Genomic DNA, 115,116 nt, shown 5'->3' on the forward strand with positions numbered 1-115,116 from the left:
AGGGGTGGGGCAGGCAAGTGGGGGCAGACTTCATCTGTTTTGTGGGCAGGGAAGGGTGTCTGTATCTTACTCTGGTGTAACAAGGAGCCAGAAAGGGATTGAGCAGGGTGGGGTGCATGATCTGAGCACTAGGGAAGAGACTTGGGGGCAGAGGTGGGAGCAAGAGACTGTTGGGAGGATCTAGGATGTCCTGGAGAGATGATGCTTAGATAAAACTAACACATTTTAAAGGCTGGACAGACAGAGCTGAAGGAAGAGGAGATGTGGATGCAAGGGAGGAAAGCAGGCATGGGGAGCCCTCTTCCCTCACACACCACTGCTTGGCCAGACTGCAGGCAGAATAAAGGATAGGGATAGCCTGCCACTGCATGGACTCTGGTTTTTCTCCCATTGGCCAAAAATGCAGCATGAAGAGTGATGTGGGGGAAAATGAATTTAAAAGGTGTCATATTCTAAAGCATTTTGAGTAATAAAGGAAGTTTCTTCCAAATGGATACGGGAAATAAATGATTTCCCCCAAACTGTCCCCTCTCAGCCCAGCCCTCATCCATGAAACAGAGGCAGCCTGCTTCTGCTGAACAGCCCACTTGAACAGTGGAGTTTGAACCCAAAGATGGAGGAAGAACCTCAGAGCATGGAAGACAAGGGACTCAGCCTGGGCATGGTAAGGAGGGCTTCCTGAAAGAGAGGGTGCATAAGACAGGCTTTGAAGAAGGGGTTTTTGGGTGGAAAAACAAGGGGACAGCAGTTTCAGGCAGAGAACATGCTGGTGGATGCCGGAGCATCCAAAAAGGAGAGTGCGGGAGAGTCTCACTCAAGATATGCTCACAAATGAGCCTACATTCACCGGAAAGCTCATTAGAGGCATTAAGAGCTCACCACAAACTATCATGAAGACAGAACCAGAACCAAATGTTTTCTTTGTTTATGAAAGGCAACATTGCTCTTATGCACCTGGTGGAATGTACAAGTCATGTTTATTTGGGGGCAATCTCTCAGTATTTAAAATGGCCAGGCCGGGTGTGGTGGCTCACACCTGTAGTCCCAGCACTTCGGGAGGCCGAGGCGGGTGGATCATGAGGTCAGGAGATCGAGACCATCCTGGCTGACACAGTGAAACCCCGTTTCTACTAAAATACAAAAAATTAGCCAGGTGTGGTGGTGGGTGCCTGTAGTCCCAGCTACTCAGGAGGCTGAGGCAGGAGAATGACGTGAACTCAGGAGGCGGAGCTTGCAGTGAGCAGAGATCGCACCACTGCACTCCAGCCTGGGCGACAGAGCGAGACTCCATCCTGAAAAAATAAAATAAAATAGCAATACCTCTGACCCAGTGATTCCTGTTTGGGATGTTTTTTATATACACAGTTTTACCTCCACATACATATAACAACATGAGGACCAAAATATTATGGCAGTGCTGTTTAAGAACAGAAGATGGAAACAAATTGGCTGTCAATACAGAAGGGACTGAGTAAAGGTTGGGATGTGAATTCAAGGGACACTATGCAGCCACTCAAATGAAGATGGTACATCTGGACATTTTCCATGACACAAGACCCCACATAGATCATTAAGAGAAGCAAAGATGGTAAACAACCATCTCTCCAAGGAGGTATGAATCCAGCAGCTGGCAGAAATGGGTTAGAGGAAGTCATCATCACTCTATGCAACTCTAAATCATGTTCCTGCATTGCTACTCAAAATACTCAATCTAAGTCAAGGCCTTGGTCTGGCAAGCACTAGCTAAGTGGGCTCTCTGTCCTTCCTGCAGAGACCTCTGAGCAGCAGCTGCCAGGTGTCCTCCACAGGGGTCAGCCTCTGACCTGGGAAACCCTGAGAAGCCTTACCTTTCAACTCAGCACACAGGAAATCAAGAGGAGTACATCCTGTTTCCAAGCTTTCTCCTGTCCTGGATCCAGAAGCCCCAAGTCCCCTGAATGGCATAGGCCCCAGGGCCAGCCAGGCAGCTATTAGCAAGGGAAAGATGAGTGGGTGCCAGACAGGCCAAAGCCGTATACATCCCCACAGAGGCAGTGGCAATAATCCCAGTGAGAGAGGAGCAAGAGAAAAGGAGGGACAACTACACACAGACTTAAGAGATGCAAAGGGAGTGAATCAATAGCAACCTTAGAAAAAAAGGTCTTCAACCATGGGCTAGCCCCACTCTCTCAAGGGCATGCAGTCATCTGAGGATCCAGGCCCAAGAGCTTTAAGAGATATATTATTTTCTTGAAATGTAAAGTGAAAAGTTGGCATTAAAAAAGGGATGTTGAGGCCACAATGGGGTGCTCTGAAGGTAGAGTGGGCACAGTGGCAGTTATCCTTAACTGCTCCTTTTCTAGCCCCTGCACTTGCCAAAAAACACATTTCTCCTGAGACAGTCGTGTTCAAGCAATGACAATGTAGGAAGAAAGCAAAGATGGCAGTGTAGATCCCAAGTCCATGTAGGAGACACCTGGGACAAGCTTCAGTGTCCCTCCCTCTGTCCATCCACCTGCCCAGCCATCCATTTATGCATCTATTGCTCTTAGACCTAGGGTATCATGTTACTCAAACAGCATGCTGTGAAACGCCGCTCTGCATCCTCTCTGTTCTGGGCCATGAGAGAGGGCTCCACTTCTGCCCCTGCACCTCAGCCCCAGGGTCAGTTGTATATTTGTAGCACCTCAAGGAGAAGGAGGTGGGAAGTTTCACATTTCCTTCGGATGGACCAGTAATAAATCTTTAAGGAAAAGGACACACATCAGAACACCCTCTCCCTCTCTTTCTTCCTCTCCCTCATCCCTCAGAGCCCAGCTGCCATGTAAAAGAATCCAGGCTCTCCTGCTGGACAGGCCATGTGGTACAGAACTAAAGCACAAATTGACTGCCAGCCCTGTGAGGAAACTTTCTTAAAAGTGACCCTCCTTTTAAATCCTTCAGATGATGCAGCCCCAGCCAACATCTAACAGCAACCTCATAAGATGTTCTGAACAAGAACCACCAACTAAGCTGCTCTTGAGTCCCTGACCCCCTAGAAACTGCCATAATACATTTGGCTGTTTTAAGCTACTGTTTTGGGACAGTTTGTCACACAGCAGTAGACTACAGTACATACTATAAATCCAGAGTCACTTTGCATTTGGGCACAAGTCTTTCTTCTTGTTGCCCAGCTGCTATGTTTGCACTTGTCCGTTCAGTCCTCAGTCCTGACTTGACTTAGACCCACATGAACAGCAACACAATGCCAATTCTAGCTCAAATAAGACATTTAGCACAGTCTTCAAAATACTCATCCTAAGCTCCAGGCTTATGAATGGCCAAGACATTATTATCTCTTTGCTTTTAATTTCTGCAGGGCTCAGTTTCATTCTATCACAAAATGATGATATATGCAGGAGGCAGATAAGAGAGGGTCCCCAGAGAATCTTCAGCCCACCCTACAAGTGTTTATATCAGATGCTTTTGTGCAGATGAGAGAACCTGCCCAGGGTCTTATCTGCGCATGCTCTCAATGGGTTGGGGGCCCCCCTGTGCACTGGGAGAATGGGGTGGAGGCACGGGAAATGCATGCCTTGTGCAGTGGGGAGGAGCCTGGCCTCTTCAGCTCGCATGCGATGACCTGGAATTCAGTCTGTGAGGCGCGACCCTGTTGGCAGGACCTTGTTTTATTTTTGCCAAGAGCTTTCTTTTAATAAATCTCCTCACCTTTCAACATGTCCACTTGCCTAATTTTTTCCTGGTAATGGGACAAGAACCCAGGTTTTAGCTGAGCTAAGGAGTAAAAATCCTGCATAATTTTGGTGGCCCATACAGGGCCACGAGGAAAGGTGAGCAAATGCAGACCAAAATATCTTTTTCCCTTTTGTTTTTCAACCTATTTGTCCTCAGACTTCTTCTGAAGGTAAAGGAATCAGGCCCCCACCCTTGCCATTCCCAGGGGTCAAGAATGTCAGCCTCGTCCAACCCAGAATTTCTACGGCATTTTCCTTCATTGTTTGGGACAGATGGGTGAGCGGCATCTCCCCACCCGTCTCCCCTCCCAGCTGGGGCTGGGGTGCACGGCTCCAAGGCTGCCTGTGGCAACCTGGCCAGCATTCCCCACCAGAGTCCATGGTGTCTCCCCCTCTCACGGCTGAGGAGTCCAGCTCCGTTCAAGCCCGAGGGAAGAAACAGCAGTAAGTTTCCCTCCCTGTTGGAGGAAACTATTTGCATAATAAGAGATTCTTTCCCAAGGCATCTTTCCAACCCTGCACTTTAAGTGTTTTTTCTTTTCTCCACCAGATCAAGAGTTAACTTTTAAGTGAGAGGGTTTTTTTCCCCCACTTTTAGAAAGTGTTTTACTAAGCCAGGACCCTAGCTATCACTGTTTATATTCCCTGTAAAATTTTAATTATGAAAAAGGATTTGTGGGCCAAGTGCGGTGACTCATGCTTGTAATCCCTGCACTTTGGGAGGCTGAGGTGGATGGATCACCTGAGGTCAGGAGTTCAAGACCAGCCTGGCCAATACGATGAAACCCTGCCTCTACTAAAAATATAAAAAATTAGCTGGGCATGGTGGCGTGCACCTGTAATCCCAGCTACTCAGCAGGCTGAGGCAGGAAAATCACTTGAACCCAGAAGGGAGAGGTTGCAGTGAGCCGAGACTGCACCACTGCACTCCAGCCTGGGCAACAAGAGTAAAAAACTCCATCAAAAACAAAAAAGAAAAAAAGAAAGAGAAAGAGAGAGAGAGGGAGGGAGGGAGGAAGGAAAGGAGGGAGGGAAGAAAGAGAGAGAGAGAGAGAGAGAGAGAGAGAGAGAGAGAGAAAGAAAGAAAGAAAGAAAGAAAGAAAGAAAGAAAGAAAGAAAGAAAGAAAGAAAGAAGAAAGAAAGAAAGAAAAAGAAAGAAAGAAAGAAAGAAAGAAAGAAAGAGAGAGAAAGAAAGAGAGAGAAAGAGAAAGAAAAAAGAAAGAAAGAAAGAAAGAAAGAAAGAAAGAAAGAAAGAAAGAAAGAAAGAAAGAAAGAAAGAAAGAAAGGAGAGAAAGAAAGAAAAGGAAGGAAGGAAGGAAAAAGGAAGGAAGGAAGGAAGGAAGGAAGGAAGGAAGGAAGGAAGGAAGGAAGAAAAGAAGATAGATTTGTGAGTTGGTCTTAAGCTACAGCCAATCTGGTGTGCTCTGCATGTCTTTCTGTATGGTCAGTAGCAAACTTTGCTGTAGGCTTCATCTTGTTTTACCTCCTTGGGAGCATGACCTGTAACCTCATGGCAGTGCTTTGGTTTAGCCTCCACCATTTTACAATGGTGGCCCGGGTAATCCTGGCTTAGGGAATGAGTTCTTTCTGGTTTGATATCTGCATGACCTTTGTCATTTGTTGATTCCTTTCCCCTCCACAAACTGCCTTGGATTTTCCTTTCTCTGAGCCTTTAGAAAAGTTTGAAAGCCAGAAATATTGGCCACTTGGCATGGCTAAAGTTGGGTAATGAGATTAAAAAGGATTTTATTAAGTGCACTCAGCTTAATTAAAAGTGGATATCCAAGTTATAGGTATATTTAAAAGGCCTTTGTTTTTCTCTTCTTGGATCTTGTTTTTGCTGGAAAGAGGTTTTTCTCAGTCAACTGAATTATTTTTCTCCATTTTGCCTTGCCACTCTTAATGCACACATGAGAGAGGAGAGACCTCTAATTTCCTTATGGAGCCCCAGGAATTAGACGCAGATGGATCCCTCTCAAAATCTATTTTTGTCTTCCAGCTATGCTTGTTTATGAGACCCTGGAAACTGCATGTTTTCCTAGTCTTGCTCTTAAAGGGCTCCACCCAGAGGCCAATAATCCAATTAGGAGATTGGCAAATGAAAAACATTATAGCTACTGAATCTTCTTCTGCCTGTCTGTATAGTTATATATGTGTTGTGTGTGTGACATCTATCAAAAAAAGAGCTCTAATTAATTGACTTAAGGAAGGATAAGCACTTGGATCAAATATTTTTTAAAGGGAAGATAAAAGTTGTGACTCATCTTTTAGCTCATGTGACTTTAATTTATGGCTTTTCCATAAATTGAGCATTGAAATAAAAGCCCTATCTATCTAGCAAATTTTGCTATCTTGCAAAATTTGTAAAGGATTATAAAAAAAGTTTTGCTTCTTAAAAAATGTCTGAGTCATCATTTTGGAGAAATAAATAACTTATGGAAATCTGTAATTCTATTTCACAACATCAACTCTTTTAAACCTCTAACATATTTGACAGGCTTCCTAAAATCAAACTTCTGTTTCAAAAATTGTCTTTCCTGATCCCTGGCCTTTGGATGCTACAGAGGGCCCCTGGAGCACCCAGAAGAGAGGTAAACAGGATTACCTGACATGGTTAGATACATGGGATTGCCAAAATGATCTTTAATCTTCTTCAGGTTATATTTTAGGGAATAATATTAATATATGTTCCAAAATTGTATGGGATTTCTAAAATTCTAATGTCTGAGTATGTGCTATCAATCACAGTTAAGGTTGTTAAGTCATTATAAACTACAGAGATAACCAAGTGTATCTGTCAATCGTGTTTCTGACTGTAACTATCCTGGACATTTCGTTACTCATAGACGATTGTTGTCTTGTCTTGATCCTCTTCAAAGGATGGTTTATAATCAGCTGCAGAACTTTGCCAGGTGCTCTCAAATGCAGGTTTCTGATAACTTTGGAGATTGTGACATTAGAATAAAGGAAAAACGTACAGGACTCATGAAGAGCTGAACTGTTCACAAATATCAAGTAAAACAAGAGTTAACTGAAAGGACGGAACTAATAGAAAACTGAAGTAATCTTTTTTACTTTTGCTTGGAAAATTGCTGATCCTTGTTTTCAGAGTCAAGGAAACATTTTGGGCTATTTATGGCCTTTAATAACTGAGTAAGGTATACTCCTGTGAACAACATTTGGAGCATATTTGTCTCTCTCTCTGCCTGGCTTCTCTGGGATTTGAAAACTAGTTGTAAGTATTCTTAACTTATGGCAATATAGCTGTTTGCAGCAGTGCAGTAAGAATCCATTTTCTTTTGCAACAATACACAATTGGAGAAACTGGTTGTTTTACCAAGGCTTTGACTGAAGGGTATGCTTCCCTTTAAGGAGTCAAGCTCAATTTGCAGAGCCAGTAAAAGTCCCTTGGGAAAACTGGCCTCATACCTGGTCTACACAGTCCCCATAAAGGATTTCTAACCTGCAGTGAGTAAAGAATGTCACTTTCTAACTGGCGCAGGAACCCCATGCTATTGGGACCTCAAGAAGATAGGAGTTTACCCAGCTCACAGGTATTTGAGGGTAAAAACCCATGCCGGGGCTCAGCTTTAGAAAGTCCTATCTGAGATTCCTTGTGAAACAGAGTTCCATCAAAGCCAATCTAAAAGGCCCATGTAAAAATAATTATGCTTGCTGCTCTTTATGCAAATAATCAGGCCAAGTATGGCCGGGCGCGGTGGCTCAAGCCTGTAATCCTAGCACTTTGGGAGGCCGAGGCCGGTGGATCACTTGAGGCCAGGAGATCGAGACCATCCTGGCTAACACAGTGAAACCCCGTCTCTACTAAAAAATACAAAAAACTAGCCGGGCGAGGTGGCGGGTGCCTGTAGTCCCAGCTACTCGGGAGGCTGAGGCAGGAGAATGGCATGAACCTGGGAGGCAGAGCTTGCAGTGAGCCGAGATCCAGCCACTGCACTCCAGCCTGGGCGACAGAGCAAGACTCCGTCTCAAAAAATAATAATAATAATAATAATAATCAGGCCAAGTATAAGACTAAAGGCTATTTTGCAAACAACTCAATCCCATCATGATTTAACAAAAATGAGGACTGGAGAGAGAAACATTATCTTTCAAAACTTATCATACATTTGTCATTAAATTCTAGACTCATTTGTTGTTTTTAAGTTTTTGCCTACATTTTAGACTAACCCTGCTTATTCCTGTGAACCAACCAGCGATCTCCAACTGTGGCTCAGAAGGAACAAAAGGGGCTGGGTAATGTAAAAATCTGAATCAATAATTAATTCTGAGCAATTATCCTGCAAATCCTGCCAGGTGATGGGAATAAATATCCCATCACCTGGAGGTTTCCTTTTTGTGAAAGTAAGACCAAAGGAGCTAACCAAGGCCAAGCCCCATGCACCCAAATCTTAGCAATCTTAACTATATCCACCAGTTATCAGGGCATGTCACAGGACATCCTTTTCTCTCCCTTGTTGGAGGAGGACTCAATTCCACAGCTTCATCTTACCATTTGGCCTATGACAAGGAGTCCATGCAACCTCCTCGAGACACATTTTTGTCCCAAACTCAATTCCAAGCTTCAGGTCAAAGCCCTAGGAAAGAAAATTGGATCTGAGGGACCCAGAGGCAGACGACAATGGAAGTTAAAAGGCACAGCACAGGTGAGTGATTCCTGCAGGTTAAGCCAAGCCTCCCGTTTCATGGATAGAGGTCATGCTAGTATCCATGGCATAAGCGAGTTCTAGGCAATTCGGAGGCTACTGATAGCAGGAGAAATAGGACGTACATGGGTGAGAGCAGATACTCCCCCCTCTAGGCCCCCCTGGTAACATGGGTGAAAGTTGATTTGACACCCATGGGTGGCACCCTGTTGTGGTCACTGGGACCCAGGGATATGAGGAGGGAAGAAAGAAGGTTGCCTCACTTTCTCTCACTCACATGCCCCAGGTATTTTCTAGGAAGAGAAGGGAACCTGGGATGCCTCAACTCCCTGTTTCTAGATGGGTAGCCATCCATCTTCAACTGTACCCCTTTCAAATGCATCCTGACCCCCAGAACTCCTTTGAAAAATAAAAAAGCCTTCTTTTTTTCCTCTCTCCTCCTGTCCTGTCTTCATAAGTAATTGTGTCTCTGTACAATAGGACACTGCCCTCAGATGCATCCTCCAAACTGGGAAAAGTTAGTTTCCCAAACCTTAAACTGGTTGGCTTAGGATTGAACTCAGGGGAAGGAATCCCAGAAGCGCAACATGCTGGCAAAAGGGTCAAGGTTTTTTTTTTTTTACCCGTTGGGTTTTTGGCCTCCCTCTCCTTCTACAAACTGGCAAAAGGCCTCAGGATTTTTGAATTGTCCTTAACCACCCATGATTTCATTTTGATACATGTTTTCTAATAACCTAGTTTGTCTCCTCTCGCCTTCAGGCCATCAAACTCCAATTGGTCATGCAACGGGAGCCTCAGACGATAGCCCCTTCTGCTGGGAACCCTTAAATAGGCCTCTGAGGGAGTTCTGACTGCCGTTTCCCCAAAACAGTGCCCCTGTCAATAGGAAGCAATTAAGACTTCGTCCAAGGCCGGGCGCGGTGGCTCAAGTCTGTAATCCCAGCACTTTGGGAGGCCGAGACGGGCAGATCACGAGGTCAGGAGATCGAGACCATCCTGGCGAACACGGTGAAACCCCGTCTCTACTAAAAAGTACAAAAAAACTAGCCAGGCGAGGTAGTGGGCGCCTGTAGTCCCAGCTACTCGGGAGGCTGAGGCAGGAGAATGGCGTAAACCTGGGAGGCAGAGCTTGCATGAGCTGAGATCCAGCCACTGCACTCCAGCCTGGGTGACAGAGCGAGACTCCGTCTCAAAAAAAAAAAAAAAAGACTTCATCCTTATTCTTATCTTTATTCTAATGCCAATTAGATGTACTTCTTTAGAGGGGGAATGACAGATGCAGAAGACAGATGAGGGAAGTTGTCCAGGGCTTTGTCTGCGCATGCCCACAACAGAGTGGGGGCCCACCTGCATACTGGGAGGATGTGGTTGAGCCATGGGAAGTTAGAGCCTTATGCAGGGAGAGGAGCCTCATCTCTAGTTCACATGTGGTGAACTGGAATTCAGTCTGTGTGGTAGGAGCCTGTTGGCAGGACCTCTTTTTTTGCTGAGAGCTTTTTTTTAGTTAATTCTGCTTTCCTCACCTTTCAACATGTTCACGTGCCTAACTTTTTCCTGGTTGTGGGACAAGACTCCCAGGTTTTCGCTGAGCTGAGGAGGAGAAATCCTGTATCAATGACACATGGACTGCGTGAATACTACGTGGAGTGTAGACATGTGAACAATGGAAAAATCCCACCTAAGCAGGAGATGCACTTTCCAAACCATTACCTACTTCACTTTTCAGTATTTTATTAAATATTGTAATTATGGTTGTGCTGTTAGCAGAAAAACCAAACTCTCTAAAATTAAATTTTAAAGAGATATTCTGAACCAACATGGCTGATGATGGCCCACGGAAACACAGTCTCATGAGGCCTGAGAAAGTGTGCCTGACGTGTTGGGTTATGGGTTTTTTGTGTGTGTTTTCTTTGAGATGGAGTCTCTCTCTGTCGCCTAGGCTGGAGTGCAATCACATGATCTCAGCTCACTGCAACCTCTGCCTCCCAGGTTCCAGCAATTCCCCTGCCTCAGCCTCCCGAGTAGCCGGGATTACAGGCATGCACCACCACACCCAGCTAATTTTTGTATTTTTAGTAGAGATGGGGTTTCACCATGTTGGTCAGGCTGGTCTCGAACTCCTGACCTCAGGTGATCTGTTCACCTTGGCCTCCCAAACTGCTGGGATTACAGGCCCGAACCACCGTCCCTAGCCTATGGTTCGGTTTTATACGTTTCAGGGGGTCAAGCGTTATAGGCAAAGACATAAATCAATACATGGAAGGTATACATTGGTTCAGCCCAAAAATGAATGTGAAAGGAAAATAAATCTTGGGGCCCCAAAACCCAAGTTAAAGGGAAAATTCAAGCCGGGAACTGCTTAGGTTAAAGCTGCCTCCCATTCTATTCTGCCGAGACCAGCTCAGTCTGGGAGACCCTAACCCAGTGGCGCTAGAAGAATTAAAGACACACACACATTAATACAGAGGTGTGAAGTGGGAAATCAAGGGTCTCACAGCCTTCAGAGCTAAGAACCTCGAACAGAGATGAGATTTACTCATGTATTTATTAACAGCAAGCCAGTGATTGGCATTGTTTCTATAGATTATAGATTAAAAGTATTCCTTATGGGAAATAAAGGGATGGGCTGAAATAAAGGGATGGGCTGGGCTAGTTATCTGCAGCAGGAGCATGTCCTTAAGGCACAGATCGCTCATGCTATTGTTTGTGGTTTAAGAACGCCTTTAAGCGGTTTTCCGCCCTGGGTGGGCCAGGTGTTCCTTACCCTCATTCCGGTAAACCCACAACCTTCTGGTGTGGGCGTCATGGCCATCACGAACATGTCACAGTGTTGCAGAGATTTTGTTTATTGCCAGTTTTAGGGCGAGTTTATGGCCAGAATTTGGGGGCCTATTCCCAACACTATTCAAAGTCATCCCTCTGCTCACGGAGAGAGACGCGTATCTGATTGCTTCCTTTGGAAAGGCTCACCAGAAACTCAAAAGAATGTAACCATTTGTCTACCTATAACCTGTAAGCCCCCTCCCCACCTTTGCTTCAAGTTGTCCTGCCTTTCTGGACCAAACCAATGTTCATCTTACACATATTGTTTGATGTCTCATGTCTCCCTGAAATGTTTAAAATCAAGCTGTGGTCCAACCACCTTGGACACGTCAGGACCCTGAGGCTGTGTTACGCGCAGGTGTCCTTAACCTTGGCAAAATAAACTTTCTAAAATGACTGAGACCTGTCTCAGATATTTGGGGTCACAGGCAGAATATTGTGAATGGGGGGCTTAGAGGCTGTAGGTAGATTCAGAGATTATTTCATTTGCAATCGGTTAAAGGAATAAAGCTTTGTATAAAACTTTGGAGCAGGCAGAAAAGAATGTTTAACATCAGGAAGTCTTTGAACCAATACACTGGGTCAGTGTGACCTACGAGGTGTGTGGCTTCACCCTTGTCTGGCATGAGCTTAGGTCCTGTTTATACTTTGTCAGTTTTGGGGGACTGTTTTGAGACAGGGTCTTGCTCTGTCACCCAGGCTGCGGTGCAGTGGCGCGATTATGGCTCGCTGCATCCTGGAACTCCTGGGCTCAAGGGCTTTTTGTGCCAGGAGAGAAATATGTTTTTCAGGTTTTTCTTGGATCCCCTTGGCCAAGAGGAGGTCCATTCAGTCGGTGGGGGGCTTCCAATATTCTTTTTAGTTTACAGGGCAGTTCTACACATTTTTGTATTAAGGGAAAATCCAGAGAAAAAAATAAAAAAATAATAATTTAGCACTTAGATCCTTATGTTCATAGAATTTTTAAACTCTAATTTCAATTAACACATCTATTTTTTGTTGCAGGGAAGTGTGATGAGCAACAAAAGACTTTCTGGAATAGAAACACCTCTTTTACGACGGTGAGGAAGCGGACCCTCTGTGTCTTTGGAAAACCAGATCACGTTCCACGGTATTCTCCGGCCTTTGGTCCTTTTACTCTCCCTGGCCCTTGCGGAAGTCAGGCTTAGCAGCGTCTGAGTCCACTGAGCCCTGTGCTGCCACCTCTGTTAGACCCCGCAGGGCATCAGCAGCTCTCAGGGGGCCCCAGCCCAGGCCTGAGTTGGCCTCTCAGAGGCCACCAGCTGCGTTCACCAGGCGGGCGCCAAGGCTGGGAAGCACTGCTCCAGGGCAGAGCCTCTCAAAGGCTTTCCCAGACCAGCCCCAGGGCTATCACCTGGGAATGCATTCGAAATGCAAATTCTCAGGCCCCGCCCAGCCCTTCAGAGTCAGCAGGCAGGGCTGGGGCCAGCCTTGTCTTAACAAGCCTCGGAGTGGCTCTGATTCTCTCTATGGACTGGGAACCAGTGCTGGGGCTTCAGGGAGAAACTCAGCCACGCTGAGACTAGCACCGTAACGCATTTGGGAAGTGGGGGCAGTGGATGAGGAGGGGCAGTGGCAGGCAGGGGAATGAAGCCCGGGTTGACGAGAAAGAGTGAAATTTGAGTAACTGCAAGGAAAGGCCAAGAATCCCACCGTCAGTTCACGGCCTTAGACGTGGCCCACAGGCAGTGAGGGGGAGACCTCTCAGGCTTCACATGGGGTCAGAGACCAGGACCCTGGAAGCAAAGGTTGGGAGCAAGGAAGCAGCGTGACCGCTCACATCCCACCTGGAGGCCTCAGTGGGCCCAGGGCGCCGGCACAGAGCAGGTGAACAGAAATCCTTTCGGGAGCTTCCGCTGCAAGCACTACGGTTGCCCAGGCAGGCCAGGGGAGACCTGGACTCGGCTTCTTTCCAGACCTCGCAGTATTTCTGTGCCCTCACCTGGCCGTGAGCTGCAGGTTGAGAGAAAGGCCAGAACTGGGGCAAGGGAGCCCAAGGAGAAGGCCGGATCCCCTCACGGGGGTGGCCCTGAATTCCTTCGCCGGGCAGAGCGTCACTGGGGGTCTCCAGACAATGGTCACGGGCTTTGATGAAGGGGCCCCAGAGAGTATGTCTGTTCACCAGCTCCGTGCCGACCGAGGCCTCCAGGTGGGGTGTGAGGAGTGGTGCTGTTTCCTTACTGCTAACCTTCGATTCCAGGGTCCTGGTCCCTGACACCCTCTGAAGCCTGCAAGGTCTCCACCTTCCTTCCTGTAGGCCACTTCCAAGGCTGTGAACTGACTGCGGAATTCTTGGCCTTTCCTTGCAGTTACTCAAATGTCACTCCTCCTGGGCTGGTCCAGGAGACCTCAGCTTGGGGCAGGACCTGTGGCCCCTCCAGCAGCATGCACTGTGCCCATCTGCCACTGGTGAGGAGCTTCCAGGAGAAACACAGCCACCCAAGGGCAGCACCCACACAGCTGGCTCCTCTGCACCGATGCCAGCACCCCACAGCGCCAGTCACCCACCCCATGCGCTGGCCTCCCCGCACCGATGCCAGCACCCCACAGCGCCAGTCACCCACCCCATGCGCTGGCCTCCCTGCACTGATGCCAGCACCCCACAACGCCAGTCACCCACCCTACGCGGCTGGCCTCCCCGCACCGGTGCCAGCACCCCACAATGCCAGTCACCCATCCTATGCGGCTGGCCTCCCCGCACCGGTGCCAGCACCCCGCCACGCCAGTCACCCACCCTACGCGGCTGGCCTCCCTGTATTGGTGCCAGCACCCTGCAACGCCAGTCACCCACCCTATGTGGCTGGCCTCCCGCACCGGTGCCAGCACCCCGCAACGCCAGTCACCCATCCTACGCGGCTGGCCTCCCCGCACCGGTGCCAGCACCCCACAACACCAGTCACCCATCCTACGCGGCTAGCCTCCCCGCACCGGTGCCAGCACCCCGCAACGCCAGTCACCCATCCTACGCGGCTGGCCTCCCGCACCGGTGCCAGCACCCCGCAACGCCAGTCACCCATCCTACGCGGCTGGCCTCCCCGCACCTGTGCCAGCACCCCGCCACGCCAGTCACCCACCCTATGCGGCTGGCCTCCCCGCACCGGTGCCAGCACCCCGCCACGCCAGTCACTCACCCTACACGGCTGGCCTCCCTGTATTGGTGCCAGCACCCTGCAACGCCAGTCACCCACCCTATGTGGCTGGCCTCCCCGTACTGGTGCCAGCACCCCACCACGCCAGTCACCCACCCCACGTGGCTGGCCTCCCTGCACTGATGCCAGCACCCCACAACACCAGTCACCCACCCCACGCGGCTGGCCTCCCCGTACTGGTGCCAGAACCCTGCAACGCCAGTCACCCACCCCATGCGCTGGCCTCCCCGTACTGGTGCCAGCACCCCACAACGCCAGTCACCCAGAGTCCACTTGCCCCGGGAATGAAACCATCCTCAGGCTGGGCGCTGTGTCCTCGGTGGTGGTGTCTAGGGATGGGGCACACAGCCCAGTCTCTGCCCAGGGGTCGGAAGCCCTTGGACAAGTCCCGGCTACTCCCTGCCCTGGCAGGCTGAGCGGATGCCCGTGCGCTGAGCCAACCAACCAACAAACGTCCCTGCTGTGTGTGCTGTGTGTGTGCCGTGTGAGTGCCGGGGCGGACGGCCTGCTTGCTATGGATGTGGGGCTCCCTGCAACCCCACGAGGCCTCGCAGCAGCCTGGCTGTGTCCCTGCACCTCTGTGTGTTGGCAGAGGTCAACAACACCTGACCCCTCCATGCTGGCCCCCTGCCTCTCCATTCCCGCTTCCTCCCGTGAATGTGCTGTGCCCTAAAGTCATGCTTCCTCCACAGGCTGCAATCCATCTGCCCAGGTGATGACGGTCACCCAGACACTGTTGCTTACAGAGTCGCACACACATCACTAGCTGGTTTCTTGTTCCAATAACACTGGTATTTTTTAAAAGCAAATTTAATTCCTTGATCCACTGTGGTTGGGTGGAGTTTTGTAAAAGGTAGAATTAAATGCCAGGTGTGTGTCAGATAACTGAACCAAGCTCACAAGGCACAGGTCAGTGAGTGACAATTGTCAGAGGCAGGCAGAGACCGTGATGGGCTCGGCTCTTACACAGAACATTCCCCAAGGGAGCAAAGCCTGGCAGGAGGCCTCCCTTGGAATCCACTGGAAACTTCAGATGCCAGTTACAGGGGAGCATCAAAACGGAGAATGCCGCATTTATGCCCAGGCCCTCGCCCGCAGCAACCTAACCCCTTCCAGAGGCTCTGCTGGCTGGGGCTTGCACCTCTTCCCTGCGGCCGCTGGAGCTCCCGTGCCTGCTCCTGCACCCCGCAGGGTGAACCTTCAAAGGCCCGGTGCCGGGCTCCCTGTGCTGCCGAGAACGAAACCCGCCCTTGGCGGATGAATCCCCTCCACCAGCTCTGGGGTCACAGCGTGGCTAAAACACCAGGCCGGGCTCTGCAGAACGGTGTCTCAGGGGCACAGCCTCTTCACACCCACGGTACCTCCCAGGAGGAGCACAGGCTTCTGGGCGTGCTCTGTCCCTGGGACCCTCAGCTCACAGGCCAGGAGGTGGGACCCCAGTGACTGTGGCAACGGCCGCACGCTCCCCACGTCCCAGGCAACTGCTATGGAAAGAGGTGATTCCCAAAAGGAAATGGGGGAGGGGGCGCCACCCAAATCAGGGAGAATGGGTGCTGTGGCTGAATACACAAGCGTGTCCCCGCAGCATCTCACAGGCCCCACATCCAGAACAGGGCCCCACATCCATTGCTCCAAACCTGTTCCCGGCCCCTCGGTCCTCCCCGTGGCTCCAGCCACCCCCTGCCCAGTGTCCCACTGGCAAGCCATAGTCCTCCCTTTCTCCCTCTGTCCCCTCCCAGCCATTGGCCCATCCTGTGGATTCCACTCCGAATCCATCTCAGATTAATCAGCACATCCTGTGGACTCCACTCCGAATCCATCTTGAGTGCACCTGCTGTCTCCGTCTCCATAGCGCCCCCTGGCGCCCCTGCCCCACTTCAGCCTCTGGCCTCCCAGCCACCTCCCCCCCTCAACCTGACTCACCAGCGAGAGGGACCCTTTGAGGACCCAGGTCCCAGCGTGTGGCTCCTCAACCTCCTCCAGCCTCTCCTTGCAGGAGGGATAAGCTCCAAACCCCCAGGCTGCCCGATGGAGGCCAGGGCACCAGATCTCTCCCCAGCAGCTCCGCCCGGGAGGCCTCTGCAGGAGGCCCCGACCCGCTGGCTCCTGGACCCCTCGCCCTCTGCTCAGCCCAGCCTTTGCCTGTGAAGCTCCCAGAGCGACCCTTTACAGCCACTGCCGATAGGAAGCCCCCTCCCACCCGCCCAGGGCTTTTTGGGTTCACGGTGTGCGCCCGGAGCCGCTCCTCACCGCCTCGAGCACTGGACGTTCCCTTCGTCCATTTTCACTTGTGTGTCGTCCGTCTCCCCAAATCCACGAGGCCCACAGTTGCCGAGTGTTTTCTCCATTGTTATCCCAGCACCAAGCACAATGCCGGGCACCTGATGGGTAGTAAATAAGTGTAGAGAGACAGAGAAGGAGAGAGGGAGAGACAGAGGAAGGAGGAAGAGAGGGAGGGAGAAACAGAGGAAGGAGGAAGAGAGGGAGGGAGAAACAGAGGAAGGAGGAAGAGAGGGAGGGAGAGAGGAAGGGAGGGAGGGAGGGACGAAGGGAAGGAGCGGGGAAGGAAACGGGAATTTTTAAACTTCTAACATTTAACAATTTGTTGACAACTTATTGCATAAAGATGTGATTTTGGCAACAGGAGCCAGGAAATGCTCAGCGCTTCTTCACCTGCTGAGCCTCTGCCATTGCACATGGCCTCGCTGCCCGGGGCCGACAAGCTGTGTGTGCACACAAGAGTGCATGTGTGTATGTCCATGAACGCGTGTGAGCGTGTGCATGTGCGCTGTGTGCACGTGTACGTGCATGTGAGTGTATGTGCATGTGTGTGAGTGTAGCTGTCTAACCAGCAAGAGCAATAGCCTCATTCGATTCCAAGGCTGTGTGAGTCACCTCCTGCCACAGGTAATTAAAACTGGGGAAAGGCCCATGGCTTTGAATAAGGCAGATAGAATCTAGCCAGATAAAGGAAATGATTGCATCTCCAGGTGGCTGAAGGGGAGGAAGCTGGACTCAGTCCGAGTGTGACTCCAGGTTTTCAAGTGTAAAACATGAGGAGATGTCAGTCGGGTGCCACTGCTAATGAGGCAGCCCGCAACTGGTCTCGACGTGCGTCTGTGCCTGTAAAAGATGAAAGTGCGGCACCCTGAGAGAAATCACACATCTTCGCCGTCCATGCTGCTCAGAGCCCCAGCTACCTGTTCTGCGCGTCTGTGGCTGGGCCGTGTGTTCGTAGTAGAATCCACTGTCAAAGCACCTACCCTCAGGGGCTCCTAGGGGAGGGCCGGTTCGGTCCAGCAGCATGGGAGAGATGGTGCTGATGAAGAGGACAACACAGGGCTGTTTGCAGGGCACCTGCCACCTGCCAGGCTGTGTCCACAAGCACAGCAGCTGCTCCCACATGGCAGAGCTCATGCCACAGTTCCAGGACGGTCTGATGCCAGAGCCCCAGCTCTCCGCCAGCCCCAGGCCACTGTGCAAGGCCCTCAGTGAAGAGGGGGCCGTGGCTCTGGCTGCAGGATGCACGGGCTCAGGATCAGTTTCAGTCAATCCTTGATTTCTCATCATTGCAGCTTCTCAGAGGAGTCAGTTCACAACGAGCAGAACAGCTTCCTGGAGAACCCTCCACACAGGAGGGAACCATGGAAAGCGTGTCTACATACGGCTCTGATATGAGAAACTAAGCTCTGGACTTAGTGCAGTAGCCCATAAACCAGAGAGGTGATGTGAAGAGACCCACCTGAGTGTGCGGCAGCGCCCAGGCCGTCGGTGCCCTCCTCATGCTGAAGACCTTTCCAGAGCTCAAGAAACATTTCTAAAATCTCGTGAATACCATCAAAGAGGTAACAAGCCAGTGAGCACTCCTGGGCCAAGACCCAAGAGAGGACAGAAAGCTAAGAGATGGGCCCAGGGTTTGGAACCGCTTTGCTCTGGAGGCATTTGACACCTGCAGGAGGCAGCTAAGCAGCTGAGCTGAGTTGCCCATGACCTGGAGAACAGGAACTGGGGTCTGCCCAACAAAAGTGGGTGCCCCAGGCTGGGCACGGTGGCTCACGCCTGTAATCCCAGCACTTTGGGAGGCCGAGGTGGGCAGATCACGAGGTCAGGAGATCGAGACCATCCTGGCTAACATGGTGAAACCCCGTCTCTACTAAATATACAAAAAATTAGCCGGGCGTGGTAGCGGGTTCCTGTAGTCCCAGCTACTCGGGAGGCTGAGGCCTGAGAATGGTGTGAACCAAGGAGGCGGAGCTTGCAGTGAGCTGAGATTACGCCAGTGGACTCCAGCCTGGGTGACAGAGCGAGACTCCGTCTCAAAAAAAAAAGGGGGGTGCCCTGGGAAGCACCTCTGCCTCATGCTAGGACCCAGAAGGGTTGCACTCTAGGACCAGGGTGAGCAGAATACAAGTCAGCCCTTGCACAGCCTGCAGCCTGGCTTCTACGCATTCAGGCCAGGAAAACATCAAGCCCAGAAGTGATGTTAAGGCAATCTCCAAATAGTGATGCCAGGCACCTAGCAGAAGCAATTTTTAAAATCCTATCTGGAAGAAAATAACACTATCTCAGGCCTCAAACTATTTTTTATGAGTAAGTTTTCAGATAAAATGCCCAGAATATAAAGATGACCAAACGTACAAGGATACACAACCACGTGAACAAAAGCCAAAACAACAGAAAATAGACCCTCAAAGACTCCAGCCTGGATACAGATGGAAACATCTGGGCAAGCTTGGAAATTCTGGCAGGAAACTAGAAATTACGAAAAGTGGAATCTGCGTGTTTGAAACACGACAAACTGCCACAAACTTAGAGGCTTAAAATAACATAATTTATTCTCATACAGTTCTGGAGGTCAGAAGATCAAAATGAGTCTCCCTGGACTATTCCAACATATTTTTAACTCCAATCCCAGAAGGAAAGGGGAGAGAAAATGGGGAGAAAGGAACATTTGAACAGATACTAGCTGGCAGTTTTCCAAAACTGATAAAATGCATCAATCTGCAGATGTGAGAGACCAAGAGAAATCCAAGCTGGATAGATACAAAGAAACACACAGCTAGTCTCATCATCGTGAAACTACAGAACACTAAAGTCAAAGCATTAAAGCAGCTGAAGAAAACTGCAGATTTCCTTCTGAGGAGCCACAGGAAGCCGCACAGTGGCCGTGGAAGCCGGGAGACAGTGAGGTGGCATTTCCGGTCCTCTCCCAACCTACAATCCCCCACCATGCAGATGCGACCTCCATTATTTGTACGGCAGCTGGGTTGGTAAAATACAAACTTCAGTATCCTGCCACCTGGGGGCGCCACTCATTCTCCAAACATTTATAGGGGGACTGTTCTGTGTAATGGGTTAAATGTCCTCTGGGTGACAGAGCAAGGCTCTGTCTCAAAAAAAAAAAAAAAAAATACCATCTTGACCCTCTTTGTAATAATTTGAGATCCTTTGAGATCACCCCCCAGTAAAAATTCAAATTATGTGTTAATTTGCAAAATTTATTTAAGGACTGGGCACAATGGCTCACGCCTGTCATCCCAGCACTTTGGGAGGCTGGTGCAGGAGGACTGCTTCAGCCCAAGAGCTTGAGACCAGCCTGGGCAACATAGCAAGACCCCATCTCTACAAAAAATAGAAAAATTGGCCAGGTGTGGTGGTGCATGCCTGTAGTCCCAGCTATTTGGGAGGCTGAGAAGGGAGGACTGCCTGAGCCTGGGAGACTGAGGCTGAGGTGAGTCATGATTATGCCACCACACTCCAGCCTGGACAAGAGAGTGAGAACTTGTCTCTCACACACACACGCGCACACACACACAATTTAAGAATGAACAGAACTGGAGTGATGGAGAAGAGGGAGGGTACTCCTACTGAAGTTCAGGAATGTGGGAAGGTTCTAGAAGGCCAATGGCTAGAGCACCAAAGCATGCTGGAGGAGCAGGGAGGTATGGACACCAGGCATGACCCAGAGAGCCCCAGATCTGCTTTGCAGGGCCGCCAGACCCCACATCGAACCCTGTGGACAAACATTTCTCCTGAGAGTCACCTGCCGCAGTTTGCCACAGTTATTACAGTTACCACGGGACTGAACGAAGGAGGACAAACGCAGAAATGAAAACTTAAAAGAAACTGTTTTAAAGAAGGGTTCCGCCGGGCGCGGTGGCTCACGCCTGTAATCCCAGCACTTTGGGAGGCCGAGGCGGGCGGATCACAAGGTCAGGAGATCGAGACCACGGTGAAACCCCGTCTCTACTAAAAATACAAAAAATTAGCCGGGCGCGGTTGTGGGCGCCTGTAGTCCCAGCTACTCGGGAGGCTGAGGCAGGAGAATGGCGTGAACCCGGGAGGTGGAGCTTGCAGTGAGCCGAGATTGCGCCACTGCACTCCAGCCTGGGCGACAGAGCGAGACTCCGTCTCAAAAAAAAAAAAAAAAAAAAGAAGGGTTCCGAGGAAGAAGAGGGTTCCTTGCTTCTAGTGAGCAAGGGCCGCCGCCCTGAGCTTCTACAGCCCTTCGTGTGCATTAGGTAGAAAGGGCAGGGAGGAGGGGGTAACAACTGGCCAGCTGCTCGATTAATCACAGGTTCACATTATTGCTCACAGGCTTCAGATGTGCCTCATCACAACAAACACTGGGCTTGAGGCGTGACTGCCCTCAGCATTCCTTCGGGTCACAGACGCAGGTTGTCAGTTTGCCAACATTCTGCATTTATGAGAACAGTTTGCTGTTTACTCACACAGCCTCACTGGTATACTGAGTTGATCACGACCCTCGTGCTTTCGGCCTGCAACACTTGTCTAGCCTTAGCATGCGATGGGGCCTCTGCTTCCCTGCTCCCCTTAACAGCTGTCCAGCCATCTGAAGGACACAGCCAAGAATATGAACAATGACAGTGTCTGCAATGGTTTTCATGGTAGCAAAGACCTGACTGCCACAGGGAAGACTGATGGGGCCTCTGAGGTGGCTCTGAAGCAGGGGGCCACTCAGAAACCTGAATGCCAACAGGAGGGAATGTGTGTAGAGGCTGAGAAAGGCTGTGAGTCTGGGCTCAGGAGACATGCAAGGCTGAATGCCGCCTGTGCCCTGTAGCTGGTCACTATTGTCCATCTGGGCCCCATCTCGGCCCCGGGACACCACAGGCAGGCAGGATGAAAAGGCGCCCACCTGCTTCTGACCAGGCCCCTACCTCCCGCCGCCACCTCTGCCACTCCCAGCATCCTGGTACAGAGCACTGTGCCAGGTATTAAAATAGAACATGTGTCCAAAGACAGGGCACAAGACCAGGGCACCAAGAAGCAATTATCATCAGTGCTGATCCAGACTATGGATATATTTTAGTTCCAGCTTTTTGCTAACCTTCCTTTTCTGATTTTTCCAAAATGATCATAAATTGATTTTTCATTGAAAATTAAAAGGTTTTTTTCAGTGTTTTGTCTATTTAAGGAGAGGCCACTGCTACAGTCCAGGTGAGAGAGAACAACCTAGAATGCAGGTGGGGTAGTTTTGAGAATTACCAGGACACGAGGCCATGTGTTCAGGCAGGGCCTGACAGAGAAGACGTGGGGACCCCGGGACCTGAAGGGGCAGCTGGGGGTGGTGACTGGAACTCCAGCCACAATGACCGGACCACTCAGACAGTTTGGGACAGGGATGGTAGAGAGGGCGTGCACTGACGTTTTCGAGGAAACCATGAGGAGACTGTGGAGGGAGGCGAGTGCTGGAAAGCAGAGGCCCAGGTGGAATCCCACAGGGCCCAGGTGGAAGAGGCCACTGAGGAGGGGCTCCCAAGGGCGAGACTGCACAGTAGAGAGCTGGGGGGTGGGGATGGAGGGTCACGAGAGGTGTGGAGGCGGAACCCCAAAGTCCCTGAATGCTGAAAACCAGCACAAGGCTGGGTGGAAAAGAACTCACTAGACTGGTTGGTAATGAGTGTGAGAAGCAAACTTACCTCAAGCCCTAAGGTTTGGGGACCATTTGCTTCTGCAGCATAAGCCAGGCCCACTCTGACTAACAGAAACACGTCCCCATCCGGGACCCCACAAAACCATACGCAGGCCACAGGTTATTTGCCACATGAGTGGCCAGAGCAGCCCCATGTGGTCCACAAACCCCCAGGGCCAGTTCCTGAGGCCCAGATGGTCCTGCAGCCAGAGGGTACCACCTCCCTGGCCTGCGGGGGCTCCCCCCAATGCCACCCACTCAGCCCTCAGGGGTTGGTGGAAGAGGCCAGCCAGTGTCCAAGGCAAAGCCCTCAGGCTGCACTCTCTGCCAGTGCGGAGCTCCAGGCACAAGTGACACCCTCAGCCACCAAGGCCCACCTGGGGTGTGAGCCGGCACCCACCAGCGACCTCCTCTATCACCTGCAGGTGGATACACCAGCAGCAGCCTGATGTGGGGGCTGCAGGGACCCCAGCTCCCCCTGCAGGGACGCTCACCTGGAAGCCAAGGCGGGCAAATCAGATGATTCAAGTGGCTAATTTATTTATGACAAACAAGCTAAATGTAGGTTAATTACTTTGTAATCATTGTCTGGAGGGTACATGGTAATACCAGAGGCGGTCCACACACACTGAGTGCAGGCAAGTGCGCGCTGTCTCATGGGCCTGCCGCCAGTCACCCGGGGCAACACAGGCTGGAGGTATCTGCCCCGCGGCAGGTGCCCCAGGCGTGGGACGAGCCCAGGCGGAGGAACATCAGGCGTCACCTGTCCGGGGCTTGCACGCTGATGCCCTGGGCATTCGTGGTGCACACATGTGTGCATGCAGAGCCTGTCTGCCCTCAGGTCCTGCAGCCCCTCCTCCTCCCCGGAGCTGTGTGCCTTTGTGGTCCCTCATAAATGTGGGGCCCACTGTGATACCTGGGGCGGCCCCTCCTCACTGTCACCAGCTGGCCCCTGGGCTTCCTCTGCAGCCTCCTCCTTCCTGGACTCCATCCTTTCCCACACAACAGCACAAGTGAACGTTCCCGAAGGTCAGTCTGGATCCCGGGCTGCAGGGCCCACCAGAGCCGTGCCACGCCTCCCTCACATCCCATCCCCAGGCCCAGTCCCACCAGGCCAGCTCAGGAGCCCCTGCCTCTCCCTAAGCTCCAAAGCTCCACCCTAATTCTAGAACGAGCTACTGCCCTGAGCCCTCCCCACCCTGACCTGGCTCCCTATGCTGAGGCTTCGGCCTTCCCTGAGCCCACTGAGGTTGAAGCCCCGCCTCGGGGCCACCCCCTCCAATCAGCCGGCCACTTTGGCTGACAGTGGCTGGTAGGCTTCTCCAGCTCCCACAGCCATGGAAGCGAGGGACTGATCCACCCCTACAGAGGGCTCCGGTCGGGCACATAGCAAACCCTGCTATGCCCTCCTGCCGGCACTCTGTGATCCGCAACCCAGAAAGAGCCTGGAGCTGAGCGGCCCCTGCTGCCCTGTGGCCCCTCTTCTCCCCTGTGGATACCAGGCCAGCGGTGTTGCCAGATGACCATGCCCCGCCCAGGGGGACTTGCCCTCATGGGAACTTGCCCTCATGGTAGCGGATGGTGTCCTTGCACAGAGCCCACTGACATCCCCCAGTGGCCAGCTCAGGGCACCGACACTGATGGGCAGCGGCCTCTCCGAGATGGGGCTTCTGGCCTTTCCTGCTTGTTTGGATGGGCCTTAGCCAAGGTCTGTCGGAATCTCCAAACCCGGCCTCCAAACACCAAGTATGGGCTTTGACGCCCGATGACCAAAGCCAAAATGAACATCATGTAAGCTCTAAACGCTCTTTAAAGGGTGGCGAGCAGGCGTCGAACAAAACTGAATTTATGTTTGCGTCCCCTCCCTGGAGGTGCGCAGCCCTCACTCTCTCCCTGCAGCAGACTTCAGGAGAAAACGCAGATTTGGCTGCGCCCACTCCTGCCCCCAGAGTGCCCCCAGCGAGAACGGTCGGCCTGAGCAGTCGGGCAGAGTTGTGCCTGCAAAAGGCAGACCACAGATTTTTTTTTTTTTTTTGAGACGGAGTCTCGCTCTGTCCCCCAAGCTGGAGTGCAGTGGCGCGATCTCGGCTCACTGCAAGCTCTGCCTCCCGGGTTCACGCCATTCTCCTGCCTCAGCCTCCTGAGTAGCTGGGACTACAGGCGCCCGCCACCGCACCCGGCTAATTTCTTCTATTTTTAGTAGAGACGGGGTTTCACCGTGGTCTCGATCTCCTGACCTTGTGATCCGCCCGCCTCGGCCTCCCAAAGTGCTGGGATTACAGGCGTGAGCCACCACGCCTGGCCAGCAGACCACAGATTTTACCAACATTCCCATCACTACTTCATGATTTTCAAATTTAAAAAGTGACACATATTGGCTCTAACAAGGGAATCAATACAAAATAAAGGTGTGAATTCCCTCAAGGTTCTGCCACTGACTAGGATGGGGGCTAGTCCTGGACGAGCACGTCTGTCCTAAACAGTCAAACACTGGACGGAACGCACAGGCACCTGTCGACGGGCGCGGGTGGGTGAAGGCTGTGATCCGGGTGGAAGGGCACGCTGCAGGTGCCACAGCTCCCTTCCCAGGGCAATTTCTTCCAAGGCACAGAGGCTAGACTCCAGGCAGAGCCTGGCAGGGCCACTGAGCCTAGGAGCTGGAGACAGGAGCAGGAGTGCACAGAGGCAGGGCCTAAATTCCATGGGGCCCCAAGGCCTCAGCTGGGTGCTGCTATATTTGCCCAGAGGGAGCACATGGCAACCGACAGAAAAGCTGCCTTGGGCTGAGGGGGGAGCAGACAAGAAGTGGAGGGTGCTGGGGACATGGGGCCGGGCCAGCATGGAAAGAGCCCCCAAGTCCCTCTGAGATCCCCTGGGCATCTAGCCGAGAAACTAGAAAGGCCACAACCAAGAAGTGAGGAGGACGCCCTCAAGTAAGGTCTACCTAGACCCTGGCCACGCCTAAAGGCGAGCCCTGGCAGGAGCCACAGGAAAGACGGAGGCTGGACGTGGAGACCCGCTCAGGTTCAGAGACTTGGGAGGCCCCTGTGACATTTCTCAGACCCCACCCAACAAAGCATAAAACCAAACTCAGACCAATTCAGGTGGACCCACCAGTTCTCCAGAGCCAAGAGGACCAAGAACAACAGTTCTCTTCTGGAGAAGGGGAGAGTCCAGGGCGTCTTCTAGGAACGGTTACATCGCTTTTCTCTCCATGCTCATCACTGCCTTGTTCTGAGGTGACTCCAGCTGTGCTGAGCTGCATGGAGCAGGGGAGACCTTCTCAGAACATTCCAGATTCCAGCTGGAGATGGTGGGGAAGGGGCCCTGGAGTTCCTGGGAAGAGGGCTGGGCAGGGCCTCTCACTCAGGCACGGACCAAGGAAAGTTCTCGGCTCCCCAAAGCTGCACACACAGAGAAAAGGCCCACGCCCCACAGAAAAGCTCCCAAGAGCTCTGCCGCCACCACCAGAGAGTCTGGAAACATACCATTCAAAATACTCACATAAAATCACTCAACATACAGTGAATTTAAAAATTACAATTCCCAAGAAAAAGATGATCAACAGATGCCAACCCCAAGACCCGGCCGAGGCTGCAACCTTCAGACCAGGCTCTGAGGCAGTTCCGGTAGCATCCTCCGGAGGCGAAGGTAGGCACACCTGGGCTGCGTGAGAAGACAGGCGTTCTCAACAGAGAAACGGAGAGCAGGAAACAAACCTACCCAAAGACTGTAGAACTGAAAAATACAACATACGAAATACAAATTTTACCCCATGGGCGCATAGCAGAATGGAGATGGCGGAAGAGTCAGTGACCCTGAAGATGGATGAAAAGAAATGGCGCATTCTTGAAGGGGTGGCCTACCCCTCCACACCTGTGGGCGTTTCTCGTTAGGTGGAACGAGAGACTTAAGAAATGAGACACAGAGACAAAGTACAGAGAAAGAAAAACTGGGCCCAGGGGACCGGCGCTCAGCATACAGAGGACCCACGCCGGCACCGGTCTCTGAGTTCCCTTAGTATTTATTGATAATTATCTTTACCATCTTAAAGATAAGGGAGTGGCAGGACAATAGGATCATTATAGGGAGAAAGTCAGCAGTAAGACATATGGATAAAGATCTCTGTGACATGAATAAGTTTAAAGGAAAATGCTGTGCCTTGATACGCATATGCAAACATCTCCATTAACCCTTTAGCAGCATTGCGCCAGCAAGTCCCACCTTTTGCCGTAAGGCGGTTTTCTCCTAGGTTTTCTCCTATCTCAGTAAACAGAGCATACAATCGGGTCTCACACCGAGATGTTCCATTGCCCAGCGACAGGCAGGAGACAGATGCTTTTCTCTATCTCAACTGCCAACATCCGCCAAAAGGCCTTCTTTTCTCTTGTACTAGTCCTCCTCAGCACAGACCCTTCACGGGTGTCGGGCTGGGGGATGATCAGGTTCTTCCCTTCCCACGAGGCCCTATTTCAGACTATCACATGGGGAGAAACCTTTGACAATACCTAGCTTTCCTAGGCAGAGGTCCCTGCGACCTTTGGCCGTGTATGTGTCCCTGGGTACTTGAGATTAAGAGAATGGTGATGACCTTTAACCAGCAAGCTGCCTTCAGGCACTTGTTTAACAAAGCACATCCTGTACAGCCCAAAATCCATTAAACCTTGAGTCACCACAGCACACATGCCTCTTGCAAGGACAAGGTTGGGGGTAGGGTCACAGATTAACAGCATCTCAAATACAGAAAAAAATGGAGTCTCTTATGTCTACTTCTTTCTATATAGACACAGTAACAGGCTGATCTCTCTTTCTTTTCCCCACACATTCTGAAGAACAGAGAGCAAAGGGTGTGAGTGTGTCGTGTGAGTGGCTGTGTGTCCGGGCATGTGTGGGCGTGGCACTGTGTGGGTGCGCAGGTGTGGGGGTCTGGCACGTGATGGTGGTGCAGGGGCGTGGCCAGGTAGCTCCCTGGTCCACTTCCCACCTCACTGTCCTCCAGCACATGGTGTTCAGCATGTCAAGGGCTCTACCCTCCTCTGCTTCCCTGTCACCACCCACATCGTTGTCCACGGCAAACCCTGGCCCTGGGTTCCCAAACAGGAACAGCCCAATGGAAGGTTAGGCTGACTCGGTCCAACTGAGTTCTGGGTTTGGGTCCCTGTTGGGGGGGCCCATTGGCCAGCACCCCAGCCTCTGCCCGCTGGAGGCCAAGAGCACACCGCCCCTCACTGTGACAACCAGAAAGGTCTGCAGATGGAACCCAGTGTGCCCAGGAGGCCAGGCAGCCCCTGGTTAGGAACCCCTGTGGCAAACACAGAAGGGGACTGGGTTGGAGATCACACTCAACTGGAGGTTACATTTTCGTGTTTCTTGCTAGAAGCAGCCGGAATGGACAGGTGTTGGCAAGCCAATTCCAGGACCTCTGGCCAGGAAGCTGGGGCCTGCAGCTCTCTATCCAGCTCCCAGTGTGCTGAGAGTTGACCTTGACCATGCCACAACTGCCAACTTTAACCAGGAAGGGCTGCCACAGCCAGGCTTGCTAGGTACCCTTGCTAGGTAGCTACTCAGTCTCGTCAGAGCCACCAGACACAGACTCTCATGACCCCACGTCATCAAGGAGGGTCACATGGCTGGTGGCGGCAGGTTGAGGAGCCAACCTGTCTTCCATCCAGGGACGCAGCTCTCAGGCCCAGATGGCTCCACCCAGCCCTGAGGTCTTTGCTGGCAGGCCCAGGATTGGCCAGCTAAGGGCACGTGTTTGTCTTGCCCATGTCCCCATCAGTTCCAGGGGTCAGGTTCTTGCCACATCCACCTCTCAGCAGCCCCTATAGGAGGAGAGAGGGGTGTGCTCCAATGCTGGCTGCCAGCAGGGCTGCTCTGGGGCTGGGATGAGTAGCCTTCCCAGGTGCCCACTCTGGGCTGCTCTGGCCCTCTCTCTCTCATGTACACCCCTGGAGCAGGCCAAATGCTTTGCTGGAACTGCTCCAAAGACGCCCCCACAGGCACACACACTCTCATACATGTGTGCACAAACACACATGCTCGGTGACGTGGAACCCAAGGTCTGGGTGGGATCGGCCCCCCCCCGGGACATTTGGGATTGTGCTGTGGCCCCGTCCTCTGCTTTAGGAGCTCCTTCAGGTGGGAACCGGTCCAGGAGGAGAGACCCATGAGAATTCCCAAGTCTCTTCTGCCCTTAAGCTGTAAATGCTTCATGTGGTTCCAACTCATTCAGTATATTATCCAGGATTTCAAAGACCCATTAGCAAAGGACAACCTTCCACGTCTCGTTTCCATCTGAATTGGTTCCAACGTGAGATGGTCCTCTGCCAGAAAGCCCCACACAGGCACGCAATCTGAGTACTCGTCTGGTTTCCCGCTGCTCCTCCACCAGCCCTGAGCAAACAGGAGTGCCGCGCACACAGGCTGGGGCCATGGCAGGTGTCCAACGTGCTCCCTGCCCAGCAGGGATGTGCCTGCCATGGGACGTCCAAGAGGCAGGCACCCAGCACACCTGGGGTACCCAGCACACCCGGCACACTCAGGGCACCCAGGACACTCAGCACACGACACCCACCACAACCAGTACACCCAGCGCACCCAGCACACCCGGGCACCCAGCACACCCAGGGCACCCAGCACACCCGGGCATCCAGCACACTTGGGCACCCAGCACACCCGGGACAGCCAGCACACCCAGGCACCCAGCACACCCGGGCACCCCACACACCTGGGCATCCAGCACACTTGGGCACCCAGCACACCCGGGGTACCCAGCACACCCGGGGCACCCACCACAACCAGCACACCCAGCGCACCCAGCATACCCGGGCACCCCACACACCTGGGCACCCAGCACACCCGGGACACCCAGCACACCCGGGCACCCCGCACACCTGGGCATCCAGCACAACTGGCACACTTGGGGCATACCCGGGACACCCATACACCCAGGCACCCAGCACACCCAGCACACGCCGCCCCAGGCCCATGGAACTTGTGCTCTAATCTGAAAGTTCTCTTCAGACTCAGACTGGAATGTTGAGGGTCTGAGATGGTGGCCGCCTGGTAGGGACCTGGCCCTGCAGCGGAAGGGTGAGCAGCTGGCCCCAGGCCTCTCAGTGGGTAACCTCCTGGAGGGACGCCACCCAGGGTGGGGCTCCATCCACCCCACGTTGGAGGAGCTCTCCTTTGGACAGGCCTGGGCGGGAAGGCATCCAGGAGCCATGTTGCTGACTGCTGCCAAGTCTCAGGTGGCCCCGTGGCTGTGCTCTGGAGGTGGCCCCACGTCACCCTTGTGAGGATGCCCCCTTCCCTCCTGGCACACATGTGCCCACGGCCACCTGAAGAACTGACCGGGCAAGGGGGCACAGCTGAGGACAAGATGTCCTGACCACAGCTCAGACGTGCGCTGGGCTGGGAGGGACAGAGACAGGAGATCCTGCCCCGAGAGGTGGGCAGGGGCAGCCTCCTGGACACGCCCACCACAGAGAGAGCTGCTGTCTCCGGAGCTACTCCCTGTTCTCTGAGCTTTGCACACATGGTCTTTAATCCTCACCACCACTCAGGGCTGGGGCGTGACTACCATCAAATCCATTCCCAGACCAGAAAACAAAGACCTAGACAGGTTCCCTAGCTCGCCCAGGTCATACAGCTGCTGGGGTCTGAGGCAGGCCAAGCCCCAGCAGGCTGACCGGAGCCACCTTCAACTGCCAGACCCACAGCTCACCTACAGCCACTGACCAGGCAGCAGTGGGGCTGCCCCATGTCAGCCTCTGCCCATACATAGGGCAGGACCACAGAACATACCCTGCCCACCACCCCACACCAACTCTGCCCATGCCCATTCGGCAAACCCCAGACAACAGTCCTGGCAATATCATGAGCAGCTTTCAGGTCTGTGGCCCCCAGCCCAGCCCTACTCACAGTCACACGACAGGGTGCCACTGCAAAGTCTAAACCAGGGATAGGGCCCTGCATCATCTCCCGACCACAGAGATGGAGCTGAACGCTCTGTGCTTTACACACCTGAAAAACCAGTTCCTATCACTTTGCCATCCTAGCCTCTCATGAAATTGTACTCAAAAAAGAAAGCGATGGCAAAAGAAAGCTACAGTGTGCATTTTTGTTATCCCTACGACGAGCAACTTAGAGCAACAGCGCTGCCGGCTACCACGCTGGCCGATCGTCACCCCAGGCCCCCGGGGGGTTCTCATAAGGATGTAGGGCAGTGAGTCACCTGACCAGTGCACCACTCAGCTGGGGGCACGGCCGCAGGCGGCTGCAGGGCCACACTTGTGGGAGGCGGACAACATGCGTGGCCACCACAAGGGGAGGAAAATCTGGAGTCTGGAGCAGAAGGAAAGTGGGTGGGGCGTCCAGAGCACTTCCCTGCTGAGCTGGTGGACAGAGGAACTTACAGGCACATAAGGGAGGGTGCTGAGGGCCTGGTGTCTCCTGGCCCCGAGTGGAAGGTGAGGCTCTGCCAAGTACAGCACGTGGGCTAATGAGCCTGATGGTGGGGGGACCTACAGGGCCAGACCAGGGTGCGAGAAGGGGCGTGAGGTGGCTATGTTGCAAAGGCCAGCAGCTGAAGTGGGGGCAGGTGGAGCAGTGGAGGCTGCCCAGCAGGCCTCTGGGTCTAGGTGGACACTGCATAGGAGGGTGCAGTGGGCCTCATGCCAGCAAAGCAGACAGGGCTGCTGGCAGCCAGTGCAGAGCCCACCGCACCCCATGGAGGCAGAGGGGCCGCAGTCCTGGAGGGTGGGGGACTTTGCAGATGCAGTGCTGCATCAGGGCATGGCGAGGACCATTTCTTGGCTAGGGCTTTGGCAAGTGACCTCGCCTCCCCCACCTCAACTCCTCAGAACACGTCCTCGGACATCTCATGGCCGGGTTCATAGGGAAGCCTTCAGAGGGGAAGACGCCTGGACGTGTGAGGACTTGGCAACTTCTGGTGTCAGAGCTCGGGTCCTGGAGATCAGGTGTCAGGTTCCACCACAGCCAGCAGCGCTCACAGTCCAGGCATGGGAACAGGGGCACAGGAGGGGCACAAAGGTGGAGAGCCCCGTCTCCCTGACGCTCCTACAGAATCCCCAAACCAGTGCACCCACCCAGTGAAGGGCAGGGCCAGGACACTCACCAGGGTGAGGCCAAGGGCAGGGGTTATGGCTGTTCACCAGGGGATGACGAAGGGCATGGGCCAGCTGCCTCGGGGGCACCAGACAGTTGGCACTGCCCAGTGGGTGGGTTCGCTGGGTGTTGAGGCCTGGAAGGTGTGTCCGGGATGGGGAGGGGTGCAGGCTATGGCTGGCTGAGTGGAGCCGGGGTTTGGGGGAGGAAGCTAGCGTCTCCTGTCTCTGCAGGAGGGTTCACATTGCTTTGTCCCCTCAACAAAGTCAGGCTCTGGTGACAACGGGGCACAACCTGGACAGATCTGAGGAGCTGAACACCTCCAGCTTCCACAGGGCTCAGCCAAGACCTGGGCGCAACAGCATTCCCTCCCAGATGGGGCCACCATCCCCCATCAGCACGACAAGACCTCCTCCCAGGATGCCCCCCACAGCCCAGGGGGCTGGCCTTGTCCACAGCCCCTCTCCAACCCCTCCCCACACCCCAACTGGCCCCACGGTCCCGTTCAGGGCAGGGTTTCCAGAATCCACCTGTCCTTGGTGTGTTCGCTGCCCCTTGGCAGCCCCAAATCTTTGGACCTGTTCCCTGTTCCCTCCTTGTGTCCAGGTGGCGTCCCCAGGGCCCTCGCCTCCAGCACAAACTCCAACCTGCAGAAACCTCGTCAGCTCAGGAGGCCACGGTGCAGGGCACGCCCAGGGGAGGGAAGCTAGGCTGCCCTGGGATGCCTTTCTGTGCAGCTGGAGCAGTTCCATATCCAGTGAAGAAACTGATACTGAACAGCACTCCTCTCTGAAAAATTAGCAACCTCATCTACACAGAGACCGGATTGGAGAAGCCCCAGCAGGTGCAGCAATCCCAGAAGTAAGTCAGAGCTATGGACGCCACCTTTGCTGTGGCCCAAGCAGTGAAATGGGGCTGCTAACCCCCAGGACGGGTGAGAAGCCCAACACCCAGAAAATGAGACCCTAGAGCTTCCCCGGCCACTGCAGCAGCCCCCCCCTACCCCGGCAGCCCCCCGACCCCGGCAGCCCCCCCACCCCAGCAGCCCTCCCCACCCAGCAGCTCCCCCCATGCCAGGAGGCAGATGGGCGCACGGGAAAATCAAGGACGGCACTCAGCCAGACAGGCAAACCAGAGCCAGCAGACGAAACCCAGAAACACAGAGCAAATGAAATGGTAAAAATCACCATCAACGCCCAAGGCTATCTGTGTAGAAAGGGTCCACAGAGTGGGCGGGGATGGCCGTCCTGAGGCCAGCTGGCCGGGCTGGCCCTTGGCTGGCGTGTGGGAACTGGTATTTCCGAGGGGCTCCCCCCGCCCCACCTCGCTGGGCCTGTGCTGTTTGTACAAGGTGGTTTAGGCAGAACACCCACATCCCCGCTGAGAGCCTGGAATTCTGGCGCAGCCCAGGCAGAAGCTGCTCACGTGACCCGTCCCGGGTACATCACCAGGCAGGGCGTCCCAGCTGCTTGCAGTGGGGGTGAGGCACATCCTGCGTGACCCCTGCCCCAGGAGAGGCCTCCAAAGCTGACTGAGCCTGGTGCCCCTGGGCTTGGTCCCAGGAACCTTTCCCTTGGCTGATTTTGCTCGTTGTCCTCTCTGTGGAAGATCACAGCCGTGAGTACCACGACCTGCGTGGCCTGTGTCCTCCTAGAGAATCACTGCCCTGGGTGGTCTTAGGGACCCCAACTCAGTATCACATTAGAGTTCTTAGTCATTAAAAAGTATGGTTAGTGAGAACACCGGACAGAGGGCAGAACAGACATGCCTGGGGGCCTGTGCTGAGGCACTCACCCAGTACTCCCCACCAGGAGCAGCCTGGGAACCGGCCCTGGGAACGAGGTGCCAGCACCTGGGGGAGCCTGGGGACCCTGCCTCACAGGATTACAAAGAAAAGCCAACTGCAAACTACCAGAACAGAAACAGCAAATCACTGACACAGGAATCTGCCTCTTTATTGACATGCTAAGTAACAAGATGCAGAGGCAGGTCTGATCGCGACCGACCGTGACCACAGAGGACCACAGAGGAGTGATGACAGGGAGCTGTGCTTCGACGCAACTGCTGAAGGGAAGGGCAGTGGGAACAGCCTGCTGGCTTCTAGTGGTCAAATGTGCCACTAACATGATGGCATCTGCTGAAAAAGCTACAAAATGTCATTTACAGGTTAGTGAACACATCCGTCTCACAGACCCCAACTAACCTGAGAACTCCAGAGAAAGACCACAGAATGACGGAAGGGAGATCAGAAACAGAGAAGAAAACGTGCCAGAGCTAACCCAAATCTGCAGAAAAGGCCCCACCGTGAGGTATCCCAGCTGGGATGATCTGGTGTGCTCCCTGGGGGCAGTGGCCACAGGCTCCTCTGTGGCCAGGTGACAACACGACAAAGGGACACACACTGCAGGGCGGGGAAAACACAGAACTTTATTTCAACAGAGTGATTAGGTTCCACCACACAACAGGGACACCATGGGATTTTTTCATTTAATAAATACAAATGAATAAAAATACTTTGTTAAGAGACTGCCTCTCCTCCCTCTCCCCATTTCACAGAAGCCTCCAGGCCAATTGTGTGCCCCTCAGGGGCCCGTACCCACAGCCCCCGTCTACTTACACAAACGACTCTCCTTTACAGAGAGGGCTCCCTCTCATTTGCCTGCAAATACTACTTAGGTACAATACCGCTCCTTTCCCCCATCTCCTTGCAAATACAAGTTCTTGCCCTGCGTTCCAAATTTTAAATGAGTCCCTTAAGAAAAGGAAAGAATCTGCTGTCCACAAAAGCCCAACGTGAAGCTACTTCAACCAGAAACTCACCCATGACACTCTGTGTGGGTTCAGTCACACAGACCACGATCCATTATGGAAGGGAGGGAGAAAAGTGATCACATCAAATCTACTGTATACCTCATAGACCATCCCTTATTTCAAAAATAGAAATTCCTATTTAAATGCCGCCTGTGTGCAACAGGCCTGGTATTTGCTTCTGCATGTGGCAGATCTGTTATTGCTTACACTGTGGCCTCCTGGCCTGTGCTGCTCAGCGGGCCCTGTGAGAGAACATGGGAACCACATCAAAATCCTAAGTCACAAAACAAGGGCTCTGTCCCCAACCTGGACCCGGGGGCCCACATGCCCACCTCCACAGCCCAGTCAAGTGTGGGGATAAGGCACTCCTCTGTGCTCTGGGCTAAAATATGGTAGAGTCCCTTCTGACTTTTGAGTTGCAAAGAATGATTTTGTGCTAATAAATTCCCAGTGCATCCAAAATGTACAAAAACCCTAGAATTTCCAGTTTATAGATGGGAAAAAAAAAATTTCTGTAGATCCAGAAAAAAACTTCCATTGAAACTTTAAAGACCTCACTTGCACCTGCTCTAGTAATGCACTAGTTACTAATACACAACTGTAAATCTTTGATGAGTATGATCGGGAAAAAACTGTCTGTCCTTGTGATCAGCAATAAATTTCTTTTTTTTTTTTTGAGACTGAGTCTCACTCTTTTGGCCAGACTGGAGTGCAGTGGCGCGACCTCGGCTCACTGCTACCTCTGCCTCCCGGGTTAAGCAATTCTCCTGCCTCAGCCTCCTGAGTAGCTGAGACTACAGGCGCACGCCACTACGCCCAGCTAATTTTTTGTAATTTTAGTAGACATGGGGTTTCACCGTGTCAGCCAGGATGGTCTCAATCTCCTGACCTCATGATCCACCTGCCTTGGCCTCCCAAAGTGCTGGGATTACAGGCACGAACCACCGCGCCCAGCCAATCAACGATAAATTTCTTTTCTATCTACCCCATTTCTTATTAATTCACACTTAAAGCATTTCCTGGAAGTATTTCTAAGTGTGATGGTTTGTAATACATAACAAATGAAAAAGATGTAATTAGATTATAAGAAAAGCATCTGCCTGTAGAATGTGAAGGAAGAAAGGAAGTAATGGACTCTTCATGGAGCCCACAGGGAACCAGAAGGGACCCAGAAAGGGTGCCGGGCCCTTCCCCTGTGCTGTAGCTCCAGGGCCCCATTTCTTCAGAAGGAGCGTTCTGGGTATTCCATCGTCCCCTGGAAGTCTGGCAGGTGCGACCCCCTCAACACTCCAGGGAGGGAGGGAATCCACAGGAAGCCATGAACTGCTGGTTTCAGCGGGGAGAGGTAGTGCTGACAGCTCTGATAATCTACCTGAAGCCCTTTGTGAGGAATACTGTAAAACTGCAGTAAGCTGTCAATATTCGACATTGAGTCATCACTTCAGAAGAGAAGCCTGTTTGAAGTCGGAAAGGTTTAAAAAAAAAAAAAAAAGATACTGTGGTTCTTGCAAGTCTGCTTGTTTGGTGCCAGCACAGAGTAGCACTGTCATTAAGTGCTCCGGAGAATGCTGAGCTGCTTGGCGGTGTGTGCGCCTGTGCGAGGCGAGGTCTCAGAGTCCCAGAGACTTCTGGACGATCTGCTTGGCAATCTTATAGAACTGCTCCCGGTCATCGCGCCACATTTTGGACGCATCCACGTTAGCTCCACTTTCGTCATTGGGCTCTGAAAGAAAAGGGAACGCCCTCCATGTAAAAGGGAGTCCTACATGTAAGCAGCCTGGCAAGGCCTCCCATTTACTTAAAACACTGGAGGAGGCTTTCAAGAGCTGTGTCTCAGAAACAAACAAGAACCTGAGAACTGCATGGGGTCGGCCCCACCTCTAGAGGGCTGGCCACGCGGGTCTCAAAGAGCCACTCATGACTCCTGTGTTCTGAGTGTCTGAACACGCCAGGACAAGCTGCCATCTGTCTTGCTGTGAACACGTGACACCCACCTAAGCACAGGCCCACACGGCCTCCCACAGCAGCCTCCTGGGCCACTGCACTCCGGCACCCGGACAAGCTACATGGGACCCACCTGCTGCTTATTTCACCTGTCTCAAGACACCCTGCAGTGTGGTTTCTCTCTCACAGAGCACCCTCTCAGCAAAACTGCCCCTCACAGCTCCCACCAAGACAATCCCAAGCAAATGTGCAGCCTAAGGCAGACACCTGACCCCAGGACACTTGACCCACCCACCAGAGAGCGGCTCTGGCAGTCACTCCAGAACTGCAGTCAGGAGGCACGGAGGGAACAGCCAGGGCCTGCCGGAAGGCAGAAAGGAGAGAGACCACCAGAAACGGATGACATGTGCTGAAGCAGCGGCTGTGCAGTGTGGCGGCAGTACTGCTCAGAATGCACACGGGGACCGGTTCAGAGCAGAGCTGATGAGGATAAAACCCACAGCTGACATCTGAAGACAGCCTGAGCCACTGCCTCCCTCCCCACCTCCAATCTCCTGGCCTGGCTCCCTCCACTCAGCACATGAAGGGAGTTCCGCCTCAGCCCTCTCAGGATACACACTCGCATCACAGGCCCTGACCTCGCATCCCTCTGGACCCCACTCCACGGCGCCCAAGCGCTCTGCAGAGAACAGCTGAGTGGTCTCACTCTGGCATCCACCAACCCCCCGGCCCTCTGCTGGGTCTGCTCTTTCCTTTCGGACTCCCACCTTCCTTTCCCACACCCTTCCTCCTGCCTGCCCTGCTGTCACCCTCCGTCCTACTCCATCACCTGTACCGCCTCATCCAGAAATGACCCCACATCTTCACTCCCATGTCTGACCCCCTTTTGTGGATGGAGCCCCTTGTCCTACACACCTCAAACAGTTCCCCAAATCCTGCTGTATCCTGAACCCAGAGCAGCACTTCCGGCACACCAAGAACCAGGAGTCCCAGAGCCCGTACCTTTAAGGTCTCCCAAACCACCCCTTCCTCTTAGCCCTGGGACCACTCAGCCCTTCTCTTTTCTCTCCAGGCTACTGCAACACCACGAAGTCTCTGTTTATCTTCCATCACACTATTAGTAACTGCTGCAAGGATGGCCCTTCGAACGCACAGCTCACAGGACGTCACCCCCCCACTCCAATCCCCAGGGTCTGCTGGGGCTCCTCTCCCAGCAGCCTTGGCTCCAGCCAAAATGAGCTGGCAGTGCCCCCACCAAGTCAGCCGCCTCCTGCCTCTGGGCCTCAGCCCAGGCTGCTTCTTTTGCCCCAAATGTCGTTCCCTCCCTCCTACCTCATCAACACCTACACGTCCTAAACATACTCCAGACAGCCCCACCAGGAAGTGGCCCGAGAGTCCCTGCATGTATCTGATCTCAGGGTGTATCCCGCTGGCCTCTAACTGCTAGTAGGCTTGGACAGTTCCCTAGAACCATGGGAACACAGAGGTGGGGTCTTTGTCACACAAAGCTTTACACCCCCAGTCCAGTGGGTGGCATGTAGTCGGTCCTTAATAAACACCTACTGAGGGAAAAAGAGGTTCAAGGACCAGAGACCAGTTAATTATGACAGAAAATACAATATACACCAGGCTGCACTAGAAGGCATGCTTACAACTGGACAAGTATATGGAGATAACACTAAACGGCAATAGCATGTGTAAACTAACTGCAAATGAGTAAAAGTTCATTATAAAGACAAGATGACCCAAGGCAGGAGAACACCTGCAGCCTGGGTCTCCACAGCAGCTCCTGCCAGGCGGCTCGGGCCTTACCTGCCAGCATGCTCACCACCGACAGCAGGATCTTCTCCACGCTCTGCACTGGACTCCACCGCTCCGCACTGCTCTCGTAGCCCATGGGGTCGTCGCCTGGCGCGTGGAGGATGGAAATGCAGACTCTCCCATCAGGGTAGACTGCAAGGGTCAGAGGCAGTCAGGTGAACCCAGGAATGGTGCCCAAGGCGTCACCGCGCTGGGGCAGGCTCCACAGATAATGAGAACAAGGATTACAGACACGGCAACCAAGCTGTTTGCACAGCTGGGGCATAGCCTGGGGCCCCTGAGTGTCACACTTCATGTCTGCAGGAATCCCGGTGGGGCCAGCTCACTCACTGACAGGCTCCAGGCTGACCTGGCCAGTTCTAATCAGCTGTAATAATCTAATCCACTTTCATATAAACTTTTTTCAAGCACTATACACAAAAAGAGTAAATGAAAGGTTATCTGGCAAATATTTTATCAAAATATCTAATGTGATTAGGATTATTTACAACACTTTTCAGAGCTAGTTTCTTAGGTATTTCTAATTCTACCATTAAATCCCTGACCTGGTCTGTGTAAAATATATGTTCACATGGCTACAATAAAGGCAACTGGAATTATTTAAATATCTACAAAAAGAAAGACACCAGGATTTCTCTTGGTAGCTTACTCTAATAATAAGTAAATTATCATCAGTACTACCTGGAATGGAGATCAATGTGTCTAAATCAAATCCCTTTCCACCAAATATCATCATTAAAAAGATACGCAAGGTCTGATGAAGACAAATACATTTTTAATTCACAGCATGTAATCAGTCCTCTTTTACATATAATTGGGAGGAATTCTCAGATGGCTCCGTATATACTCAGACATCCAGCAATCCATCTAGATAGACTCAACTGTAAAATTATAAAGCCATTAAAGTTATAATAATAGAAATAGCAATTTTTAAATACTTTTATTTAACTCACCTAAATTCATGAGTTCTGAATTTCATGAAAATTTGCGAATGTTAATGGTGATCATTTACCTTCAAACAGTCTTGTCTTTCATACCTGGTCCTATGTGTTTCCTTCCACTCATCCATTGTTTCAGTGGTAAATCCTCTCTACTATCCAGGAACTGAACCACAACTTCTCATTCAAGGACAGTGGAAGAAACTAGATGCATACTTGCCCTGCACATCAGGCTGTCCACCTAAGATCCACATCCACAAAATCTGGAAGTTTCCCACTTCTGCGTCGCCTTCTCCAGGTGGGGGTCCCATAGGTGACACTGTGCACCCCCAGAAGCACCAAAAGCACCTGTGTCCCTGCCACAGCCCTTCCCCTTCACCAAGTCCCAGCAGTGCCACATCCTAAAACTCTTGTGGATCCACCCACATCTCTTCATCTTTAGTGCCCACATTTGGTTCCCAAGCTGCCGGTGTCTCCACCCTAGACCACTACAGCTGAGGGCCTGCCTGGCTTCCTCCTATCTGTCCTGTGCACTGTACCCAGAGCGAGCCGTCAGATATCGCTCTGGTCATGCTACTCCCTTGGAACCTTTCAATGGAGTTCTGCCACTCCCAGAAGAAAACATCAAAACCTTCAGTAATGACCAAAAGGCCTGAGGTAGTTCGGCCCCTTCCTTCCTCTTCCCTCACTTCCTGCTCTGGGCCTCTGCACATGTGAAGGACCCCTCCTCCCCGAATCACTTAGGTAACTCCTGCTTCACTCCCTACAGATGGTCCATCCAACCACCACCTCTGCAAGGTGCTGCCCAGACCTTCCTGATGTGACTTTGCATTTGTTTGTGTGATTCTCCCATCAATGTCCATCCCTGTCCTTGGACTATATGCTGCTGAAGGTCTGTTATTTGCTCACGACTGTATCCCAGCAACTTGTAGTAAATGTGTTGGATTTTTTTAAAGTACTTATTGACTGTCTAATTTTTATGATATTGATAGACCTACAGTTCTCAAAGATAATTTTTACAAAATCAAAATAATCCAATTACAGTAAGGCAAAAATTTAAAACTGTATTATCTGAGCATTAAAAATAATTACTAGAACACTAAAAATAATAATCAGACCACCTGCAGTACATAGTCACATAATGTAATCAGTTTATTGGTCATATTTGTCACTAATGCCACATCACAGGTATTGTTCTGAATAATATATTTATCCTCAATACAATTTTAGTATCTTAATTTACCTACAATCCTCTTCACAGTTGCATTTTACAGCCAACCAACTTGAAACTGACTACTTCAATTACTCTTACCTATCAATTTTATTTTTTAACTTTTTATTATGGAGAATTCCAAAAACACACTTGAGTAGACAGCGTATGATGAACCTCCATGTTACCATTTAACTCAGGCTCATGGCCAGTCTCCCTGAAAGAAAGGCAGGCTTCTGAGCATCTCCTGTGCATACAAGACTGAAGTAGCTCTGAGACAAGAAAAGAAGTACCAGATGGTCTTTCTCAGACGGCCACCCACTACCTATGCGTACCAATATCTGCAGTAAATGAGAAGTCCTTAATGAGGGTTAGGACAGCAAGTCTAACAGCAGAGGGCATTTCCACGAGGGAAGTGGCGGGGGTGTCGGGGGACAGTCCTGAAAACCCCTATGGCAAAGAGGAGTTCGAGTAGGGCTCTGCCTAGACAGGCGTAGACAAGGGGAAAGTATACCAAATGGATTCCATTTTAACCCCAGAGAGAAGTCAGAGGCTCAGAAAATTCTATAAATTCTCTCATGCTCTTTGATATGCATACAATAAGAAATTTGTTTCAAATAAATATTTCATTTTTGCAAAATAGGATACTTTATTTGCTTTTCTTCTCTATAGCTATTAAGATCGTGATTATCAGCGGCAATAATAATCATTTATAAGAAACATTATTCTAAATAACATCATTGAAGATATAACATATTTCCTTATTAATTCTCTTATGTATAATCCCCAAATGTAAAAGGAAGAAATAAAAACTACAGTTGTTCAGGAATTCCAATTCCTACTACTGGACACATTTTCAAATAGCTACAGTACAATTCACTTAAATGACCTTATTTTTTTCCTCCTTGTAAAAGTAATGTATATTAATTTTAGGGCAAAAAAAGATTTATAAAAAGGAAAAAATAATTTCAATCTGAAAAAAGAATCACTTAACATTTTTGTGCTTACTTTTCCAATTATATATACATTTACATGTAAATTTATTTTTCAAGAGGAAATTACAACAGTCCTACTGCTTTTCCCAGTCAATATAACACAAATATTATTTTGTTTTATTGATTCTTATTTTAGATCATTTTAAAAATCTACATCACATTCTAACATATACGATATGGTTTGGCTGTGTCCCCACCCAAATCTCATCTTGAATTGTAGCTCCCATAATTCCCACATGTCATGGGAGTGACCCAGAGGGAGGTACTAAATCATGGAGGCACACCTTTCCCGTGCTGTTCTCGTGATAGTGCACAAGTCTCACGAGATCTGATGGTTTTATAAAAAGCAGTTTCCCTGCACACACTCTCTTGCCTGCCACCACTAAGATGTGCCTTTGCTTCTCCTTTGCCTTCTGCCATGATTGTGAGGTCTCCCCAGCCATGTGTAATTCTGAGTCCATTAAATCTCTTTCCTTTATAAATTACCCAGTCTTGAATATGTCTTTATTAACAGCGTGAGAACAGACTAATACAACATATAACTTAATTTATTCTTGTGTTAAAAACCCAGGTTAAGTCAAAATTTTCACCATTAAAAATAACACTATGACAAAGATTAGCATAACCCCTTCTGAGCACACACCCACACGTAAAACTTCCTCCCCAGTGAAGTAGGGTGGCTGGTCAAATGGCATCCAGTTTTCTTTTATCTACACTAAACTGACCTTCAAAATTGAAATCATGTGTTTAATACCACCATGCTTACCTGGCTGAATTTCAAAACCTAAGAAGTGTTTTCTAAAGATCTACATCATAGACACATAGAATATACCACATTTCAAGTGGTTGATAAGATTATCTCTGCACCTATCCTGGTACCACAAAAACTACTTCCAAAAGCACTTACTGTTGGGATGAAACATCTCACAGGTAAATCTCATCTTTGGGGGACTTAACGGGTAATCAAGTGGGAAACTCAGGATGGCAGGAAAAACGCCAAACTCAAAGCAGGTGTCTTCTGGGCCCCTAGAAGATATCAAATATGTAGACTGAACTTCAAAGTACATTTTTCAACATCGACCACAACTGAGAAATAGGTTAAGAACATTTTTACCACTTTAAAAATGCACATGAGGCCGGGCGCGGTGCCTCACGCCTGTAATTCCAGCACTTTGGGAGGCCGAGGCGGGCAGATCATCTGAGGTCAGGAGTTCGAGACCAGCCTGGCCAACATGGTGAAACCCGTCTCTACTAAAAATACAAAAATTAGCTGGGTGTGGTGGCAAATGCCTGTAATCCCAGCTACTAGGGAGGCTGAGGCAGGAGAATCGTCTGAGCCTGGGAGGTGGTGAGCCAAGACTGCACCACTGCACTCAAGCCTGGGTGACAGAGCGAGACTCTGTCTCAAAAAATAAACAAAAATAAAAATAAATAATAATAATAAAAATGCACATGAAAAGATTATCTAAATGACAATGAATTGGTACTTTTTCCCTCAACTGAAAGCAATGTCTCATTCTCCTATTTCAATCTGGTCTAAATCTTAAGTACAAGTACAAAGACTGAGTTACAGGCAGTTTGCACATTTATAAAGGTTAAGAGTTGAGCAGCAAAACCTCTTGATAATTAGGGGATCAGAGAAAATAACTCATGTCAATGCTCTAAGATCTGGGAGCTTTTTCTGCAGATGTGGTACAATCACATTTTAGGATAAGGGTATGAATTACGGCAAAGGATATAGCAAGATTCCATTGTATTTCAACAGATGAGGGGCTAAGAGTTGTATTTTAAAGGTGATTTTTAATTTTTAAACGTGCCCAAGAAGGCATCTTTGCAACCTTCAAGAAGCAGATGAAGAGCACATGTGATCACTGCTGCATGCTAGGTGAAAGGCTAGGCACACAGGTACCACCACTCCAGGCCGCAACTGCAGGACCACGTGTCATGCCTCATCCCACTGATGCAACACTAGAACAACTCCCCGTCAGGGGCACAGACACAGGCATGTGAGTCTCCCTGGACCTATACTTTCCTCACAAGTAAATGGAAGAAATAGATGAAACCATTTCAGAAATCCTGCTTAAGGTTTAAAACCCAACAAGTATAAATTAACACTATCTTAACCAACAGTTCAAGGCATGATGGCCACAGGAGAGGAAAGTGATAGCCACCATGCCTGTACCTTTACGCCAGGGATGAACTCCTCCTCTCCGGCAAATCACATTAATAAAACACACATTCAAGGAGTTCTAAAAGATCTTGCACCATCTTTCTTTGATAAAAAAGCAGGACTGCTGAATGACAGTGACAGACACTGAAACAGTGGAAATTGCATTGTGTGTGACTCATCAGATCAATAAACAAGTCAGTAAATCCGTTTTACTTCTATGAACTGAAAGAACAAGTCCCTTCATAAACAGCTCTGCTCCTCTAACAGTAACGGCTAAGGCAGAAAGAACAGCTGCACGGGGGCCAAGGCCTGGATGAGCAGAGGACAGTCCACACAAGACCTACTGCCTTCAGAAAGAATCCAGGATATGGCACAGGAAAAAAATAATTTTTCAAAAATACATTTTAAATCTTTAGTTAAAAAATAGATGTATTAAAAGTAAAATTTTGTTTTAAAAATCTTAGGCCGGGTGCGGTGGCTCAAGCCTGTAATCCCAGCACTTTGGGAGGCCGAGACGGGCGGATCACGAGGTCAGGAGATCGAGACCATCCTGGCTAACATGGTGAAACCCCGTCTCTACTAAAAAAATACAAAAAAAACTAGCCGGGCGAGGTGGCGGGCGCCTGTAGTCCCAGCTACTCGGGAGGCTGAGGCAGGAGAATGGCGTAAACCCGGGAGGCGGAGCTTGCAGTGAGCTGAGATCCGGCCACTGCACTCCAGCCTGGGAGACAGAGCGAAACTCCGCCTCAAAAAAAATAAATAAATAAAATAAAAAATAAAAAAAAATAAAAATCTTAAAATTATCTTGGTTCAGTGAAATTAATAACAACAGATTTGGAAATATTTATCTCTACAATTAAAAGAAAAAGACAAAAATCAAAAAGAAACTGAACAAAGAGCTTTAGCTTTCACCTGGAGGCGGCACTCAGGGCTGTCGGCAGCAACAGCAGATGCCGAACGGCTCATGGCCCTGACGGGGCTGATCTGCGGGCAACAGTCAGAAGAGAACAAGGCAGTGATTGCTTCGTGGAGACAAGATTTTTTCAATCTAAAAGACAAATTTTGATTCTGAAAACTGTCTTTGCTACCTTTTGGGAAGAGAGTGAATATGGCCACTTTGTTTTGGGGAGCGGGTTACTGAGTGACAGTCCCCAGAGCCTCCGCATGACCAGCACAGGGAACACCACCGAGGGAGGCATGAGCACAAGGTCCTGCTACTGGTACAACAGCTACGCTGGAGAGGGCAGTGCCCGGATGAGTACCCCCGGCCCTGCACTGGCCCCCAGCACCCAGTAGCTTGGGGATGCCTCAAGCCTGGGTTACTCTGCTCCCCCTGCAATGGCCTGAACAAACACATTCCTGAAGCCCAACCTTCTCAACACAGGGTGGGCACACACCACGTATCAGAGTGACGCGTGGCCACCCCGAGCCTCCTGTCCAGTACAAGAGCTCAGCGCAAACGATAACCGCCACCCATTCACTCTCCACATGCACTCTGATGAAAGAGCACCAAGGATTGTGGTTTTCATTTTACTGTCAAGCAAGGCTGGAAAATTCAAGGATGAAATGACTTAGTCAAGGTCCTAGATCAATTTACTATTAGAGTTAAGAGAACACAGTTCAAACTGTGAAATCAGAAATCAGGTACATAAAGATAGTATCTTTAAAAGTAACACTGTTCATATGTCAGGAACGCTTGACAGCACTCAATATTTCTGGCACCTCTGAGTCTAGAATAAGAAAAAATGTCTGGGTAGTGTTTTTGGAATGAGCCAAATGGTATTTGCTCAATACTTTGATAACAGATCTTTGTTTCTCACAATAGGGCTTTCTTTCAAAAAAAATGTTTTTAATCTACCAGGTCGTTCCTAGCCTCAGAAGCATGACCAAACATTTCCTGAAGTGCGCCCACATCTTAAATATCAAAGTTATTTGCAAATGCTCCGGTTTACTGCTGGTTTGAAACTGGGGTTTCTTTCTCTTTTCTAGAATGCCTGGCGCCCAGACAGGAGGGCAGGTGGGCAATGGTGTGTAGCAGCATGCCTGACCCTATGGAACATGCCTTCCAGGCAACTCCTGAGCCAGGAGTGGGAGACGCCACAGTGCTGTTTTTGGACAACTTTTATTGCCATACTCCCAGACAATCTCACTTCTCTTTCACCAAAGATGGCCTCACCTGGGAATCTTCAAAAGAAACAACAAGAACAAGGAGGATGCAAATATATTAATCAATGGGGAAATTAATCAATGGGGAAAGAACTGTCTTTTCAAAAATGGTGCTGAGACAACTGGATAACCACATACAAAAGAATGAAACAGACTCCCACCTAACTCACATGAAACTAACTCAAAATAGATCAAAGGCCTAAATGTAAAAGTGACAAAACACAAAACTTCTACAAGAAAACAAGAGAAAATCTTTGTAACCTTGGGTTATATACAACACCAAAAGCATGCTCCATGTAAGAAAAAAATGCAAAATCACACTTCATCAAAATTAACAACTTTTTAGTTTCAAAAGACTCATATTAAGAAAACAAAATGGAGAGTTGCAGATTGGAAGAAAATATTTTAAAATCCTATGTCTAATGAAGGACTTGTATCAAAATATATTTAAAAAACTCTTATGTCCCACCAACAAGAAAACAACCCAATATAAAAATGGGGAAAAGTTCTGAAGTTCACCAAAGAAGATACATGAATGGCCAATAAGCCTATTAAGAGATGCTCAACATCATTAGTCGTCAAGGAAATCCAAGTCAAATCTGTACGGAGACCGCACTTTACACCCACCAGAACAGCTATTATCAGACAACAGTGTTGGTGTGGAAGTAGAGAAACTAGAACACTCATACACTGCTAGTGGGAATGCAAAATGGTGAGCTACTCTAGAAAGACAGTCTGATAGCTTCTTAAAACATTAAATGCAAATTTACTCCATACCCCAGCAATTCCAGACCTCTATATCTAGTCTAGAGAAATGAACCCCATGTCCACACAGACAGTGTGACATGACAAGTATTTACAGCAGCATTTGCTCAAAAGAGCCAAGAAGTAGGAAGCCCAAAAGTCCATCAACTGGGGAATGGAAAAGGAAGGAGCTGCTGATATGCAGTATAACGTGGATGAATCGCAAACATGTTCTGCCAAGTAAAAGAAGTCAGGCACAGATGATTAGACAGTGAATTCCACGTATAGGAAAAGTCAGAAAAGGCAAATCTATAGTCAGAGGAAAGAGTAGGGATTGCCTGTGGGTTGGAATGGGAACTGACTGCAAATAGGCTTAAGGATCTTTTTGGAAATATTCTAAAACTGGATTGTGGTGATGACTGCAAAACTCTAGAAATTTACTAAAACCACTGACTTCTATACTTAATGCAGGTAAAATGTACAGTATGTTAATTATCTCAATAAAGCTGTTCAGGCTGGGTGCCTTGGCTCCTGCCTGTAATCCCAGCACTTTGGGAGGCTAAGGCAGAAGGATCGCTTGAAGACAGGAGTTCGAGACCAGCCTGGAAAAGAGAGCAAGACCAAAGCATTTTAAAAACCAGCTGGGCGTGGTGGTGTGCGCCTGTGGTCCCAGCTACTTGGGAGGCTGAGGTGGGAGGATTGTTTGAGCCTGGGAATTGGAGGCTGCAGTGAGTTGTGATTAGGCCACTGCACTTCAGCGTAGGTGACAGAGCTAGACCATGTCTCCATAAGAAAGGGAGAGGTGGGGAGGGAAAAAGGAGGGGAGAAAGGAAGAGAGAAAGGAAGGGAGAGAGGAGACGAGAGGAAGGAAGGATGGACAGACGGTTCCAGACCTATTATTCTAGAATCTGCCTTTATCATCTATATTGTGTACATCTTTCCATGCCAGGATGAAAATTCCACCTGAACTGTTTTAGAGCTACATGGCATTACTCTATATAGATGCTCCATAAATTATGTGGAAGAGTGATGTTTCCTTTTTTATTAATGCAATGAATGTGGCAATAACTTCTTCATATAGGGAACTTTGTTTGTTTTTTTGTTTTTTTGTTTTGTTTTGTTTTGTTTTTTTGAGACGGAGTCTCACGCTGTTGCCCAGGCTGGAGTGCAGTGGCGCGATCTCGGCTCACTGCAAGCTCCGCCTCCCGGGTTCCCGCCATTCTCCTGCCTCAGCCTCCTGAGTAGCTGGGACTACAGGTGCCCGCCACCACGCCCGGCTAATTTTTTTTGTATTTTTAGTAGAGACGGGGTTTCACTGTGGTCTCGATCTCCTGACCTTGTGATCCGCCCGCCTCGGCCTCCCAAAGTGCTGGGATTACAGGCTTGAGCCACCGCGCCCGGCCATATAGGGAACTTTGTAACACTTTTGTTGAAGAAACTGCTATGGTGAGATTACATACAATACAAATTATAAACACCTATTTTATTATCTCGGGTCTATTTTAGCAAGGCATAATACTGCCAAGAGATGCTCTGTGACAGTCTTCAGTCAACAAGAAATCTGGACATAAAGGGAGGCTGCTGTGCCCCCGACACTTGCCCCCAGTGTGAGAAGGGCTCCGGGTAGAAGTGGCAGCCTGGGAACCCTCAAGCTGGCTGCCGTGAGCCAGTTGGAGAACCTGGGAGCATCCATCCACCAGCTGGGCCCCAAACACACCATTCAGTAAAGGAAGGTCCTTATTTCACCACAGCCTCTAGAACCACTGGTCTGGGGAGGTGACAGCAGTCAGGCACGAACCATCAGGAAGGTCACTATGCCAGCTGATCTGGGAATGCTGGGGCAGGACACAGCAGACAGCAACGGCCAAGGGACTCCACGGCTTGTCCGGCCACTGGGGTTGAACAGCTGTCTAGGGCTCCTTCCATCCTACAGAAGTGCATCAGTGAAAGAGGGCACCCACCCTCTCTGCAGCTGCACCCCCGTCACCATGGCTTAGTGGCAATGGGGTCACAGGCCACGGACCCTAGAGCTGGGCAAGACCTGTAACCATCTATCTAGAAGATGCTGATGAACCTCTCTGTTTTGATCCAAATAAGTGAAAGAGAGGCAAAATGACTGGGCCAAGAGCAGCAGGCCATGCTAGCAACCACAGCCATGGTGGCCACATCCCCTGGTGTGCCGCCGTCCCAGCCACACTTGATTTGACTGCAAGCTCAGACCCCACCATGAGCTCAGCAGGGTCAGCAGAGTTATTTCCGGTGTTTAAAGACGCAGCCTGAGGACTCTCATTATTTAGTCCTCTCATTCACTAATCTGTTCTATTCTCTATCCTAATCCCTCAACCCTGATCTTCCAAGGTAAAGATTTCAGTGCATCTTTGACATGTCTGTATCCTCAGACAAGGGTCCTAATATATAAAAGGCACTTAGTATTTGTTGCTTAGATACCTAAAATGACATTTTCTTCACTGGCCCTTAAGGCAAGCACAACAGCAAAAACCAACAGCCACGAGACTTCCGTGAGGCAACCCCAGGTTTCAGAAATACTAGGGTAGAAAGGCAGCCCTGGAAGCCATCAAAGAATAAAGAGAAAAAGAAGAAACCTATCACCAAGGAGTAAAGACTCAGCCAGATGTCTGCCAAAACAGCAGGGTGAGACAAACCGATGGGAGGACAGTTAATTCCCTAATAGGCGTTTTAAGTGCACTTGTAAACGGCCTCTTGTTTGTGAAGGGTCTGGAACAGGACCAAAACCCACAAACTCACCAGGATCTTCAAGCAGGGGAATTCCACACTAATGCAAAAAGCCTTGTTCAAACACAAAAGTGCTCTACCTAAAAATAGTTCTAATTACTTTTTAAGACAGGTTTTCAAAATATTGGTTTAATTTTATACTGTTTATTTAAAATTGGTAATAGTTACCCTAATAGATTTTTAACAATGAACATTTTTTTAAAACCACACTGGAAGGCTCAACTGTTCCTTTAATGAGCTTCCAAATAGGCGTACTGAGGAGCCAACATCCCCCAAATACTGCAGACACGACAGGCGTCTTCAACCTCTACACAAAGACAGGCCTCCCGCTACTCTGTGCCCCTGCAGCAGGCATGCTGCCCCACTGGCCTGAGTGCAGATGCGCCTGCGTTAACACGTGAAACAAGCAGGTTACACATCAGTTCATGTATATGACCTCCTGCTTCTACAGAAATAAAAAGAGCTGCCCCGAAACAAGTATACAGCCCCACAGCTCACTAATGAGGACAGTGCAGACTGGGGGACTCGCCATTCATCTCATAACTGCCTTGGGGGCCACATTACACACAAACACAGATTCCAGAAACCTTCAGACACAGAAAAAACACATGCCCATAGGCCCAAGCAATTAGGATGTTACAAATGATCAGGAAATGGCAGGCCTGCCGTACCATCTGAATAACGTTTGATGATTTTTTTAAAACATTTTGTTTATCTAAAAAACTAATTTTCATATCAATTTAACCTCCACAGACAATACTTAGCTGTGATTTGTTTCTCAGACTAACCTATAGAGCATTAAGAATTAATGTGATCCAAGCAACTGGCAAATTCCAAAAGCATAAGGAAGTTTAAGGTCACATCAAGCCAGAGCTCTCACTTGTTTCACAGCCCTCACTTTCTGGTCCTTGCCCTCTAGAGCACTTCTCAATGCAACAAAATCTAACCCGAGGCCTTTCTGCAAATTAAAAGACCTCACTAATGAGAAAACAAAGACTGGGCTTGGTGCTGTGGCTCAAACCTGTTATCTCAGCACTCCGGGAGGCCAAGGCAGGGGGATCACCTGAGGTCAGGAGTTCGAGATCAGCTTGGCCAATATGGGGAATCCCTGTCTCTACTAAAAATACAAAAATTAGCCAGCCATGGTGGTGGGTACCTGTAATCCCAGCTACTAGGGAGGCTGAGGCAGGATAATCGTTTTAACCCAGGGGGCAGAGGTTGCAGTGAGCTGAGGTCACGTCACTGCACTCCAGCCTGGGCACCAAGAGTGAAATTCCATCTCAAAAAAAAAAAAAAAAGAAAAAGAAAAGAAAACAGAGACTGATTACAAATTTCAGCTTCCTAAATTTTACTTAACCTCACTTTGCTGAAAATATACTAAGAATGGCCAAAAATTGCACATCTAAGGTAGAAAGAAGAAAAAGCAAAGTGAGTCAGGGCCATAGAACACTCTAAAATCAGGGGTTCATGTGTTTCTCTTTCCAAGCAACGTCACCCTAAGTTAAATGCCATGAATCCCAGAACCATGCTGCTCACTTACTTGGGTCAGACAGAATACAAAGCCAACAAACCCAGACGAGGCAACAGAAAAAAGGAGAAGCAGCACAGGAAGATACAAACTGGGAGGAAAGGAGAAGAAAAAGAAGTCCTGGCCCAAAGGCAGGGCAGGCAAGGCTGCACTAACATGCCTGTTGTGATCAGACACACCTTCGAGGACCCTTTTCTCGTCAAAATTTCAGACCTGTAGGGACTACTTCTGGAAGCCAAAGCCACCTACACCACTTGAGGTTAATTTAACCACGATCATACAACATTCCAAAATTACCACCTTAAAATTCTCAAATATATAATACATATATTACATGCTTATAACTAAACCTTTGATTGGCTCTAAGGAAACACTCATTTCTTTTGGATCAACGCTCAGGTTCTTCTCTCCTTTCAGACCAGCAGCCTAGAGAAGAGCTGGGCATTACTGGAGAACTCAGTCTTTTTTCCAGGTGACGCTTTTGGGCACAGTCACACTGCTGATGTGATTCTTACATCTGACTTCCAGCAAAGACCTAAAAACTAGTACACATAAGATTAACTTACATGATCAATGCCTCCCATTCAAAAAAATTCTCTTCATTCATGGGGCCTGTAGGGTGAGAAAAAATTTCACAACATTTTAACTTTGAAGGAACTTTGGCAATTAAAAGTAAATTATAAGGAAGTTAACTTTGGTACCTTACCTGCTACAATTCCTTCTGGAGGATTCAGTGTTAATTCTATAAAATTAATAAGTAAAACCATTACTAAACAGAATAAATGTTACATTGTCATTTTAACAAAACACCTTTACAAAATATATAAGCCTATAAACCACAGAATATGCATATTAACAAGTGAAAATTCTGTTTGCCCAAAGTGAATATCTAGTACAATAACGGCTCTGATAAAGACCAAACAGTTTTTTTTTTTTTTTTTTTTTTTTTTGAGACAAAGTCTCACTTACTCTGTCGCCCAGGCTGAAGTGCAGTGGCGTGATCTCGGCTCACTGCAAGCTCTGCCTCCTGGGTTCACACCATTCTCCTGCCTCAGCCTCCTGAGTAGCTGGGACTACAGGCATCCGCCACCACACCCAGTTAATTTTTTGTATTTTTAGTAGAGACAGGGTTTCACCATGTTAGCCAGGATGGTCTAGATCTCCAGACTCGGTCTCCCAAAGTGCTGGGATTACAGGCGTGAGCCAGCGCACCAGCCCAAACAGTTCTTTATACCAACAAAATACAGACTTTCATTTTTCTTTTTATTTTTACTAATGCAAAAGCAAACATAAGAGGTACAGTGTCTTTCCAAACTGTTTCCGCTGGTTACTTTGTTGTTTAGTTTTGAGACAGGGACTCACTCTGGTTGCCCAGGCTGGAGTGCAGTGGGCAGAGTACCAGGGAAATTAATAAAACAGTAAGCAAACATACAGGAAAAAAAAAAAAAATCAATGAAACCAAAAAGTGGTTCTCTGAAGAGACAGAAAATTATAAATCCTTGCCAAATATATATTAGGTATAAGGACTGAAAAAGAAATAAAACTCATTATTCACAGATGCTATGTCCATATACACAGGAAAGCCCCAAAAAGTCTAAAGACAATTAGTAAAAGTGAGTTTGGCACAGTTGCTGAATATGAGGTATATACGTGTGTGTGTGTGTGTGTGTGTGTGTACATATGTCTAAAAGCTATATAAAAATGCAAACAAGAATAGCCAAGACACGCCGGGCGCGGTGGCTCACGCCTGTAATCCCAGCACTTTGGGAGGCCGAGATGGGCGGATCACGAGGTCAGGAGATCGAGACCATCCTGGCTAACACGGTGAAACCCCGTCTCTACTAAAAAAATACAAAAAACTAGCCGGGCGAGGTGGCGGGCGCCTGTAGTCCCAGCTACTCGGGAGGCTGAGGCAGGAGAATGGCGTGAACCCGGGAGGCGGAGCTTGCAGTGAGCTGAGATCCGGCCACTGCACTCCAGCCTGGGCGACAGAGCCAGACTCCGTCTCAAAAAAAAAAAAAAAAAGAATAGCCAAGACACTATCTTTAAAAAGAAGAAACAGAAAGCTTCGTCTATGAGTTACCAAGCCTTCCTTACAGAGCTACGGAAATTCAGGCAATGTAGCACTGGCTCGAAGTTAAATTGAACCATGGGGCAGAAGAGAGAGCCCAGAAGCATACCTGTGCCAAACCAGACCCTGACTCGAGGGAACACAGAGCTACGGCCCAGAGGCAAAGGGCAGTCTTTTCCATGAATGATGCTCATCTCTAAGACAAAAAAAAATCAAACTTTCCCCATCTCACACCACATATAAAAATCAAAATAGGTAAGAAGAAAAAAGGAGGCAGAGTTGAACAGAGCCACTGCCAGAGTCAACATGGATAGTGCTGTGGTCCAAACGCTTTTGTCCCCCCAAAATTCCTATGCTGAATCCTAATGTATGTGGTATTGGGAGGTGGGGCCTTTGGGAGGAGATTAGGTCAGGAGGGCAGAACTCTCATGAATGGAGTTAGTGCCTTTATAAGAAGAAATAAGAGAGATTTGCCTCTTGGCCATGTAAGGGCACAAGGATAAGACAGTCATCTGCAAACCAGGAAGACAGCCCTTACCAGACTTGCCAGCCTCCAGAATTGGGAGCAATAAATGTTTGTCATTTAAGCTCCCTGGTCTTTGGTTTTTTTTTACAGCAGCCTGAACTGACTAAAACAGATGACAAATAAGCATATGAGAAAATGCTCAACATTGTGAATCATAAGAGTAATGCAAATTAAAACCACAATAAGATACAGCTCAATAGCTTCAGCATTATCCATACCTTTATTCACAACAGAATGACCAAAATTAAAGACTTTAACTGCTGGCAAGTTTAGCAAGTAGATCTCTCGTGCATCACTGATGGGAATGCAAAATGGTCTGGTTACCCTTTGGGAAAGAAGTTTGACCATTTCTACTAAAATTAACTATATATTGACCCTAAGACCCAGCAATTCTACTGGGTCTTATGTTGCCATAGACTTGTCTGTGAATGTTCGTAATAGCCCCAAACTGGGAACAACCCAAAAATCCATTGATATGGTTTGGCTTTGTGTCCCCACCCAAATCTCATCTTGAATTGTAATCTCAAGGTGCTGAGGGAGGAACCTGGTGGGAGTTGACTGGATCATGGGGGCAATTTCCTCCATGCTGTTCTCATGATATCTAGTGGTTTTATAAGTGTTCGAAAGTACCTCCTTCACTCTTCTCTCTCTCTTGCCACCTTGTGAAGAAGGTGCTTGCTTCCCCTTCGGCTTCTGTCATGACTCTTAAGTTTCCTGAGAACTCCCTAGCCATGTGGAACTGCGAGTCAATTAAACCTCTTTCCTTTATAAATTACCCAGTCTCAGGGAAGTTCTTACAGCAGTGTGAAAACAGACGAATACAGTAAAATGGTACCAGGGTGCTGCTATAAAAACAACCTGAAAATGTGGAAACAACTTCGGAACTGGGTAGCAGGCAGAGGCTGGAACAGTTTGGAGGGCTTAGAAGAAGGAAGATGTGGGAAAGTCTGGAACTTCCTAGAGACTTGCTGAATGCTTTTGACCAAAATGCTAATAGTGACATGGACAACGAAGCCCAGGCTGAGGTGGTCTGAAAAAGAGATGAGGAACTTCTTGGGAACTGGAGCAAAAGTCACTCTTCCTATGTTTTAACAAAGAGAATGGTGAGATTTTGCCCCTGCCCTAGAGATCTGTGGAACTCTGAACTTGAGATGATCTGAAATTGGAACTTGTGTTTAAAAGGAAAGCAGGGGCCGGGCGCGGTGGCTCAAGCCTGTAATCCCAGCACTTTGGGAGGCCGAGACGGGCGGATCACGAGGTCAGGAGATCGAGACCATCCTGGCTAACACGGTGAAACCCCGTCTCTACTAAAAATACAAAAAACTAGCCGGGCGAGGTGGCGGGCGCCTGTAGTCCCAGCTACTCCGGAGGCTGAGGCAGGAGAATGGCGTAAACCCGGGAGGCGGAGCTTGCAGTGAGCTGAGATCTGGCCACTGCACTCCAGCCCGGGCTACAGAGCAAGACTCCGTCTCAAAAAAAAAAATAAAATAAAAATAAATAAATAAATAAATAAATAAATAAAAGGAAAGCAGGGCCGGGCGCGGTGGCTCAAGCCTGTAATCCCAGCACTTTGGGAGGCCGAGACGGGCGGATCACGAGGTCAGGAGATCGAGACCATCCTGGCTAACATGGTGAAACCCCGTCTCTACTAAAAATACAAAAAACTAGCCAGGCGTGGTGGCGGCGCCTGTAGTCCCAGCTACTCGGGAGGCTGAGGCAGGAGAATGGCGTGAACCCGGGAGGCGGAGCTTGCAGTGAGCTGAGATCCGGCCACTGCACTCCAGCCTGGGCGACACAGCGAGACTCCGTCTCAAAAAAAAAATAAAAATAAAAAATAAAATAAAAAATAAAAGGAAAGCAGGGAGTAAAAGTTTGAAAACTTTGCAGCATGACAATGCAATAAAAAAGAAACACCCAATTTCTGGAGAGAAATTCAAGGCAGCTGCAGAAATGCACATAAGAAGGAGCCAAATATTAATCGCCAAGACAATTGGGAAAATGTCTCCAGAGCATGTCAGAGATCTTGGCAGCAGCCCCTCCCATCACATGCAGGGAGGCCTAGGAGGGAAAAATGATTTTGTGGGCCAGGCCCAGCCCCGCCACTACTCTGTGCAGCCTTGGTACTTGGTGCCCTGTGTCCCAGCTTTTCCAGCTCCAGCCATGGCTAAAAGGGGCCAAGGTACAGCTCAGGCTATTGCTTCATAAGGTGCAAACCCCAAGCCTTGGCAGCTTCCACGTGGTGTTGGGCCTGTGGGTGCAAAGAATTCAATAACTGACATTTGAGAACCTTCACCTACATTTCAGAGGATGTATGGAAACGCCTGGATGTCCAGAACAGAAATCTGCTGCAGCGGCAGGGCCCTCATGGAGAACCTCTGCTAGGGCATTGAGGAAGGGAAATGTGGGGTTGGAACTCCCAGAGTCCCCACTGGAGGACAATCATCCTCCAGACCCCAGAACAGCAGATCCATCAAGAGCTTTGCACTGTGCACCTGGAAAAGCCGAAGACACTCAATGCCCACCATGAAAGTAGCCGAAGGGGGTGGGTGCGGGAGGGCTGTCCCCTACAAAGCCACAGGGGCGGAGCTGCCCAAGGTCACGAAAGCCACTCCTTGCATCAGTATGCCCTGGATGTGAGACATGGGGTCACAAAGGAGATCATTTTGAGCTTTAAGATTTAATGACTGCCCAACTGGATTTCGGACTTGCATGGGGGTCTGCAGTCCTTTGTTTTGGCCAATTTCTTCCATTGGAAATGGGAGTATTTATCCAATGCCTGTATTTCCATTGTATCTTGAAAGTACCTAACTTGCTTTTGATTTTACAGGCTGCTAGATGGAAAGGACTTACCTTGTTGCAGATGAGACTTTGGACTTGGACTTCTGAGTTAATGATGAAATGAGTTAAGACTTGAAGGCCTTGCTGGGAAGGCAAGATTTGTTTTGAAATGGAATGGAATGGTTTTGAAACGAACATGAGATTTGGGAGGGATCGGGGGAGAAATGATATGGTTTGGCTTTGTGTCCCTACCCAAATCTCACCTTGAATTATAATCCCCAAAGTGTTGAGGGAGGAACCTAGTAGGAGGTGACTGGACCATGGGGGCAGTTTCCCTCATGCTGTTCTCATGATAGCGAGTTCTCAGGAGAACTGATGGTTCTGTAAGTGTGTGGAAAGTTCTTCCTTGGTTTGCTCTTCTCTTCTCCTGCTCTTCTCTCTCCTATCCCCTTGAGAAGAGGTCTGTTTCCCCTTCTGCCATAATTATAAATTTCCTGAGGCCCCCCAGTTATGCAGAACTGTGAGTCAACTAAACCTCTTTCCTTTATAATTACCCAGTCTCAGGTAGTATCTTTATAGCAGTATAAGAATGGGCTAATATATCCATCAACCGTATAATGAACCCACATCCTGCCATGAACAGGGCCTACACAAGGAAAAATTATTTCACTCAAAATGCCACTAACATCTGCTGAGAAGCCCTGATCCAGGGAACAGAGGTCCTGAAGAGACCCAAGCGCTGTCACAAGGGTATGCCGACACCCAGCAGTGAGAGGAGACAGTGGTAAGGAGGGGCCAGCAAGGCAAGTCAAAAAGGCAAGTGCTGGCCCCAAGGGCCAAGTGCATTAAACATTTTAGGGGCGGGTGGGAATTGAATGTGAATGAGGTCAAGTACCAAGCAGACTAAGACCTTGGATTTCACAAGACACACCCTGATGGTCTCCCTTTGTGTCTCTTCGTGTGGAATAGATCAGGAGAAATAACCACAGAACCCAATTTGCCAGGCTTCCTACACCAAGTCATCTAAAATCTAGTCCCATTCTTGTGTCTCAAGCCAAACCGCCTAATTATAAGAAAAAAATAACAGATTAAGGCAGACAGACTGTAAACTGCTAAGCAGGTGGGGTGCGGGAGAAACACAATGTCAGTGGGCAACTAAGTAGAGGCCTGGCAGCAGAATACACAAAAGTTTTACAAATCACTTTCGTGGAACTATGAAGAAGAGCTCGTACCAAAGAGAGCTGGCTTTATTCTTCATCTGGAGTTCCCCTTTGGCACTCCCCTGTGTGACACCCTCCCTTAGGGAGGGGAAAGGGTGGTCTAAAAACTGCAGCTCCAGACCTGCTCCTGGCGATGCAGGCTCTGCACAGAGACCTGCCCAGGTGTGCGCTGACCTTCCCGCCAGCTTTGTTATTCAACAGTGGCCTCTACTGGTCAATAAAGAATTGCAGCAATAAAGAATTGCAGAGTTCAGAGGCTGGAGGGAATGGTTCTGGACACTTGATTTTTTCCGTTTTGTTTTTTTTGCTTCCAAAGCATATACACGCATACACAAAATAATATACAGCTTTGTGTTAACTGATAAGAAACAAGTTCAAAAAAAGATATGAATCTTAGTATCAGGGCAATTTTCGGAGGCCATTCCTTGCCACTTAAAATAGTCACCACACAGTGAAATATAAATTTAACCTTTGACCCAGCAATTTCATTTCTAGGAATCCATCCCACAGATAACATTGGTGAAGATAAAAGATGTATACACAGGACATTCATTTCAGGACTATTTGTAAAAATAAAAAGAAATTAAAAAGGACTCGAGTGTCTATCAACAGAGGACCAGTCAAATTATGATACATATACCAGTGGAATACTTTGCAGGTATAAATACCTCTACATGCAAATACAGAACAAACTCCAGGACATATTACATAAAAAAAACAAGGTGGACAAAAGTGTGTGACTAGGGCCTTTAATGAGGTAATTAAAATTAATGTGGTCATTAGGGTGGACCTTAATCCAATCTGACTAATGTCCTTATAAGAAGAGATGAGGACACAGGCATACAGAACAGGGCCTCAGAAGAAACCAGCCCTGCCCTATTCCTTATCTTGGACTTCCAGCCTCCAGGACTATGAGGAAATACATTTCTGTTGTTTAAGCCATGCCCACTTTGTGGTAGAGCAGCCCTAGCAAGCATAGTGCTGAAACAACTGCACTGCCATTTACAAATAATTTACAAATAAACTTTGGCCTTTATCTCACACCATACGGAAAACTTTATTATATGGATCCCAGACCTAAATATAAGAGCTGAAACTATAAAACATCTAGAAAAAATCATAGGTGAAAATCCTACTGCCACTTGATGTTTAGCAGCTATTTCTTAAATATAACACAATAGCAAGAAATATTTTAAAAGTCAATAACTGAATTTCATTGAAATAATAAAAACCCTCCTTTTTTTTTTTTGAGACGGAGTCTCGCTCTGTCACCCAGGCTGGAGTGCAGTGGCGTGATCTCGGTTCACTGCAAGCTCCGTCTCCTGGGTTCACGTCTTTCTCCTGCCTCAGCCTCCTGAGTAGCTGGGACTACAGGTGCCTCCCACCACACTAGGCTAATTTTTTGTATTTTTAGTAGAGACGGGGGTTTCCCTGTGTCAGCCACGATGGTCTTGAACTCCTGACCTCGTGATCCGCCCTCAGCCTCCCAAAGTGCTGGGATTACAGGCGTGAGCTACTGCGCCCAGCCAAAGAACTCATAAAACTTAAGAAAATCAATACAATTTTAAAAGGAGCAAAGACTCAAGTCGCTTCATCAAAAAAGACACATGGATGACAAACACATGAAATGATGCTCAACATCATGAGTCTTATGGAAATGCAAATCAAAACCTCAGTAAGGGCTAGGGGCGGTGGTTCACAGTGGTTCACGCCCGTAACCCCAGCACTGGGAGGCCAAGGCGAACTCCTGAGGTCTGAGTTAGAGATCAGCCTAGCCAACACAGTGAAACCCTGTTTCTACTAAAAACACAAAAATTAGCCAGGTGTGGTGGCACGCGCCTGTAGCCCCAGCTACTTGGGAGGCTGAGGTAGGAGAATTACTTGAAGCCAGGAGGCAGATGTTGTAGTGAGCCGAGATCATGCCACTGCACTCCAGCCTGGATGACACAGCGAGACAGTCTCAAAAAAAAAAATAAAATAAAATAAAACCCCAGTAAGACTGCTATACACCCAATAGAATGGCTAAAATTTTTAAAACTGGATGAGCACAGTGGCTCACAGTTGTAATCCCAACACTTTGGGAGGTCAAGACGGGCAGATTGCTTGGGCCCACAAGTTCAAGACAAGCCTGGGCAACATGGTGAAACCCTATCTCTACCAAAAATACAAAAATTAGCTAAGCGAGGTGGTATGTAACTGTAATCCCAGCTTCTTGGGAGGCTGAGGTGGCAGGATTGCTTGAGCCTGGGAGGCAAATGCTGCAGTGAGCCATGACTGCACCACTGTACTCTAGCCTGAGTGACAGAGAACCTGTCTCAAAAACAAAACAAAAAAAAACACAACACATCTGGTCACGCCAAGTGTCAGCGAGGAGGTGGGGCAACGGGATCGCTTAATACAGATGCTAGTGAAATGTGAACCGGAGGAAAACAGTTTGGCCATTTCTTTAAAAATTAAACATACACTTATCATTATAACTCTGGTTATTTACACAGGTGAAATAAAAGCATATATCCACAGAAAGACATGTACACAAATGTTCATAGCAGGTTTATTTCTAATAGCCTAGACCTGGAAACAATCCAAATGTCCAACAGGTAAATATATAAACAAACTGTAGTCTATCCATGCAATGGACTACTACTCTGCAATAAAAAAAGAACAAAATACTGACACAGGCAACAACACAGATGAATCTCAATATAATAATGCTGAATGAAATAAGTCTGATAAAAAGAAAGTACAAAACAACCTACATGGTAAGTGAAAGTAGATGGGTCACCACCCAAGAACTGGGGCAGAAGGGAGGAAGGGAGAGATGAATTAAAAAGGGGGCAGGAGGAAACTTTTGGGGATAATAGACACATTCATCACCTTGACTGTGGTGATGGTTTCATGGGAATACACACATATCACAACTCACCAAATTGTATGCTTCAATATGTCAGTTTACTATACGTCAATAGTACCTCAAAGCTTTTTTTTTAAAGGTGGCTGGGGAAAAAATGACAGCATAAAGGCTAAAAAGATGAAGCACAAACAGGGATAAAATAATTATAGCATATATAACCAACACAAGATTAGGGGTACAAAAAGGGATGGGACTATATAAACAACTCCTACAAGTCAATAAGAAAAAGACAATTCATCTAAAATTGGTTTAAAAAACAATGAGCAGACATTTCACAAAGGAAAAAACATGAATGGCCTATCTACACGAAAGGATGCTCAACTTCATTCAGAATCACAGATGTACAAATTAAAACCTCAAGATACCACATCATACTCATCAGATCGCTAAAAACGAAATACAGTACACCATCAAGGTGTTAGCAACCATGATCAGCGCTGGGAATGATCAGCTGCTGCTGAAAGCAATACATACTGGACAACCACACTGAAAAACAGTTTGGCATTACCAAGGAAAGCTGATTATGAGTGTTCTGTGACCCTGTGTTACGACCCAAATGTGTTCACCAATACACATATTCAAAAACATTCACAGCAGCATTATTTGTAAAAATAAAAAATTGGAAATAACTCAAATGTCCAATGACTGAATGGATGAATTGTGGCTTATTCACAAAATGAAATACTACTCAACAGTGAACATAAACTAAGGCCACAGTTATGCACGACTTAATGCCGTTTCAGTAGAGGATAGGCTGCATATACGAAGAGGGTCCCCTAAGATGCTAATGGAGCTGAGAGATTCTGATCACTAATGATGTGTGTTACATTTTGCCTGCAGTATTCAGTACAGTCACAGGCTGCACAGGTTTGTAGCCTAGGAGCAACAGGCTCTACCATATAGCCTAGGTGTGTAGTAGGCAGTACCATCTGGGTTTGTGTAAGTACACTCTAGGATGTTTATACAATGATGAAATCATCTAACAACACGTTTCTCACTACCCTGGCATTAAGTGACACGATCGTAAATGCTTCAACATACATGAATTTCAAAAACAAGGCTGAGCAAAAGATTTGATTCACAGAACATATATTGCATAATTCCATTTCTACTAAGTCCAAAAACAGGTAAAAGTAAACAATATGTTAAGTGGTATATATAAAGAAAATAAAGACTTATACAAAATTCAGAAAGGCAGTTAAGTTTTGGTGGTGGTAGGAAGGAGCACAAAGACTTCCAAGTTGCTGCCACTGTTCCATTGAAACTGGTGCCATGGACACAGACATTCATTTTATCATTTAATCTGAACATACACCTTTTCTATACTTCTACATATACAATATTCTTCACAACAAAAGTTTTAAAACTGGGCAAGACCCTGTCTCTACAAAAATAAAGTTTTTAAAAACTAAAAAGGGGACATCATGGGGAAACACGACAGTAATAGGAAGGGACAGACTGGGTCTGGTGGTTCAGGGAGGGCTCCTCCCTGTAGCAGGGAGGGCTCCTCCCTGTAGCAGGGAGGGCTCCTCCCTGTAGCAGGGAGGGCACAAGTGATGAAACCAGCCAGGGAAGGAAAGTGTCACTGCACCCAGCCCAGGAGAGGAGCATATCAAGCCCGGAGAGTTAGGGGACAGCAATTAGGCCAGGAGGGCTGGAGGAGAGGGAGCCAGAGGAGAGCACAGGGCACTGGGAGGACCCTGGTTCTACTGCGACAAGGGTCCTGAGCACGGCAGCGTGATCACTTTCTGCCACACTGAGGGCAGAAGAAAATGTGTCAAGAGCAGGAGGTAGAGGACCCAGCTGGATTCTAGGAAAGAATCTAGGCTAGAGGTGAGAGGCGCTTGGACCAGCAGGGAGCAGTGAGCGAAGGTTGAGATGAAGTCTGAAGGAAGGATACCAGATTACACATGGCTATAAAAGAAAGTGAGGTGTTAAGGAAATTCTAAGGATTTTAGCCCAACAACTGGAAGAACAAGGCTGCTGTAAGTGCAGGGGGGAAGGCTGTATGAACAATGACAGTGGAAAACGCAGGAACTCAGTGGAAAACGCAGGAACTCAGTTTTAGAGCTCAGTTTCATACACGTAAGTTTTGGGTTCTAATCCTATCTAATAGGAATTAAATCTTATCTAATAGGAATTAGATACTGTACTGGGTTAGTGTCCCCTGAAAATTCAGGTATACCCAGGCTCTGTGACTGTAACCTTATTTGGACCAGATTGGGTCTTTAAAGATGTAATTGAGTTAAAATGAGGTCATATCAATTAGGTGGGCCCTAAACCGAATTATTGGTGTTCTTGTAAGAGAGAATACGGGCACCAGTGCACACAGGGAGAAGATGGCCATGTGAAGATGGAGGCAGAGGATGGAATTACACTACCTCAAGCAAGAGAACACCAATAAACGCCAAGGAAGACCACCAACCACCATTAGCTGGAAGAGGCAAGTAAGGGTTCTCCCCTCGAGCCCTCAAGAGGAAGAATGACCCCATCAACACCTTTCAGATGTCTGGCCTCCAGAACTATGAAAGAATAAATTTCTGTTGTGCTAAGCTCTCTATGGGTAGCACTTTGTATGGCAGCCCACTTCTACCTAGGTCTATCTCTGACACTCCTAGGAAAGGCTGGATGATGAATAAAAACAGGACATCAAGACAAGACAGCAGTTTAGAACAACTGAGTTCTTTCCTGGCTCTCCTTTTCCCCTGTTTGTGAACCTAGGCAAAATCATCTTGTCTGTTGCTCAATTCCACAAAATCTGTAAAATTAGGGGGCCTGAACAGAATCATAGGCAAGGTCCCACCACCTCTAAATTTCTGCAGTTCTATGACTATTCCCAAATACAATAAAGTGGGCCTGAACATCTATCCAAATCTATCTAAACCCCTTCTATGTAGAGATTGATTCTGTCAAGTCCACCTTTATACTGGAATGTGCTACCTTAAAATACGTTATGAGGACAAACTAGATGTTAAGATACACAAAAAATAAACACTAAATGATACACAAAAAATAAACATTAAATTTTATCACATTATTAAGATACAGGAAAAACAAAGTCCCCTCAATAACATACTGTATTCATCTTCTGTCACTGCTGTAACACAAACTACCACAAATTTAGTGATTTAAAACAATACTCATTGATGATCTCAGAGTTTCCAAGTGTCAGAAGTCTGGACACAGCATGGGCCAGCTAGTTCTCTGCTCAGAGTCTCACCAGGGCTGCCACTCCAAGTTCATTGAGGTTGCTGACAGAATTCAGTTCCACAGGGCTGTTGGCCGGGGGTCATTCTCAGCTTCTTGAGGCCGCCCACCTTCCTCAGCTCATGGCTCCTTTCATCTTCACAGCCAGCCACAAAAGGTAGAGATCCTGTCATATGTCGAATCTCTCTGACCGCCCCCATCCTGCCTTCATTGCCTGCTTTTGAGCCTTATGTTATTGGATCCTCCAGGGTAATCCAGAATAAACTCCCTCTCTTTAAATCAGCTGATTAGTAACCTTACTTACATCTCCAAAGGCCCTCCACCGCGGTACTAGAAAGCGCTTGAATAACTAGGGCATGTGAATCTTAGGGAGGTATGTTTAGAGTTCTACCTTGCACACATAGTCCAAACTTTCATGTTAACATGTAAAAACACACAATACACTTCTGTGACAAACCTTTGGAAATTAACCATTATTTAGGTTTATTACTGCAAACTAATTGACAATTGAAATAACAGATGAAGCTTTTGTCAGGACAGTAAAAGGGAGAACATATCTTTGCTAATGCAAATATCCTTAGAAAATACAAGTTCAACAACGCAAAGACTGGCCTGAAGCAGCAGCCTGAACTTAATTTCCTATGCAGGGGTTTAATGATTTTCTTCTCAATAAAAATGAGAAAATGGCTGCTCACAGTCTAGCCTCACCCTAGAAACAGGACAAAAATAAAACTAAAACAGAGACACAAACACAAACCAGGACACCAAGAAATGGTAGGTGTTTACACATTTGACCCACCAGCCAGGTTTCCCATGAGGACACAGAAGTAACAGTTCCCCATATCCAATCCTCTGTTCTAGTATGAACGTTGTCAGAATCAAAATGGAGTCACTTCTGTCAAACCCTGACAACATGGAGGTCAAGATGAAGACAGAAAAATCAGCCAGGTGTAGCGGCACGTGCCTGTAGTCTCAGCTACTCAGGAGGATTAAGTGAGAGGATAGCTTGAGCCTAGGATGTCAAGGCTTGCAATGAGCTGTGGTTGTGCCACTGCACTCCAGCCTGGGCGACAGAGCAAGACTCTGTCTCAAAAAAAAAAAAAAATTATTTGCCAAAATATGCTTAATTTTTATTGCTAAAAAATGCTAACAATCATTTGAGCCTTCAGCAGGTCATAATCTTTTTGCCGGTGCAGTCTTGCCGGAATATTGATGGCTGCTGACTGATCAGGGTGGTAGTTGCTGAAGGCAGGAGTGGCTGTGGTAGTTTCTGAAAATAAGATAATTAAGTTTGCCACAGGGACTGACTCTTTCACCAAAGATTGCTCTGTAGTCTGTGATGTTGTCTGACAGCATTTTACCCAGACTGGAACTTCACTCAATATTGGAGTCAATACCCTCAAACCCTGCTGCTGCTTTATCAACTAAGTTTATGGAATAGTCTCAATCTTTTGTTGTCATTTCAACAATGTTCACAGCATTTTCACCAGGAGTAGATCCCATCTCAAGAATCACTTCTTTGCTCATCTGTAAGACTCAACTCCCCATCTGTTCAAGTTTGATCATGAGATTGTAGCAACTGAGCGACATCTTCATGCTCCACCTCTAACTGCAGTTCCCTTGCTATTTCCACCATATCTGCAGTTGCCTCCTCCCCTTAAAGTCATCCATGAGCATTGAAATCAACTTTTTCAAAAGCCTGTTGTTGATACGGTGACCTCCCATGAATCACAGATGTTCTTAATGCCATCTAGGATAATAAATCCTTTCCAGAAGGCTTTTGATTTTCTTTGCCCAGATCCATCAAAGAAATCACCTTTCATGGCAGCTATGGCCTTATGAAATGTATTTCTTAAATAAAAGTGAAAATTGTTCCTGGATCCATGGGCTGCAGAATGGGTGTTGTGTTAGCAGGCATAAAAACATTTATCTCCTTATACATCTCCATCAGGGCTCGAGTGACCAGGTGCACTGTCAGCAATAGTATTTTGAAAATAATCTTTTTTTTCCTGAGCAGTAGGTCTCAACAGTGGGCTTATATTCAGTAAACCATGTTGTACTTAGATGTGCTGTCATCCAGGCTGTTGTACCATCCTAGAGCTCAGAGTAGATTTAGCATAATTTTTAAGGGCCCTAAGATTTTCTGAATGATAAATGAGCACTGGCTTCAACTCAAAGTCAACTTAAAGTGACTGACATTAGCCCCTAACAAGAGTCAGCCTGTCCTTTGAAGCCAGTCACTGACTTCTCTCTAGCTGTTTAAGTTGTATATGGCATCTCCTCCTCCCAATACTGCATAAGGCTATTTTACGTACCTTGTAAATCTATTGCTTAATATAGGAGTCACTTTCATCTTGATCTTAGCTAGATCTTCTGGAGAACTTGCTGCTTCACCTTGTGCTTTTATGTTATGGAGACAGGTTATTTACTTCAATCTCATGAACCAACCTCTACTAGCTTCCAATTTTTCTTCTGCAGCTTCCTCACTGCTCTCAGCCTTCATAAAACTGAAGAGTTAGGGCCTTGCTCTGGATTAGGCTTTGGCTTAAGGGAATGTTATGAGTGGTTTGATCTTCTATCCAAACCACTAAAACTTTCTTCACATAAGCAGTAAGGCTCTTTCACTTTATTATTCATTGTGTTCAACAGAGCAACACTTTTAATTTCCTTCAAGAACTTTTCCTTTGCATTCACAACTTGGCTAACTGGTGCAAGAGACCCAGCTTTCAGCCTGTCTTGACTTTCAACATTCTTTTCTCACTAAACCTAATCATTTCTAGTTTTTGATTTGAACTGGGTGGAGTGCAACTCTTCACTTGAACACTTCAGCCCACTGTACGGTTATTACTGGCCTATTCAATATTGTTTTGTCTCAGGGAAGAGAGAGGCCGGGAGAGAGATGGGGAAACAGCCAGTCAGTAAAGCACACACAACATTTATTAGGACGACCATCTTTTATGGGCATGGTTCGTGATGCCCCAAAATAATTACAACAGTAACATCAAAGATTACTGATCGGCCGGGCGCGGTGGCTCAAGCCTGTAATCCCAGCACTTTGGGAGGCCGAGACGGGCGGATCACGAGGTCAGGAGATCGAGACCATCCTGGCTAACCCCATGAAACCCCGTCTCTACTAAAAAAATACAAAAAACTAGCCGGGCGAGGTGGCGGGCACCTGTAGTCCCAGCTACTCGGGAGGCTGAGGCAGGAGAATGGCATAAACCCAGGAGGCAGAGCTTGCAGTGAGCTGAGATCCGGCCACTGCGCTCCAGCCTGGGTGACAGAGCGAGACTCTGTCTCAAAAAAAAAAAAAAAAAAAATCAAAGATTACTGATCATAGATCACCGTAATAGATTAAAATGTGACACAGAGACACGAAGTGAGCAAAAATGGTGCCAACAGACTTGCTCCCATGCAGGGTTGCTTGTAAAAAAACTTGTAAACTTGTAAAACATGCAATATCTGCGAAGTGAAACTCAATCAAGCAAAGTGCGCGGGAAAGTAAGTGTGCCTCTACGTTCTGCTTTAGCAGACACTAGGTGGCGAGCGTTATTTGAACTTTTACAGCAGGCCGCGTATCTGCTCCTGCACATTCATGGATTCGACCAACTAGGAATACAAAATACTTGAAAAAAATAACGATTTAAAAATAAAAGTAAAAAAAAATCAGTATAACTATTTGCGCAGCACTTACACTGCATTAGGTATTATAAGTAAACTTTGAGATGATTTAAAAGTTATGAGAGGCTATGCATACATTAAATGCAAATACCAGGCCACTTTATAGTAGAGACTTGAGCATCCGTATCTGCAGGTGGGCCTGGAACCAATCCCCTCCAGATACCAAGGAATGAATGACCATACCTGAGTGAACCTGTATTTGCAATGTTTTGGTCTGCTTAAGCCAAACATCAACTCTCACTGCGCAGTGTCACCAATACAGCTATACGAAATCAAGCTACATGTATATTCACCACTTACTTCTGTTTTATCACATTCATTAGTTCAGCCTATTTTTAACCTTCTTCCAAAATTACCCTCAATCTAATTACAAAAGCAGCGGCTAACTTTATTAAGAGTTTACACATCAGGTATTTAGCACTTCACCGGCAGTATCAACTTTAACCTTTTAAGATAAAGAAACTGCAGAGACTGCGAGAGAGGAACAAGGTCAAAGAGCTAAGGAGCTGAGAGGCCGGGTCTGAACTCGGGCCCTGCTCTTAGCCGGCTACTATCTTGTCTCCGCCGGCGAGTCAGGTTTCTGGCGCTTTCAACACAATGGTATTCCAAGACTTCTCGCAGCAGTTCTTCCGAGCGGGAATTCGGTGTAAAACGATGGAATGCCGAGTGCTCCTAGGTTCTCATTTCTCCCTTCGCTCTCCTCAGACATTAGAAATATCTAACGTACCGGGTAGGAAAGCACTCATGAGGTTTTCTCAACACTACCTAGGAGGAGTGACAGGTGGCACTGTTCAAAAGCCCTTTTCCTTCACTGGAGGGAAAGCCAAAATCTGACCTTTCACCTAAAGCTCCACCAACGAGTCTTTTTCCCCTTTTAACGCATACACTTTTCCCCCCTAATTCCTCAGCAGCAACTCAGGCCTTCTTCCCCAAGCTCTCACTGCACGTTCTCAAGGCTGCCAAGAAAAGAATTACTAGAAAAGAGAAAAAAGAAAGCCCGCAAAGACTCAACTGTGTGTGCTCTCAACTAACACGGCGCCGGCGCTGCCTTTACCGACGCTGGGAAGGCTTCTCCTCACTTCACGCGTGAGGGCGGGCAGCGGGCGCAGAGAGCGGCGCTCCGGGGGACCCACAGCGGGGCTCGCGGTGGAGGCCCCGCGCCCGGCTCCCCCGCCAGGCTCTCTGCCCCAGCCCCACCGGACGACGCGGGCCCGGGAGCAGGAACGAGGGACGCTGCTGACCGCCCAGATCCCCGAACTCACGTTTGTACTCGGCCATCAGCCTCTTCAGCGCCGTCCCCGCCATGGCCCCGCAACAGCTTCGCTGAGCGACCTCGCCTCAGCCGCGCGCGTCCCTCCTGCCCCGACACCGGGGGCTGCTTCCGGGTCACCATCACGGGCCTAGGAACTCTTCCGGGGCGTGGTGCGCAGCGCGCGTGCGCAATCGCGGAAGCGCGCTGTCGGGGCGGTGGGAGTTCAACGGGCGGCAGCGGGTTCTCTCGGCTCTTGCCCCGTCCTTAGTCGCTCTGCGTGGTTGGTTCCGGTCCCGGCACTTACAGAGGCCTCAGGGTCCTGGTCTTGTAGAGACTTCCTGAACGGTGGCGCCTGTTCTAGTGTGTGCGCTGCCTGTTCCGTGCCAGCCGCGCGCTGCCGAAGGGCGGGAGGACGGGGTTTGTAGGGGGGAGGATGGAGGTTGGGGAGGGAGGGCGGAGACGAGATGGGAGGTTGCGGGGCGGTCGGGGGCTGGGAACAAGGCGCCTGAGGCACGGGTCCGCACTGAACGTTCCAGCCGCCCCCGGCCGGCCGGGTTTCAGGTTTGAAAAGGTGGGAAGGTTGGCTGTCCTGGCGCTTTTTCTCCACGTGTTGTGCGGCTCCGCTGGAATTCGGGTCCAGCACCTTCTACTTCGAGGGAGAGAGCCGCCAGCTCCGCTGGGCAGCCTCGACACCAGGGCACCCCCGGGAGGGAGGGCGCGGCTCGGGTCCCTGCCCGAGCCCCTGGGGTGCTGAGAGACTCCCCAGCGCCCCGCGTGGGCTCCCGGCCTCTCCACCGTTGAGGATCCTGTAAGGAGCTAGCCCTTTTCCCGTAATGGCTGTACTGAGTGGGAGTGCTTTCCCGACTGACCCGCTGTGAATAGGTGAGCGATTTGAAACCACATCCTTACTTCACAGTGAGTGCTTCGTGGCTGTCCAGTGCAAGGATGTATATACACACACACCTTTGCAAAAAACGTTTGCATCTCTTGCCTGGCTGTTCGTTGCAATAACCTCTTCATTTGTCTTTTCCCTTCCAGCACTGCAGATGATCTCTGTAAAAGAAGTCTGATCACATTCACACGCTGCTCCGCCCATTTCACTCAGTAAAGCACTGCCTTGGGCCACCCCGCCGTCCTCCCAGACCCTCCCGACATCCCTCTCACTCCACTCCAGCTGCCCTGGCTTCGTTCAGAGTCCCTGACTTTTCCCACCCCGGAAACACTTTCTTCTGGCGGCTCTGGTCCCCAACTCTTCCCACTCTCTTTCAGTCTTTGCTCAAATGTTGCCTCTTCAGTGTGGCCTAGACCATCACCACCCGGCCTTCACCGCATACCTTTCTCTCTGCAACTCCTACCCAACACACCGTACTATAGAATTTACTAGCATGCTATAAATTTATTACCCTTATCTGTTGCTTCTAACCAAAACCGTGTTCCATGAGAGCCAAGGTTCTCTGCCTACTTCTGTCTTGTTTCTGGGGCAGCCTCTGTACCTGGACACCATATACTCTTAATACGGATTTGTCAAATCAAATGAAATTTAACAATGCAAACTTCACAAGTATGCATATTGTAGGAAAATTCCCTAAAATTCAGAATTTCAGTCTACCTCTATCTTTTCAAATGACCACAGTGCTTTATAAAAATGACATTGTTCTTTGAGACTGTTTCAGAGAGTAATTTGTGCAAATGCAATGTGCAAAAAGTCACAATGGAGGTGTTTCCTTCCCCATTCAAGAGCTGCTCTCTCTGTAATCAGACAGCACCCCACACCCCAAGGCGTTTCTGTCCAGTGCTACTAAAGGAAAGCAGCTCCCCTTTTCCAGTTATGGGAAATATGGGCAATAAAGCATTACTGTCAATGCCGTGATGCTCACTATAACATATGCTGGATATTTTCATAATTTTATCAATCTTTTCCAGACATCTTACTGTAGAACACTGTATGTTCTCCAATTACTATTTTTCAGAAATGTGGTTTACTGCTTCTCTCAGGATTAGCTTCGGCTTCAAGTGACAAAAGTCCAAAATATGAGTTGCTGAAATAAGATGGCAGTCTCTCCCCTCAACGGGGCTGTTACACCACCTTATCTTCAGAGAACCAGGCTCTCTACAACATTTCTTTTCATGGTCATCGTTCAGTTCCTTGTGTGAAATTCAAGTTTAGCTGGGCATCCTGTATTTTAATCGGCTAACTCGTGCAACTCTCAACTCACTTGATCTAAGTGGCACTGGAGTCCCAGGGGTTCTGAGCAGCCAGTGTGTAATACTGCATGGCAGCACACCCTGGAGAGGCCAACTGTACAGAATAAAATTAATGCCTTCGATCTTTAGCAACTGAAGTTCTGACATATAAAAAGGACCTCACAGCTTAACCCATGTCACACGGTGGGGCTTTCCGGTGAACATCACGCGTTTCCAGCTGGGCACTCCTGCAGCATGGCTAAGACGACAAGTTTCCTGGGAGTGGGGGTTCCTTTCGGTGCAAAAGCTGGAGAAGTTCCAGTTGGAACCCCAGGCATAGATACCAGGATAAAAAGGTCCTCTCTCCTCCAGGAGCATCAATTTAACCCAAAGATTCAGTTTCTCATAATTAATGTTCTTGAAAATAGTAATCCCAACAAATCTATTTTTCCAAATGCACAATTCGCATAAATCTCAGAGAAAAGACAACCTCAAGAACATGCCTTTGCTGGGCGCCGTGGCTCACGCCTGTAATCCCAACTACTTGAGAGGCTGAGGCAGGAGGATCACTTGAGGCCAGGAGTCTGAGATCAGCTTGGGCAACTGATTTATAGTTTGGATTTGTGTCCATGCCCAAACCTTATGGTTGAATTGTAATCCCCAGTGTTGGAGGAGGGGCCTGGCAGGAGGTGACTGGGTCATGGGGGCAGATTTTCCCCTTGCTGTTGTCACGGTGAGTTCTCACAAGATCTGCTTGTTTAAAAGTGTGTGGCATCTCCCTCTGCTCTCCCTCCTGCTCCAACCATGTAAGACGTGCCTCCTTCCTCTTCTGCCATGAGTTTCCTGAGGCCTCCCTCGCCACGCTTCCTGTACAGCCTACAGAACTATGAGTCAATTAAACCTCTTTTCTTTATAAATTACCGCAGTCTCAGGCAGTTCTTCATAGTAATGTGATGATGCACTAATACAGCAATATAGTGAGACCCCCATCTCTAAAAATTTTTTAAAACATCCTGCTGGGGGCCGGGCGCGGTGGCTCAAGCCTGTAATCCCAGCACTTTGGGAGGCCGAGACGGGCGGATCACGAGGTCAGGAGATCGAGACCATCCTGGCCAACACGGTGAAACCCCGTCTCTACTAAAAAATACAAAAAACTAGCCGGCCGAGGTGGCGGGCGCCTGTAGTCCCAGCTACTCGGGAGGCGGAGGCAGGAGAATGGCGTGAACCCGGGAGGCAGAGCTTGCAGTGAGCTGAGATCCGGCCACTGCACTCCAGCCTGGGTGACAGCGCGAGACTCCGTCTCAAAAAAAAAAAAAAAAAAAAAAAAAAAAAAAAAAAAACATCCTGCTGGTTCTTCTGCTGTGAGGTGTTGTGGATGGAAGTTCAAGCAGCACTGTCCTAATACATCCACATATGCTCTTGGCCATTATTCTCATCTAACCTATGTTGCCTGAGACACATCCCTTTCCTCATGGATTTTGGCAGCCCCTTCGCCTCAGGCTGCCTAGGGAATCTGGCGGATGTCCCCGTCTCTGTATTGTGCCTTAATCCGTGCACTCTTCCTGGTGCAAATGAATCACGTATTCCATCTCCACAGATGCCCATCTTCCTTCACCTTGGGTTCACTCAACTGATGGGCTAAAACAGCTCATTTTCAACCTGGGTTTTGTTACACCATTGCATACTGGGAAATTCTTAAAGCCAAATCAATGTCAGTTCCATTTCAAAGCAGATAGGTAAGTTGTCCATGGCAGAAGGAAAGCCGACTTACATTCAAACACCAGAAAACGAGAGATGTCCTAGACTAACACCCAAGCTCATCTGCCTCTAAAATCCACCCTTTCTTTACATACGAAACCCAGGAGAGGAAGGGTAATCTGTCACAGTGATGCTGGCTCAGACAGCTGTCAGCCAGGAGGTCTCTGAGGAGAGGATACATCCCTCAGCAGGAAAAAGGCTGGACTAGCATTGTTGATGTGCCAGGGGAGGGGAAATGAGCCGCTAGGTGAATGCTAACCTTCCAGCCGCTAGCTTTTCAATCAAAGTTTCTCCGTGCAGTGGCCACGCAGAATTGTCAATTCAAACACTGAACTGTACCGGTACGCCCCAACCTTCAAATGCAGTGTTTAGTAGAAGCCAAGAGACAGAATACCAAACTATATTTACTGTTTACAGTAGTAAAGGACAACAAATAATGTACAAATTGGTGAATAAACACAACAGAGCCAACAAACATCCCACCCGAGCCCATACAGCAAACAGGAAATGAGAACATTTCAGCAAGATTTCAAGCAAGCAAGAGATGATGGGTGGTAGTTCAGGTGACTATAAAAGGCAGAGAATGGCCACCAAGCAGCAATGGAGCCTCAGGGAACGACAGTAGGCAGAACTATGAAAATGTTTAATTGGTATAGATCCCAAAATATTTCACAGAACTGAAATCACCAGACTAATGCATAAATTCAATACATATTTGGAAAGCAGCACGGCACAAACCCACGAGAAGAACATGAAGTCATCATTCCATGGGTTCATTTGTAACCACACTTGGAAGTAGCTCTTTTACACGACAACGTAACTGCAAATTCAGCAATACTTAATCTTACTTTTTTATGTATAGACCATAATTATTCATCAGAAGCAAATACTGGAAGAAATCTGAGGCCACAACACCATTACCAAATGAGAAATGTGGGAATTTCTTCAATATTAAGAGGAAGAGAAAAGCCAATTTTGGTTGTGCCAGTCCTTGCCTGTGTACCAACGCCAGGTACTGAGCAGGGAGTGGGGTGGGAGGGATGGCAGGGGGGTGGGTCCTGGGCCTCAGACCCCGAGATTACATGCTTGAGGGCCAGAGAGCACGTGGGGTCAAATTACCAAAGGACCCAGTTATTTTTTAACCTTTGAAGAAGCATTCCAGTATTTTCCCTTCAACTTTTCCATATACTGACAAAGCATACATTTGCAATATTTAGCATTTTAATCACCTGTGCCTATAACAGCAAGTGACAGTCTATCCTCCCTACCCACCTTGCCCCCATTACCTGTCCAAGAGCCGCACCCCCACTGCAGGAAACACCAATTCTCTGTGTGACTGGAGTGAGCAGGGGAGAGGCAGCAACTCAGGAGTCAGGTCCCTGGCCAGACTAAAAGCGAACATTCAGGCTATAATTCTGGGGTTAAAAAATGTTTTAGGTGGGGGGAAAAACACAAATGAATACACAAAAAAACCCAAAATACCTTGCAACTCATTTTACCTGAACAAAGATAACAATTCTGATTGGCCCAATTTAAGTTACAGATTCATCCCTGCAGATATAGTTTCGAGTTGCACTTGAAGTACATCAGAGAGAGGAAAATCATTGTGGTGAATGTCCTCGAGTTTCCGCAGATGCCTTTGTGGTCGGCATGGTCACGTGCTCACCATTCAACAGCAATGCAAGGACGGACGGCCCGGGCTGGGGACGGGCCCTCTAGAAACCATGCCCTGCCAGGCTGCTCTCCGGCGCACCTCCTGTCTGCTGCTGGAACACATCGATGGTGTCCTCGTCCTCCATCTCCAGCTGTCAGGGTTGTCACAGCAGGCACACAGAGAGAGAGGGGAGCTTGTTAGTTTTCATCAGAGAGCGGGAAGATCCTCCCTGGCATGAGTGTTCCCTGATACTAGCAACATCACCTGATCCCACCTTGGCTCCTGTCCGTCCCCTCACTGCAGCTCAGCACACATGGAAGAGGCATTGCTATGTGCTCACCACAGCCCTTACGGTTCAGCAGGCTTCCCCTAACAAAACTCACAAAAGCAGATTCACAGCTAAAATGTTAACTGACAGAAAAACAGTCTAGAAGATAAACTGAAATGTATAAAATTCTTAGTGAAAAATTACACAAAATCAGAGTCTACTTAAGAACATCTGAGGGCCAGGCGCGGTGGCTCAAGCCTGTAATCCCAGCACTTTGGGAGGCCGAGGCGGGCGGATCACAAGGTCAGGAGATCGAGACCACAGTGAAACCCCGTCTCTACTAAAAATACAAAAAAAATTAGCCGGGCGCGGTGGCGGGCGCCTGTAGTCCCAGCTACTCAGGAGGCTGAGGCAGGAGAATGGCGGGAACCCGGGAGGCGGAGCTTGCAGTGAGCCGAGATCGCGCCACTGCACTCCAGCCTGGGCAACAGCGTGAGACTCCGTCTCAAAAAAAAAAAAAAAAAAAAAAAAAGAACATCTGATTAGCAGCACTGAGTCCTAGGACCCACGGGAGCCATGCGCTTTATAGCAAGTGCGAGGGACCATGCCATGAAAGCCAAAGCCCCCAGCTCACAGAAGGGCCCATCAAGTGAGGGTCCACTGCTGGCTTCTCCCGCCCCTCCCAGTTCAAAGCCCAGGCAAGGTGGTGAAACACCCCCGCTCACTTCTCTCCTCCCGACACAGTGGGCGCAAAACACCCACCCTGATCATCTTCCATCCTCTGAGCAAGGAGAAGCTTCTGCCAGTTCCTACAGAGACTCAGCGAGGCTGGAAGCAGTCATGCTCCCAAATGGAAAGAAGTCCCATCAGGGCTGTCGGCCACCCTCACCCTGCCACCGACACTACGGGCCGGAGGGAGAGCCCCCAGGCAGGGCTCCCTCTGCCTCTTGGTCCACCTGTCCACAGCCTGCCCCCTGACTCCCAGTCAAGTCCTGGAGACTCCACAAGGCCCTCCCCGCTCAGCTGCTCTCAGCAGCCTCTCCCTGGTGAACACTCCCAGAGCTGCCACTTCTTAGCGGTGTGTAGATTTCGTAAAGTAGCTAGAAATGGACACTTATTGCAAAGATGTTTTCAATATTTAATAAATACTGAATATTAAATGTTTAAAATACTAAATGTTTTGCAAAAGTATTTCCACATAAAACATTCCAGTGGATTCTCACAACTTTGAAAGGGAGAAAAAGCTCCATTTACAGACAGACAAAACTGAGCCTCCACAGGTTGAAGTGACTCTTGGTCACAGGGCCATCAGCTGACAAATGATAAGAGCTGCAATTTGAACCAAGTTTTTTAAAAAAAGTCTGTTTCGGGCAGGTGCAGTGGCTCACGCCTGTAATCCAAGCACTTTGGGAGGCTGAGGTGGGCGAGATCAGAAGATCAAGACCATCCTGGCTAACATGGTAAAACCCCGTCTCTATTAAAAGTACAAAAAAATTAGCCGGGCGCGGTGGCGGGCGCCTGTAGTCCCAGCTACTCAGGAGGCTGAGGCAGGAGAATGGCGTGAACCCGGGAGGCGGAGCCTGCAGTGAGCCGAGTTCGCGCCACTGCACTCCAGCCTGGGCGACAGAGCGAGACTCCATCTCAAAAAAAAAAAAAAAATCTGTTTCCAAGTCCAAAGCTCTTTCCACGACAATATGATGCCCTGCGACGTGATATATGAAATCTCATTCATTTCGGCATGTGACAGGTACGTGAGAGAAACAACCTGTGCAGACGGATGATCAGGTGTGATGGCCCATTCTGCCCCCACGTCACTTGTGCAAGTTACTTAAAAGGCACAAGAATCCAGTCGGCCCCTGAGCTGCACATGGGCTACAATTGCAAGTGTCCAGAGGATGGGCAGGAAGGGGCCACTGAGTGGTCCTCACACCCCCGCTTCCCTTACAGTGAGGACGGGCCCAGCACTCACTCCATCTCCAAACAGCAAGAATGATGTCTGCAAAGCAGTTTTCTCATTTGAAAATTTAAATCTAAAATTTGAAAAATAAATAATCTAATAATCAATATCATTAAGGAAAAAAAGGAAGGCATTCTGTATGAGCTCCCATCTACGATTCTCAAATAAGCATATCCCAAATGGCAGTTACCCAACGCAAATCGGAAGTCGCCCTGGAACCACGCAAAGCCAGCTCCATACCTGTGCTGGAGTGTCGGTTTCATTAATTGGCTGCCCGTCAAACCTGAATCTAATCTGTCTCATTGACAAACCCTGAAAAGGAAAAGCAGTCGCCATTAAACATGTCCAGATACAGCTTAATTCAAAAATCAAATATTTTAATCCAAGTATCAGCATTCTGATATGCAGATTTATGATCCAGTTCAGTATTAAAAACTCACCAGTGGGCCTACAATCTCAAGCAGTGCCTGACACCACTGCTTTCAGAACCCACTTTTCTACCATCTTCTCTCTGATGGGCTAAAACAGCTCATTTTCAACCCGAGTTTTGTTACACCACTATATACTGGGAACTTCTTAAAGCCAACTCAGTGTCAGTTCAGTTTCAAAGCAGATAGCTAAGTTGTCCATGGCAGAAGGAAAGCAGACACAACATTCAAACACGAGAAAACAAGAGATGTCCTAGACTAACATCCAAACTCATCTGCCTCTAAAATCCACTTTCTTTACATACGAAACCCAGGTGAGGAAGGGTAACCTGTCACAGTGATGCTGGCTCAGAGCTGTCAGCCAGGAGGTCTCTGAAGAGAGGATGCATCCCTCAGCAGGAAAAAAGCTGGACTAGCATTGGTGACGTGCCGGGGAGGGCAAGTGAGCCGCCGGGTGAATACTAATCTTCCAGCGGCTAGCTTTTCAATCAAAGTTTCTCAGTGCAGTGGCTATGTGGAATGGTCAATTCAAACACTGAATCTTCTCTGTCCTGGTGCCCTGACCTGTCCTGGGTCATCCCTCCCATTTCCTTCCAGAAGCCGAGTAGAAATTCTACAATGCTGGCACCACCACCTTCCCCCTTTACAAAGTTCTCAGCAAGGAACAGGTTGTGTGCCAATGAGGGACAGATAAGAAGGCTGCATGAGGCCAGGGAGCAGTCACCACCATGACTTTGGCCTTGTGGAGGGCAGCCGGAAAGAGAGCACGCAGCCTTTCTGTGTCCTGAGGGAATGGAGAAACGTGGTCGGGGCAGAAACATTTCCTCAACAAGCAGTTCTGATTCAACTGAAACAGGACAGACGGCGTTAAAACGTGCATCTCTGCTCCCTCCTGAAACCCCACTGAAATGACGTAAATGAGAAAGGCACAAACAGCAAGGACAAAGAAAATGGCGGCAGGGATGGGCAGAGATGTCAATGCTGGGCTGTGCCAGAGGCTACTGAGGCGTGGACACTGGTGGTCTGATGGACACTGGATTAGGATCCTGGGAAGGAGGGACTGGGCACACCCCAGCCTGTGTGGCAGGCAGCCTATTCTGAACAGCTGCCTGGAAGTTCACATGCAGACTTTAGCAGGACCCCCACAACCCTGTGCCTCCCACGGCAGCACACAGGAGGTCTGCTTTCTGAAGAGGTGGGTGCAGGGCTCCAGGCGTAGGACGAAAACAGGCCCATGGAAGCGCGTGCCCCCAGCGCTGCGCGCCAAGTCCCCTCTCCCCTCCAGATGTGCCCCCAGGAGGCTGGCCGGAGACTGGAGGACTCAACTCTCAGCTTAGCATCTGGGTGCCTCCAGAACCCACAATCCAGACATGTCACTCCAGGGATACACAGCCCTGGCAGCACAGCCATCCATGTACATGGCTTCTCACCAGCTTCTCAGTGCTCCATGCTTGCACAGAAGTCAGCCTGCATGACAGCAGTCAGGGTAAGGCTCACTGTGCAGCAGCCCGGAGAGGAGAGGAGGGGAGGAGCACAGAGAACGGACAGGAAGGAGGCAGGAGAATGCTCCCAACACAGGCCCACACACGCACACCCCCCCACACATACACACACATGCACAAAGACATGGACATACACACCACACACACCTACACTCACAATTCAAGTTCTATGGGAAGTAAAAAATAACACTACCTTCAGAAAACAATCAATTGCTACTGAGGAGGGGTATGGTGGCTCACACCTGTAATCCCACACTTTGGGAGACACAAGCAGGAGGGTCGCTTGAGCCCAGGAATTCGAGACCAACCTGGACCACATAGGGAGACCCCATCTCCACAAAATAAAAAAATTAGCCAGGTGTGGTGGCGTGTACCTGTAGTCCCACCTACTCAGGAGGCTGAGGTGGGTGGATCAATTGAGCCCCAGAGGTCAAGGCTGCAGTGAACCATGATCACACCACTGTGCTCCAGCTTGGGGAACAGAGCGAGACCGTGTCTCAAAAAAAATAAATCAACTGCTACTGAGAAAAAAAAAACACTCAAAGAACAGAAAGAGAAAAGAACTTTTGGAAATTAAAAATCATGACAGAGATGAGAATGTCCACAGAAAGTGGAAAGATAAAGTTGAAATGACCTCCCGGAAAGGAGACCAACAGCGATAATAAAGCCCAAAGCAAAATGGGAGAAAAATTATCAAATGTAAACTAGGACAATTAGCAGCAGGAACTCCAAAAGAGGGACCAGAGTGTGGAGAAGGACACAAATTATCAAAGAACTAACATAGGGCATATTTCTTGAATAAAAATAAATGTCCAGACCCATAAAGTACCCAGCAGCATGAGTGATAAAATCACACACCTCTGAGGCACATAAGGGAACACTGGAATGCCAGAATATGGTCCCAGATACTTCCAGAGAAAAACCAAGTTACAAACAAAGCACAGAGAATCAGAATCCACTGAACTTCTCACTTTTTTTTTTTTTTCCTTTGAGACAGGGTCTTGCTCTGTCACCCAGGCTGCAGCAGTGATACGACCTCAGCTCCCTGCAGCCTCCACCTCCGAGGCTCAAACAATCCTCCCACCTCAGCCTCCTGAGTAGCTGGGACTGCAGGCTTGCACCACCACACCTGGCTAATTTTTTTAATGTTTTGTAGAGAGAGGGTCTCCCTGTGTTGCCCAGGCTGGTCTTGAACTCCTGACCTCAGATGATCCTCCCACATCAGCCTCCCAAAGTGCTGGGATTACAGGCATAAACTACCATGCCTGGTAAACTTTTCACTTTCAACATTGGGAGCTATTCTCATGGCTGATCTCTGAAAGAAAAAAAAAAAAAAGAGTTTCAACCAAGAATACTGCGTGCAGCCACATACTGAAGTGTGAAAGTTTATAAAAGCAAAAGTCACGTTCAGCCATGCAGTGTCTCAAAGACGCTACCCTTCTGTGCCTGTTCCGAGAAGACCCTGGAGGATGTGCTCCACCACAAAACACAAAAGGGAGGAGGACTAATCCAGGAAACACCAAGAGAGAACCTCTAGGATTTGAACAGGAGGCCCTGGACCACGGCTGAGCAGCCAGCCTCACAAGCAGCAGTGCAGGTGGGGCAGGAGGGGAGCCCTGGAAGAGCAGGGGGAAGGGCAGAGCCCCCACCACATGTACACGGCCCCACACGCCTGCCATCCCACAGTGCAGAGGAGAATGTGGCCACCAGCCCAGGCAGCACAAACTCCGACAAGGGCCAGGGTCCAGCACCAGGCAGAGGCTGGATCATGGGGCCTGCATGGCGCCAGGCCACTCACTCTGCTGGGAAGACCGGAGCCTGCGTGTCTGGAAGCTCAGTCTCACCTTTCGCAGGTGAAAATAAGATCTGCCATCAGCAAACACGAAGAAAGGAAGTCAGAGGGTCTGCTTGTCAATAAAGAGTGCAAGGTGGTCACCAGTGACGCCCCTCTGAGCAGGGTATCCAAAGTGGGAGGGAAAGAGGAGGAAATCTAACTGAAAATCCACAGGCAAAAGAGTAAAATAAAAGGGCAACGAGTTGCTGTATTTTCAGAGCAGCTGAAGAAAAGCAGCCTCTAGGTCCCACTCAGGCAAGCAGGGCTCCCTGGGGAAAGGCACCTGGCTGCAGGGCCGGGCCCCAGACACGCCAGACAGCAGCTGGCGGGCAAAGCCCATAGCAGTGGCCTAGAGAGGGACCCCCTGGCCCAGGGTGAGTCCTCCACAGCATTACCAAGAACAAGAGACACACACACACACACCAAGTCACACACAGCAGCCGGAAGGCGTCCACCCAGCTGGGCACTGCCAGTGAGGCAGCTCACTATTCTGAAACTGAGGAAGCAGGGGAACGAATCACGAGCTTTCTTGCCTTTCCTAACAAAATGGAAAACCACACTGCAGATGAGGGCAGTGTTTCTTCAGGGCCACGCCAGCTCATACGTGAGGACGGGGTGACAGCAGCATGGGGCACATGCCACCTGCAGCCCCAGAATGGCCAGATCTGAGCAGGGCCCCCCAGAGCCTTCAGCGTCACGGACTTCACAGATGTTAGTACCCCATGGAGAACACAGCACCCTGGGCAGCCGCCTTATCAGGAAGAAAAACCCACCACATTTCTCTGAGCCTCTAGGTCCCTCCACCTCATAAAAGGCCATGGGGGACACAGTCAGCAAGCCCAGCCTAGGCCAGGTTTACAGCACAAGCCCCCGCCTGCCCATCCATGAAGAGGGCACCTCGAGTGGCTACATCTGGATCCAGCCCTGACACTCGTGCTCTGGGGATGCCTGGCGCACACAGGACCAGCGCGCACACGGGGAAGCCCCGTGGGGGAGCGAGGCGCCGCACCTGCCTCTCGCAGTAGGCCTTCATCAGCTTGCTCAGTGGCGTGTGCCTCTTGATCTTGAACTGCACCACGGAGCCGTCCTGCCCGGCCACCTTCAGGTTGATGTGGTCGTTCTCTGTCTTCACGCCCTCCTGCAGAAGACACCGGAGACTGGCCTCAAAACTGTATCTCAAAATTACCACGACTTGAAAGGGCAAGTCTTTAGGTAATTGTTGCCTTTCTAAAGTCATTAAAACCAACCTAATTCTTAAAATTCTCCAGCAATTCTGAGTCACTCGTGATGGTTTTATTTTTACACAGAATTTATTTTTAACTTCCACTTGTTAAGCATCCATGTGTAAAACAATGCAAGTCTACGGTCCTCTGATATTGTTAATTCAAAGAAAAAACCTTGTTTAGTAAGTCTAGGGAAAAATCAGAGAAAATCCATCTTTATTTTAAAGTTATTCTTGTAGGCTGGGCACGGTGGCTCACACCTGTTATTCCAGCACTTTGGGAAGCTGACATGGAAGGATGGCTTGAGCCCAGGAGTTTGAGACCAGCCTGGGCAACATAGCAAGACCCCATCTCTTTTTTAAAAAAATTCTTATGAAATCAGTAAAAACACATATCCAAAACTCACACAGCTATATAGCATTAGTGAAAGAAACCAAAATCAGAAGAAAACATTTGTGACTCAGAGAAACCCTGTGGGACATTCAAGTGGTAACTTCTGGAATCCAACTGAGGACGGCCACTTCCCACAGCAGGCAGTCAGCCTCCTTCTCGCTGCCCTGACATCAGCAAATGTGAGGGAAGCCACTTCCGAGTACTTTCTAGTTTCAAATTGTCCCATCTGAGCGGCAGTAGGTGGGACTTTTTATTTATAATTCATGCCATGCCTGAAGCTACTCAACAATGGCACAACTGGGGTGTCTTGTTGCCTGAAAATGCATTTGGAGTTGTGGCCGGCCTGCACTGCTGGGATAAATTCGTTTGTGAGTGAAGCAATGAGGCAGGGCCCTCCAGCTCACTCTGAAAGTCAAGTCTGGAGCATCCTGGTACCCTTTCCCCCCATGCTGAGCTGCTGCCTGCAAGGAGCACTGTACGTTACATGCCTTTTCTCTCCACTTCTCCTTACCTTCCCTGGCTGGGAGAGGGACAACTGTCCCAGCGATGCCTAAATACTGGGAGTGGGATGTAGAAGGCTCGCCTGAGGGTGAACCCGGGGACTGCCCCCATGCTTGGTTCCTGGAGACCCTGGGGAGGTATGGTGCTCTGTCAAGGGAACTAGAGTGGCAGGCAAGGGGCCCTGGCAGTGAGGGGCTCCAGCTGCGAACCTGAAGGTGCGTGTCCTGGGCCAGCACTCACTCCCCAACTCCAGTCTTGGGTCAGACACCCTTGCCCACTCCCGGGACGCCGGTGGCTTGGCAGCAGCCTGAGTGGTGAGCTGGCACACCCCCATCCCCCCATCCCAAATGTGGCCTCCAGCACAGGGAAAACTGGCCTAGGAAGGAAGAGCATGCAAACAGTTCCAGGCGGGATGGAAGTGGGGACCCCTGCATGAGCCCCCTTCACTTCCCCAAGCATGAGGATGCACTGGCTTCTTTAGGGAAGGAAGATATGAGTGTGTTCAAAGGCACAGATGCAGGGCCCACACGTGTCCCCACAGGGTAATGGCTGCAGCCCCAGGAGAGGCTGGGGCAGGGCAGGGCCGGCCACAGTGCCTCTGCTCCAAACAGACAGACACCAGCAATGTCGGTCTGTCCCAGACCCCTGGTAAATTCCTAATAAGCAAGTGAACTCGTGAGTTAAAAAATGAAGCCCTAAAAACATGGGCCTCAGTTTGCTAGTCAATCCTCCGCCTCAGCTATCCAGGGAAGTCAGAACATTCTCCTGCCTGACCCAAAAGCTCTTCTTTCCAGCACCACTGGGCCCCAGAGTCCACTTCTTCCCCTTCCTCAGAGCCCCACAGGGTAGAGCTGCTCCCACATGGGCTCAGAGGGGACCCACCAGGAGCAGGGCCTGTGAGGTGGCAGCCACTCAATCATTCTGGAATTCAACAAGTGTTTTCAACGGAATTGGAGCCTGAGGTTGACCACATGGCAGAGCTAAGTGTAAACACTGCTGAAAAAATGAGTATCATACATATTTTATTACATGTACTCTTCATTAAGAGGAAGCCACCTACGAAAACATAAAGAAAGGACATTTATATTTGGCCTAGTTTTAACAAGTATTTAAATATTCAAACAACCCCTGAGTGGGAGAACTTTGACTTCACTGGAATCAAAATGTAAAAAGCGAAGGTCACTCCAAATGCCATCTGGATAGGGGAGGTTTCCTTGAAGTCTGACCACAGCAAGCAGAGTGCAGACTTCCAGAGGCCGCAACCATGGTTCCGGACGGTTCCATCCCAGTTTCCACCAGTGTCTGGCACTGAGCCTCCACCCTCATCTGTAAAGGGAGGGTGGTCACCTCCAGGACCAGGCCAGTATCAGAGACAGCATCCTTACAGAGCCTTCAGCTCTAGTCATCTTCCACTAGGATGTAACATAGAGGCCAAGAGTGCACACCAAGGGCTTCCGAAAGGTTCTCTTTTTATGAACACTGGAGACCGCGACTAAGGACCCTCCCAAGAAGGAGTGGCCAGTGCACCTGAATGAAGGGTGCATACCCCAGGACTGAGACTGGAAGGATGCACACCCCAGTGTGGCAATGGGGGAAACTAAAGCACACCCAAGGCTGGATAAGGAGGGGTGGGTGCGCATGGCAGGGGAGGCGCAATGGGGAGAGGTGGGCACACACCATAAGGGGCGTGATGGGGAGAGGTGGGCACACACCATAGGGGGTGTGATGGAGAGGGGTGGGCGCACACCGGGGGACGCGACGGGGAGGGGTGGGCACACACGGGGGGTGTGATGGGGAGGGCGACGCAATACGGAGGGGTGGGCGCACACCAAGGACGTGATGGGGAGGAGTGGGCGCACACCGGGGGGCATGATGGGAAGGGGTGGATGCACACCGGGAGACTGATGGGGAGGCGAGGGCGCACACCTTGGGGCATGATGGGGATGAGTGGGCACACACCATGGGCGGCGTGATGGGGGGGTGGGCGCACACCGGGGTACGCGATGGGGAGGGATAGGCGCATACCGGGGGACGCGATGGGGAGGGGTGGGCGCACACCGGGATATGCGATGGGGAGGGGTAGGCGCACACCGGGGGACGCGATGGAGAGGCGGTGGGTGCACACTGGGGGCACGACCGGGGAGACAGGAAGGAGAGGGGTGGGCGCACACTGGGGGACGCGACGGCCAGGACGCGGTGTGGAGAAGTGGGTGAATACCGGGGGCGCGATGGGCGCCCTAGAAGGACGGCAGCGCTGCTCACAGGGGCTAGGCCTCTCAGAGCGCGCCCCTCGGGGGCAACCCCAGACGCTTATTCCTGAGCCGACTCCGTGCACTTGACACAGGACCCCGCACCCAGGGCGATGCCGGGGGAGAAGGCGACCCCGCCCAGCAATGACTCAGGAGAGGATCACGCAAAGACGCCTCGGGGACACTGCCGGGGCGGGATCCGAGGGCGCTGCGCTCGGCAGGAGCAGCGCAGGGCCCGACACCCGGCGGTCTGGGAGGCGCTAGGCGCGCGCCTTCCCAGCTAGGGAGGAGATGGGCGTGGAGCTGGGGCGTGGCCAGGCCCGGCGGGGACGGAGCTCGCGGCACAGCGCGCTTCGGGGAGGGGCCCGTCTTGGGCGGACCCACTTAGGGGCAGGGCACTACAGGGGGCGGGGGGGCGGGGCGCTATAGGGGGCAAGGAGAGGCGGAGCAGGGGCACGGGGCGGAGTCGGGCTGGGGGCGGAGTCGGGCTGGGGCGGAGTCAGACTGGGGGTGGAGTCGGACTGGGGGCGGAGCCGGGCTGGAGGCGGGGCGCGCCGCCGAGCGCCGCCGGGCGGGGGAGGGGAGCGGCGCGGCCGGACGGGAGCGGGGGAGGGGCGGGAGCGCGGGCGGCGCTGCAGGCCTGGGCGCGGGTCCCCGTGGAAGCTGCGGTCTTCTATGGCCGCGAGAGTGGCGCGCGGCGGCGGAGGCGCCCGGGACGCCCGCGATGGCCGCGCGTGCGGGCGGGGGCGCCGCGCTTACCTTGGGCTTCTCCTCGGACATGGCTGCGCGGGCGGCGCGGGCAGGCGGCGCGGGGGAAGCAGCGCGGAGCAGGCGAGTCACGCTCTCGGCCCCGCCGCTCTCCCGCCGCAACTGTGCGCGGGGCCGCGCTTTATCCCCCAAATCCCGGCGCACCCGTTGGCCGGCACGGGGTCACGTGGCGGCGCGCGTGCACGAGGCGCGCTCCCCGGGGCGTCGGGCGCGCGCTGGCCGGGCCGCGGCTCCGGGCGGTTGGAGATGCGTCACGGGGCGGGTCCCGCGCGACCCTGGCGGGTGCGGACGCCCTGGGGCGCTGTGGTGGGCGGGCCAGGAGCGCGTACGGAGACTCCGGGCCCTGGGGACCCCTGCCCGCCTCCCCGCCCGGGCCCGGGCCCCGAGTCCTTTCTTGGGGGCCGCGTTCCTGGGGCGCCAGGAAGTGAGGCCGGGGGCGCGGGGACCTGGGGCGGAGGAGGGAAGCCTCTGGGGGTGATGTTCCCTCTCGGGAGCCGCGGACAGAGCGGAGGAGGCGGCCCGCGGGGTCCCGTCAGCGGAGGCCGCGCGAATCGGGCCAGCACCTAGACGGTTGGGGGCGCCACGCGCTTCCCTGCAGCCGAGGGTTCCTGTCAGCCGCAGGCCGGGCTCCTTCGGCCAACGCTCCTACGGGGCTGCCCCGGGCCCTCCACACCCGTCCTCAAGAAGACCCGTTTTTCCTGTGAAGAAACAGAGGCACTGGGAGGTGACACCACCCCCAGGTCAGCGCTGGTGAGGGGCGTCGAGCTGGGCCAGGCAGCCCCGTCGCCGAGCGCGGGCAAACCCAGGCTGGACGCCGCCAGTGCCGGCGGAACGGGGACCGCGTGGACGCGGGAAACGCGCCGGAGCGCTGGGCCGGCCGGACGGCCTCCTGGGACTTGCGGGCGCCATTCCTGGGATGCCCGGCCAGCCTCGGCCTCCCTGTCTGTGATCCCAGGGCCTCGGATGGAACAGACATGAGGGCGGACACCCCTGCATCCGTCAGGAGTGCCAGGGTGGTGCCAGCCGGGGCGTGGCGGGGGTCTCACCTGAAGGTGAGTCTGGCAGAAGGTGGAGGAGGCCGCACCTAACAGGCTCAGCTGGGAAATGGCAGGGCTTGGATTTGAACCTAAGGGTCTGAGCCGTTTCTCTCCTGCCTGGGTAAGGCCCAGCCAACTGAGCAACGTCGCAAAGCCATGGAGACAAGTCTTCATGGACCATAACTTCACAAACCGTCTTCGACTCAAAAATTCACTTTCTTGGCTAGAGCCCCCACTTAGGAGCGGGAAGGCTGCTGAAGTCTCTCAGGGAGAGGGTCAGAGAGTCAGCCTGGGTTCCAGGCAGGTCATATGGTGTGGTCCCTTCCTTCTGGAACCTGGAGCCCAGGGCCTCAGCAGAAGATGTGGAGGTGGGTGGCCAGCTCAGACTGTCCTGGGAGGGGGCTCCGCAACCAGCCCCTTCCCCGGAACGCGGGGCCTCAGAGCCCTCAGAGCCCTCAGATTGCTGGCGGGGAAGTGACCTAGGGCAGGCAGGGTTCAGAGAGTTATCAACTCCAAGACACCGTTAATCATAAAACAGCAGGACCGTTGGTTGCACAGGCACACTAAACTGCAGGCTGTGGATGAGGGCAGCCCGCTTCAGTGTTGTAGAAGTGAGAAACACGCAGCTTAGAAATCATGAGACACAGAACCCAAATGTGTTGCCACTAGAAATTAAGCCAGGTGCTGTATCACGAAGTGATGCACGACTACAGTCATGGATAACGGAAAAAGATGCTCAGATGACATTAGGTTTTACAAAGCCAGGCTATAAGACAATGGTGGTCTCAATTCAATTCATGCTGTATCTGTCTCCCACACTCTGACCTGCCCCGAATCCTTCATGTGACAGCAAAGATGCAAAAAGGCTCCGTTGCAGCTGTGGGGACACAAAGGACACCGCTGGTGGACCGAGTGCCAAGAGGTATCTGAAGGACACAGCCAGAGAGGATCCAATGGATGGAGGAACCAGAGCTCAAGAAAAACCAGGGCCTACCAGAGGAACCAGAGCCCCTTTGGAGGGTCACCACACCTGGCAATGGTCCCAACAAGAAGACTCATGAGAAGGCAGGGAACTGGCAAATGAGTAACAGCATTGCTGACATGAAAGCTTGATCCACATGCTGACTAGGAGAGGGGTCCTGGCTGAGGATGCAAAGAACTGCGAGACAAAGTCACAGGACTCTCCCATGACGAAGAAGTTAAGAGAGGAAAGGTCGGGGCTGGGCTCGGTGGCTCACGCCTGTAATCCCAGGACCTGGCAGATCACAAGGTCAGGAGTTCGAGACTAGCCTGGTCAACATGGTGAAAACCCTCTCTACTAAAAATACAAAAATTAGCCGGTGTGGTTGTGCGTGCCTATAATTCCAGCTCCTTGGGAGGCTGAGGCTGGAGAATCAGCTTGAACTCAGGAGGCAGAAGCTGCAGTGAGCCAAGGTAGTACCACTGCACTCCAGCCTGGGTGACAGGGAAGACCCTATCTCAAAGAAAAAATAAAAATAAGAAATTTATCTGAACTAAAGAAATATTTGACTCCATAAATGGAAAGGGCCCTTGAGTATCAAATGACTGAGTGAAATAAGACAGAAACAGATGCGTGGTATGTGAGGAGAAATCCCTCAGGCGTTCAGAGACATTTCTGCTTACAGTTAGGGAGGACTGGTTGCCTCAGACAAACCCAACAAAAATAGCCCAAATATCAGTATAAAATATTTTTTAAATCTGTTTAAGGCTATCAGCTACCAAAACAAGCCTTTCTGTGAGGGGCAAAGACCTTCCCCCACCTCAAAAAAAAGGGAAGTGTTTTTTTCTTTTGAGGCACTTAGTGATTAGTATCCTGTATTAGCCTAGACTTCCATTAAAAAAATACAGACTTGGGGCCAGATGCGGTGGCTCACTCCTGTAATCCCAGCAGTTTGAGAGGCTGAGCCAGGCAGATCACCTGAGGTTGGGAGTTCGAGACCAGCCTGAACAACGTGGAGAAACCCCATCTCTACTAAAATTACAAAATCAGCCGGGCGTGGTGGCGCATGCCTGTAATCCCAGCTACTTGGGAGGCTGAGGCAGGAGAATCACTTGAACTTGGGAGGTGGAGGTTGTGGTGAACTGAGATCACACCATTGCACTCCAGCCTGGGCAACAAGAGTGAAACTCCATCTCAAAAAAAAATAAATAAATAAATACAGACTGGGCAGCTTAAATCATGGATAGTTATTTCCCAGCCTCCAGACAGTTTTAGAGACTGGAAGCCCAAAATCAGTGAGCCATCAGGGTTGGTGTCGTGAAGCCTCTCCTCCCAGCTTGTATGCCGCCAACTTGGCATGTTCTCACAATGGCCTTTCCACTGTGTGTGCAGAGAGGGAGAGATCTCTGGTGTATCTTCCTCCTTTTACAAGGACACCAGTCCTCTGGGATTAGGGCCCCACCCTTATCACCTCAGTTAACCTTAATCACCTCTTTAAAGGTCCTGTCTCCAAATGAAATCACATTGGAGGTCAGGGCTTCAACATGTGAATGCTGGGGGGACACAATTCAGTCTCATATATGCAGTGGAAAGAAGTTGACACATTGAGCATAGCTTTTGCATTTTCTAGGGTTGGGGAGACAATAACTGGTGACAGCCCACAAGATAGGGAGACTCTGATGAGTGACCCAGACCTTCAGCTGAGAGCACTGAGGGCTGCAATAGGGGAGGAAGGCTGAGGGGTGAGTAGATCCTTCCTCTCAAAGTCTGAAACCAGGCTTCCAAAGGGCTCAATCCCAGACTAAGCTGATCTGCCCTCTTTCCCACAGCCAGCCTGAGCAAAAGGAAATATGCAGAGGAAAATAGCATCATCCAGGGTCTCAAATTAACTAAAATATTTCCATATACAATATCCAGATTTAAAGTTTACAAAGAAAAGCAGGAGACAAATAATCCAGAACCAAAAAATATATATATAAATATAGTAGGGGCCAGGCGCGGTGGCTCAAGCCTGTAATCCCAGCACTTTGGGAGGCCGAGACGGGCAGATCACGAGTTCAGGAGATCGAGACCATCCTGGCTAACACGGTGAAACCCCGTCTCTACTAAAATACAAAATAAAATTAGCCAGGCGAGGTGGCGGGCGCCTGTACTCCCAGCTACTCGGGAGGCTGAGGCAGGAGAATGGCGTGAACCCGGGAGGCGGGGCTTGCAGTGAGCTGAGATCCGGCCATTGCACTCCAGTCTGGGCAACAGAGCTAGACTCCGTCTCAAAAATAAATAAATAAATAAATAAATATAGTAGGAATAATCCCATGGGATTACTATGTTAACAGGATATTGACATTATCATACATAGACTTTAAGGTAATGTGATTAACATGTTCAAGAAAATAGATTATGAGATGGAAATGTTCAGCAGAGAAGTGGGGTGTATAAAAAAGCATTTAATGGAAATTTTTAAAAATACAATAACTGAAGTTATAAATTCAATGGATGGGTTTGAAACAGATTAGACACAGTGAAAGAGATGATTAATGAACTGAAAGACAAGTCAGAAGAAAATATTCAGGCTGGATGCAGTGTAATCCCAGCATTTTGGGAGGCCAAGGTGGGTGGATCACCTGAGGTCAGGAGTTCAAGACCAGCCTGGCCAACATGGTGAAACCCCATCTCTACTAAAAATACAAAAAATTAGCCAGGCGTGGTGGCGGGCACCTGTAATTGCTTGAACCCAGGAGACGGAAGTTGCAGTGAGCTGAGATCACGCCATTGCACTTCAGCATGGCCAACAGAGCAAGACTCTGTCTCAAAAAAAAAAAAAGATCAAAGGTACAAAACACAGATTACAAATATACTATCAGCCTCAATCAGAATAGATTAAAAAAACAAGTGGTTACATACTAAACCTGCTGAAAACCAGAGACAAAGAGAATAGAAGCTCGACATATAAAGGAGAAACTAAAGGACTTACACCTGACTTTGCAACAGAAACATGGAAGCCCAGTGACAATGGAATTAACATCTTCAAAGTGCTGAAAGAAAACAGCTATCTACATAGAATTTTATACCGAATGAAAACATGATATAAAGGCAGAAGTGAAATAAAGATATTTCAGAAAAAGCAAATCATAGAGAAATGTGAAAGGCAAATAAAAACTTGGGACCCCAATTCACTCTGCCAAAAGGAAAAAAACAAGCTGAAAACTGAGTCATGCAAGAAGCTGCCTTTCCTTTGGTTCCTAAGCAGATAGCTAGAGATAAAAGGTTAAACATCTCCACAAGTAGCTGCTCTAAGTTCACCTTATCTTATGGAAAGTGCCAATTTGCTGGGGGTAAGATGAATACACAATTGACTCCTCCCCACTGACTCCTTTTCTCTTGCACCAAGTACATTCAGTCATGTGACTACATCCTTCCTCTTTCCCCTCTAGCCCACTTTTCCTCTTTAAATACTGAAGCCCTCAGAGTCATCTTTGGAGAAAGGCACAGACCACAGACTGTTTCTGTGATTCCATGCTTTTTTCTCCCAGGAATTGTTCTTAACCTTGGCAAAATAAACTTCTAAATTGATTGAGACCTGTCTCAGACACTTTTTGGTTTGCAGAATTAACTGCCAGAAAGCATACACTAAAATAAATACTAAAAGGATTTATTCAGCAGAGGGAAAGTGGTCCCAGATGGAAGTATGAAGTACAGGAAGGAATGAAGAACAATTTAAAAAGTCTGCACATCTGGATAAATCTAAATGGACACTGACTGCATAGAACAACAATAATAATGTCTTCTGGAGTTCTAAATGGATGTGGAATTAGAATAAGTGATAATGATAGCACAAGGCGGGAGGAATTAAAGTGTTCTAGGGTTCTTGCTGTGTCTAAAAAGCAGTAAAGGGGAGGACAGACAAGTTAAAGATATTTTCAGAAATGCAAATACTTACTGGGTTTTCCATCCACGGATCCTCATTGAAAGAATCATCATGGATTCACTGCAGCAAAATGCAAATGGAACTGATGATAGAGACATTCAAGCAGGATCAGTGTGTGCTGTTGGGTGGACTGTGCACTGCACAACTCCAGAAACATCTGGAACCTAACTCCAGGAACATCACTGTCTTTAAACTACAGTGTGATTGATGAGTTCTCTCAGAGTTTCCTGGCTGGAAAAAAAAAAGTGAGCAAAGAAACCAGCAAAAGTCATTTTTAATACTAAATACTTTGTGCTGCATACTGTAAAAAAAAAAAAAAATACAGTATCTGGGACTAAAATCCCAGCAGATTGTAACACAACAGATGGAAGGGGTAGATGGAGGAGAGGGAGACAGGAAGAAGGGAAGTACAAGCATACTACAGTTCTTGTCTGGTTCAAGGTAAAAACATAGATAAAGATATTAATATTTGTTGATAGAATAATGGGAGTTTAAACACATATAAAAATGCTCAAGTTATGTATGCACTTTTCTGTATGTATGTTTCATTTCAATGAAAAAGTGGTTTATAAAGAAAAAATTTACCACCTGGCCAACATGGTAAAACCTTGTCTCTACTAAAAATACAAAAATTAGCCAGGCATGGTGGCGGGCGTCTGTAATCCCAGCTACTCAGGAGGGTGAGGCAGGAGAATCGCTTGAACCCAGGAGGTGGAGGTATCAGTGAGCCTAGATTGTGCCACTGCACTCCAGCCTGGGCCACCAGAGCAAGACTTTGTCTCAACAACAACAACAACAAAATTAGGATAATCTGAAGAAAATTAGAAGTAGCTTTCAAACCACTGGGAGAAAAGCAATACAGCAAAAATCAACCAATGTAACAAATTCATTAAAAGAGATATAAACAATAAAAATAATAATGGAAGATAATACATAGCACTTATGTGAAATGCATTCCCCTATACCTTTATATGTATTAATGATAGGAGGTAGCTACTATTATTGTGCCATTTTACAGATGTGGGAGCTGAGGCAAAGTCATACAAGGGTAAGGTTCTGCCTAGAATGTAGAAATCTGAGAAGAGCATTGCCCCTACCCTAAAAACAGAAATACCGAATGACCTACAAAATCATCACTGTTCTAGGCCGGGCGCGGTGGCTCAAGCCTGTAATCCCAGCACTTTGGGAGGCCGAGACGGGCGGATCATGAGGTCAGGAGATCGAGACCATCCTGGCTAACACGGTGAAACCCCGTCTCTACTAAGAAATACAAAAAACTAGCCGGGCGAGGTGGCGGGCGCCTGTAGTCCCAGCTACTCGGGAGGCTGAGGCAGGAGAATGGCGTAAACCCGGGAGGCGGAGCTTGCAGTGAGCCGAGATCGCGCCACTGCACTCCAGCCTGGGTGACAGAGCCAGACTCCGTCTCAAAAAAAAAAAAAAAAAAAAAAAAAAAAAAAAAATCATCACTGTTCTTAAATCTATCAGGGAGCTGAAATTGCAGAGTAATCAACCAACCTGAAATCCAAGGATAGACAGGGTGATTGGCTCACCCTTTACAAGGAACAGGAGGAAGATGGAGCTGCTGTAAAAGTGGACGAGAAGAATTCAGACAACCTTATTAGAAAATTGCTGAAGACCGGGCCGGGCACGGTGGCTCAAGCCTGTAATCCCAGCACTTTGGGAGGCTGAGACGGGCGAATCACGAGGTCAGGAGATCGAGACCATCCTGGCTAACACGGTGAAACCCTGTCTCTACTAAAAAATACAAAAAACTAGCCGGGCGAGGTGGTGGGCGCCTGTAGTCCCAGCTACTCGGGAGCCTGAGGCAGGAGAATGGCGTAAACCCAGGAGGTGGAGCTTGCAGTGAGCTGAGATCTGGCCACTGCACTCCAGCCTGGGCAACAGAGCGAGACTCCGTCTCAAAAAAAAAAAGGAAAATTGCTGAAGACCAAGTGTGGGCTTCTGTGCAAATATAGAACCCCAAGAACTGGAGACACAAGGGAGGCTCACCCCCTGCTTAGAGGCTCTTCCACACATCACACCCTGGGCACTCACAGGAAAGGCTGGAGCAAGTGGGAGGCCAGAGGAAGCAATATGTGATGGCAGAGGCCCTGGGAGGGGAGGAGCCACCACTGTGGGTGGGGCGAAGGGGAAAAACCCCACCAGACAGTTCTTCCCTATGGAACAGATGCCTTAAGATGCCAGGGAGAGAGGAGCAGAAAACCCTGTCACCTAGGGACCTGTTGTGGCTGGGGAAAACAACAAGACAATAATTCCACCTCTAAGGGAGGGGTTGAAACATGTGTAGGCTCAGCCCTTCGGAGGTCTTCCATCTCCAGTGAAGGAACAGGATTACGGAAAAAAAATCCCACTCTGAAACTCAAGGATGTGAGTCCTGCCTGAGACTGAGCTCGACCAGGGCAGAGAGAAACAAGCAAGAGCAGCCCTCCCAAGTGAGGGGCAGCAACAGGCCCTGTCTCAAGGGCAGACATGCAAAGAAGACCTAAGGTAAAGGTGCAGAGCAGGCTCATTGAGAAAAGTCCTGCAGCAAACCATCCTCAACCCTAAGTTCAAGGTCATGCTACCCTCAAGGTGACCACAGCAACAGCAAAACTCAAATCCAGCTCAACTCCTAGCTTGACTGACTCAAATCCCCATAATGACAACTTAATGGGGAATGTCCATTTCCAGATAGAAATACTGTTGTCTCATACAATGTCTGACTTTCAGTAAACAATTATGAGGCACACACACACAAAAAAAAAGAAAAAGAAAAGAAAAACCACAACCAGGAGACAAAAATCAGTAGAGCCAGATTCAGATATGACTCAGATGCAGGGACTGTCAGATAGGAATTTATGTTAAAGGTCCTAGTGGAGGCCGGGTGCGGTGGCTCAAGCCTGTAATCCCAGCACTTTGGGAGGCCGAGGTGGGCGGATCACGAGGTCAGGAGATCGAGACCATCCTGGCTAACACGGTGAAACCCCGTCTCTACTAAAAATACAAAAAGAAATTAGCCGGGCGTGGTGGCGGGCACCTGTAGTCCCAGCTACTCTGGAGGCTGAGGCAGGAGAATGGCGTGAACCCGGGAGGCGGAGCTTGCAGTGAGCCGAGATCGCGCCACCGCACTCCAGCCTGGGAGACACAGCGAGACTCTGTCTCAAAAAAAAGGTCCTAGTGGAAAAGGTAAACAACATGAATGGAAAGGTGACGAGCTTAAGCACAGAGATTGAAATGCTAAGAAAGAGTCCAGTGAAAATGCTAGAGAGGAAGGCTACCTCCAACAGGCTCATGAGTAGACTCAATACAGCCAAGAAAAGAAGCAGTGAACTTCCGGATAAGTCCACAGAAATTATCCAAGCTAAAAAACATAAGGAAAAACATGGAAAACAAACAAATGAAAACATCAGAAGTAAAAGAGCCAGCAAAAGCCCTGGAGTAATTTCAAATGGTCTAACATATGTGTAATTGGAGTAACAGAAGAAGAAGAGAGAATGAGGGAGAATAAATAAAAAATAATGGCAAAATTTTTTTCAGGAACAATGAAAGACACCACATCACACATCCAAGTTCAGAAAACCATAGCCAGGATTAAAAATCTTTTTTAGAAATAAAACACCATATCCAGCTGCTTAAAACCAAAGATAAAGAAAACATCTTGAAGGCAAATAGAAAAAAAAAAAAAAAAAAAGACACATTATACCTAGAGGAACAAGGATAAGAAGTACAACACACTTGTTAGTAGAAACTATGCAAGCCAGAAGACAATGAAGTGACATCTTTCAAGACTATAAACCCAGATTTCCATATCCAGTAAAACACCTTTCAAAAATGAAGAAGAGACTTCCAATGCTGGACAATATGGAGCAAGTCCTCTCCAGCCTACATTCTTACTGAAGACAACGGAAAGCTCTGGACAACACAAAAAAAACTATCTGAGGACTGGGAAAAGTTAACAGTAGGAAGTAAATTAGGGAATGAGACTGAAACACAAAGAAAAAGCTGGTGAGTGATTTTCCATTTTTCGTCTTTCATCGCCCAGCTTCGACTGCAGGCTGACCTCTGTGTGGAACTGCACAATATGTGTGGACAGAAAAAAATCCAAAAGAAATTCTGTTCTTTTTTTCTGGCCAGAGGAAAAGAGACCCTGCAAGTCAAAGCATGTGGATTGAATTCAGATTTTTTGTTTGGTTTGGTTTTTCACTTTTAAAATCTTTCCCAGCCCTCTCCCAAGAGCGTCCCATCATAGCACTGCACCAGGGTGGCAGAACAGACCCCAAACCTGAAGAGAAATACATGTCTTCTGGCCACAGACACTAGAAGAAAGGAGCCTTATGACCAAAGAGCATTGGGGAAGTTCCTGTTGTTTCCTCTTGCTGCTTAGTCCATGGGCAACCCCCCTGAAACTGTGGTGGAGTGTGGGCGGTTAAAGTTCCCAGAGAAATCCCTTCCTTGTAACCAGAGGACTGGTAAAGGGGGCTCTTGGGAGTTGGTGAACGTGGTAGAAATCTCAGCAAGAAGAGAATTGGAGACAGGGGTCCCCTGACTCTGTGAATGAATCAACCCTGAGCTGGGCATGGTGGGGTGATTCAAAGCAACATAGCCAACAGCTTTGAGAAAGAACCGAGAGTGAAATCTTGGCCCCTGGGAGGTGGGACAGAGCTTGCATTCTGAAACTCACAGGACAGGATGCTTGACAAAACAAAAAGAAAAAACAATCATCATCCTCCAAAGGATTTTAACAGGACCCAGAGTGTCACAGCATATCAAAGTGGCCAGTGTAAGATTTAGTTACTTGGTATATAAAGAACAAGGAAAATGTGATTAATTCTCAAGGGAAATGACACCAACATATGTCAACCCACAATGACGTGGGTGTTAAGATTACCAGACAAAAACTTTTGCTGGTTGCTTTTTGTTGCTGTTTAATTTTTTTTGAGATGGTGTTACCAGTGGAGGGTGTCCAGGTTCTTGGCGTTTTGAACAATGAATTGGATGAAGCACACAAAGCAAGGAAAGAATGGAGCAACAAAAGCAGAGATTGATTGCAAATGAAAGGGTGGGAGTCGCCAGAGCACAGGGGCTCAAGACCCCTTACAGAATTCTCAGGGGTTTTGATACCCTCTAGAGATTTCCCCTTGGTTACTTGGTGTTCCACCCTATGTAAATTAAGTAGTGACCTGCAAACAGTCTGATTGGTTGTAGAAAGCAACCAATCAGAGGCTGAAGTGAAGTTACAAAGGTTACATCCTATGCAAGTGTATGATTGGTTGTGGAAAGCAACTAGTCAGAGGCTAAAGTGAAATTACAAAGTTACACTTCTATGCTTACAAAGACTTGGCCTGAGATCAGTCTGATTGGTTGCCAGTCAGAGGCTGAAGTGAAGTTACAAAGTTACACTTCTATGCAAACGTCTGATTGGTTGCAGGAAGCAACCAAGCAGAGATACCTTCAGTTTTCCATCTGCCACACAGAAAAGGGGTGGTGGTGGGGGTGGGGTGGGGTGGGGGTGGGGATGGAAGTGGGGGTGGGGATGGGGATGGGGATGAGGGTGGGGGTGGGGGTGGGGGTGGGCTGGGCTGGGGTGTGGTGATGGGGGTGGGGTGGGGTGGGGTGGGGTGGAGGTGGGGGTGGGGATGGGGATGGGGATGAAGGTGGGGGTGGGGGTGGGCTGGGCTGGGGTGTGGGGATGGGGGTGGGGATGGAAATGGGGATGGGGATGGGGATGAGGGTGGGGGTGGGGGTGGGCTGCGCTGGGGTGTGGTGATGGGGGTGGGGTGGGGCTGGGCTGGGGTGTGGTGATGGGGGTGGGGTGGGGATGGAAATGGGGGTGGGGATGGGGATGAGGGTGGGGTGGGGGTGGGCTGGGCTGGGGTGTGGTGATGGGGGTGGGGTGGGGCTGGGCTGGGGGTGGGGATGGGGATGGGGATGAGGGTGGGGTGGGGGTGGGCTGGGCTGGGCTGGGGTGTGGTGATGGGGGTGGGGTGGGGCTGGGCTGGGGGTGGGGGTGGGGTGGGGGTGGGGATGGGCTGGGGTATGGTGATGGGGTGGGGGTGGGGTAGGGTGGGGGTGGGGATGGAAGTGGGGGTGGGGTGGGGGTGGGGATGGGGATGGGGATGAGGGTGGGGGTGGGGGTGGGGATGGGGATGGGGATGAGGGTGGGGTTGGGGGTGGGCTGGGCTGGGGTGTGGTGATGGGGGTGGGCTGGGCTGGGATGTGGTGATGGGGGTGGGGTGGAGGTGTGGGTGGGGGTGGGGGTGGGTTAGGGTGGGGGTGGGGATGGAAGTGGGGGTGGGGATGGGGATGGGGATGAGGGTGGGGTGGGGGTGGGGATGAGGGTGGCGGTGGGGGTGGGGATGGGGATGAGGGTGGGGGTGGGGGTGGGGATGGGGATGAGGGTGGCGGTGGGGGTGGGGATGGGGATGAGGGTGGCGGTGGGGGTGGGGGTGGGCTGGGGTGTGGTGATGGGGGTGGGGTAGGGTGGGGGTGGGGGTGGAGTGGGGATGGGGATGAGGGTGGGGTGGGGGTGGGGTGGGGATGGGGAAGAGGGTGGGGGTGGGGGTGGAGGTGGGCTGGGCTGGGGTGTGGTGATGGGGGTGGGCTGGGCTGGGGTGTGGTGATGGGGGTGTGGTGGGGGTGGGGTGGGGATGGGGATGGGGGTGGGGGTGGGGGTGGGGAAGGGGATGTGGGTGGGGGTGGAGGTTGGGGTGGGGTGTGGTGATTGGGGTGGAGGTGGGGGTGGGGTGGGGTGGAGGTGGGGGTGGGGTGGGGGTGGGGTGGGGTGGGGTGATGGGGGTGTGGTGATTGGGGTGGGGTGGGGTGGAGGTGGGGGTGGGGTGGGGTGGAGGTGGGGGTGGGGTGGAGGTGGGGTGGAGGTGGAGGTGGGGGTGGGGTGGTGATGGGGGTGGGGTGGTGATGGGGGTGGGGTGGAGGTGGGGGTGGGGTGGGGTGGAGGTGGGGGTGGGGCGGGGTGGGGGTGGGGTGGGGTGTGGTGATGGGGGTGGGGTGGGTTGGGGTGGGGTGGAGGTGGGGGTGGGGTGGAGGTGGGGGTGGGGTGGAGGTGGGGATGAGGGTGGAGGTGGAGGTGGGGTGGAGGTGGAGAGATTTGCAAAGGGAGCCTCCAGTTCTTTTGTTACTTAGGTGCGGAAAGTTGGGGTTTTCCTTTCCATTAAGTTCTAGGAAGTCAGCATGAATCGGCCTTAGGTTCCCGCTTCCAGATCCTATTCTCCTGCCTCAATGAGGTCTTGCTCCGTGGCCCTGGCTGGAGCGCAGTGGCAAAATCATAGCTCACTGCAGCCTCGAACTCCTGGCCTCAAAGTGATTCTCCCACCTCAGCCTTCCAAGTCACTGGGACTACAGGCGTGTGCCACCACGCCCAGCTCTGCTGATTGCTTATTTAAGTAAAAGTTAAACTCTCTTGAAATCATTAAAAGATCAAGGTTCTCAGCAGAGAATTAGAAAATATATTTTTTAAAGAAACTTAGAATTTAAAAATAATAGTATCAGGAACTTTTTAATCCCCTGACTGGCCTTAAAAGCAGAATGGAGTTGTCAGATGAACCTGAAGGGGAGTCAGTAGAAATGATCCAGTGTGAAGAACAGAAAATATTAAAACTAAACTGAACTGAGCCCCAGACACCTGTGGGGGAAAAACAAAAGATCTAATTTTCATGTCATTTTGGAGTCCCAGAAACATTGGTAAAGAAAAAATGTTTGAAGAAATAAGACTCAAAAAATAAAAAACCACAAATTTAATGAAAAGAGAAAAATTTACAGATTCAAGAAGTTCAGCAAACCCCAAAGAAGATAAACTCTAAACCACAATCAGGAACATGACAATCGAAGATAAAGAAAAAAGTCTTGCAGTCGGCCAGAGGAGAACAGTACCTCACCTTCAGGGGAAGCAGTTCGAGCCACCGCACACTCCTCATCAGAAACCACACAGGCCAGGAGGCAGAAATGACCTTGTGAAAGCACCGAAGGCAATTCGGTTCAGAATTTAATATCTAGTGAAAATGCTCTTCAGGAAAAGCAGTGAAAAAGACATTGTCAGATGAAAGAAAAAAAAAGAGAATGTAGAGCCAGCAGACTATGTTTTAAGAAATGATAAGAAAGTTCTTGAGGCAGAAGGGTATATGATAACCAGACAAGGAAATGAAGAACCCCAGAATGGTTAAAATTAACTAAATATAAAAAACATTTGTTCCAGATTTTTAATCATGTAAAAGATAATTAACTGTTTGAAACAGGAACCAACAAACTTCTTCTGCAAAAGAACAGATAGTAAATATGTTATGCTTTCCTAGCCAAAGGCTGGGAGAGTCCTCAACTCTTTAAACAACTGTCATCACAAAAATGGCCCAGCACGGGGACTCATGCCTGTAATCCCAGCACTTTGGGAGGCCGAGACAGGAGGACCACTTGAGGCCAGGAGTTCAAGACCAACCTGGGCAATATAGTGAGACCCCCCATCTCTACAAAGAATTAATATTATTTATTTTATTTTATTTTATTTTGGGGGATGGAGTATTGCTCTGTTGCCCAGGCTGAAGTACAGTGGCACAATCGCAGCTCACTGTAACCTCTGCCTCCTGGATTCAAGCGATTCTCCTGCCTCAGCCTCCTGAGTAGCTGGGACTACAGGCATGCGCCACCATGCCTGGCTAATTTTTGTATTTTTAGTAGAGATGGGGTTTCACCATGTTAGCCAGGCTGGTCTTGAACTCCTGACCTCATAATCCGCCCGCCTCGGCCTCCCAAAGTGCTGGGATTACAGGCATGAGCCACCGCGCCCAGCCCCTTTTGACATTTTACATTTAAAATGCTTTAAATGTAAAAACCATACTTAGCTCATGGTAGACTGCACTTCATCCATGGGCCATAGTTTGCCAACCCTTGGTCTAAAACAGACAGTTGCCACATAGTGGGTTTACAGCATTTGTAAAAGTCAGTCATAACTCAGCATTGTTATGGTGATGACATCGTCATTGGTTATGACATCATCTATAGATTCAACATAACCCCAACCAAAATCTCAGCAGGACTGTTTGTAGAAATCAGCACTCTGATTCTAAAAGTTCTCGGGAAAGGCAAAGGAACTAGAATAGTTCAGGGAAATTAAAGGAACTAGAATAGCCAAACAGTTTTGCAAAGAACAGAAACAGAGAACTCACCACACCTGACTTGAAGTCTTTTTTTTTTTTTTTTTTTTTTTTTGAGACGGAGTCTTGCTGTGCCCCAGGCTGGAGTGCAGTGGCGCGATCTCGGCTCACTGCAAGCTCCGCCCCGCCGGTTTCACGCCATTCTCCTGCCTCAGCCTCCCAAGTAGCTGGGACTACAGGCGCCCGCCACCTCACCCAGCTAATTTTCTTGTATTTTTAGTAGAGACGGGGTTTCACCGGGTTAGCCAGGATGGTCTTGATCTCCTGACCTCGTGATCCGCCCATCTTGGCCTCCCAAAGTGCTGGGATTACAGGCTTGAGCCACCACGCCTGGCCTTTTTTTTTTTTTGAGACGGAGAAGTCTTAATATAAAGCCACAGTCATCAAATGAAAAGTGACAGGCACACAGATCACTATCGCTGAACACACCGACAGATCAGAGGTGGACGTATACGCAAATGGCCTGTTGATTTTTGACACAGGTGCAGCGACAATGCACTGGAGAGAAGACGCCTTTCCGTGCACAGAGAGAGAGACCTCCACGCTGACATCAGGGAAGAGAAGACGCCTTTCCGTGCACGGAGAGACCCCCACGCCGACATCAGTGGGGAGAAGATGCCTTTTGGTGCATAGAGAGACCTCCACGCTGACATCAGCATGAGTCCTTGATGGGCTGGTCCCTGATGACGCAGGGCCCATTTTCCTCATGATGCGCCCCCACCTCCCACTGCTTCCTGACCCCAAACAAGGTCAGACCCCAACACGGAATGCTGCAGGATTGCAAGCCCTCACCAACGTGTTCAGGCCAGGGTTGGAGAAATCTATCAAGATTCCAAGCCTGGTAGGTGAAGTAAGGCTGGATCAGGCCGGAGGCACTGGCCTGGGACGCAGGGATTTTACTGTGTTACATCAGGCACTTGGCAATGGGTGCCTCGTCTGGCTGATAGACTCTTGGGCTGCACTGTGGCCAATGAGCTTGACACGACGGCCTTCCTGGCATCCTCGTGCGTGGCCGCTGTACCAGCATCATCTACATTACTCAGGGACCGGTTCCAAATGTGGATTCTTGGACTCCTTCCCAGGCTTGCCAAATCAGAGCCTCAGGGACCTGTTTCCTGGCGAGCCCTCCAAAGGGTTCCCATGCTGTGAGTGTAAGATGCGAATTATGTGTGAATTCTTTAGGAATCCTGCTGCTACACAGCTTCTGACCCAGCAGGTCCTGGGTGGGGATGGACACTATGTGCTCCAGGTGCTGCCAGCCCTGCTGCTGGAGGGGGTGCCTTCAAGGAGCCTCTAGAGCAGGGTCGTCAGTCCTGGCTAGACATTGGAGTCACCTGGAGAGTAACAAGAAACACTTGTGCCAGGCCCACCAAGGCCCCAGGCCCATGAAATCAGTGCGTTGGTGCAGGGTCTGGCGGTGCAGGTATAAACACTCCTCGGTGATTCCAGCGTGCAGCCAAGGTGGAGTCGCTGCCGCAGAGGGTGAGGCGGAAGGCTCACGGAGATACACGCTGGGGCGGTTTGTGTGCAGCCTGCCTGCTCTCTCCCTGCCTCATCCGGACACTCCCTGCACCAGGTCATTAAGGCGTGGGAAGGCACACAGCCCCCCAGTGGGACTTCTGAGCCCCAAGACGTTGCAAGGGAGACGGTCTCCCAGATCTCAGGGGGTACGACTGGAACCCAGCATGCTGGATGCCAGGTGTCAGCACTGAACATGAGAGACAGTGGGAGTGGGCATCGCTGCCAGCCATGGAGGGAGAGGAACTCAGAGCTGCCTGAGCCACAGTGATGGTGGTGGTGGCGGCAAATGCATCACAAGGAGACAGAGGCACAGCTACCAAGCTATTGCCTGACATCTACAGGCAGGAAAACTCTAGGTCTGCTGGGCAAAAACCTAATGGAATCACCACAGTGGGGCCTCCTAAGCCTCTTCCCAAGGTGCATGGGACTGTGAGGGGGAGCCTCCCATGGGTGTGGGCCCCAGATCAGCCCCTGCTCCTTCCAAGGCCCCATGGCCATTTTCAAGGGTCATGGAGTTCCAGGGAAGGGCAGCACCCTCCAGGGTTATTAGGTGCTGGCTCTGCAGGGCCTGGCCAGCCAGCAAGGTCCCTAGTTGGAGTGGGGCCTCCCCTGAGTCGACTGTACAGTGGGCCCAGCAGGAACACACACATTTAGCAACTGGCAGAGTCTCCACTCTTTCCCTGGCCTCAGATGGAAGCTGCCGTTGCAAGAAGGACCAAGTGAGACCCCGTGCAGCTGTAGCCCCCACCCCACCCCTGACCCCACCCCAACCCTAACCCCACCCCCCCTGCAGCCCCCACCCCAACCCTGACCCCACCCCAACCCTGCAGCCCCCACCCCACCCCTAACCCCACCCCACCCCGACCCCACCCCAACCCTGCAGCCCCCACCCCACCCCTGTCCCCACCCCACCCCCGACCCCACCCCCCCCTCAGCCCTCACCCCACCCCTGTCCCCACCCCACCCCTGTCCCCACCCCACCCCCGACCCCACCCCACCCCACCCCTGTCCCCACCCCACCCCTGACCCCACCCCAACCCTGCAGCCCCCACCCCACCCCTTCAGCCCCCACCCCACCCCTTCAGCCCTCACCCCACCCCTCACCCCACCCCACCCCTGCAGCCCCCACCCCACCCCTGTCCCCACCCCACCCCTGTCCCCACTCCCATCCCAGAAAGAGGGAACTAGAGAGACTACCACATCCCCAGAGCTGTGGAGGTCAAGGTGCCAGTCAAGGCTTGTACGACACGCAGTGCCCGAGTTCTGAGCAGAATCGTGTCTCCCTGAATTCCAGTGTTGAGATCTGAAGCCCTAGGACCTCAGCGGGACTGTGTTTGGAGACAGGCTCTCTACAGAGGTGATTAAGTTAAAGTAGGTCACTAGGCTGGTCCCTGGCCCCATCTGACTGATGTCCTTGTAAGAGCAGATGAGGACACAGACCACGTGAGGACCGGGGGAGGAGATGCCGTCTGCACACCGAGAAGAGAGGCCTCAGGAGGAACCGGCCCTGCTGCTCCAGGACCTCAGACTTGCCGTTTTCAGGGCTGAGAGGTCACCAGCGTCTGTGTGAGCCAGGACCTCAGACTTGCATTTTTCAGGGCTGAGAGGTCGCCAGCGTCTGTGTGAGCCGCCCAGCTGTGGCGTCTGTCATGGCAGCTGCAGCACACACACCCCACGGTCCACGAACCCCCTTCACAGCTGCCGCCACAGCCAGGTGGGGCTTGAAGAAGAAGTGGATTGTCACACAGTCAGGTGGTGATGCCAGTCATGCAAGGCTCCGAGGCAGCGGGTTGCAGGGGCAGAGCCGTGCAGCCCCTGGCACCCAGGATGCAGCTCCTGGCCCAGCCTCTGCTTTGCCAGTTGCTTCCAGTCCTGGCAGCAAAGATCGCAGGGCCTCTGTCCTCATGGGGTGCGGAGCGGAGCACGGGCACCATCCCCTCAGGGCTGGGCCCTCGTTCGTGCCCTACAACTGCAGAGACAATCGCGTGACTTGCAGCACATGAATGAGCCTGGTAGACAGGAGGCTGGAGAAGCCCGGATGCCTGGCCTGGGTGCCCGTGTGTCCTGGGGGGCAGACAGACCCTGCCCAGCCCAGGGGCCTGCCATGCTCTCTGAAAATGTTGGGATGTCTGAGGGTGGGGGAAGAGAGAGAGGAGAGGGAGAAAGGGAGAGAGGGGCGGAGAAGGGAAGAAAGAAAGGTAGAGAAGGAGAGGGTGGGGTGTAGAGAGGGGGGGGACAGGGCTTCTGTAGGTCCCTGTGGCCACCGCACAGGGTGGCTGTGGGCTGGAGGGCCTCTCTGAGGTTGGGGCCTGCCTATTCCTCATGTGGGTGTGGCTCTGATCCAGTGGCAGGGCCGTGCCTTCGCCTGTTGCAGCCGGGCTTGGAGCAGGAGCAGGTGGGATATAGGGCCAGGCTGCGGCACCAGTGGCCCTGGGGCCTGGGAACCTGCCTGTGGTGCAGGTGTCTGCCCTTCCTAGAGGAGGTGCCGGGTGAGACCCTCCAGGGTGTTTGGGGCCAAGGTGTGTGCACCTTTGATGCCAGCTGTTCTCAGTTTGGAAAGTACTCACCGTGCATGTGGCTCTGGGGGCTGAGCTGTAGGTTCCAGGCCCCCACACATGTCATGGCCCACAGGCATGAGCCTTGCAGTGCCACCATAAAGGGGAATGGTAAATAGGGACCAGGTCCCAGAAGGTGCACAGGGCACCTGCGCCAGCACATGCCCCGCCCACCCCTCCCAGACTTACCCCTGGGGCTGCTGGCCCCGCCCAACCCTCCCAGACTCACCCCTGGGGCTGCTGGTCCCCCTGAGCTGGGCAGCTACTGCCTCAAAGCCTGGCCAGGCAGCTGGAGCAGGGCAGGGGATCCCAGAGGCAGAACTTCAGGTTGAACATGGGCTTCCCCCTCACGCAGAAGGAAGACAGCTGAGGCGTGGGTCTGAACAGGCTCTTGGGCAGTGGCTATCAGGAGCCTATGGCCAGGGGCATGCGCAGAGTAGGGCTGCAGAGTCACTGAGCAGGGGCCTGGAGAGGCTGCATGGCTGGGCCTCGTGGCTGGGCCTCTCAGAGCCATCAGTGTGACAAGCTTCCTGCCCCACCAGAGGCCACTGGGGGCACCCACTGCAGAGAAGGCCCCTGCTCAAGTGGAAGATGGCCTGTCCCCTAGATGTCCCCAGGCCCCCCATCCGCCCTTGTCAATGGATCCACCTACAAGGTGGCCATGGTAACTCAAGGGGGCTCTGCACCGACATCCCCTTCCCCAGCCTGCTCCGGCTTCTCTCCCCAGGCCTGGCACGGCACTGTCCTCGGCCCTCCTGCCTGGTCACTGTGAGCTGGCCGCTCCTTTCGACTGGTGGGGTAGTGGCGGCTGCCAGCGACCGCCCCCTCTCCGTGCCCCTTCAGGCCCTGTGGTGGTGAAGGCTCCCATTGTGCCATCAGAGGCTGCTGTCTATCATGCTCAACCGTGCCCATACGTCTGCAAGGAGCTCTGCAATTAGATTTGCCCGTGCTTTTTGTGGACTGAGACAGGTGGTTCCTTTGCTGGCTTTGCCTGGGCTCACCCACATGGCCACGGTCAGCTGCTGGCCCAACGAGATCTGGACAGTCCGAGATGACCTCGGCCACATGTCTGGTGTGTAGTGCTGGCCGCGGCTGGGCCCCCATCTCCAGCAGGAGAGCCTGGGCTTCACCCAGCAGCATTACCAGAGGGGAGAGCAGAGATACAAGGCCTCTTGGAGCCCAGGAAAGTCACTTCCACCACATTCTGTTGGTCAAAGTGAGCCACAGCCAGCCAACCAGCATGGGAGGGGACCAGGAAACGAGATTCCCTGACAGCAATCACACAGTCACCTACCACAGAAATAAAATAGAAAAAAGAGACTCCGTCAGTAGATCCGACTCTGCTCCTGTGAAAAGTGAATAAAACAGAAAAGTTTCCAAGTCTGAAAAAGAAAAAATGGAAAAAGCAGTAGGAATTGTAAAAGGTGAGACTGGGTGCAGTAGGATCACTGCACCTGTAATCCCAGCAAGGCAGGAGGATCACTTGAGCCCAGGAGTTCAAGACCAGCCTGGGCAACAGAGTGAGGCCCTATCTCTAAAAAAAAAAAAATTAACCGGGCGTTGTGGTACACACCTGTAGACCCTGCTACTCAGGAGGCCGAAGCAGGAGGATTGCTTGAGCCTGGGAGTTCAAGATCAGAGTGAGCGATGATCCTGCCACTACACTCAGCCTGGGTGATAGAGTAAGACCCTGCCTCTGGAAAAAAAAAAAAAAAAAAAAAGATGTTAGCCAGGCACAGTGGCTCACGCCTGTAATCCCGGCACTTTGGGAGGCAAAGGTGGGCAGATCATGTCGTCAGGAGTTCGAGACCATCCTGGCTAACATGGTGAAACCCCGAGTCTAGTAAAAACACAAAAAAATTAGCTGGGTATGGTGGCAGGTGCCTGAAGTCCCAGCTACTCGGGAGGCTGAGGCAGGAGAATGGCGTGAAACCAGGAGGCAGAACTTGTAGTGAGCCAAGATCACACCACTGCACTCCAGTCTGGGTGACAGAGCGAGACTCTGTCTCAAAAAAAAAAAAAAAAAAAAAAAAGGTTAGACAACCTGAATAGACCAATAACCATGAAACAAACTGAGGCAGTATTAAAATACTCAACTCCCCTAAAAAAGACAGTGCCTCTAGATTCCTTAAAGATCTTCTACAACATAGAAAACCATGGAAACTTTCAACTACGACTCGAGCACGACCCTGATGTCCAAACCTAGAAGGACAGCACAAAAAAGACAAAACAGATGCCAGCCTCATGACCATAGGACGCAAAACCCTTACATAAAACGTGCAAATCAAATTCACTGAAGTAGCTGGGTGCACTGGCGTGCACCCGTAGTCTCAGCTACTCGGAAGGCAGAGGCGGGAGGATCACTCGAGGCCAGAAGTTTAAGATCCACTTGGCAAACCCATAACAAAACCCATCTCTACAAAACTTTAAACGAAAAATTACCCATGTAGGCCGGGCGCGGTGGCTCAAGCCTGTAATCCCAGCACTTTGGGAGGCCGAGACGGGCGGATCACGAGGTTAGGAGATCGAGACCATCCTGGCGAACACGGTGAAACCCCGTCTCTACTAAAAAAAAAAAATACAAAAAACTAGCCGGGCGTGGTGGCGGCGCCTGTAGTCCCAGCTACTCGGGAGGCTGAGTCAGGAGAATGGCGGGAACCCGGGGGGCGGAGCTTGCAGTGAGCTGAGATCCGGCCACTGCACTCCAGCCCGGGCGACAGAGCCAGACTCCGTCTCAAAAAAAAAAAAAAAAAAAAAAAAATTACCCACGTATTAAAATAGTTGTTCATTATGGTGCCTTCACTGCTGCAGCTCAGCAGACCGGCCGAGGGAAGGCTGACGCCCCCACTCCACCTTTCGGCTCTGTCTGGGACCTCGATAGGTTGGATGATCCCACCCGTGCTGGGGACAGCGTTGGCTTTCCTGGGTCCACCAAATCTAGTGCTGACCCATCAGTACCCTCACAGATGCAGCCAGAAACACATTTAACCAGCTAGCGGGCATCCTGCGGCCCAGTCAACTGACATATAAAATTAACCATCACTGGGGGCTCCACTGCACAGGCCTCATGTGATGACTTCTGGGGGTCTCCATAAAGCAGAGCCTGGGACAAGGCCTTGGAAGTATTCTTTAGGGGGTGGTCTATCGAGGTAGGAGTGTAGGGGTGGGGAGTGTGAGTCAGGCCGGGAGGAAGCGTCAGGAAGGGTGAGCACAGAGCTGTGGGCTGCAGGTGGGGCTGGGGCTTATTGCCACTGGGACCCTCGAGGAACCAGGCCCAGAGGCTGGGGCGGCCCCTCCTGTGAGGACTGAGCCCCAAGGCAGAGAGCCCTGGACAGTTAGGCCCGGCTGTGGGGCCTTGCCTGGGCACAGCCGTGGCTGCCTCTGCTGCTGATCCAGCCACAGTTAACGAGATTCTTTTCTCCCAGGTGGATGCCTCCCTGAATCCGGTTACCTATAGAGAAACGGGAAGCGGCAGCTCACAGCATCTCCCCAGCTGGCCACGTGCAGGGCTTCTGAGAGCTGCATGGTTCTGTGGGATGGCTCAGGTGTCTCTGGGATAGTGTCCCCTTGCTGGTAACATCTCCACCTGTCCCCAGCATTGAGATTATGGAGCAAGAGACAATGGCAGGGAGCAAGTACCCCAGGAAGCAGACCTGGGTCCAAGTCTCGAGTCTGTAGCCTCCGCCCAGCGACCCTCACAAGGGCGGCGTCAGCAGCATCAGTGATGTTCTTGTTCTTGGTGCTGTCGCCTGAATCGGCCAAGCTCCAATTCCACGTGTGTAATGGGCGTGGCATTCCTCCCGTACTGCTGGTCTGCGGGAGCACCTGGGGATTAAACAAGGTTACGAGGCCCTGACGTCAGCAGGCAGGCAGTAAGGGATTGCTGCCACTTTGGTTGTGCATGGCATTCCAGCCTTAAAAGTAAAGGGCTGGGGTGAGGGGCAAGAGGGGAGACTGTGGAATCTCCACCAAATTTTCTCCTGTTCCCAGATTGAACGTTTAGTTTGCAGAGGCTCTACATCATTAAACACAGTCACGAGTCGCTTAGGCACGGGGATCGAGGAGTGCAGCACTGGGTGGTTTGGTCCCTGTGCACACATCACAGAGTGCACACGTTACAGAGTGCACGCACACACACCTAGGTGGGAAAGCCTGTGTGCTCAGGGTGCCTGATGGAGGCGATCACTCTGGGCTGCAAATTTTACAGCATGTTACTGTGTGGGAACTGCAGGTAACTGGAACGCAGTAGCCAGGATTTGTGCATCCGGACACAGAGAAGGTACCGTAAACCTACGGTATTAGAACCTTATGGAACCACCATTGTGCATGCGGTCAGTCCATTAAAATCTTATGTGGTGCATGACTGTTTACCTTTCTAGATCATTACAGACTATTTTCTGATTCATTTTTCCACGTGATTAATCTAAAGCCCAAATTGAGGATTTCAGTGGGATTTAATGCGCTTTCCAGATCCCTTGGGAAACATGGAACATTTACCACCCACAGCTTCCCAGGGTGCAGCACAGCTCCGTCTCCCCCGCACATCACGTGTAACAGACCCCAGACCTCGTTTCCTGTGTGACCAAACTTGCCCAGCCCAGCAACAGCCCCTCACCCCCGTCACGCCTGCGGTGAAATGCCAACATCGATTCCCAGAGCAAGCTGCAGGTGCCGGCGTCACGGACACAGGTGGCCTGAGAAATGTGGGTGCCTTTTCCCCTCCTGAGGCTCTCCTTTAGGGGCAGAGCCCACTGGATGCTTTTTTTTTTTTTTTTTTTGACAGACGAGCTCTCACTATGTTGTCCAGGCTGGTCTTGAAGTCCTGGGTTCAAGTGATCCTCCCACCTTGGCCTCCCAAGGCACTAGGATTACAGGCAGGAACCGTTGTGCCAGCATTATCTTGAAAGGCAAACACTCTACTATCTCCGTACAAACCCAGAACAGGGCTGGGCAGGCAGGGGCCCACCTGCTTCTACCTTTCTGCTCGCCTTGCCCTCCATGGGCAATCTGTACCCACAAAGGGGGGCTTTGCTCTCGGGGTCTGCTCTGGGGTTTCCCGGACATTTTATTGATGGCTTCGTCCTAGGACATGTGCCCTGGAAGCAGGCATGGTCCTGGGAACGTGCCATAGGTCAGCCTGCTCTCCATCATCAATCTGAACAGGTCCCTTCCCAATTCCTGATGGGGGAGTGAAAGAAAGATGAGAGCCCTCACCTCTCAGACAGAGGCCAGCCCCCACAGAGCCCCACCAGCCTTGTGGGGGACCCCTCACCATGGCGGGTGGATCACGAGGTCAGGAGATTGAGACCATCCTGGCTAACACGATGAAACCCCGTCTCTACTAAAAAAATACAAAAAACTAGCCAGGCGAGGTGGCAGGCGCCTGTAGTCCCAGCTACTTGGGAGGCTGAGGCAGGAGAATGGCATGAACCCGGGGGGCGGAGCTTGCAGTGAGCTGAGATCCGGTCACTGCACTCCAGCCTGGACGACAGAGACAGAGCGAGTCCGTCTCAAATAAAAAAAAAAAAAAAGACAAGGAAAACCCCTCACCACCCACAGGGCACAGGTCCCACCACCGCCATCGAATCAGGCCCAGAGTCTGACCCAGGATCCTCTCCCCTGCAGCCCCTGACCTCCTCTCCGCTTCCCATTCCCCTCGGCTGAAATCTCAGCCCCTGAACCAAGCCCTGCCTCACCCTGCCTGGGTCAAACCCTACTCTGGCCTGGGCTCCAAACGCCGGGAGTCCCTCTGAGCACTTCCTGTCTGGAAACATCAGCAGGGTCACACTCATTCCTGGGGCGGGGGACGTGCAGCCCCCGACTCTGGGCAGCTCAGTTCTGTGCCCACCCCGTGCCCAGCCTGATACACAACGGTTTCTCCTTTGCAGATGTGTTACAGGACCCTAACACCCAAAGGCAGTCAGGGTTTCTGCACTACAGTCCCTTCTGCGGTCGCTAGAAATATGTTATAGGAATGAGGTTTGGCTCCAGACCCCAAGAGAGGGCTCTTGGCTCTTGTGCAAGAAAGAATTCAGGGCAAGTCCACAGCGCAAAGCAATACCAAGTTTATTGCAAAAGTAAAGTAGTGAAAGAATAGCTACTCCATAGAAGAGTAGGGCGTTCTGAAAGTAAGAGGGGGAACACGCCCACCATAGGTACAATGCTGGTATATATGGGGAGGTGTGCCTGGCTGCAAGGGTTTCTTTTCCCCCTTCCCCTTCCCCTCCCTTCTCTTCTTTCATTCTTTTTTTTTTTTTTTTTTTTTTTTTTTTTTTTTTTTTTTTTTTTTGAGACAGAGTCTCGCTCTGTCGCCTAGGCTGGAATACAGTGCTGTGATCTCAGCTGACTGCAACTTCTCTGCCTCCCCGGTTCAAGCGCTTCTCATGTCTCAGCCTCCCGAGTAGCCGGGAATACAGGCGCCCGCCACCACGCCCAGCTAATTTTTGTATTTTTAGTAGATACGGGGTTTCACCATGTTGGCCAAGTTGGTCTCAAACTCCTGACCTCAGGTGATCCACCCACCTCAGGCTCCCAAAGTGCTGGGATTACAGGCGTGAGCCACTGCACTCAACCTTTTTTGTTAATTACTATATTTTGAAAGAATCAATATTATTGTCTTTAAAGCAAAATTAGGAATGCCTTTGTTCTCCAGATATCGGGCCATCTGGACACTTCCAAGTCTGAATCTGTTTAGTAAACATTACCAATCTGTTCCCTTAACCGTAAACATCTAGAAGCCAGGAATGCCGGACTTTCTGAGAATGCAGCCCATCAAGTCCCAGACCCTACTCAAGACGGAGTCGCTCTGGTTCGAACGCCTCGGACAGATGTGTCGAATGCATGGATGAAATTCTGCCAAGATTTTTTCACAAATGTGCAACCTCTCCAACCCCTTTCCCCCAGAGTCTGCATTTCATCCCCATTCTGTCTGGCTTCTGTGGAAGCAGGAGGGCTGTTCCCGCCTGCTCAGGAGAGAGGCTGGAAGTGGACGGGGGAGGGGGCCCCCCACGCCTCTCTGGGCTCAGGGTCCCATCTGGTCCTCATAGGGCTGAGGCTTCCCATCTGAGGTCCCCTGCGGTGCCTCCAACAAGCAAAGTGGAAACAACCGCGAGGCGCCACCCAGGCCCCGGGTGAGGGCGGGACCACGGACCCCAAGACTCCTCCCCGCAGAGACTCCGCAGGGTCCGCCTGCTCTTCCACACCCAGCAAACGGAGCGGGGGCGGGGCCGGGCTTCCAAAAGTCCCTGTGGCCAGGAAGGAAGGGCGTGTCCTGGGCCGGTGCGCCGTGGCTGGGCCCCCGGGATTCTCTGCGTCCGGCAGCACTGCAGGGTTCTCCACAGCCGTGCCCCGTGCTCTGGCCCTGGCAGCCTGCAGGCGGCGGCGGTGGCGGATAAGCTGGCAGGAGGGCAGGCGGGCGTGGCCTGGCCCTGGAGCCCGGAGCGTCCACCCGGCGCCTGCCACGGCTCCTGCACGTGGACTTGGCCACAAGCACCTGAAGATGCACCTGCGCGTCGGGCCTGCCTGGACCTCACACCTGTCTCCTCCTGCGGCCCCGACCCCGGCCGCGCTCAGGGCCCTGGGCTGGTCTGCGCCCTCCGCGCGGCCAGAGGGAGAGCAGCACCGCCCTCAGCTGGGAACACGCAGGGTCCCTCCCGGGGCCTCCCCCGGCCCTCGCTCCCCTCCCGGGTTGGCCTGACTTGCCTGCGGAAGCCTGGAACGCCACCTCCCGGGTTCAAGCGATTCTCCTGCCTCAGCCTCCGGAGTAGCTGGGACTCCAGGCGCCCGCCACGCCCGGCTAATTTTTGTATTTTTAGTAGAGCCGGGGAGTTTCCTCCTGGGCCCCGGCAGGGCCTGGTGGTCTGAGCGGGCTTGTGGTGGAGGGGAGGGCGTCCTGGGGTGGGGGGAGCGGCCGTGTCTCCTGTGTGCAGACGGTGGCAGGCTCCCGAGGATGGCTGTGTCCACACCCGGCATCAGCACACACGCTCCACTCCCCTCTGCCCGGGACACCAAGCGCGGGGCCTGGCGGGGGCCTCGCGCCACGTCTGAGAGGCGGACGACCCTTCCCAAGAGCGGCGGGTCTGAATTCCACCGCCCCTGGCGCTGAGCCCGGGAGCCGCCTGCAGAGCACAGCGGCAGCTGTAATTCACCAGCACCGATGAAAACCCCAGGGGCGAAAGACTCAGGTGTAACGTTAAAATTCCAAAGGCAGGCCGGGCGCAGTGGCTCACGCCTGTAATCCCAGCACTTTGGGAGGCTGAGTCGGGTGGATCACCTGAGGTCAGGAGTTCAAGACCAGCCTGACCAACATGGTGAAACCTCGTCTCTACCAAAATTACAAAAATTAGCCAGGCGTGGTGGTGGGCGCCTGTAGTCCCAGCTACTTGGGAGACTGAGGCAGGATAATCGCTTGAAGCTGGGAGGCGGAGGTTGCAGTGAGCCGAGATGGAGCCACTGCACTCTAGCCTGGGCGACAAAGCGAGACTCCATCTCAAAAAAAAAAAAAAAAGGTATCAATGGTGAAATTATCAATGATGAGAGTATCCATGATGAAATGATCGATGATGGGGGAACCCCAGGAACCCCTCCGCCTCCACCATAAATGAAGCCTCAAGCACAACCCAGCTGTGTGCAGGACCGTCCAGCGCCTTTAGAAGAGCCCAGGTCTGGGCACAGCTGCCCGCTCAGGCCAGAGGGAGGCCTGCCATGCCCCACGAAGGCACTGGCTTGGAGTTTTTCTTCATTGTGAAGAATCATGATGACGAATTAGAATTAGTGAGTTTGGCACGAATGAGATGCTTCCTCCAGGACGTTACTGGAGGGCGCTGCTAGCTAGCATCCTGGCCTGGAGGCGCTTCCCCTCTCATTCTTCTCAGGAGTGAGTCCTGGCTGAGGACTGCCCCCAGGGCAGGACTTCCGGCTTCAGGAGCACGGTCCTGAGCCTCAGGGGCGTGGTGGCTGGTCTGCAACAGGCTTTCCCCGCCGTGGATGTGTGGACACTCTGGAGGCCTGGAATTTCAGCAACGTCAGCCAACGGCCACAGGGACAACCACAGTAAAGCCAGCCTGCTGGGAGAAAAGCAACAGACTTAGAGCTAAAATCACCCCCGGAACTTCCTGTCTACCTGGACACCTGTCTACAGGGCCTGAAAGAGGAACTGACACTTTCTCCTCCTGCGGGGCTGCGTCAGGAAGGAGCCTGTCTGGCAGGGGCTGCCCCGGCCCACCCGGACTCCGCTCAGAGCCTGGGCCCTCGGTTCCCGTGAAGCTCTGAGGGCAGGTTGGCAGCCACAGCACTGGGCCAGGACCCAAGATGGGGCAGGCCAGGCCCTCCACCAAGGGCCCAGTCCCTCTATGCAAATGCAGGTAGCGCCTGTGTGCGGCCAGGGGCCCCTGGGAGAATGCAGTGAGGAAGGGTGGGTAGATGTGCTTGGACTGAGACAGAAAGCTCCAGGGTGGCACTTGCCATGAGCGTGGGCACGACCCTCCTCCTCTTCCTCCTTTTCCTCCTCCTCCTCTTTCTTTTCCTTCTCTTCCAGGCGCTTCCCCTGCAGCTGCAGTGGGAGGAGTTTCCAGATGCTGAAATGTGCTCCTGGGGCAGCAGCCCCCTGCCTGCTAGAGTCTCTCCTGGACTCCGCTGCTGGGCTGTGCACATGGCACCCATTTTAGGGCACAGCCAGTGGGGAGGCCCCAGAGGGGAATCCTCTTGTGGCAATGGGGATAAAGGTCCTGTCTGCCAGCCGGGGGCAACCCCATCCCGTGTGGCCTAAGGCAAAACTTGGAATCCACATTGCTTGATTTTGGGATGGTGTTCTGCACCATCCCAAACAGGCACCTCCGGAATTCCCTCCCCAGCAGGCCGGTTACTTCGAGGCTGGAACTCACTCCTGGCTAAAGATTCACTGCAAGATTGACTGCGATTGATTTGTAATCTGGGGGCGACCTGCGATGGCGCAGCCCCTTCCCCAGATGTGTTTGTGGTGGAAGTTATCCAAGTGACACAGCACCAAAGTATGTGATCGGTGGCAAATCCGTACAGGTCTGCGGCAACCGCAGTTCTCGCTTCCTCAGAAGAAAGAATTCGACCAAGGAGCAGAAAGCAGAAGGAGAGACTGAGCAAGTTTTAGAGCAGGAGTGACATTTATTAAAAAGCTTCAGAGCAGGAATGGAAGGAAAGGACACTTGGAAGGGGGCCGAGCAGGTGACTTGAAGGACAAGTGTGTGGTTTGATCTTCGACTTGGGTGTATACGTTGGCACGTGTCTGGGGTCTCACATGCCTTCTCCCCTGATTCTTCCCTTGGGCTGGGCTGTCCACACGTGCGGCGGCTGCCAGCACTCGGGAGGAGCATGTGCTGTGTGTTTACTGGAGCTGTGCACCTGCTCACCTGAGGCGTTGTTCCCTTACCTGTCAATGTCCCTAGGAGGCCATAGACCAGTTACACTCCACAGTTTTGCCTTTTAATCCACATGCTTGAGCCCACTCACCCAGTGCCGGTCTTATGGGGAAGCTGCTGATCACCAGTTTCAGGATTTTTCTGTCTGTTGGGAGACTGCCTTTCCCTGGCGTTGGCTGTGACCAATTATTATTTTAGAGAGACAGTTAACAGCCACCCGACCAACCCTGATGGTTGCCTGACATTCCTGGTTGGGAGGGCCCTCTCCTGCCCTGCTCACGTCTGACCAGCTGCCTAGTGTAACAGATGGAACAATAACGCAAGAGAAGCCATCAGAGCAGGTCACCTGGCACCTCCTAGCCCCTGCCTCTCCTGCATTCCAGACCCCCTCTACGTGTCCCTCTACAAATTGAAGAGTGGCCATTTTTGGAAGGGATTCCGGTCAATCTCCCCCTTGCTAGCACGGAGAATAAAACTCACTCTCTTTTTTTTGTTTTGTTTTTTGAGGCAGAGTCTCACTCTGTCGCCCCGGCTGGAGTGCAGTGGCGCGATCTTGGCTCACTGCACGCTCTGCCTCCCGGATTCACGCCATTCTCCTGCCTCAGCCTCCCGAGTAGCTGGGACTACAGGCGCCCACCACCAGGCCCAGCTAAGATTTTTGTATTTTTAGTACAG

General features: G+C 50.5%; 2 protein-coding genes and 1 long non-coding RNA gene across 3 annotated transcripts; 1 reads left to right on the forward strand and 2 right to left on the reverse strand.

The window, feature by feature from the left end:
* Positions 1-33,849: 33,849 nt before the first annotated feature.
* On the reverse strand, positions 33,850-68,317 carry LOC105472512 (ubiquitin conjugating enzyme E2 G2). Its single transcript, XM_011725835.3, has 6 exons — positions 68,179-68,317; positions 51,229-51,264; positions 51,089-51,134; positions 42,068-42,186; positions 38,009-38,149; positions 33,850-35,975 (listed from the first exon to the last, which is right to left on the reverse strand). The coding sequence occupies exons 1-6, from the start codon at positions 68,219-68,221 to the stop codon at positions 35,863-35,865; spliced, it is 498 nt and encodes a 165-aa protein (XP_011724137.1). The 5' UTR covers positions 68,222-68,317; the 3' UTR covers positions 33,850-35,862.
* Positions 68,318-68,640: 323 nt separating this feature from the next.
* Positions 68,641-72,973, forward strand: LOC105472511 (uncharacterized). Its single transcript, XR_981609.3, has 2 exons — positions 68,641-69,050; positions 69,207-72,973. It is a non-coding gene; the product is annotated as an uncharacterized lncRNA (long non-coding RNA).
* LOC105472510 (small ubiquitin like modifier 3) lies at positions 72,497-85,036 on the reverse strand. The gene is made up of 4 exons (XM_011725834.2): positions 84,879-85,036; positions 80,763-80,891; positions 76,230-76,301; positions 72,497-73,915 (listed from the first exon to the last, which is right to left on the reverse strand). Exons 1-4 carry the CDS (start codon positions 84,897-84,899, stop codon positions 73,826-73,828), a joined length of 312 nt encoding a protein of 103 aa, XP_011724136.1. The 5' UTR covers positions 84,900-85,036; the 3' UTR covers positions 72,497-73,825.
* Between the last annotated feature and the right edge of the window lie 30,080 nt (positions 85,037-115,116).

The sequence above is a fragment of the Macaca nemestrina genome, chromosome 4 (genome assembly GCF_043159975.1).
Source record: "Macaca nemestrina isolate mMacNem1 chromosome 4, mMacNem.hap1, whole genome shotgun sequence".
Lineage (NCBI taxonomy): Eukaryota > Metazoa > Chordata > Mammalia > Primates > Cercopithecidae > Macaca > Macaca nemestrina.

Bases quoted from the DNA above. Each gene is read 5' to 3' on its own strand.
- LOC105472512 (XM_011725835.3), bottom strand. From the start codon at position 68,221: ATGGCGGGGACGGCGCTGAAGAGGCTGATGGCCGAGTACAAAC. The intron at 51,135-51,228 runs GTAAGGTACCAA...CTCACCCTACAG, and splicing joins TCCAGAAGGAATTGTAGCAG to GCCCCATGAATGAAGAGAAT. The intron at 42,187-51,088 runs GTAAGTTAATCT...GATATCTTCTAG, and splicing joins GAATGGGAGGCATTGATCAT to GGGCCCAGAAGACACCTGCT.
- LOC105472510 (XM_011725834.2), bottom strand. From the start codon at position 84,899: ATGTCCGAGGAGAAGCCCAAG. The intron at 80,892-84,878 runs GTAAGCGCGGCG...TGTCTTCTGCAG, and splicing joins TGTCCGAGGAGAAGCCCAAG to GAGGGCGTGAAGACAGAGAA. The intron at 73,916-76,229 runs GTATGGAGCTGG...CAACCCTGACAG, and splicing joins AAACCGACACTCCAGCACAG to CTGGAGATGGAGGACGAGGA.